At 40.8% G+C, this 144,179-nt stretch overlaps 1 protein-coding gene, 1 long non-coding RNA gene, 1 other non-coding gene and 2 pseudogenes across 3 annotated transcripts; 3 read left to right on the top strand and 2 right to left on the bottom strand.

Moving 5' to 3' along the window:
- The first annotated feature begins 9,075 nt into the window (after positions 1–9,075).
- On the top strand, positions 9,076–9,906 carry LOC142448830 (small ribosomal subunit protein eS1 pseudogene; annotated as a pseudogene).
- Positions 9,907–22,868: 12,962 nt separating this feature from the next.
- Positions 22,869–23,000, top strand: LOC142449588 (small nucleolar RNA SNORA72). Its single transcript, XR_012784727.1, has one exon. It is a non-coding gene; the product is annotated as a small nucleolar RNA SNORA72 (small nucleolar RNA).
- A 5,349-nt stretch (positions 23,001–28,349) lies between these two features.
- LOC142448829 (reticulocalbin-1 pseudogene) lies at positions 28,350–29,454 on the bottom strand (annotated as a pseudogene).
- Positions 29,455–43,221: 13,767 nt separating this feature from the next.
- On the bottom strand, positions 43,222–81,084 carry LOC142448143 (uncharacterized). The gene is made up of 3 exons (XR_012784505.1): positions 80,954–81,084; positions 79,214–79,343; positions 43,222–43,376 (listed from the first exon to the last, which is right to left on the bottom strand). It is a non-coding gene; the product is annotated as an uncharacterized LOC142448143 (long non-coding RNA).
- Positions 81,085–81,194: 110 nt separating this feature from the next.
- Positions 81,195–139,427, top strand: BPNT2 (3'(2'), 5'-bisphosphate nucleotidase 2). The gene is made up of 5 exons (XM_075549692.1): positions 81,195–81,778; positions 103,869–104,031; positions 104,611–104,706; positions 128,341–128,502; positions 130,325–139,427. Exons 1-5 carry the CDS (start codon positions 81,395–81,397, stop codon positions 130,594–130,596), a joined length of 1,077 nt encoding a protein of 358 aa, XP_075405807.1. The 5' UTR covers positions 81,195–81,394; the 3' UTR covers positions 130,597–139,427.
- Positions 139,428–144,179: the final 4,752 nt, after the last annotated feature.

Here is a 144,179-nt window from a genome sequence, read left to right as displayed (position 1 = left end):
TTTTGTTTGTCATTGGCTTTTTGTTGTTTTGTTTTCTTTTGTTGCTTGGTTTTGCTCTGTCTTGTTTTTGTGCATGTTATTATCTCCACAGGTCTGTCTAAATAAGATAGGCTGGATGAACAATCTGGAGGAGAAAACAACGGGACTGACGGTTCAGGGGGACATGGAGATGGAGAGGTGGGGGAAAGGAAGTGGTGTTAACAAACCCAGGGACAAGGGAACAAGTGATCCAAATCGGTGGTGAGGAGGGTGTAGAAGGCCTGGTAGGGCATGATCAAGGGTAATATAACAGAGAGGAATTACTGAAACCCAAATGAAGGCTGGGCATGATAGTGGAATAAAAGGAAAGAGAGGAAAGAACTAGAAGGCAAAGGGCATTTATTGAGGTCTAAATAAAGGCATGTATATATGTAAATATATCTATATATGAGGAAATAGACATATGTACATATATTGATAGGTTTAGTGTTAACGTAGCAGATGGACATTGGGCCTACACTCAAGTACTCCCTCAATACAAGAACACTTTGTTCAATTAAACTGGCATTCCATGATGCTCACCTTCCTGACACGATCGCTGAAGACAAAGCCGGGTGCATAAGAAAATGTAATGAAGAAAGCTGATGGTGCCCGGCTATCAAGAGATATAGCATCTGGGGTCTTAAAGGCTTGAAGGCAAACAAGCGGCCACCTAGCTCAGGAGCAACAAAGCCCACATGGAAGAAGCACACCAGCCTGTGTGATCACAAGGTGCTGAAGGGATCAGGTATCAGATACCAAAGAACAAAAAAATCAAATCATTGTGAATGAGGGGGAGTACAGATTGGGGACATGAGACTCATCTGTAGGCAACTGGACACCCCTTTATAGAAGGGTCACGAGTCAGTCAGGGTGCAATGTAGCAACAATGAGACATACAACTTTCCTCTAGTTCCTAAATGTTCCCTCCCCCCCACCGCCACACTATCATGATCCCAATTCTACCTTACAAATCTGGCTAGACCAGAGGATATACATTGGTACAGATAGGAACAAGAAACACAGGGAATCCAGGACAGATGATCCCTTCAACACCAGTGCTGAGAGTAGCAATACCGGGACTGTGGATGGAGGATGGGGTGGAAAGGGGGAATCAATTAAAAGGATCTACATATTACCTCCACCCTGGGGGATGGACAACAGAAAAGTGGGTGAGGGGAGACGTCGAACAGTGTAAGATAAAACAAAATAATAATAATTTATAAATTGCCAGGGGTTCATGAGGGAGAGGGGAGTGGAGAGGGAGGGGAAAATGAGGAGCTGATACCAAGGGCTCAAGCAGAGAGCAAATGTTTGAGAATGGATGCATAGAGCCGATAACTGACGTAATGGTTTGGGGGGGGATGAGGGTGAGGGTGGGAACTGTGAGGGGAATTGGGAAGTAAACAATGAATGTGGGAGGGAAGAGGGAGCATTATAACTGATTATAATTATATATACTCTTTTTAAAAAGCTTTAACTATGGAAGTATATTATATGTGAATATGAAAGAAAGAGAGAGAGGGAGAGGGACAGGGAAAGAGAGAGAAAGAAAGAAGAGAAAGAAAACTTGACCTATGGTTACCGTGGGTGAAGGAAGAAGGGTTTTTGCATAGGGGGCATTGAGTTATGTTAATGGTGGTAGAATAATTTGGTAAAGGATATCAATGATTCTTGTACAACATGAAGAGTATAATCAATAGCACTGAATTATACATGTAGAAGTTGTTGAATTGGAGAATGTTTTGTTGTGTATATTTTGCCACAATTAATAAAATACATGAATAACAATGAGTACCAGGAGGAAAAAAAGGTGTTCTAAAATATTGTGGTAATTTTTGTACAACCCTTCTTCATATGACTGAACTATTGAATTGCATGATTTGTGAATGAAGTGCCAATAAAACTGTTAAAAGATGAAAGCAATACATAGTCTCGGTTCCAAAAAGAACAAGTTGACATTCAACCACTTCCAGAGGTCAAATATGAGCAAGATCCCATGGTACTTGAAGGAAGAAGTTCAAGCTGCACTGAGGCATTAGCAAAAAACAAGGCTCTAGGAATTGACGGAATACCAATTGAAATGTTTCAGCAAGCTGATGAAGCACTGGATGCACTTACTGCTTGTGCCAATAAATTTAGAAGACTGCTACCTAATCAGCCAACTGCAAGAGATTGATGTTGTGGACATTCCAAAGAAAGGCAATGCAATGGAATGTGAAAATTATGGAACGTTATCATTAATTATGCATGCCAGTTAAATGTTGTTGTAGAAACTCAAAAAACAGTTGCAACTGTGTATTGACAGGGAGCTGCCAGGAATTCAAAAAGAGGACGTGACAAAAAGATGAAGTAGAGGATAAAAGGGCTGTCATTGCCTGAAACACAGGAAACCAGAAAGTTGTACACTTGAATTTTGCCGACTATCCAGAGGCATTTGACTGTGCATAACGTAACACACAATAGATCACATTGAGAAGAATGGGAATTCCAGAACACTTTGCTTGCTCATGTGGAAACTATACAGGAACCAAAAGACAGTCTCGGACAGAACAAAGGGTACTGCGTGGTTTAAAAACAGCTCAGGTATGATTTAGGGTCATATCCTTTCACCAAAATTTTTCAGTATGTATTCTGAGCAAACAATCATAGAAATTGGACTATAGGAAGGAAGGACTCAGCATGAGTCTGAGTACTGGAAGGTTTATCAACAACAATATGCAGACAACACAACCTTGATTACTGAACGCCAAGAGGGCCTGAAGCACTTGCTGATGAAAATCAATAACTACAATCTCAGTATGGATTTCATCTCAGTTTAAGGAAAACCAGAATCCTCACAACTGGGGCAATAGACATCATCATGATGAATGCAGAAAAGATTGATGTGGGCAAGGATTTCATTTTGCTTGGACCCACAATCAATGGTCATGGAAACAGCAGAAAACAACATGTTGCATTAGGGAAATGTGCTGCACAAACCTCTTTAAAGTGTTGATCAACACGAATGTCACTTTGAGGACTCAGGTGAACTTAGGAAGAGCCCTAGTAGTATAGTGGTTACACATTGGACTGTGCGCAGCAAGGTGAACCCGGCCCGGTCATGGTATTTACAATGGCCTCATACGCATGTTAAAGTGCGACAGTGAATAAGGAAGACCAAAAAGCAGTGGGTGCATTTTAATCATGTCATTCATGGACAATATTTAAAATACTGTAGACTGCTAGAATAATAAATCTGTCTTGGAAGAAATATAGTCAGAATTCTGCTTAGAAACAAGATTGGCCTTTGTCTCCCATATTTTGGACCTGTTATTAGGAAAGAGAGAACTGTCCTTGGAAAAGGACACTATACTGGGCAAAGTAGAATTCAGCAATGAAGAGGAAAACCATCAAGGAGAGGAATTGTTACAGTGGCTGCAATAATTGGCTCAAAAATAGCAACAATTGTGGAAATGATAAAAAAGAAACAAGATATTGTTTTATGCTCTTGTACACAGGCTTCTATGAGTTGGAGGCAACATGACTGCACTTTATCTAAAAACAAAGCACTAAGTCCCAATTAATCTGAAGATTCTTCCATATCATAGATCAAGCAGAAATGCACATATTATTTATTTTTAATTAAACTTGAAAAGAGCCAACAATCTGGGGGGAGCTTATTCATCGTTTCTTCAGTTCATCATTACATAAGCTGCATCTCAACACGAACATCTAAAATGATGAGCAGTAAACTTTCAAAGCATTCCAATTTAAATCCAATAAAACTAAAATCACAAAAATGATAAATTATAATATAGAGTGAATAAATAAATTTAAATTATGAATAAAATAATCTAAACCTCACCACACACACACACTGGAAATCAAAAGTGAAACACTGCTAAATAAATAAATGACATGCATTTGAAATTCAATGTAGCTACCAAAATCCAATTCAGAAGAACATGCAGGAGCATTTTCAGAGATCAAGAACACTTCATATGTAATGAATATTTCCAATTTTTTTCCAAGGACAAATATGAAAAGAAGAATTTATGCTTTCATTTGCTCATTGTAACAAAGTAACCTACTGCCATAGGATTAAGGAGGTGCAGAAAGGTTTCCTTAATTTATTAGTTTTAATTAAGGAATTTTCATCCTAAACCCTGATTCTGTAAAAAACACCAATATCTGTTTGTCACCTACCCATTTGAGCCTTCCAACTCTGCTGCTGTATCAATTCCAGCAGCAGTATGCCACCCAGCCACCCCTCCCACCCTGTTCTCTAATCACCAACTGATATTTGCTCCCAAACCATAACATTTATTTTCAAAATAGTTCAATTTGAAAGGTCATTCATATAATCAGCTGAAATAAGTCTCCCTTGTGAAAATACATGAAATAATCAACTTAATCTTAAGATAGAAGATGGGCCAGTCTTTCAAGGCACTTTAGTAGTATTGTCAATGCATTTTTTTCCTTTTTAGCTATCTCTGCATTTCCAAAGCAAGTTCACATGAAAAAACAATCACTCTGATTTCTTTCCCTCAGAGTTCAAACAGATTACAAATAATATTGAGGCCAATGCGCCCAATAATACATCATTTGAGAATTTGCTTCTTTTAAAATTTAAAGTCTTGCAGTTGTTTTGAGGATTCTGATTGGGAAGTCATCAAAGGCATCAATTCTTGATCCTGCAGAAGACGGACGAATACAGATATGGTACTCTGGACATCAATGTGAACTGTGGACTAGGAAGCTAAGAGGACCAAGACAACAGAGGAAACAGCAGCACGCAGATTAACTGCAGCCTACAGCCAGCGTGCGAATGCACGCAAGCACAACTCATACCACATAGAGGAACAGCTAGAATTGTGTTGAATGCTTACGCTTTATAGGGTATTTTGCTAAAGGCTTTTATTTCATTAAGTTCTCTCACTAAATCCATAAGATATACACTGCAGTACTCACAATTTACAAATGGGGAAACTGAGGTAGGGATCGGTTTAAAAACTTACTTCAGGCCACACACTTAATGACTGGGTATTTGGGACATGAGCCCAAAAGCAAGTTTTTGACCGTGCTGTTCTCATTTTGCAGCAGAAAAATCAGGAAACCTTCATTCTAGTCTTGCTTTTGCTATTCACTATCTCAGTGTTTTAGGAGCCCTGGTGTCTATGGAGTAGGCCCCAGGTTCCTAACCACAAGTTTGGTGATTCAAATCTACCGGCTACTCCTCAGGAAAAAAGATGAGACTACTTACTTTACTAAAGAGTTGCAGTCTCAGAGACCCTACAGCACAGTGCTCCTCTGTCTTAAAGGGTTGTTATGAGTCGGAATGGACCCAAGAGCAGTGGGCTTGGATTTGGATATGTATGTGCTTTGGACAACATCACTTGATGTGTGCTTTGTGCTCTCCTGCATCATCTTCGCCTTATCCTCTAGCTTCCTCTTCTCTTCTGCCACCACCTCGCCATCTTTAGCCTTCAGCTCTTCCTCCTTCTCATGTTTTACTTTCCTCCTTGCTGTCTTTCTCCTCGTACACCTTTCCCTTCCTCGAAAACAATGCAATTACCTAAATTACTCATTTGTTCCCAGTGTTCACTTTCACACCCTGTGAATCTGTGCTATGATCGTCCACAGTTCAGATGAAGGGTGTAGAGCAGGGGTCCTGAAAAATAGTCCTGTAAATTTCCTTTCTTGGGATGAAAAGCGTTTATTTCACCTTAACTAAAAAATATCCATTATCTTAAGTAAAAGATAATGTCTGCCTGCAAGAATTTGTGCCATCTTTGACTTTTGCCGATACATAATTCAATTATTTTTCCAATATGAGGATGAAAAAAAATCAAGATTTGCTGCAAATAATATGCTCACGTTATTTAAAAAAGTAAATGTTGTACTTTGTTATTAAATAAGTGCTACAATCAATGCTGTCGGTTTTCAGTTCCCATAATACAGCCCCTTCTTTTCAGTAGTTATTAATGAATAATTTAGTCCCTTTTGCATAAGAAACAATCATCTCTCAGGCAACATGAGCAGGCCCGATTCCATCCTATTGAGAAGTGAGTGAGTCTTGCATTGTGCTTTCACATCTAATAACCACCATTATCAATTAGCACCTATAGAAATAAGCCTCAAAATAAACATTCTTTCAGATTTCTCTATGAACTATGATTATATTTTAAAATGTACAATCAGATTTTTAAAGTATAATTACTTTTCCTAAGATATGATCAAAATACAGCTGTTTCTAAATCTGTGGGTAGATGTACTCTTTTCTACCAGCTAATATAATTTATCCCAGGAAGTAGAGAGCTAAAATGCACTGTTTTTTTTGACGAGTTCTAATACAAAATCATATGATTTGATATGCTATCAATAATACAATCAATAAATGGCATGGCATTCATTGTCTAAAAGGACATTGTGAAATCCATCATGAAGTGCAATGCTGTCTGTGATAGGATCATATCTATCTGCTTCAAGTACATTCAATCAATACAACTATTATTCTAAATGTATGCACCAACCATAAAAGTTAGTGATGAAGAAATTGAAGAATTCTACCAACAACTTTAGTCAGAAAGTTATCAAAGCTGCAATCAAAATGCATTGGTGATTGGAATGCAAAAGTTGGACACAAACAGGAAGGAACAGTAGTTGGAAAATATGGACTTGGTGATGGAAATGATGTGGGAGAAAACGTGATAGAATTTTGAAAAAACAACTGCTTCATAGCAGACATATTTTTTTCAACAACACAAAGGTAATTATACACATGGACTTCTCCAGATGGAAGGAATACACAGGAACTCAGTGACTACATCTAAGGGAAGAGATGCTGGAGGAGCTTAATATCAGACTATCGAACAAATCATCAAGTGCTCATATGTAAGTTCAGAATAAAGTTGAAGAAAGTAAAAACAAGTCCATGAGAACCAAAATACAACTTTGAGTCTTCCACACTTGAATTTGAGAACATCTCAAGAATTAATCTGATGCATTGAACACAAATGACTGAAGACCTCATGAGCTGTGGGAAGTTCATTCATGAAGAAAGCAAAAGATCATTAAAAAGACAAGGAAGATAAAATATCAAAGTGGATATCAGAAGAGACTGAAAAAAAATTTTAAGAAAAGGAAATTAAAAGAAGAGACTGTTAAACTTGCTATTAATCACAGAGTAGCTAAAGTAAATTAAAGAAATGATGAAGTCAAAGAACTAAATCAAAAATTTCAAAAGGTAGCTCAAAAGGATCAAATCATACACTATCACGAAGTGTGCAAAGATCTAAAGTTAGAAAACCAAAATGGAAGAACACAAACAGCATCTCTTAAATCGAAAGAACTTAAGAAAAACTTCAAGCCTTGAGTAACAATATTGAGAAATTACATGGACAAAAGTATTGCATTATTCAGGAAGTATCAAAAGAAGATGTAAACAGTACACAGACTCATTTGATCAAAGAGAACTAGGAAACATCCCACAATTTCAGGAGGTAACAGATGATCAAAAACCAGTGGTGCAGAAAGAAGTTCAAGCTGCTTTGACAGTATTAACCAAAAACAAGGATTGAGGAATTGTCAGAGTTCAATTGAAATGATTCAACAAGCTGAGCACAGGAAGACCTTACTTGCCTGTAGGAAGTACAGGAAATTTGGAAGGCACCTACTTGGCAAACTGACAGGAAGAGATCCATATTTGTATTCATTCCACAAAAACGGTGATGCACAGAATGCTCAAATTATAGAACATTGTCATTACTATCACATGCAAGTAAAATTTTGCTGAGTATTATCCAACAAATATTTCAGCAGTACATTGTGAGAGAACTGCTAGAGGTTCAGGATGGATTCAATAATGGAACAAGGGATGCCATTGCTGATGTCAGATAGACCTTGGCTCAAAGCAGAGAATACCAGAAAGATGTTTACTGTGTTTTAATGACTATGCCAAGGCATCTGACCATGTGGATCATAACAAACTACGGATAACCTTGATAAGAATGGGAATTCCAGAACACTTCATTATGCTCATTCAGAACTTTTACACTGGCCAAGAGGCAGCTGCGTAAGCAGAACATGGGAATGTTACGTGGTTTAAAATCAGGGAAGGTATGTAACAGGGTTGTATCCTCTCACCATACTTATTCAATCCATGTGCTGAGCCAATCATCAGAGAATCTTGATTATATGAAGAAGTATTTGGCATCAGAATTGGAGATAGGCTTATTAAGAACTTTGACATGCAGATGACCAACCATTATAGCTGAAACTGAGGAATACATGAAGCACTTGTTGATAAATATCAAGGATTGACCTTCACGTTGATTTACAACTCAATGCAAAGAAGATCAAAATCCTCACAACTGGGCCAATATGTAACATCATGATAAATGAAGAAAGAATTGAAGTTGTCAAGGATTTTGTCTTGCTTGGATCCACAATCAATGCTCATGGAAACAGCAGTCAAATGATCACCAGATGAGTTGCAATAGGTAAACCTGCTGCACATGACCTCATTAGATTATTGAAAAACAAAATTGTCTTTAAGGACTAATGTGGTTCTGACCCAAGCCACAGTGTTTTCAAGCACCTCATATGCATGCGAAGATTGGACATTGAATAAGGAAGAGTGAAACAGAATCGATGTATTTGAATTGGGGTGCTGGACTGCTAAAAGAACAAACCAATCGATCTGTCTTGGAAGAAGTACAGCCAGATATCATAAACTAGAGGGAAAACAAAGTGAGGAAACCTCTCAATGAGTTAGATTCACGCTGTGGCTACAACAATGGGCTCAAGAATAAGAACAATTATAAAATTGGCATAGGACAAGGCAGTGCTTCGTTCTCTTGTGCACAGAGTAGCTATCACTCGGAATCAACTTGATGGCACCTAACAGCAACATAATTTCCCACTACATAGTGTTCACAATTGACGCTCACTGACAGATGCCAGTGTATTGATGTGTTTACAGTAGAAACAGCAAACTCATTTTGTAAAATCTCTTGGACTATTGCATCTAGAAATACATCAAAAGATATGCATACAGCCCTTTTGGCTCTCTGCACGACGCCATGGCGGTTGGCAAGAACAAGCGCCTTACCAAAGGTGGCAAAAAAGTTGCTAAGAAGACAGTGGTTGATCCGTTTCCTAAGAAAGATTGGTGTGATGTGAAAGCACCCGCTATGTTCAACATAAGAAATATTGGGAAAACACGAGTCACCAGGACTCAAGGAACCAAAATTGCATCTGATGGCCTCAAGGGTCGAGTTTTTGAAGTGAGCCTTGCTGATCTACAGAACGACGAGGTTGCCTTTAGGAAATTTAAGTTAATTACCGAGGATGTTCAGGGCAAAAACTGCCTGACCAACTTCCACGGCATGGACCTGACACGGGACAAGATGTGCTCCATGGTCAAGAAGTGGCAGGCCATGATTGAAGCTCATGTTGATGTCAAGACTACCGATGGGTATCTACTTCGTCTGTTCTGTGTTGGTTTTACTAAAAAACGCAATAATCAGATTCGGAAGACCTCGTATGCTCAGCACCAGCAGGTCCGCCAAATCCGAAAGAAAATGATGGAAATCATGACCCGAGAGGTGCAGACGAATGACTTGAAAGAAGTGGTCAATAAATTGATTCCAGACAGCATTGGGAAAGACCTAGAAAAGGCTTGCCAGTCTATTTATCCTCTCCATGATGTGTTTGTCAGAAAAGTAAAGATGCTGAAAAAGCCCAAGTTTGAATTGGGAAAACTCATGGAGCTTCATGGTGAAGGTGGCAGTTCTGGAAAAACTACTGGCGATGAGACAGGTGCAAAAGTGGAGCGAGCTGATGGCTATGAGCCACCAGTTCAAGAATCTGTTTAAAATTCAGACTTAATGTTAACAAATAAAAGATCTTATTGTGAAAAAAAAGATATGCATACATAGTAAAGGCTAGAAAAATAATTTTCTAACCATAATCCAAAACACTAAAAGAATAGTTGGCAAGTGTTGAGTATTATGGACACTAGAGGAGGAATCGTGTATAGTTAATCAATGTTGAAGCCAAAAGAGAGAATTCAGGACTTAAAAAAATCACCTAAGTTGTTATTGAAACATTCCAAAGTGTCTAATAGTTGTAGCTTCTGCAATAAAATAAAATAAATTTAAGGTTACTTGGTTATCTATTGAATGAATGTTTGGTGAAATATCAAATATTGAGTTCCCTCATTATGAAGTGGAGTAATAATAATTCAATTCTAGAAGGTAGTTTTAAAATTCATTTTAGTTATGGATATATCTGCTAATAATAGTCATTGCCTCTCCATCTCACACCCTCTAAAAACAAGCCCACTGTTGGAGAGAGTGTTCTGACTCAGTAACTTTATATAGGGTTTACGTGTAAGTTTTTATGGGAGAAAACAATCATATTTTTCCTGAGAGTGGTGAGTTTGAACCAGTGACCTTGCTGTTAATAATAACCCAATGCCTAACCCACAGTGCCAAATAGCATCCAAATCCTATTTCTTATTTAATCAATTGAGACTAAGTATTTCTGATGTTTCTTCTTTAACTCTTTCCCCAGGAAAAGGGGGGCAGGAGTAATTTCAAAAGTAGAAGCCTAGTGAATCTTTTATATTTTTTAATGCTTCTATGAAACATAATTTCCATTAAAGTGATTCTTAATTCAACTAGGTGCCATAGAAGAAAGGAAGTGTCCTAGGGATTTTAATAAAACATTTAGGAGGAGATGAGCTGAAGCCTATGCAAATATTTTTAGATCAAAATTAACAAAAAAAGACTGCATCACTTCTAAATTTATATAAAAATCATATGTTCATACCAATCTATACAGATTTCCTTTTTCACAAGAATCTGAAATCTTTGGATAAAAACTTTCAGCAAAAAAACCCAAAAAACCCTCTCGTCTTGCTTCTAAGAGACCTGAAAAAATTTTACAGCTAACAACACATTTAATTATGAGATGCATTCCCTGTATGATCAGAAATGAAGTAAGGATAACCCCTCTCACTACTCCTACTCAGCAATGGTTTGTAAGTTCTAGTCAATTCAATGGGGGGGGGCAGGGGGAGGAAAAGGAAAAAATGACAAAACTGGAAAGGAAGAAATGAACCTTTTGATCACAGACTACATGATTGTGCAGAAAAAACTCAAGGAGTTGATCAAAGGAAAAAGAAAAACACTAACAAATACTTTTGGAATTGGAAAGCAATTGTAGCGAGATTGCAGGATACAAAAGAAATATTCCCCCAAGAGATGGTTGCTTTTTGATATTTAAGCTATAAACAGAACTTGAAATTCAAACACAATGCCATTTATATTAACCCTTCTCCTCACTGAAATAAAACAGGTATGTATCTAATAAAATATGTACATCTATATGAGAAGTAGGAGCCCTGGTAATAATATAGTGTTACATGTTGGGCTGCGATCCACATGGTCATCAGTTCGAAATCACTGGCAGTTCCTCTGGAGAGAGACTGGGCTTTCTACTCCCATCAAGAGTTACAGTCCAGGAAACCCATGAAGGATCCCTCTGAGTCAGCATTGGCTTGATGGCAGTGAGTTATGAAAACTACAAAATTATGGTATATGAAAACTACAAAATTATGATGAAATAAAATTGAAGTATGCGATGATTGATTCTTAAGAAGTAGCACAGAAATTTAACTCATAACCATGAGTAGTTTAGATTATATTTTGCTAAATTATTTGGAGCTACTCATTTATAACAAGTCCCTGGGTGGTACAAACAATTAAGTGCATGAATACTAGCAAAAGGGTGGCAGCTTGAACTCAACCAGATGTGCCTTGGAAGACAGTCGTGGAATCATGTCTGTAACAGGACAGCCTGGAAAACCCCCTTAGCAGTCCCTTCTCTGCTCCTGGAGTTGCCATGAGTTAGAATGAACCCGATGGCAACTAACAGCAACCCCTCCTGTTTAGGGGGCTGTGCCTTCAGTCAATTGCTAATGAACAAGTTAGAAATCGTAATTCTAACTCATCTCATTTATATCTTTACTGCAAAATAGTATTCTTTTAGAAATATTATACATTGAGAAGTTTCTATCTGGAAGTGGAATTATTGCTTAAAATTCATAATTTGTAAGAAAACAGATGTAATTCACAGAACATAAAATCTCCTATCTTCACAATTTGGAATTAGCACTCCCTTCTATAAGCATTGATTTATTCTTAGCAATGATAATGTCAGAAAGTTAGATCAGGCTTCTCTAACATTTGAAGTGAAAAGGATTATCGGTGACATTAACAGAATATGTATCACTAAGATTTTGTCTTATGCTCCTTTAAATTCTCTGGAGTCTTTCAAAAAATGAAAGTTTAAGTAAAATAGTATGCCACAGGGTCACATTTTATACCTCCCACTGTGCCATATGGTAATAATTTGACTAATAGCACTAATCAGCAACAGATGTCTTTTAAAAGCTTAAGTGAACATTACGCCTCAAGCACTTATGTCAAAGATACATTGCATGCAGTGGGAAAACCTGAGTTTTGACTGGACTTAAAGAGTACTCAAATTTAGTTAAACTTCAAATATCCATACATGTAACTGAAATAAGTAATAATATACTTAATTACCTCTATTTAAATTTTAGCAAGACTGCTATTATTAAAATAGGAATTAGGTAATTGATCTTCAACTTTAAATCAAATCAAATTAAATTTTATCACTAGAAATAAATAACTCATTGTCTGGACCTATGTACAGATAATACAAGGGGGTGGTTTCTAAAAGTTCAGGGGAAAATGGAGTTCAAAGACAATTAACTTCTTGTGGGTTGGGGAGGGGATTCCTCTTCTGGCTGTAAGTCCTTAACCAATGAACTTTGCTGGTGGTTCAGAGTGGCACAAGCCCACTGCCTGAGCAAAGGACAAAGTCACAACTGAACTTCGAAGGAGCTCCGCACAACACATGTCGACGGGGAAGCAGCCCCTCAGGGCCACCTCTGAAATGACTACAGGAACCTGGTGGATATTTGAGCAGAGAAATGTTGAGGAGTGAATGTATGTGCCTCATTGTCTTTGCTCGTTCAAAGAACTCAGCCTACAACACAACTATCCTTTAAACTTCATGATTCATGGTTTATTTTATATTTAATTAATTTATGAGTTAATTTCTTATATATTGTATTAGTCTGGGTACTTTAGAGAAACAAATTCACAGAAACTCATGTATAAGAGAGGGTTTTATGTAAAGCTTAAGTGTGCATCAAGAAAACATACCAATCCAGTGCTGCCCAAACCCACAAATCCAACATTAACCCATATGTCCAACACCAATCCACAAAGTCCTCCTCCATCTCACAAAGCAGACATAACAATGCTGACTGCAGGAGGAAAGCCAAGTCAGTGAACATATAAGCATCTCAGTACTGCAAGGGTCTCCACACTGCTGCTCCAGCATCAAGGGCTGCATCGGGGTAGGTCCATATGGCTTCTTCTCAGGTTGTCTTGCAGGAAGTGATCCTTGCCAGCTGAATCAGGGAACTGCTAAGGCAGCTGCACCCTGGTCTGACCATCACAAAGCAAGAGACCTGAGAACTAGAAAGGTGAGGCTCACCAAGCCATTTATCCCTCCGCCCTTCACTTAATCCCACATGTGTTTATCGGCCAGGTTGGCACAATAAACTAGCTAACTCATATATCGGTTAATTTGTTACAAGTATAATCGGCATAATTGCCACTGTCTCCTGATATCCACATAAATAAGCGAATGAGAGCGTAAATGTATGACAGTTCATGTCTTTTATTATTGCACACCCCAAGATAATTATAATAGTTTTGCTTAATTTTTAATATTATTAACTGTAAAGAATGTATATTGAACTGAGGGTAAATATGAGGGATTCACTAAAATTAAAATTAAATGTTTAAGATCTAACCATCTCTTGTTTTTTTTTAAACTTCAGCTTGGTTTTTTTATTAGTTAATCAAGTACCAGTTCTTATCAGCAAGTTTCTACTGTAACATAAACGTGCATAATGCTTGATAATTAAATACTCCATTTGTGAGTTACTCCCTCACAGTACTGCTGGCAGGAAGGAAAGAGTGCAGGATGTGTTCTGAAAGAAGGGAGGACCAGCTTAGGAAGAAGGACCCCACCTGCAGACCTAGTACAGGATGTGTTCAGGTGTGTATGAAAAGGGAGGTAGGATGACCATGACAGGTTTGTGTCATAGCTGAAGGTGCAGACTTTCCGCCATCAGAGAACTTGTTGACAAATGGTTGGTTCCAAATCAGTGACCCTATAGAACAGAAATCTCCCTGTGGGTTCTGAAGACTAAATCTTGACAAGAGTAGAAACCTTATCCTTCTCCATGGAATAGCTAGTGGTTTCAAACTGCTGACCTTGTGCTTAGTAGCTCAATGTGTACATTACAGCCACTACACTGTGTACAATGCAGTAATGTACAATGTAGTAGTGTAATGTAAAATATGTACATTACACCCACTACACCACCAGGGCTCCTTCACATCAAATAAGGCTACACTATATAGAATTTGAATGCCTGCCAGATTATTTATTATTATTGTTGGGGGCGGGGAACACTAAATATAAGGGTCTTCAAAGAGTCTGTAGAGAAAATAGAAGGAACAGATAAAAGAATGCTTCCACAGACCCCTTGCTTAACTGTTTATATGGCACGAAGAGGGGAGTGAGGTTTGAAGACAGAGATATAGAGGGACGAGTGTACAAATCATGCTCAACAAAATTGAACCAGACAGTGGAATTTAGCGTTAAGTGGAATGTATATATTTTAAGACAGCTAGATCAATTGGGAGAACGTATCAGTGGATTTTCAGCAGGGAGGATGGAAGCCAGAACCTGAGGGGGTTGGAAAAATTCTGGCAAGGAAGGAAAAGTGAGGAGAGAGTGGTTAGCACTGGAATTGTAGAGGCCACCGGTGGGAGTGGAAAGATCTAGATAGGGTCACGAGGCTTTGATCAGGGAAAAAAGAAAAGCAACATTTGCTTAAATTGGTGCACTTGAAAAACCTAATAAATATTTGTGACTAGGAAATGAGGACACTCTGGAAGAAGACATAGAATTAAAGAACTAAGTAGAAAAGCTGGCGTTGTCCTGGCATGCTAAGAATCAAAGTTGCCTAGTATTCCACTATGTGTACGCACCCAAGTTTATTTATCTACTATGTAATCATAACTCTGAGAAACATCTCATAGCATGAATGAGCCTGGAGGACATTATGTTCAGTGAAATTGGTCACAAATTAATACCATGAATGAGACCATTATTTTTAAAGTTAAAAAATTTTTTTCACACTAAAAGGAACATTCTTTGATGGATACCAGGTGTAGGAAAAGAAGAGAGAGATCAATTTCACTATTTGATATTTGAATAACTAAATAGTGTTACAAGCATCCAAAGTAACCACAAAACTTTACAAGAATTTTAGAACTCAGCATTAAAAAAGCACCAGGCTCGAGTAAGGAAATTATTAGAACTTATCTAAACAAGGTATTAGCTTTCCAAGGGAAAAAACCATGAGAAGATGTTGCTGTAAAGATACCAACCAACCCTCTGGAAAACTGCTTTAAATTTTTTTTTAAATTATCCTATAGCTAAAGTAGAACTGCCCCACTCGGGCTTCTAAGACATTTAAATGTTTACAGGAGCAGACAGCCTCCTGATTCTCTCTCAGAGCAACTGGTGAGTTTCCTGACCTGTGACAGCAGCTTAAGCGCTGCCCCTAGCCACCAGCACTCCTTTATGGGATGAGCCTCTTTTAAACCACTGATACTTGGTGGTGCTGTGGGACAAGGATTGACCTGTTAACCACAAGGCCAGAGGTTCAAACCTATCCACTCTTCTACAGGAAAAAAGGTGAGGCTGTCTGCTCCTGAAACTTTAAGTCTCAGGAAGCCCTACATGTAATCACCGTGAGTTAGAATCAACTTGATAGCAGTAAGTTTAGTTTGGTTTATACTATAAAAAGAAGGTGTGACTTGGTTAATACAACTATACCGAAAAGCAAGGGAGTTATTGACATGAAAATGAGGAGCATGACTTTGGGGAAGAGAAGAAGGAATCATAATTGGCAGGCAGTACAGAAAGGACACCAAAATTAAAAACCAACCAACCAAAAAACCCTCCCTACCATCAGTTCATTCATGCTCACAACCACCCTCTAGGACCGAATCGAATTGCCCCTGAGGTTTTCCAAGGCTACACATCTTTATGGAAGCTGACATCCTTATCTTCCTCCTAGGGATCGGCTAGCAGGTTTGAACCTCTGACCTTAAGGTTAGTAGCCCCATGCATAACCCACCATGCCACCAAGGCTCTTAGAAGGGATACCATGGTGTAAATTTGTGTTTAGCGACTTGCACAGTGATTACAAGTCTCTGTGTATTAAATAATTCATTAAGCATGTGTTCAAGATTCTACAAGCCACTCCAAGGATTAACAGTTTCCCATTAGCTAAAAGGTGGGCAATTAAATCCTACCAGATGCATGTTGGAAAACAGGCCTGGTGATTTGCTTCTGAAAACACTATGAAAACTCAATTTTCAGCTAAACAATAGACAGGTCTATGAAGTGCACAGTAACATCAGGGATGTGTGAACTCTTTAGAACTATCTATCAACCATTTGAGATCAAATGGCATCATTTGCCCAAGGACAATATTCAAAAGACAGGAGAAGATAAGAACAAATCAAAATGAGAAACACAGGCAAGAAGCAGGAGGAGTGATGTTACTTACACTTAGGGGCTTGAAAATGACAACATGAAATAAAATATGTATGAATTGTTGAATGGAAAACTGATTTGCTATGTAACCCCAATTCATAATAAAAATAAAAGAAAGGCTATGGGAATTGAAAATTGCCTTTTACTGTTAGCAATACAAAAGTTTGGCTCGAAGAGTAAATGGCATGAAAGGAAATGGGAAGAGAAGTGTCAATAACTCACTTGAGAAGTTTGACTCAGAGGGAAGCAAGGCATGCAGCAATAAGGGTCCAGGGAAGTAGGATAAAGGGAGAAATTTATATCATATCAGAACCTAGGAAATCTCAAGTTGAGAACAAAAATTCTGAGACCTAGACTAGAGAAGATGCAGATGATGTAAGATTTCTGAGAATCACTAGCGAGGAGACTCAGGGGTCTTATAGAAAGATCGACTCGCGATGGGAGAAGGAACATTATATGCACCAGCTCAGGAGGCCAAAGGAGAGAATGAGAGTAAGGAACTAGATCCGCAGATATGGGCATGAGAACGAGGGGCATGGCACCTTCCACTTGCTGCTTCCTCACCGTCACGAGGTAATGGTGCTACTGACGAGCGGAGAGAGTAGTGTTGGAAATTTATGGCAGGTAGGAAGGAGCTGCCTGCTAGGAAGAAATCATCTAGGATTGCAGGATCACAGTTGCTCTTGAGATCATTAATTGGTTGAGATTATTAATGAGTTGAGATAATTGATTTCTATTATAGAAACCTGATTGGATACTATTCTCCAGCAACGTTCTGCTGCTCGGATATAGACAATGGAAATGGGGGTGCCAGGTTCACTCACGGTTAGGATTATACCACATGGGTGGGGCAAAAACAGAGGGGGGAGAGGAAGTGAGAATGTTTACACAAGGGTGATGATCTAAATGAAGCATAAATGTAAGCGAGTCAAAAAAGAAGTAGACAAAAATGAGGGTCAGAATTAAAAATGAGGGTCAGAATTCTCAATCACGTGGAAATATTGTGCTCATAAGAACACTTAAGCATATGAATTGAAATGACTAGAAATCATAATTTGGAGGCTTAAATTCAAGATGTCAGATCGTAATAATGACACGGTCACATATGATGTTCTTATATTTGAGCCTATTGTTGTAGTGACCGTGTCATCCATCTTCAAAGAGACATTCAAACTTCAAAACACAACTAGAGAAAACGAAGTAAAGTATTAGAATGAAATCTGCAAATGTCTGGAGTAAGGAAATCAAGAAAGAGCAAGTTCAGCATGTCTCAAGCTGAAAGAACTGAAGAACAGCTTCAAGCTTGAGTTATAATATGGAAGGATTTCCAGGGGCAAACTATGGAGCAATGCAGGACGCATCAAAAGAAGATGGCAGGGATAAAAAGAGCTACTTCACTATAAATGATTGGTCAACATCCCTCCATTCCGGGAGGCAGCATATGATCAATGACTAATGGAATCGAAGGGAGAAGTTGAAGCTGCACTCCAGGCATTAGCAAAAAACATAGCTCCAAGAATTGACAGAATATCAATTTAAATGTTTTACAAAATGAATACTGTGCTGAAAATATCCATTAGTCTGTGCCAAGAAATTTGGAAGCCAGCTGTCTGGCCACTTGATTGGAACTGGTGCCCACGCTAGAGAAACTTGATCAACAAAATGTGCAAAATATCAAATAATATCTTTAATACCACATGAAATATTTTTTGGATATAATCCACAAATGGTTACAGCAGTGCATCAACAGGAAGCTGCCAGAAATTCAAGCCAGTTTCAGTAGAGGATTTAGAATAAGGGATATCATTATTGATGTCAGATGGGTCTTGGCTGAAAGAAGAGCATATTGGGAAAATGTTTTCTTGTATTTGAATGATTTTGTAAAGGCATTCAACTGTATGGATCATAAATTTTGTAGAACACTGTGAAAATGGGAACTCTAGGACACTTGATTATACTCATGTGGAACCTGTACACACACCCAAGAGATAATCTTTCTGTATATTCAGTACATACAGAATAATGGATATATCATGGTTTAAAATCAAGAAAAGTGTACGACAGAGTTGTATCCTTTCACTATACTTATTCAAAATGTATGCTGAGCAAATAACCTGAGGAGATGAACTGTATGAAAAAACATAGACAACCCCATCTCGCTTGCTGAAATTCAATAAGACTTGAAGTGATCAGCAACAGAGACTACAAGACTTTGGCTAGTTCTAAAACAAGTTCCCATCTAAGTGAGGTATCAGCTAAGTCCATATGGAAGAAGCACACTAGCCTATATCAGCCAAGGATTATAAATAATAAAATCCAAATCTGAAGGAGGGAATGGTATATGAGCTTAAATTATGAACACCCATTTTAATTGTGCTAATGAATGGGTGTTAATGAACACCCATTTAAACTGTGATCACCCAGAGGCTATGGATGACACTGGAGCCCAAAATCTACCTGCAGTGACTCCCTCTGACCATGGTCAAGTGAGGTGAATAGCGTCGCTATCATACAGCGAGCATTGTAAAGATGATTATGGCAGACATTGTTGGGTTAAATTTTAATTTTATCACTTGATCTCCCTTTAGACCCATTTTAAGGTTCTTTCCATTTTTAATAATTCCTGCTTCCTTTTTAATTGAGGGTTTCCTATGTTTTATCCAATCATTGTTGTTCTTTGTTTGCTTCCTGCCTGTGTTTTGTATGATTTTCTGTATATATGAAATCCAAGATCAGTAGAGCTATAGAGATAGTAATTGGATTGATTATTGCCTAGGGGCACGGCAGGTGATGACGAGAGAAAATAACATGAACACCTATGAGAAGAAAATATTCTAAAATCGATGGTGGTGGTCACTGCAAAAAATCTGAATGTGATTGAAGTATTAAATATGACATGAGGGGAAAAAAAGGCGACAGCCTTCAGTATGGGTTACACCTCAATGTAAAGAAAACAAATATCCTCACAACTGGACCAGTAGACAATAGCATGGTAAACAGAGAAGACTGAAGTTGTCAATAGTTTCATTTTACTTTGATTCACTCTCAGTTCTCACAGAAGCAGCAGTCAAAAGGTCAAGTGTATTGCACTGGGCAGATCTGCTGCACAAGACCTCTTTCAAGTGTTAAAGACAAGGATGTCACTTTGAGGACTGTGGTAGTTACATAATCTGGTGTCGATTTGGTACTTGAGAGGATTAAGAGCGAAGCGGTGGAGTCTAGTCTGTCAATCGGGTCACAGTCAATGAGGCCCCCGTGGACATGGCCTTCTCCTGAGGATTCTGGGGAAAATCTGGATTTTCCTCTTTGGAGGCAGGAGACAGAGTCTCGCTCTACTCACTCCTGAGAGAAGCTCTACTGACAAGCCACATGGCACTGCACTGATAGACCCTGTGCTCTGGGAACTAGAGGAGCCACGTGGAGCCCCTGCCAGTGTTGAGATGCTAGCAATGCCACTGGATCCAAAGACTTTCTACCCCCTGGCCTGTGATGGTCTTGTACTCGGTGTCATTGCTTGTGTTTGAGTCTGAAGAGGACTTACAGATTGGTATCGGACATATGGGCTTGGACTGGGTTGGGATCCTTTAATGTAAAATTACCCTTTATATAAAACTCTCTCTTATACACATATGCATGTTAATGAATTTGTTTCTCTAGTCTACCCAGACTAACACAAGAATCTGCCCAACTTGTGGTAGTTTCAATCGCCTCATCTGCATGGAAAAGTTTGACAATGAATAAGGAAGAACAGAGAAAAAGTCATGCATTTGAATGATGGGGTTGGCAATGAACAGTGGCTGGACTGTGGACGAACAAATAAATCTATCTTGGAAGAAGTACAGCCATAATGTTCCTTAGGAGCAGGGATGGTGAGATGTTGTCTCGTGTGCTTTGGATATGTGATTAGGAGAAACTAGTGCCTGGAAAAGGACATCATGCATTAAGTAAATAATCTCAAAGACTCTTCTGAGATTTTATAGCAAAATTATGAGCATAAAGGGATTCATGCTTCGATAAATTTAAATGAACCCCATTTCTAATCTTTAATCGATCTATAGGGAACAGAAAGCTGGAAAAATAGAGATGACCTAGCTCTGCTGTACTCTGACTAAGCAGGTCTTATCTCAAGAGGAAAATACTTTTGTTCTTAATGAAAAGTCAGCCACATTGCCCCGAAACAGCACTGTGTATCCTGGATGGGTGTGTGCGTGTGTACGTGTCGTTTCGTATTATGCTTTCCTTCAGATAATCCTGAGGACAAGAAGTCAAAACTCTTGCCAAGGCACTAGCATCAGAACGAGGGTGCAAATGTCTCTGCTTCACTTGATGCTGTTTGGAAATTGCGCTTCGGAAACCCACTCTGCAACCTGCCAGAGGACAGTCTTGGCTCCCCATCTACCTGCACCCACTTCTCCCACAGCGTGCCCGAGACAGAGGGAGATCTACACTTGCTAAAGTGCAGGGAGGAGAATGGAGGTTAGAGCTTATGGAAGAAAGCCAGGGGCTTCAATCGATGAGGGTTATGTTGTCCTACTTGAGAAAAGGGAGATTTGCTAAAAAGAGAACCTACTTTTGCACTCATGGTGTGCAACTTCCTGAATGCATTTGTTCTTTGAGTTATAAAGACATTTATTTGATGTAGGCTGTTGCTGTTGTTAGCTGTTGTTCAGTGGGCCCCGGACTCACAGGGACCCCATGCACGATGTGACGAATTTGTCGTGCTCCATCGGCTCTTCCTTGACTGATTTTTGGAGGTAAATCTCCAAGACTTTCTTCGTTTAATATCTTGGGCTGAAAGTTCCACTGAAACCTGTGCAGCTTCATCGCAACATTCAAGTTTCCACAAACACAGGGCTAGTGGCTACATACGTGTTGGCCAGGGCTGGAGCGCAGGTCAACCTCAGTGCATGTGAGAAGTCTGCTACTGAACCACTAATGCCCCCTCAGAGTTTTAACTCTAGAGTTTAGTACTCGAGAGGGGTATTAACTGAAAAACATCTAAAACTGAGAACGTATTCCTCCTCCTCATTCAGGATCTTGTAATTTTAGAGAACAAATCATTGAATTGTGTGACCTTTCAAGGGGTCTGTTTGCTTCTGTTGTTAGAGGGGAGGCTCAGCACCTGGACCAACAGTTTATGATTTAGTGACCACTGTGTTTTGTGGCATGTTTTTATACCTTACATTTTGAATTAACTGTTAATATTTTAAAATCGAGGTTTCAAATAAAAATGCAGATTCTAGCCTTTGGAAATGAGGCAGTGGTCTTTCAGTGGTAGAATGTTCGCCTCCCGTGTAGAAGATTCAAATTCAGTTCTAACCGATGGGCCTCATGCAAGTCACCACCCATCTCTCAGTGGAGGCTTGGGTGTGTGGTGAGCATGTTTCAGCAGAGCTTGAAGGCTAAGATCAGTGAAGACTAACAGCCAAGTGACTTACTTTTGAAAAGCAGCTCAAGAAACTCTAAGGATCACAAGGGTTCAATCCACAACCAAACACAGTTGGTGCAAAACTGCACATTACTTATACAGGGGTCTTCATAAATCAGGACAAAATAAAACACAGTTGACAAAAACAAAAATGCTTCTCCAGATCTAGCAGTATAATTGTAATTATTAGCTTATGCCACGGAGTCAGCTCCAACCCATCTCTGCTCAGTAGGGTTTGTTGGCTATAAACTTTTTAGAAGTTGATCACTAGGCTGTTCTTCCAAGTTCCCTCAAGGTGGCTTCAAATTGCCATTCATTTGGTTACTAATAAAGTGTGAACTAGTTGCATCATGCAAAGACCTCTAAATCTAACAATACCAAGTCCAACTTCTAGATTGACAACATGACTCAACCAGACATGAGCAGCAGCTACTACCTTTGAATGGAGTTCACTGCTCCACAGTTCCACTAGCTACTTTTTCTCTTGTTCAGTGTGGGCCTCGTCCCTTCTGGAGTTCTTTGGCATTCTGATCTCCCTGGAGCAAAGAAAAGGGGCTGTGCTGTTGCCTGAAGGAGATAGGAGTCACCTGTGTGGATAGCTACAGTCCTTGTATTCTGATGCTACCATCATATATTGCAAACTTTCAGAAAAAAACGAGATCACATTCCTCACAGTGAAAATGTTACAACCCTGTGAATATTCTCGCTGTCCTGGTTTTGTGGTAGCCAGGGCAGGCTAAACATTCGCTAGATTAAGACCATGCATGTGTCCCAAGGCTGAGTTCTTTCCCTGAGCCTGGGTTTTTAAATGCTGGTGATAAGTCTGAGTTTCTGTATGTGGCTGGTACTCTAGGGATCTTTGTTCAAGTTCAAGATGACTGTCTAGTGAACTAACTAGGGAATAACAAATGCTGATTTGCAGAATTATGTCTAAAGTAGGGATTCTGCAACAATTTGTTGCCATTCATTAATGTAAAATTATTTTATCTTCTAGGTAATTCTGATATCATTAGAAGCATGCCAGAACAGACTGGTGAAAAATAAATCCTGCAATATTTGTCTTTAATAAAACTGGCGAGAGCTTGTTTTTTTAAAAAAAAAAAAGAAAGAAAAGAAAATGTTACAAGCACTTCATTTTGAATTACAAAATTGGCTTAAAAGTGAGAAGCCGTTGAAAGCCATCCCCAGCCTACTATGGCCGGCATCAGAATACAAGGACTTTAAGGAAAATACCTTAAAGCAGCAGTGCTCAACCTGTGGGTTGTGACCTCTTTTGGGGTCAATGATCCTTTCACAGGGGTTGCCCAATTCATAGCAGTAGCAAAATTACAGTAATGAGTAGCAACGAAAATAGTGTTATGGTTGGGCTCACCACAACATGAGGAGCTGTATGAAAGGGCTGCAGCCTTAGGAAGGTGGAGAACCACTGCCTTAAGAGTCATCGCTCAAGTCATGAACTGTTTCTACTTATAAATATGGGAAGATCAAAGTCATTTCCCCAGTAGTCCTCTCGTGCATGCTGCTCTTCCGACTGAGGGGAGTTGAAACGTGGAAGAGACAAACGAACAACATGTTAAAGGTACGTGGGCTACTCAACTGAAGGTAGATGGCATGTTAGTGGATTGCAGAAGAGAAGCAGCTAGATTTTTGGACAGATATACTACTGGCTCAGGTCCCTCAAATGAAGCAGAACTTTTACTTCCACTTTTGTCTTTTTCTGATACGTAGGAAAAAATGTTGTCTTTATCCCCAGGTTAGGGAACGTTAAGGCTGGAACCTAATTAAGGCTTGAGTGTTTTACAAGTCTTTCTCAGGCCTTGGTTCGGTCTAGCGCATCTAACTCTCCCCTCTTAAGAACTTCATGAAGGTTTTGCAATGCTCCTAAATTTGGGGATCCAAATCTTGCAGTAACTTTCTGTTCTCAGAAACAACATTGTGGGTTTGAAAATGACGGTTACTTGTCCCCCAGTCTCAATTTTAAAAAATATATATCTTTCTAAAAGGGGGTTGGGAGACTTGGAAATAATTAGAAATTGGTGGGAGTATTAAAAAAAAACAACCTTCCCAGCTGTAGGGGTAAGGGAAGGTGAAAAAATCTTTTCGATGAGGACTCATTGATGCCAGTTGTTTGAAATATGAGGACACTAACAGACAAACAATGAATTGTAGTACTAAACAAGTAGCTCCAATATACAGCAGAAAGCAAATAGACTTGCCAGTAACATCTACACATACTCATGGTTGCTTGAATTTCATGTCAGTAGTGTTGCCAGAGAACGTTTAGGAGCTGAGGCTGTCAGTGGGTCCAGTCATTACGGTGACATGCTAAAATCATGGCATTTGTGGGCCAGATGTCCCGAGGTCCCACACTGGGAACAGGTGGAAGGAGGCTTCCTGTCCACTCCTGTCACATGAGGGACTTCCTCTGAGATAGTCCCACTGAACATGGACTGGCCTCTCACAGCCTGGCTTCCCATAGCCATACCATAACTTGGTGCTGAAGTTTTATGGACTGTGCTGGCTACTCTGCCTCAGGGTCTAGCTCAGTGGTTCTCAACCCTCCTGATGCTGTGACTCTTTAACACAGTTCCTCATCTTGTGATGACTCCCCCCAACCATAAAATTATTTTCGTTGCTATGTTATAACTTTAATTTTGCTACTGTTATGAATCATAATGTAAATTGTAATGTGTTTTCCAATGGTCTTAGGCGACCCCTATGAAAGGCTCATTTGACTCCCCCAAAGGGGTCATGACCCACAGGTTGAGAACCACTGGTCTGGAGCCTAATTTGGATTAAATGTTTAAGAACTGGGGCCTTTTGGTATTTTTCCTTTGCTTCCTCCGAGTCTTAGTTGTTCACTGAGAAGGCCACCCTAAGAAGCTCGTCTGGGTCAATTTACAGTTTCAAAGCTTTATGCTGGAGCGTCCTACAGATAGCAGGAGTGGATTGGTTAATGAAACAAGCGTCTGAACTCTAAACCAATTTCCCCTTTGACAGATTCTGGATCTCTTTGGGTTACTTTCTGGAGCTCTTCTGCTAAGCTAACTCACAGAGGCTGCAGGCTTTCTTCTTTTCCATGAGGGCATCCTGTCCATTTAGAATCATTCATTGACTTAATCTCAGTGTCTTACATCTTACCCTTTTCAATCAGGCAAATCTGCATACGTGGGGGTGCCCCCTCCAAAAAAAGGATTTCTTTTCAAAGCTAATTGTTTTTACAAAAACAACTTTATCACCTTCAAAGTACTTCCCATTACACTTGTCAACTCTGAGATTCCATTCTGGAAACATTTTTTCAAAATCATCTGTTTGGATGACTTACAGCACCTTCCTCATTTTTGTGTTTGTTTGTTTTCTTTACTGCATGTGGCAAGAGAGGCATGCAGTGTTTTGCCAAAACCTGGCACACTGAAATGGCTGAGTGAGCAAGTGGTTTGTTGTGGTAGCAAAACCAGTCCCCTGTCTTCCATAAGTCAGACCTTTTCATTGTACACTGTTATACAATCTTTTCAGAAGCTCTAGATAGAAAGCTTGATTAACATTCTTACCTGGTGGAAAAAACTCCAAATGGACTACGAGTTGACATTTTTGTCTGTTCGGGAAGTTGATGGACATCCAAAATGAGGTGTTAGTCATCAATTGACATTTCACCTTTTTTGAAATGAGAAAACCTTTCACTTGAGTTTTTCCTATCATTGTACTATCCTTGTAAGCGGTGTTCAACATCACAACAGCTTCTATGGCATTTTAACTGAGCAGGAAACAAAATTTCAGAGCTGCATGCTGAAAATTACTTTTACCAAAAAAAATTAAGTATGACCAGAGAGGATCTTCCCAGGTGATGCCACTGGGTGCACTAACTCAGAGCGAGTTGCTGGATGCTAGCCTAGTTGGGGAAAATGTGTACTATGAAAGCTACTCCCAGTGGAGCTTTTTCCCATTTGGGGAGGTTGGGGATTACCCCATCTTTCTTAATATGGCCTTCTTGGTATTTCCATTATTAATACTGCTCAGCGACTGTATTAGCCCCAACTTTTTCCTTCAGAGCTGTTGGTGGTCTTGAACTGCTTACTAATAGCAGCCCATGTCCTAACTCACTAAGCTACAAGAACTCCTTGCCAATGTTTTAAAGAGATAAGCACTCATCATTGGATAGGTTTCTGCTGCATTCTGGGGATAATAGCTTTTGTAGCAGTCTTGAATAGGTTGAATTATAGTAAACTGTTTAAATAGTCACTTATATACACAGGATACATTTAAAATGCTCACAATATTCTCACATAAAGAACTGAAAGACACATTTAATCCATTTAGTGGCTAATTTCTATTTTTGAATCAGCTATATTTCATGATCCCCATCAACCTTCACAGGAGCCCTGGCACAGTAGTGGTTAAATACTGGACTTCTGTGTTAGACAGGGTTCTCTAGAGAAACAAAACCAGAATGCTAATAATTGGATATCTATTTATACAGATAGATAGATGTGTAACATAAGAAATACACAGTTAATTAAATTATAAAGCAGTACAAATGGCTCAGTGCAACTCACCCTCATGAGACAGTTGTGAGACATTGGCAGTCCTTCAAGTCTTGAGGGCCGCCGGGTAGTCCTCTGTAGAGCAACTCAGGCTATCTGGGCACAGGCAACAAACAGCAAGGCAGGCCACCAACAGTCAGCCAGATGACAGGGTCTGTCAGTCCCCAGCTCCAGAGATGTAAATTCCAATGGCGTGGTGAAGCAGATCTTGAAGGAACCTCAAATTACAGCAACGCAGTCCCACGGGTTATTTGTCCCACAGGTAGTGTAGCTTGCAAATTGCGGCAAACAGGCAAGGTAGCCACACATTGGTCTGATGATCAAAAGAGCAAGAGACCTGAGAACTAGAAAGGCGAGGCTCACTGAGCCATTTTCTCACCGCCCTTTAATTAACCCCACATCAGTTTATCGGCCAGGTTGGCACAATAAACTTTAACTAACTCAGCTTCTAACTGCAAGGTTAAGCAGTTTAAAATCACCAGCTGCTCTGTGGGAGAAATATAGGACTTTCTATTCTTGTTACAAGTTACACTCTCAGAAACTCACAGGGGCAATCCTTTAGGGCTTCAAGAGGTCGACATTGACTCAATAGCAGTAAGAGGATTTTTAAATTTTTATTTATTTATTTTTGAAGAGGATTTTTTAAAATCACCCTTCAGAGTTCTAGAAATCTTGATTCCATTTGGAGGGCAGCAAGTTCAGGATATTAGTCCTTTTTGTAAATCCAATGTAAGTCCTCCCAACCCCCAGCGGGACCCTTTATTTCATTCACTTCCTACTAAACATGTGGAATTTCAACGTGTTAAAGGTTGCCCTTGCGTTTTTCTTTTTTCCTACTGGTCACTGGCTTGTAACATCACCTTGTCCTTATTCCATGAAGTGCACTCCCCTGGACACAGGTCTGAGGGTTGTGGAGGCCCCAGCATCGGGATGGCCACATTCCAGCACATCACAAAACTTCTATTCCTCTCATGTCCCACAGGCTCATTTCAGTTGCTGGCTGAAGATCAGAGCTCCATCGCCCTCATGAGCATGTCAAGGACATTTTTATTAAGTATATTTAAACTAAGTGCCATTTTCCTGTGGTTCTTCAAATACTGGACATTCATCATCTCTACCTCTAAAATTCATTTCTTTCCCCTTACCTTTCTTGGTTGTGTTTTATTATTTTAAAAAGTCACGATGCGGATTTGTGGGCCATATAAGCAGGCCCATAGGGGAAAATACACACAGAAGTTTTGCCCATTTCTTCTAGTAACAGTTCCAAGTACAATTTCAAAAATGGAAGAAGTTGAAAGATCAGCCTTTCTCTAAAATCAGCCTACCTGGAAAAACCAGAATTTCCCCCCATCAAATATTTAATCATGGGAAAAGTAAAAAATTGACAATTAAGATATGTTTTAGTCAGTCATTGTACTGCCTGCCCCTTCCAGCCCCCACCACCTCTCCCTGCTTCTAAATGACAAGTTTTTTTTTCAAGTCTTTGTTCATTGTAGTTTAAGTTATGTCTTAGTAATGCATTCTGTTAGAGTGGTAATTAACCAAGGTTTTAATGTGTTTTGAAAGGTATCTTACTAACAGAATGACTAAGACTATTTTCCAGGATCTTGAGGTCATAAAATTATTGGCTTTTTTGTTTGTTTGTTTTTAGAAACAACTGGTTTAAATTAGACAATTATAGCAACCAATCAAACTGTAAGAAAGCATCCCACAGTCTGTCATGCTACATGTGATGAGTGAGGATCACTCACTCATCAAATGATTTTTGTGTGTGAGATCTTCCCCCTAATAGGTAGCGTGGCTCCTGACAAACACATGCCCGTTCTCTTTAGTTATTTTGTCATCTTTGTTTTTGTCCGACACATCCACCACGTGCCTGACCTCGGCCTATGTATGGTCATAATTTTGAAGGAGGATCCAGTGGTGAATATCATCTTTGTTCTACGTACCATCCTTGTTCAGCGGTCAGAATTTATTAAATTCCTCCCAGTCTGACCCAGGGCCATTGTCCTTGTGGGAAAATAAGCCAGCAACATAGTCACCCTGATCCATGAGCCCTTCTAGTCTTGTCTATGCCATCCAGAGTGTCCAAGAACACGATTCCCTTCATATGCCCAAACTCCCCAGTGGGTACGAATTCTTGTCAGTGAACTCCTCCCAAGTGGTTGGCTGGCTGGTCGCCATCGAGGTCTGCCGCTCCCGTTGAACCTCCTCTCATCAAGTGGTAGCATCTTCTTAAAGGTGTGATGATCTGAGCGATCATGGAACGTGTCAGGGTTGCGTGCGAAGTAGCCATAGGTGGCTGTGTATCTTCTTCTCAGGAAATTGTATCTTTGTGTAGATTGTCATCTTTCCAGACTTCTGCTACAGTATCGCTGCTGTATCTTTTCTGCAGTCCTTTGATCCAGCTTTCAATTGCTCCGCGGTAACAAAGCCATCGCCCATCACTGTCTGTTCAATCCACAATCTTCTCCAGCTTCTCGTGGCTGTCGTTGGAAGGGAGCTGGCTGAAGGTTTGGAGTCCTCCTTGCCCACATAGGCCTCGTGGTCGCATTGGAAGCTCTGGTTGTCCTTGGGCGGCCACTTGCCCATCCCTCAGTTGCGCCCACCAAGCATTCTTTGCATATCGTGGACTTGGCCAGCAGCCTCCCAGACTCCAGTCCCCAAAGCAGCCCCAGCATGAACCGCAGGCAGTGACTGCAGCCGCTATCTGCCATCATCCAGATTCAGGCAGCGCGGAGGGAGCAAGGACGGCAGCTCTATAAGTCTATTTCTGTAGAAAAATTTTAGTTAAATGCTTAGTTACTTATGAAGTTCAGAATGCAATATCTTATCTGTGGATGACAACATTTGATATGGTCATGGTCAATGAAGACTATGTATATTACTAAGTGGGACTTAAATGGGATATTTACAAACCATTGCAAAACCAAGGTTAATTAAAATTCAGAAGGAATGTTAGACAAAAGGAAAGATGTCAAAACACAATGCTTAAATGTTTAGATATAATTTAAATTAGCAGACTTTCTGTCATGGTCAGTTGTACCTCTGAGAAATAGTTGAAGTGATCGATTCCCAATCTTTTCTCAACTTTACTGCTACTGGTTAAGTGTACTTAATATGATCATTAACATCTACTTGGACCGATCATCATTATAATCTAGTCATGATGCAGGACTTTAGTTTCACTTTACTTTACTGCTTCAGAAGACTATGATCTCATTGCTATTTAGTAGAACGTATTTTCACCCATGTCACATTTTGTGGTGATTTTCGTCAAGCAACCTAGAATGCACTGAATTCTTTCACATGGGCTCACCACACCAAGATTTTTTTTTTAGTAATTTAGTATGAAATACTTTTTAGATGAAGGAAGGCATACACTAATTTGACAAAGCATCAAATTAAAAAGGTAATTATTAATTAAGGTACAAGTTTAGATTTAAAAGAGAAAAATTGGCAATACAAAGAGTTAAAATGATCTTAAAGAGTAAAGTGATAAAAAGAAGATATAAATATCTACTATAGCAATCGCATATAGCAATAAGAGTAACATTTCTGAGGCTTGAACAATCTCCTTGGATGTCTTAATGATCCTGTGGATGGAATAAATGGTTTTAGGTGGTGCTCCAAGCTAAATTCTACAGATAGCAGGTCTGTTTCAGAGCAATGTAAAAGTTGTGGGAAAACAACTCATAGGAACTTCAAGACGCGGAACAACGCAAACACAGCATTAGGTAGGCTAACTACAAAATAGGAAGTAGGTTTAGGTTAAAAACCTTCTCATTAAGTTTTAACCTGTCAAGAGTGATCTGAGAAATGCCAGAGCATCTACCTTTTTTAAAAAAGTCATTTTATTGGGGGCTCGTACAACTCTTATCACAATCGATCCATCCATCCATTGATCAAGCACATTTGTACATTTTGCCATCATCATTCTCAAAACATTTGCTTTCTACTTGAGCCCTGGGTATCAGCTCTTCATTTTCACCCTTTCTCCCCGCTGCCCCCTCCCCATGAATACTTGATAATTTATGAATTATTATTTTGTCATATCTTACACTGTCCAACGTCTCCCTTCACCCACTTTGCTGTTGTCTGTCCCCCAGGGAGGAGGTTATATGTAGATCTTTGTAATCGGTTGCCCCTTCCCACCCCATCCTCTGTCCACGCATCTAGCTTTTTTTTAAGGGTTTAATATCCAGAATAAATCTTTTATTTTTTTAATCATTGTATTGGGTGCTCATACAATTCTTATCACAATCCATAATACATCCATTTTGTCAAGAACATATGTATATTTGTTGCCATCATCATTCTCAAAACATTTGCCTTCTACTTGAGCCCTTAATATCTGCTGCTCATTTCCCCCCTCCCTCCCCAGACTCCCTACCTCACGAACCCTTCATCATTCATATATTATTATTAATTTGTCATATGTTACATTGTCTGATGTCTCCCCCTGCCCTCTTCTCTGCTGTCCCTCCCCCAAGGAGGAGGCTATACGTAGATTCCTGTAATCAGTTCCCCCTTTCTACCCCACATTCTCTCCACCCTCCAGGCACCGCCACTCTCATCACTGGTTCTGGAGGAGCCATCTGTCCTGGATTCCCTGTGTTTCCAGTTGCTTTCTGTACTGGTCTAGCCAGATTTGCAAGGTTGAATTGGGATCATGATAGTGAGGGGGTGGGGGGGGGCGAGGAAGTATTTAAGAACCAGAGGAAAGTTATATGCTTCATCATTGCTACCCTGCACCCTGCTTGGTTTATCTCCTACCCAGAACCCCTCAGCAAGGGGTGTCCAGTTGGCTACCATTGGGCTTCGAGTCTCCACTCTGCACTCACCCACATTTTCAATGATATGATTTTTTGTTCCTTGATGTTTGATACCTGATCCCTTCGACAGCTGGTGGTCACAAAAGCTGGTGTGTTTCTTCCATGTGGGCTTTGTTGCTTCTGAGCTATATGGCCACTTGTTTATCTTCGAACCTTTAAGACCTCAGACGCTATATCTTTTGATAGTTGGGCACCATCAACTTTCTTCACCACATTTGCTTATGCACACGTTTGGCTTCATTGATCATATCAGGGCACCCACTGATATGGTTTTAGCTCTTTGATGTCTGATAAATAGTCCCTTCTACATCTTGTGGTCAGACAGGCTCATTTGCTTCTTCCATGTGGGCCTTGATCTCTCTCAGCTAGATGGCCACCTGTTTATCTTCAAGCTTTTAAGACCCCAGACGCTATATCCTTTGATAGCTGGGTACCATTGCTTTTAAGACCCCAGACGCTATATCCTTTGATAGCTGGGTACCATTAGCTTTCTTCACCACATTTGCTTTTGCACACGTCTATCTTCAGTGGTGTGTCAGGAAGGGGGGCACCCACTGATATGGTTTTTAGCTCTTTGATGTCTGACAACTGGTCTCTTCTACACTTCGTGGTCAGCCAAGCTGGTGTGCTTCTTCCATGTGGGCTTTGATGCTTCTCAGCTAAATAGCCTCTTGTTTATCTTCAAGCCTTTAAGACCCCAGGTGCTATATATTTTGGTAACCAGGCACTGTCAGATTTGTTCACCACATTTGCTTATGCACACATTTTTCTTCAACAATTGTGTCAGGAAGGTGTGCATCCTGGAATTGGCATTTATTAGAACAAAGTGTTCTTACATTCAGTAAGTGCTTGAGTGGAGGTCCAATATCCATCTGCTACCTTAATACTAAACCTCTAAATATATGTGCATAGATCTGTTTTCCCACACTCATGTAAATATATTTACATATGTACATTCCAGTCTTTGAACCTCTATAAATACCCTAGTCACCTAGTTCTTTTCTCTAGCATCTAACGTTTTAAAGAAAAAATAAAGACATGTAATTTGATAAATCCAACCTCACCTTTACTTGGAAGACAGACTAGAGAATGAATTATATTTTCAAAGTAGGAATAAAAAAGGACCCATCCCTAATGGCAAGAAACTCAATTCTTTGTTATTACTTAGTATTAATACTCCTCCTGCCAAGAAAACGATCACCTTCTTTTGAAATAAGAAAACCACTTGTACACTTGAGTTTTTCCCATCGTGCTGTCCTTGTAAGCTGTATTCAAATCACAACAGTTTCTGCAAAATTTTTCCCCTAAAAGGAAATATAAGTACTCTGAAAACTCCACCTAATAGAGCTTTTTTTCCGTCTTTTTGGATACACCCACATATTCATTTGTTCCTTATAGAATTAAAAATATTTGATTCGTAAGCATGCTCATGTTATAAAATCAAATTGAGCTCTTCATGAAAACATATCTAAATACACTTAATTTAATTATTATCCAGATAAGTAAAACTTACATTTTCCCAACATTTTGCCCTAGAAGGCCTTGTTATGCCAATTAAAATAAACAGTGCACTCTTTAGAAGGAATATCCTATTAAAAACATATAAAGCTATTTTTTAGCAGAAGAAGAACCTAGAGAATGCTTCTAAAGTCAGAAAAGATTTCCAAAAAGGGAGCTTACTCTGTGGAGGAACAATTGTAGCATCCCGGTGGTCACTGCCTTGTAAAGGGGCAGACTATGTGTTGCATTCTGGTGGTTACCATCTTGGTAAAGGGGTAAGCCCACCTTTTTTGAAATGAAATAGATTCTACTCATGGCTTGTTTTTCTCTATACCCAAGGATGTCAACTAAATCCATTTTAAAGCACTCAAATTTAATATTCTCTTCTCCACTTCAGATACAACATTCTCGATTAACGGAGAAAGACCAGAAATTTCAGAACAGGAAACAGAAGTCAACAGCCTTCCCCAGGTACCATACCCACAACACACACACACACAAAGTGGATCATTCCTCATTTTCACCTGTTGTCTTCCTGTGGTGGGTCAGATTGTAATGGGATGAGGGAGTCTTCTGGATGTGACTCTTAGATGTGGCCTCACCCATCTTTGGTCTCAATATTCATCCTGCCCTCAAGGGCATAGATCATCAGTGTCCAACTATTTCAAGACCCCAGATGTGTCTTTTCCTGTCTATATTTTGGACCACGAGTATGTAGACTCATATAGAATTACCTTTACTGAGTGGGTTGCCCTGTGAGTGGATGGCTCAGTCACGTAACCACCTCATGAAGAGGGAGGATGTGCTTCCTGTCTTTGCTCTGGAGAGGAGAAATCCTCCCAGGCTTAAAAATGGAACTCACCTAAAAAAAATAAAAAAAGATAAAGAAGATGGTGGACTCCGCCCCCCCACCCCCCGACACCAAAATGAAATAAAGGTTAAAGGGCCACAAGTTCCAGGCACTACTCACCTCTAGTGCAGGAACAACCTCTTCAGGTGGTCCCAGATGAGCCCCCAAATGTTCTCTGCCAAAGGCCAATAAAGCCAAGCGTTCCTTCCTCTGATCAAAGGGAGCAAGCTTCCCCCAAGTCATTTGCTGCCACAACTGTGGGAGCCACACACGCAAAACGTTAAGACCGGAGAGGACAGCAAGACAGTTTAATACGCAAAGAAGGCTTCCATCCCGAAGCGGGTCACCACATGATTTACGGATGACCTTGTTTGGGGGCACTACACTGGAGTTTATAGGATCAGGTGGCAGGACTCCATTGGCTCACCTCAGTCCTTATCTTGCTCCTCCCATTGGCCCTTATTCTTGCATCCTGATTCATCTCAAAATCCATGGCTGGTGTACCGCCTTATCAGGTGAGGTGGTGTTGGGATGAGTCATCTGGACCGCAGGGGGAGCAGAACAGGTGAGGCAGTTTGGGACAGGTCATGCAGACCTCTAGCTGACCCCGAGATAATCAACCAGTGGAAATGGAGGAGACCTCTAGCTGCTCCTGACATGTCATAACTGACTGGATGGCACCTAGCAAGAGTTACTGTAGATTAAAGCAAAACTAGGGCTCAGGATTTAAGTGCTAATATACAGAGATGATTTGCTCCCACGGTCTTGTAATACGGTCTTTTTATTTGTTCAGTGCCTGGCATAGCCTGGGCCAGAAATGGTTGTAATGGGTTATACTGTACACCGTGCTGTTAACTTTCTTTCTAATTATGTGTCAGGCAGCTTAGTCATATTGCTTCACCTCCTCTCAAAGAGGGAGGCCTGATGCAAGTGAGTCAGGAGTTGGGAGGACTAGCAGAGTAGGTCCGGGAACCTCTGTCTAGAGCCTTGGTTTTGGAGAAGGGTCCTCCACCAAGGTTTCTCCGGACAGAGGTTTTTCTTTACTTCCACAGAAATGTAAATGGTTGGATTGACCTCAAGATGAAAGGTTTGTGAGAGAGTTAAAGTTTATTGTGCCAGCCTGCCCGATAAACACATGTGGGGTTAATTGAAGGGCTGAGAGATAAATGGCTCAGTGAGCCTCACCTTTCTAGTTCTCAGGTCTCTTATTGTCTGAGGGTAAGACCAGGGTGCAGCTGCCTTAGCCAGTTCCTCCTTCAGCTTGCAAGGCTCACTTTCTGCAAGACATCCCCAAAGAGAAGCCACATGGACCTACCCCGATGCAGCCCTGGGTGCTGGAGCAGCCGTGTGGAGACCCCTGCCAGCGCCAAGATGCTTACACATTCACTGACTCAGCTTTCCTCCTGCAGTCGACATGATAGTGTGTGCTTTATGATATGGAAGAGGACTTTGTGGATAGGTGTCGGACATATGGGCTAATGTTAGACTTGTGGGCTTGGGCAGCACTGGGTTGGGATGTTTTCTTGATGTGCACTTACCTTTTATATAAAACTCTCCCTTATACATATGAGTTTCTGTGGATTTGTTTCTCTAATGTACCCAGACTAACATAGTCTGGAAGGTCACATATCCTTTGTTCCTGTGCTTTCTTGCTGGAAGATCCTGGAATTTCCTTAGGTGGGCGTGGTGGTACTGGGCAGTGGGCATGGCTTTTGTACTGCATCGAACAGTGCAATTCCAGGACCATATCAATATATTGTTGGCACTCCCTGCAGCTGTCAGCAGCTCTCTCTGCCAGTGCCAGCCAAGTACTGCAACCAGCTGCTCTCACTGACAGCCAGTTGCTTCTGTCTGCAATTATTCACCCTTGGGGTGAACAGTGGGGTGTCTGTCAACCCTGGCAGCTGGGATAAACATTATCCAGATCTTCAAGGCAGTCATGATACCCTGTCTTGCTGACTCTTGTGGGAGAAAAGTTACAGAGTCTTCTGCTCAGGAAAATAATAGGGCCAAAAAAAAATTAAGACTGTCCAATACAGTGCTAACCTGCTAGGAGCAAGCCGTAAACCCCCCTTATGGTCCCCTGCTTCCTGGGGGACATAAGGGATAGTTGAGTGGCCTGGAGTAAATTTTCAGCTCCGCTGGCTACAGCAACCACTCTCAAGTAGGCAGATGTTCTTCTGAAACTCGGTCCAGGTTCTGGAAAAGTTCACTGGTGGAGTAACCAAAGTCCAGTGTTTGCATTTTTTGTTTGGGGCCCAGACTTTTACTGATACCCTTCTTTGTCCCTGTGTTTTCTAGCACAGATAATGGTGCTATTAGCACACATTTGGGAACTTACTATCAGTTTCTTATAGAAATTGGCCTTTCAAGAGTTACTGCCATTGCTTCAGGATGGGTGGGGCTTGCTTCAGGACGGGTGGGGCTCCCCTTTCATGGACCCAGGTTTCTTCCAGCTCCTGCTCAGAGTTTAAACTCTGTCAGACAGCTGTCATCTACTTTCTCTCTACATTCAAAGGCAGATTCAAGTTGACTTTTTAGTCAGCCTCTTTAAACTGTATGGTACAGTGCATTTGATGCCGGGAAACAAACCCCAAAGACTAGGGACAGTGAAAAGGGTCACCCATCCACAAATTAAAAGGATGTCCCTCTAAAGATCATGTGTGGAGATGTTCTGATCCTCATAAGCGCTACCTGGAGCCTCGCTACCCAATACCTGTGGTGTCGACATAATTTGGCTAGGGTTCCCTTGGGCATCTGATTAATCTTTTCCACATTCCCTGAAAACTGTGGAACCCTTAATACTTGGGACAATGGCCCAGTTACTTTGGACACGAAGGAGAGCCCACTGTCACTTTGTTTGCTTTTAGGTGACCCAAACCTGGGAATGCCCTCCTGAAGTAGAAAGATGTCCCAGGTTACTTGGGTGGCTTGCTCTGTCCCTGTTGCATAGGCCTCCCCTTGACCCATCCAGAAAAAGCACCAGCTAGGACTAAGGCGTGCCTAAACCTTTTACAATGGGTCCTGGCAGTACAATCTATTTTCCAGTCTCCACAAGGAATTTACCCCTATGGTGTGGAGCAGGTGTGGCCTCTCCCTGTGGGTTGTTAACTTGGCAGGTGGCACAGGCCTGAGGTCCTCTATTGACCAAATCCCTTAATCCTTTAACAATCAATACTACCTGAGCTAACTCAGCAAGTGATGCCTGATTGGTATGTAAAGCCTGGTGAAGGCTGGTCAAAAATTCCAAGCGAGACTGTGGGGGGGGGGATATTTGGTCCCCTCCTTCCTTCTACCCCATGGTCTCCTTAGCCATGTCTTGTCCTCGGACCCACTGTTCTTCCTCTGGAGTATGCAGGTCTTTCTCCTTCCTCTAGGTGCAGGGGCTGGGGATTAAGGGCAAGGAGAGTTCCTTCAATGAAGGTCCTTCCAGCTGGCCACTTTGTCCTCCAAATCAGCTTTTTGAGTGTCTTCTGCTATAGCTCTATCTCTTTGATGTTGCTGGCCACGAGTGACGGCTACTTCAGTAGGGAGATGCACAACTTGTAAAAGCCTACTGATTCCAGGCCAATAATTCATGAGGTTTTTCTGGCTGATTATAAACCCCTTTCTTTCCAGATCTGAGCATGTAAATGAATAATAGGAAACACATACTTGCTCTCCATGGAAATTTGAATGTGTTTTTCTGTAGCCAATTCTCGAGCCATGTCAGAACAATTAACTGCCTTTGAGCTGACATTCCTGGGGGCAAAGGTGAACTCTCTATGACTCTAGACAGAGACACTACCACATAGCCAGCCTGTATCTCTCTGTTTATGACTGAACTGCTTCCATCGGCAAATCAAACATCTTCAGGCACCTCTCAGGCCTGGCCTTCCTCCATAGGTCAGTTGCAGAGCCCCTTGATTGATTCCTCATGAACTAGGACTGGTAACAGCATGGCTGCGTTAATGGAGCTATGTGTTTCTAGGATGACATCTGGATTTGTTAGGCAGATAGGCAGGGATGGGATGTCCATTGACGCATGCCCAAGGGAGCCAAGCACAAGAACAAAGGGCGGCGCACTGCACATGCTCCAAGGCCTAGGTTTTCCCGCGGTGGGCATGGGTGGGTGTTAAACCTGGATCGGCCCACCTGGGCCAGGTGAATTCAGTCCAGCCAATGGGGTCGATCTGGGGTCGTCCACCATGCCTCCTCCTGGAATCCTTGTAAAGGCAGGATCCAGTGGGAGAGAGGAGGCACCGGGGAGAGAACTTGAGGAAGAACTTGAGACAAGTCTTTATTTTGGAGGAGAATTTGGGAGAGAGATCTTTGCGTGACGCCGAGAAGTCTCTGCGACGCTGCATGGTCGGGAGGAATTCTATGGGTTCCGCATAAAACCTGGAACTTCTTCTAACTCTCATTAAACTCACTTGGATCACGAGCCAGGTTTCGGCGTGAATTCTTTCTCATGCGGAGCCAAGGACCAAGGTGTAACTCTAGCCCGGAGGGAGATCTTACAGATTTTCTAAGAATAACTGGCACTTGAACACCTTTGACTAGGAAAGCCACTTACTTTGCTGGCTCATCGGCAGGGATTTCAATGAGTGTCGGGATCTGACAGTAATCTGCCTGGTGTATGTTACCTTCTGAGATTCTTCTACTCCTGTGGAGGCCGCCACCCCTCTCAAGCAATGGGGTCACCCAGACGATACTGCATCCCGATTTCTGGACAGATATGCTACGGGCTGTGGTTCTGGCCCTAAAAAATTGTAGTAGAACTACTATTGCCACTTTGGTTTTTTCACACACAAATAGGAAAAAGATGGATTCTAATTCGTGGAACCCTGAGGCTGGGACCTTGATCAAAGCGTGTTTAAGCACTGTAAGGCTTCCTCCTGGCCCATTTCTATTCCAGATATTCTGCTTCCTCCCCCTCCCACTTTAAGAACCCCAATAAGATGTTTTGCAATGCTACCAAAGTTTGAGATCCAAATCCTCCAGTAACTTGCCATTCCTAGGAATTCCCTTAATTGTCTTTTAGTCATTGGGCCTGGGATTAAACCAATGACTTTGATCCCATCATGTGACAATTGAAACAGCTGTGCCTTTTCCTTAGCTACTTTAAAACCTTCCTGTTCCAGAAATTTCAAAACTGCCTTTGTGTCTTTTACAGATCCTTCATGTGAGGGGCTACAGATCAAAAGGTCATCAACATAGAGCAGTATGATGCCAGGGGGTGGGAAATGCAGGAGCATGCCATTGGAAGGCAGAGTGGCTGTGATCTTCATGCAAAGGGACAGAAAAAAGGCATCCTTCAGATGTAGCACCGTATTCCTGAAGGGATTTGAGCTATCAAGGTGTAGGGGTTGGTTACTACTGAGTCTAAGGGAAGTTCTCCTCATTAATGGCTCTAAGGTCCTAACTAGTTCCATTTCCTATTTGACTTGTGAGGATTGGGGTGTTACAGGAGACAGTCTTTCTTCAGTCATGTCCACTTCTCTCAGCTGGGAGATGATTGGATCAAAACCCTAAATTTCTTGTGGGGAGAGGCTATACAGAGCTCTCTTGGGGTAGCAGGTCCCTGGCTTCAATTTGATTATCATAGGCTCTACATTCGTTGTCTTGGCCAACTTCCCAGTGGCCCAAAGTTGAGGGTTGACAACTTGGAGCTCTGATGGGATGCCTATCCCTTCTGAGACTCATTTCAACATCAACAAGTCTGTTTAGGAGGGAAAGTTATTTGTTCCATCAGTCTCAATAAGCAGTCACTCGCCAAAAGTGGGGCAGGAGACTCAAGAGCAACACCTGAGTCACTGTTCTCAATACCCAAACAAAAGCCCAATTAAAGCAAGCAAACAAACAAGCAAACTGGAGAGCAACAGATGCTGGACAGGGTGTGGAAATCTTGGAACTTTCATACACAGCTGGTGCAAGTGTACACATGTACAGCCATTGTGGAAAGTGATGTTGCCCTTTTTGAAATAACTGGGAATAGAATGGATAAGGAAACTGCTACATGCACACAACGGGATACTGTGCATCCCTAGACAACAGGGAGGAAACCATCAAACATTAACTGACCTGGATGGATTTGGAAATCATTATGTTGAGTGAAATTAGTCAATCACAGAAGGACAAACACTAACTGATCGCACTACTGTAAGAATAAAAGCCAAAACAAAGACAATCTCCGGTACCCACGCCATAAAATCTTCCAGTTTGATCAAAATAGTGTGCCACCCTGTTAATATAAACTATATATTATCTCTTTGTTAGAATATCTTTAAAAGCACCTCAGTAGGAGTGGCCTCATTCCAGACAGGAATTTCCCAGGTTGTATGGCGAGGGAGAAGGTCACGTAATCCCTGCCAAGTAGCAGCGAGATGAAACTTACTGGAAAACTGGATTGAAAGAGAGTGAGGGACATGTTTGTATGGGAGAAAGCAGTTACATTTCTTTCTTTTAAAAAAAATATTTAATTCCCATTTATTTAAAGTCTCGTCAGTCTATATACACTATATTAGAAACACAGGAAGCTGGGGCTCCCAGCCAAAATATACATTTCCATTTTGGAGATTGTTCAGCCACTGAGAACAGCTGTACCCTCAGCACCAGACCAAGGCGGGATGGGTGTGTGTGTGTGTGTGTGTGTGTGTGTGTGTGTGTGTGTGTGTGTGTGTGTGTGAACAGCTGTACCCTCAGCACCAGACCAAGGCGGGATGGGTGTGTGTGTGTGTGTGTGTGTGTGTGTGTGTGTGTGAACAGCTGTACCCTCAGCACCAGACCAAGGCGGGATGGGTGTGTGTGTGTGTGTGTGTGTGTGTGTGTGTGTGTGTGTGAACAGCTGTACCCTCAGCACCAGACCAAGGCGGGATGGGTGTGTGTGTGTGTGTGTGTGTGTGTGTGTGTGTGTGTGTGTGAACAGCTGTACCCTCAGCACCAGACCAAGGCGGGATGGGTGTGTGTGTGTGTGTGTGTGTGTGTGTGTGTGAACAGCTGTACCCTCAGCACCAGACCAAGGCGGGATGGGTGTGTGTGTGTGTGTGTGTGTGTGTGTGTGTGTGTGTGAACAGCTGTACCCTCAGCACCAGACCAAGGCGGGATGGGTGTGTGTGTGTGTGTGTGTGTGTGTGTGTGTGAACAGCTGTACCCTCAGCACCAGACCAAGGCGGGATGGGTGTGTGTGTGTGTGTGTGTGTGTGTGTGTACAGCTGTACCCTCAGCACCAGACCAAGGCGGGATGGGTGTGTGTGTGTGTGTGTGTGTGTGTGTGTGTGTACAGCTGTACCCTCAGCACCAGACCAAGGCGGGATGGGTGTGTGTGTGTGTGTGGGTGTGTGTGTGTGTGTACAGCTGTACCCTCAGCACCAGACCAAGGCGGGATGGGTGTGTGTGTGTGTGTGTGTGTGTGTGTGTGTGTGTGTGTACAGCTGTACCCTCAGCACCAGACCAAGGCGGGATGGGTGTGTGTGTGTGTGTGTGTGTGTGTGTGTGTGTGTGAACAGCTGTACCCTCAGCACCAGACCAAGGCGGGATGGGTGTGTGTGTGTGTGTGTGTGTGTGTGTGTGTACAGCTGTACCCTCAGCACCAGACCAAGGCGGGATGGGTGTGTGTGTGTGTGTGTGTGTGTGTGTGTGTGTGAACAGCTGTACCCTCAGCACCAGACCAAGGCGGGATGGGTGTGTGTGTGTGTGTGTGTGTGTGTGTGTGTGTGGTGGGGGGGTGCTGGCCTGGCAGCTTCTCCCTTCACAGAGGGGCTCACTGAGGGAGCACCAGCACCCCCCTGTCTTGGGGCTGGGCCTGGAAGGCCACATGGCTGGCAGGGGCAGGCCCTGGGGGCTGTGCTATCTGCCCGGCATTCCCTGTCCAGCGTGTGGTCAGGCTACCAGGACCTGTGGGAAGGAGGGCCAGGCAGGAGCCAGGTGGTCTGGGGGTTCACCGACGGTCTCTAGCCACTTCCTCTGGCTTGTTTTCTCATAGGAAAAACTGGCTGGGCGCCTTGCTGGCCTCCGGCCTCCATGTCAAGCTATGCTTAAGCCCCTTCTTGGTGGTCAGTGGGGGCACACATAGCTGCTGGGCCAAACGGCTAACCAAACACCAAGGCCCATTTACCTTCTGAGGACACCGCTCTCCACCCAGAAACCACCCCAGCCCTGAGACGTTAGGGGTGCAGCTCCGCCCGCCCACCTGCAGGCCCCTGTGGGCCCTCACCTGCCTCAGGGAGGAGAGGCAGAAGGGAGCCAGAGCTCCAGGTAAAGTGATCTCAGTGCTGTGGTGTGGGCTGGAGTGTGTGGGAGGTGGGACATGCATGTCTGCGTGTCGCCTGGGGTCTCCTGGCCAAGATCAAGACACAAGGAAGGCTGAACCCTCAGTTGCTCCAGAGCAGGGGACTGTGGGTGCTGACGCTTTCTGGCCCTCAGACCCCTGCAGGGGTCAGGAGCAAATACCCTGCTCCTCTTTGATGGGGCAGCTCACCTCCTTTCAGGCTGGAGGTACCATCCAGCGGCCAGCATGGGGTGGTGGGTGACACTGGCCTGGGAGACCCATGCAGTGAAGAACAGAAAGGGTGTTGGATGGCGTGGGCCATTTGGGTGAGGCTCAGCTGTGGGTGGGTGGGTGGGCAGGCAGGCGGTGACAGTCTAAGCAGTCACACTTCTGATGGTGTGTAATATGGGTGGGGCACACCGTCATTGAGAAAACCGTTTAACATTAATTATAGAAACCCCAGAGGGTGAATATGCTTGGTATTAGATTCCTCACAGTACCCTTTTGATCTAGTTTCCAATCAACCCCTGATGACCGGGTAGCATTTTATAGACAACATTGCACTCTGTCATTTCTAGATATACAACACCCTTCATACACCACACTAGAAGGACCCGAATTGGAAACCCCACTAGGTGAGCTGACCTCTGCCTTGAACTCACTTGTAGCAGAACTAAGAACTGGAAGTACTCCTTTGAACTCTAGGCTGGAATACCCTACTGGGAGAAGTGGAAGATGGCTATTCCAAAGTTAGTTTGGATTTTGCGTGGATTCAGGCCTATTGTTCGTGGGTGCCCAATAAATAATAACCCAAGACCAACATATGAGGAGGTACCAAAAATACCTGGACTTCCTAATAAAATGTAAAAAAAGAAAAGAGGAGAGAGAAAAAAAGAAAATGATTAGCGCAAATAATGTACAGATGTGCCTTATACAATTGATGTATATATATGTATGGACTGCGATAAGAGTTGTATGAGCCCCTAATAAAACATTTTAAAAAATACCTGGACTTTTTTTCAAAGCTATGTATTAAATATTTTTTTACAAAGCAACTTTATAACCTTCAAAGTACTCTCCATTACACGTTATACATTTGTCAGATCAGCAGTGCCATTCTGGGAAACCTTTTTCAAACTCATCTATTTGGATGATTGACAGCACCTCCACTCGTTTTTTTCTTCACCTCTTCTACGTCATCCAATCGCTGTCCTTTTATGTCCATCTGCATTAACAGAAACAAAAAGAAGTACCACGGAGTGAAGTCAGGTGAGTAAGGTGTGTGGGGCAGGAGAGGCATGCTGGGTTTTGCCCAAAACTAGTGCACTGAGATGGCTGTGTGAGCAGGTGCATTGTCGTGGTGGCAAATCCAGCCCGTCTGCCACAAATAAGGCCTTTTTTGGTCACACACTGTTATGCAATCTTTTCAGAACCTCTAAATAGAAAACTTGATTAACAGTCTGAAAACCAGAATGAACTCCAAATGCATTATCCCCCTCACATCAAAAAGCAAATGAGCCTTAGTTTTGGGGGTACCCCCTCGTATTGTTGCTGTTCTCACTCTCTATGCTTTTTTTGTGCCATGTGTTAGTGTGCCAGGCACGGTCCTGCCTTCATAAATGAGTGTAATGAAAGTACTGTCATCCCTCCGGCCTGGGTAACCAGTGTCTCATCACCCAAAGTCTGAGGATATGCATGAATTGGAGTTTAACAAGATGTCCTACACATGTATAAAATCCTTTAAACAACAGTGTTTCCCATTGACTATGATAATGTTACTATAAACAGAAATGGGATGATTTATGACAGACTACAAAAAATGATAAAGATGTCTTCAAAAGCGAATCAGGGACACATGGAAACCATTGATATATGAATAATTTGTGTACTCTCACTTTATCGTAGCCATAGTATAAGGACAAGTACTTCTTGTGACTTGGTCCTGTTGTGCACTCACCTTCATAAGTCGGTCAATGAAGGTATGAATGTCACTGTCAAATGGGGTGAAGAAAGCAGATGGTGCCTGGCTATTAGGAAAAATAATGTCTGGGATCTGAAAGGCTTGTCTCAAAACAAGCAGTCATTTAATTGAGGAGTCAGGTTATTCCACACGGAAGCACACGAGCCTGTATGATCCAGGGACTGAAAACAATAAGACAACAAAGTGGGTGAAGGGAGACGTCAGACACTGTAAGACAAGACAAAATAATAAATTATAAATTATCAAGGGCTCATGAGGGAGGGAGGGGGCAAAATGAGGAGCTGATGCCAGGGCCTTATGTGGAGAGCAAATGTTTTGAGAATGATGAGGGCAATGAATGTACAAATGTGCTTTATACAATTGATGTATTTTGATGAGTTGAATGAGCCCCCAATAAAATGATTTTTAAAAAGAGAGATTAAAAAAGAGAGAGAAGAAAACAATAAGATCTAAACCCACAGGAGGGAAGGGTACCCATGACTCACCTCTAGACACTCAGTTTGTGGAACACTAGTGGAAGCCTCCCTACATGGATTAAGACCCCAGTGAATCCCATTGTCCACAGACGTGGAATGTGAACAGCCCTAATATCAGCCCAAAGAACATTGTAAAGTGATTCTTGGCAGCTACACACAAACTAGAATATTACACCTTGTCATTAGATTTCCCTCTGGACCTACTTTCAATTCGCCTGCATTTTTAATATCCTCTGTTGTTTTTTTGTTTGTTCTGTTTTTAGATTGAGGTCTTTCTCTATTTTATATGATTATCGCTGCTGTATCCTTTTGTTGTTGTTCTTTGGCCTTGTTTTGTATATTTTTCTGTACAGCAAAGCCACCTCGGATCAATTTATGAAGATAAGAGCTGAAATAATAACGACCTGGAGGCACGGAAGGGACAGATGGGGCCAATGGAGAGTCAAACCCAGTGGGTTCAAGAAGGAAGAAAAGGTTCCAAATTTGATGTGGGGATGACTGCACGACCTTTCCTGCTGTGACTGAAGGACTGAGTTGTGCGATGTGTTAACTACGGCTCAACAAAGCTAATTTTAAAAAAGTGGAGGTTGCTTGAAGAACAATGAAGAGGGGAAAGGTGCCAACATTAGTCTCTCTAACTTCGTCTGCTGGTCCTCAAAGCTTGTCAGCTATGTGCAATCTACATATCAGCATACTTCGTTTTAATGTGTGTTGCTTTGTTGTACTTCACAGTGATGTGCTTTTTACAAATTTGTAACAACTCTGCATCCATCAAGTTTATTCGCACCATTCTGTCAACAGCACATGCTCCTTCCTGTGATCATGTGCTCACTTCTTGGGGTCACATTACAGTAAATCTCACGATATTTCAGACGTCTTCATAATGTTATTACACATTCAGTAGTCAATAGTGAAAATGTAACTTAAAAAAATTCTTTTTTGGCACATAATCCACATATTGTTTATCAGGAGAGGTTGTACAATTATTACCATTACAAGTCAATTTTAGAACATTTTCTTTTTTCTTGTACTTACTGTTATTAGCTCCTTATTTCCTCCCCAAACCCTTTCTAAGCCCCCAAGAAACTATTAATCCAGTAAAGGTCTTTATAGATTTACTTATCTTAGATTTAATATACAGAAAATCATTTTAAAAAGAAAAAAGCTAACCACAATCACAAAATAAAGCCTGAAAAAGCTCAGTAGAAAATATTAAAACCTAGAACACTTTTAAAATGAGTCAAAAGGGAGATAAAAGGAAAAGGTGTGAAATTTTAACTTAACTGCATCTGCCATGATGGACTTTGCAGTGTTCTCTGTATGATAGGTTATTTACATCCAGGTCTGTGGTCACAGAAGATTCACTGGAGGCTTAATGCACATGTATTTTCCCTTTATGTTTCCAACGGAAACAATTTAAATTAGTCAAAATGGAGATCAAATACAATATTACATTTTAACCTAACTGGATCTATATCGTAACCACCTTCGCAATGCTCTAGCTGTCTGGTGACAGGGCTGTTCACATTGCTCGACAACCATCGAAAGGATTCATAGAGGCTTGAGCTGTGTGAGGGAAACATAACTTTCTTTTTTAATCATTTTATTGGGGGCTCGTACAATTCTTATCACAATCCATACATACATCCATTGTGTCAAGAACATATGTACATTTGTTGTCATCATCATTCTCAAAACATATGCCTTCTACTTGAGCCCTTAATATCTGCTGCTCATTTTCCCCTCCCTCCCCACTACCCCCACCTCATGAACCCTTCATTATTCATATATTATTATTATTTTGTCATATGTTACACTGTCTGATGTCTCCCCCTGCCCTCTTCTCTGCTGTCCCTCCCCCAGGGAGGAGACTATACGTAGATTCCTGAAATCAGTTCCCCCTTTCTACCCCACATTCTCTCCACCCTCCAGGCATAGCCACTCTCACCACTGGTTCTGGAGGAATCATCTGTCCTGGATTCCCTGTGTTTCCAGTTGTTTTCTGTACCAATGTACATTTTCTGGTCTAGCCAGATTTGCAAGGTAGAATTGGGATCATGATAGTGGCGGGGAGGAAGCATTTAAGAACTTGAGAAAAGTTATATGTTTCATCGTTGCTACCCTGCACCCTGCCTGATTCATCTCCCCACAACCCCTAAGCAAGGGGAGTCCAGTTGGCTACCATTGGGGTTTGAATCTCCACTCTGCACTCACCCACATTTTCAATGAAATGATTTTTGTTCCTTGATGCTTGGTACCTGATCCCTTCTACAGCTCGTGATCACACAGGATGGTGGGTTTCTTCCATGTGGGCTTTGTTGCTTCTGAGCTATATGGCCACTTGTTTATCTTCGAGCCTTTAAGACACCAGACACTATATCTTTTGATAGTTGGGCACCATCAACTTTCTTCAACACATTTGCTTATGCACATGTTTGTCTTCATTGATTGTTTCAGGGCACCCACTGATATGGTTTTTAGCTCTTTGATGTCTGATAACTGGTCCCTTCTGCACCTTGTGGTCAGACAGGCTCGTTTGCTTCTTCCATGTGGACTTTGATGCTTCTCAGATAGATAGCCACCTGTTTATCTTCAAGCTTTTAAGACCCCAGATGCTATATCCTTTGATAGCCAGGCACCATTAGCTTTCTTCACCACATTTGCTTATGCAAACGTTTGTCTTCAGTGGTTGTGTCAGGAAGGTGGGCACCCACTGATATGGTTTTTAGCTCTTTGATGTCTGATAACTGGTCTCTTCTACACCTCGTGGTCAGCCAAGCTGGTGTGCTTCTTCCATGTGGGCTTTGATGCTTCTCAGCTAGATAGCCTCTTGTTTATCATCAAGCCTTTAAGACTCCAGATGCTCTATCTTTTGGTAGCTGGACACTGTCAGCTTTATTCACCACATTTTCTTATGCACACATTTTTCTTCAGTAATTGTGTCGGGAAGGTGTGCATCCTGGAATTGGCATTTATTAGAACAAAGTGTTCTTGCATTGAGTAAGTGCTTGAGTGGAGGCCCAAGGGTCCGTCTGCTGCCTTAATACTAAACCTCTAAATATATGCACATAGATCTGTTTCCCCACACTCATATAAATATATTTACATATGTACATTCCAGTGTTTGGACATCTATAAATACCCTTTGTCACTTAGTTCTTTCCTCTATTTCCCTTTACTTTCCTCTTGTCCCACTATCATGCTCAGCCTTCATTTGGGTTTCAGTAATTTCTCTCGGTTACCTTGCCCTTGCTGAATCCCTACCAGTCCTCGCACACCCTCCTTGCTACTGATTTTGGATCATTATTGCTCCCCTGTCCCTAGGTTGGTCAGCACCACCTCCTTGCCCCTCCTCCCCTTCTCCCATGTCCCCCCGGAACCATTGGTCCTGTTGTTTTCTCCTCCAGACTATTCATCCAGTCTATCTTATCTAGATAGACCTGTAGAGATCATAATATGCACCAAAAATCAAGTCATTGCAAGATAGGCAATGAGTGAGAACACAGCTATGACAATAAAAAGAGAAACCAATTACCCATAGAAGAATAAATTAATTACCATGCTCTGAACGCACCTAGCTATACCTCTTCTCTACGCAACCTTACCCTTGATCATTCCCCAACCATGGTAGTGGGGCAGGAGGAAAGTCAAGGGAGATGGAGGAAGGAGCTGGGAGTCAAGGGGCATTTATGGAGGTCTAGACAAAGACATGTACATGCAAATATATGTATGAGGAAGGGGAAATAGATCTATGTGTCTATATTTATAGATTTAGTATTAAGGTGGTGGAAGGACCTTGGGCCTCTACTCAAGCACTCCCTCAATGCATGAATACTTTCTTTTATTTAAATTTGCACTCTGTGATGCTCACTCTCCCAATACAACTGCTGAAGCCAAAGTGGGTGAACAAGTAAATGTGGTGAAGAAAGCTGATGGTGCCTGGCTATCAAAAGAGATAGTGACTGGGGTCTTAAAGGTTTGAAGATGAGGCCATCTAGCTCAGAAGGAACAAAGCCCACATGGAAGAACACACCAGCCTGTGTGATCGCGTGGTCACGAAGGGATCAGTTATCAGGCATCAAAGAACAAAAAATCATATCATTGGCTGCACACCTCCAAGATACGATCACCAAAGACAAACGGGTGCATAAGCAAATGTGGCGAAGAAAGCTGATGGTGCCCGGCTATCGAAAGAGATAGTGTCTGGGGTCTTAAAGGCTTGAAGGTGATCAAGCAGCCATCTAGCTCAGAAGCAATAAAGCCCACATGGAGGAAACACACCAGCTGGTGCAATCATGAGGTGCCAAAGGGACCAGGTTTAAGGCATCATGCAAAAAAAAAAAAAAATATATATATATATATATATATATGCAAGTGTGTATATATATGTGTGTGTGTATATATGTATAGATGTGTGTGTGTGTATGTGAATGAAGGGGGAAGTGCAGAGTGGAGACCCGAGGCCCAAGTGTCGACCACTGGAGATCCCCTCATAAGGGGTTTAGGAGAGGAGATTGGTCAGTCAGGGTGCGAGGTAGTACCGATGAAGAACACAGCTTTCCCCCAGATCCTGGATGCTTCCTCCCCACAACTACCATGATCCGAATTCTACCTTGCAGGACTGGATAGGGCAGAGGTTGTACACTGGTGCATATGGGAGTTAGAGGCACAGGGAATCCAGGGTGGACGATACCTTCAGGACCAGGGGTGTGAGGGGCGATGCTGGGAGAGTGGAGGGTGAGTGGGTTGAAAAGGGGGAACTGATTACAAGGATCCACATGTGACCTCCTCCCTGGGAGATGGATGGCAGAGAAGGGGGGGAAGGGAGACTCCGGATAGGGCAAAATATGACAAAATAACAATCTATAAATTATCAAGGGCTCAGGAGGGAGGGGGGAACGGGGAGGGAGGGGGAAAAAAAAGAGGACCTGATGCAGAGGACCTAAGTGGAGAGCAAATGCTTTGAGAATGATTGGGCAGGGAATGTATGGATGTGCTTTATACAATTGATGTATGTATATGTATGGATTGTGATAAGAGTTGTATGAGTCCCTAATAAAATGTAAAAAAAGAAAAGAGGAGAAAAAAAAAAGAAAATGATTAGGGCAAAGAATGTACAGATGTGCTTTATACAATTGATGTATGTATATGTATGGACTGTGATAAGAGTTGTGTGAGCCCCTAATAAAATGTTTTAAAAAATTAATTAAAAGATAAAAATTTTAAAAAGAAAGAAAAACCTGTAAACAGATAAAGGTCTGATTTTTGATCTCAAGGCGTGTCCTTCAGTCAGGCCCAATGGGGTACCATGCTTTGGCCCCAGAGTCTGTCCATTGTACTCCTTCGGGGGCTCCCTTCTCTGCTCCCATGGTTGCTGTGTCACTTGCTTTTAGTGCTTTGCCTCAGTGTTACAAGGTCAGTCTGGACCAGTCCAGGCCCTGAGTCTCCAGTGTTGTCCCCCTTAGGGCCCTGGGCATCAAGGGACGATGTGTCTCCTACTGGGATTAGCCATATTGTACACTGTCCATTGGCTGTTCAGAGCGGGGATATCGTCCTCCAGGCCTGATGGCCCAGGATGTGCTCCACTCTCTCTTCCTCCCCCTTCATTTGCTCCCATTTGCTCTGATCAGACATGTACCTCTCCCCTAGCTGCAACTTCAGTGCCATCCTTCAAGTAAATTCTTCTGGGGTGAGGGGCAGTTGTCCACATAGCTGGTTTGGGAGCCGAGCCCTCAGGCCCCTCCTCTGGCTACCCACGAAACATAACATTTTTTTTTCCTTTGAAACATAACTTTTATGTGCACTGAGAAACCAAAAAATCTGTGGCCCTCTTTATTGCAATATTCACATTATCGCAATGGTCTGAAACTGAGCCTGCAATACCTGTGAGTTATACTTGTACTAGAGTGAGTCTGATATCAGGTTAAATAGGGCCAACAATCTTAGACCCACAGATTAAATCTGGTCCATTGCCCATTTTTCTATGATCTTTGAGTTAAGAATAGTTTTCATGTATATTTTTTAGTTTTCATATTTTAAATGTTGAACTAAAATCAAAAGAAAGAATAGTATGTTGTGATTCTGTAAATTATATGAAATTCAAATTTTAGCATCCATAAAGAATGCTTTATTGTAACAGCCATGTTTGTTTCTATCTCACCTATGACTGCTTTCATACTATAATTACAAAATTAAGTAGATAAACAGATTATATGTGACTTAAAAGGCTAAAATATTTACTCTCTGACTTCAGTGAGCCAATATCCAGGATAAATCATCTTGTTTTTCCAAGGTTTTATTTGTAGGTTCATGGAAAGCTATGTTCCTTTTAAAGCTATATTGAATTACTTTTTCACATTTCAGAAGTAGCACTATATTTTAAAAAATTTCTCTGAGATATAATGAACATATAGCACTGCATTTTAACTTCATTTTTAATAGAGTTTCATCGTTTATTATAGCAGCCAATCCTGTAATCAACTAGCCTACCGCTTTGCCTGAAAAGGTAACGGTATGCAGTATCCTGCAAATATCATCAGTGTTGACCGTGGAGTATTCAGTTCTTAAAACACTGCAGCATAATTAGCTCTGAGCAGTCCCTAAATTATGTAACTAGCACAGTCATGAGAGCCCTCCTGGCGTAGTGGTTATGGGTTGGGCTGCTAACTACAGGCCAGCAATTGGAAACAACCCATCATTCTCCAGGAGAAAAATAAATGAAGCTTTTTATTCCCACCAAGCCTTGGAAACCCACAGGGACAAGTCTACCCTGGCCTACAAGGTCAAATGAGTCAGAATCAACGTAATGGCAGTAAATTGGGGTTTTTTGAACACAGTCATATTATGGGAACCAAAACCTTTGCTATGAAAACTATTTTTCCCTTGGCATAAAGTAGATAGTTTGGCACTGCATTTAGAAATCTTCAGCTTTTAAAAACTTGCTTATTTCCTTTTGAACAGTAAGATCAAAGGAGAGTTAGTAGGAAAAAAATGTCTATAAAAGAAATATTTCCATATTGTTGGTGTTGTCAAAGTAACCTGCAGAGACTTGGTTTAAGAATTCTAATGTACAGGAATGAACAAATAGCTCTTGGGTTATTTTGATGTCTTAAGGAAAACATGTGACTCTTTTTTCTAAAACCTGTGAAAAATTAGCACTTTCATGCTTCCTCAATAATTTTCAAGATTGTTTGTTTTTCTCTTTTTTAAACCTGCTTCTGATTTTCAAAAATATAGTTTGATATGAGCACCGACTCAGAAATCAGATTGCTCAGGATACAAATCCCCTCTGATCCTTGATCTTGAGTAAACAACTGTGGTATTCTGTATCTTACTTGATATAAATTCCTAAATTTATTTGCGCTACAGCCCCCTTTTCAGGAAAAAACAAAAAAAACTGAAACCTTTACTAATGAAAAACTACTTGAGCCCATAATCCAGACAGAGGGTAGGTATCTGCTTTGGCAGCACCCAGCCTGGATCCTCCCAGCCCTGGTATTGCTCACTTTGGCTAGCACTGCGCTGTCATTATAGGAGACCTGGTGGCACAGTGGTTATGCATTGGGCACCAATGTACGAGATCAGCAGTTTGAAACCACCAGCGCCCTTGGCAGGAGAAAGATGGTGCTCTCTACTCCCGTAAAGAGTTCATGCAGAAACCAACAAGGCAGTTCGACTCTCTCCTATACGGTCGTTGTGAGTGGGGACCAACTTGTTGGCAGTTTGTTTATTGCCTTGGTTTGGTTTGGGTTCTACAGTCACACAGTGCTGACTTCATAGGGGATTGTTGTTGTGTACTATCATCAATTCTGAATCAGAGCAACCCCATGTTGACAGAGGAAAACTGCCTCGTAGACTTTTCTAGGCAGTAATATTCATGGGAGCAGATTGCCAGGCCTTTTCTCCTGCAGACTGCTGCATTGAACTGCGGACCTTTTAGTTAACAGTCAAGTGTCTTAAGTACTGCACTACCAGGGCTCTTTCTATAAGGGAATGATAAGACCCAAATGGGAGTGGGCACCAAAAACGCCAGTACAGTATGGCGCACACAGACCATGGTCAAGAGTATTGCTTCTAATTAGCAAGTCTTACAATCGCACTGGAGAATGATCATCACTTGTTTAGAAAACATCAGGCCCTGGATCATGATATTGTCAACAAACAAAAACCATCTCTCAGTATTACATAAATTCAAACAGAAAGAACTGTTTCCATTGACCAAGGTACATCGTATATTAGTTACTATCAGTTACATGGAGAGAAATAGTGTAGTATTAACTTAAAAAACAAGAAACAAAAAACCTGCTGTTGAGTTGCTTCTGACTCATAGGTCCCCAGAAGACAGAACTGAACTAACTGCCTCTGTGGATTTCCAAGACCGTCACTATTTATGGAGGTAGAAAGCTTCATCTTTCTCCCACTTAGCAGCTGTGGTTTCAATCCACGGAGCTTACAGTTAGCAGCCCACTGTGTAACCCATTATGCCACCAGAACTTAAGCAAATATAAATACAGGTAGCTTCCAGGTTAAAAATGAGATACATGCTAAGTGTACCATTAAGTCAAATTTGTACGCACCATATATACTCGAGTATAAGCCTACCTGACTATCAGCCACGATTGATTTTACCACCAAAAAACTGCATAAAAAATGTGCTGAAAAACTGGGCTTATGCACGAGTACACACGGTAAGTCAAAACAGAGGCACACAATTTTTATTTAGATTTAACTTAGTGAAAGAGAGGAGTCTGATAACACAGTGGTAAACTTACCAAAAGATTGGTGATTCAAACCACCCGTCAGTCGCAGGAGAGGAATGCAGCAGTGTGCTTCCGTGAAGATGTACAACCTCGGCAGTTCTAGTCTCCCCACAGGGGAGACTCTACATCAGTGGGTTTGAGTTAATACAAAAGATTTTTGAGTGATTTGTAAGCAGCAAATAGAAGCTGTGATAAAGATTCTATTGTAAGCAGGCATTGGTTTAATCATTTTAAAGTGAGGCAAACTTGCATAGTATTAAAGGGCAAGTTTAAGTTGTCTGCAAGTCTGAAGTTCTTAACTTGAGGACTTACTGTAGTAATATTATTTTAAGTACACTTGGCCTTTAAGAAGTCTTATAATTTATCTAATTTAACCACCTATCTGATTAAGTCAATCTACCTCTATTTAAATCTCTCCCATTTTGTAGATACCTGTCCTTAGATTGAGCTCAAAATTATTTCTCTGAATTATTCATCCTTTGGACCGTGTTTCACATCTTGAAGCCAGACAGACAGATTTTACATCTCCTATATTGGGCAGCTCTTTTCAAATATTTCTCCTGGGTTATCATCTGCTGTTCGTTCACCCATTGCTCATATGCGTCCGATAAGAAGGACCCTGCTGTGCTTTAGATGCAACAAACCTTTCCTTTTAACACAGCTCATCTTCTCCAGCTTCAGCCCGCTGGCACGTTTTCAAACGCGTAAATTCACCCAGCTGTGCAGCTAGACAAAAGGACCTTAAATGTGTTCTCAAGACCATTCCTCTGGCTAAACAAAATTCAAAGAACAGCAATTCACCACTCTCACTGGTTTCTGTCCTGCATGGGAGGCTCCCATAAAGATAGTTCTGAAAGGTACTGTGAGAAAGTAGGCCCCTGGGATGCAATACATCAAACGCACCAAACGCACTGCCATTGAGGCCATTCTGACTCAACGCGTCATGGTAGACCTACCCCTGTGGATTTCTGAGACTGTAATTCTTTTTTTTGCACGCTGGCGCCTCCTCTGCTCCACGCATGACCCACTGCCTCCAAGCCTGCCCCCACTCCCTCCAAGCCTGTGTGCCCCAGGTTTACCCTTGTACCCTCTGCTACATGAAGGTGCCCTCTGCCTCCACGCCTGCACCCCATCTCTGTATCCCTGCTTGCACGTGTGCCCCCTTGCCTCCATGCATGGGGCGCCTGCCCCCACGCTTGGGCCACCTGCCTCCACCATTGCCCTCTCTCGCAACACGGCTGTGCGCCCCCCCCACCTCCCCTCCCTTACATGCCTGTTGCCCACCCCCTCCCACCCCACCCCACCGTGCCTGTGCCCCTGCCTCCTCACATGGGCCACTTGTCCCACTTCTGTGCTCTGTCTCTACAACTGCCCCCAGCTTCCACGCCTGAGCCACATCCATGCACCCATGCCCTCTGGCTGCTCGTGTGCCCCCCTCCTTCAACTTGGGCCCCCCTGCCTCAATGACTTCCCCCTCCACGCAAACGCTGCTTGCCTCCACCACTGCGCCCCCTGCCTCCACCCTTGTGTCCCACAGACTCCACACCTTTGCCCCTTTCCTCCATCCTCATGCCCCTTGCCTCCATGCATGTGCCCTGTCTCTGCACCCCTGGGCCCCTTGCCTGCCCCTGTGCCCCCCTCCTTCCACCTGGAGACTATAATTCTTTAGGGGAATAGAAAGCCTCATCTTTCCCTATTGGAGCAGCTGGTAGTTTTGAACTGCAAACCTTATAGACGCAATAAGCAGAGTATTTAAAATTAGTTGTCTTTTTTTTAGCTCTCCTAACTTTTAAAAAGAATCTGAACAGTATGAAAGTCAGTAATTAAATGAGCTTGTTTTTCTGTTTAACATATGTCAACAATGGAAAAGTCTGAGATTTTTATCCTATTCGCAAGTTTCCAAGAAAGCCTGCTAGTCTTATGGATGCTGGCAGAAAATTCAAGACTCTTGAGTCAGAGATGAAAGAGTTCACTATGCAAGACATTGTAAGTCACATCATTGGGGGGTAGCTTCCGTTTGCCCCATGGCCCACCAGGATGCAGTAGAACAGCCTATGTGAATGCTGAAAGCACCGTGAGTTTTCATCCCACCTGAAAGTCTCGGAGCTTCCAACTCCCCAATGTCTTATAAAGGACTGCAAACAACTTGCCCAGCATTTGCTCCAGAGAGAGAGAGATGATATTATAGTGGAGGAAAAAAATTTCCCTCGGATACAGTGTGGTCACTATCTCTAAGACTGTTTTCTAAGACTGTTCAATAAACAAGCACTATTGAAAAGAGAATCTGGAACAAAGGCTGCTAGTGCTTCTGTTTATAAGATGTTAAGAAAGACATGGGCCTATGGTGAATAATGTCCCGGCTCGCACGGTAGGACTGTATAAGTGGAATACTTAATTTCTCTAGAACAATGAGCCAAGAAATATTGATGGAAGGGCTGCAGTACGTTCAGCATTTCACTGGGTAAAAATATTCACAGTCTCTAGATCAGTGGTTCTCAATCTTCCTAATGCCTTTTAATACAGTTCCTCATGTGAATCCCCAACCATAAAATTATTTTTGTTGCAACTTCATAACTATAATTTTTCTACGGTTATGAATCTGGTGACCCCTGTGAAAGGGTCATTTGACCCCCAAAGGGGTTGTGACCCACAAGTTGAGAACCGCTGCTCTACAAGGAATTATTTGATGCTAAACAATAAGAATAACACAAAATAAGCTAAAGCTGAATTGAAACTGGTTAATCCATTCTAACAAGTAAATATTAAGTGTTCAGTGTAAACAGTAACATTTAGTTAAGACTGACTGCATGTCAGGTATGAATCTAAGCTTTTTACACATATTAAAAATCATCATATTGTGCTCAATGAAAGTGGAAACAGTGGCATAAATATGTAAAAAAAACATGCCATAGACATATAACTAACACTTTTATAATGTGTCTTTGTGCCCAGCTGTTGGCTCTGGGAAGCCCAGAGTCTATTTTAAGTAATGAGGAATGTACCATGACCCTGACCCTGTGCTAGACACTGGAGTTCCAAAGCAGCACAGACCAACCCCCTAGTCTTCAAAAGAGCTTACGACCATCTAAGAGGTACAAGCTGATAATGAACAATAACTTGATCGAAGGAGGAAGAGAAGAGCACTTTTTATGAGGAGACCACTTCAGAATTTTTCAGGTGAGAAATAAGGAGAATCTCAACTTATCTTAAGGTCTTTGATCGAGCTTGAGTTTGTTTTTGTACATGAGGTGAGGTATCAATCTTGGTTCATTCTTTTGCAGGTGAAGGTCCAGCTTTTCCAGCACCATGGCCATTGAATGTGTTTCAGTTCTTTATCAAACATGAAGTGTCTATAGGTAGTTGGTTGTATGGGTTCTTAATTTAATCCATTGGTCTTCTTAACTACTGTTGTACCACTAGCAGGTTGTTTTGATGCCCATGCCTATATAGTAGGCTTTAAGGTATGAGTGAAAGGTTTCCTACTTAAAAAATTTTTTTTAATTGTCCTGACCCGCGGGAACTTCAATGCGGACCCTGGAGGAGGGAGTGGGAATTGGGGGGACAAGAGACACGAGAAATGGAGACAAGACAGCAGTCTGATCAAGTCTCGTTTGTTGAGTCAAAGGCTGCAGCTTATATAGGCCAGTGAAAGGGAAACAAGCTGCAGGTGTTTCCCTGAGAATAAATGGGGGAAGCAAGCCACAGGTGTTTCCCTGAGAACAATGACTGCAGAAAAAAACAGTTCCTGCGGAAAGTTACAGAGCTCAGGCAATAAAGATCAAGACAATGGCCGGGCCTCATGGCTCTGGACAGGCAAGGTTATGGCCGGGCCTCATGGCTCCCGATATTTAATAATGTTTATTTATTCTAGGTGTCTTTCCTTTCCATATAAAGTTGGTAATTCATTTTTTCTGTGGGGTACCAGCCCCACAATCGAACAGGTCCAATGGGCGGTTGTGTAATTGAGGGGTATTAAAGAGACATCAGACACTATAAGGCATGCAATTGCACACCTCCCAGACAGCCATGGTCTCAGCAGCCAGGTCCACGCAGAGAGAGGGAGGAGGTGCGAGTATATTTCAAACCACAGCATATATACATGTTCAGGGTTGTGCAAGCCCCACTAGTACATCATAACGGGAAGGGCATACATAAATCAGAGGGCCACAAGGAAGGGGCGGCACTAAGTGGACACATGTGACAAGATGGGCAGACCCTAGATTCAAGATGGCAGGCTAACTTTGTCCTCCTTGAGTTGGCTCAACCTTGTCTCTGGGCTCTCTTACAGGGAGACAATCCACTATCCTTATCAGAAGGGAGTGGGCCCTACTTAGGGTGGGACAGACTGGAGTCTGATTGCTCTAGATGGCTGATAAGCCTCAGGGAGAATAACCTCTAAGCGGCTTGCATTGACCTCCAAGTGTACAGTCATTTATGATGTGCTGCATGCAGCATCTTAGGTTTAGATCTATTTTGGGGAGACAACCCAAGGGAAAAGCCATCCGCATCCCACAGTATTTTCTATTTCTTTGAAAAAATTGTGGTGTGTTTGAATCAGAATTGTATTGAATTTGTAAAATATTTTTGGTAATATTAACATTTTCACAATGTTTAGTCTGCCTATTCAGAAATAAATATTGTAACTTATTCCATTTGTGTAAGTTTATTTTAGTTTCTTGAAGGAGTGTTTTGTAATTATCCTTATATAAGTTATTTGTTTCTCTGGTACGATTTATTCATAACGATCTTTTGTATAGTTATTGTAAATGGTATTGTGGTTCTGTTTATTTTTCAATGTCATCATCCTTAATATACAAGAATCCAACAGATTTCTGTATGTTGATCTTATAGCCTGCTATGCGGCTAAAATTTTCAATTAGTTGGAGAAATTATTTAATTGAATCTTTGGTGTTTTCTATAGAGAGGATTATGTCATCTGAAAATTAAGATACTTTTATTTCTTCTATCACTGTGAGGATACCTTTATTTCCCTTTTAATACCTTACCCCCCTAGCTAAACTTTCTGGATTATATTAAATAAAAAGTGGTGATAAAGGGCAACCTTGTCTAGTCCTTGTTTGAAGAGGATATTATTTCAATTTCTCTCCATTCAGGGAGATGCAAGTTATTGTTTTACATATATGGCTTTTATTATGTTGAGATGAAGGGTAAAATAGTTACACCCAAGAGGGAGAAGAAAAATAAAAGAAGGGGGCCAACCTATACTACTGGGGCTTAAACTGTTGAATACAAAACTGATTATCTGAAATGCAAAATCCCACCTAACTGATACTTTAAAATTTGCTTAAGAAGTTATGAATAAATAAAACACCTTTGCTGGGAGAAAAAAATATTTTTTTCATGAGTGTATTTTCTTCACTGTGTATTTGCAATCCCAGAAGAACCTTCAACAGTTTGGACTCCAGCTCTTGTTGAATGCCTTAGAGTTGGCGTTGGCTCCAACTCAGAGATCCCATGCACAGCAGAACCAACGCTTCCTAGGGTGCTGTGCCGTCCTCACGTTGTTGCCGTCTGAGCCCCTTGGAGCCGCTGTGTCAGTTCATCTCACTGAGCTTCCTCCTCTTTGTTGCTGCTTCCTACCAAGTAAGATACCTTCAACAGATACTGTTGAAGTCCTGGCAATTTGTTCAAAGTACATCCTGACTTTTAAAGAGCATTCTGACAGTATTTTCTTCCCAAAGTATTTGTTCACATGAAGTGGTACAAAAAAAACCCCAGAATTTTATTCTAAAACTATGTATCATATATATTTGTATATAAGCTGAGTTTTTCAGCACATTTTTAATGTAGTTTTTGTGGTAAAATTAGGTGCCTCGGCTAATATTCAGGTTGTCTTATACTCGAGTATATATGGGTATTTATTTTTTTGTACAAAACAACCTTATCACCTTCAAAGTACATTCCATTACACATCATGTATTTGTCAAATCTGCAATTTTATTCTTGAGAACATTTTCAGACTCATCTGTTTGGCTAGCTGACAACACCTCCCTCGTTTTGCTCTTCACCTCTTCTCTTCTGTCTCTTTTCATTTGCAGAAGCAAAAGGAGGTCACACAGAGTGAGTTCAGGTGAGTAAGGAGCATAAGGCAGAGAGACTTGCTGTCTTTTGCCCAAAACTGGCGCACTGAGATGGCTGCATGAGCAGGTGCATTGTCATGGTGGCAAAACCAGACCCCCGTCTGCCACAACTCAGGCCTTTTTTGGGTCACGCACTGTTATGCAATCTTTTCAGAACCTCTAAATAGAAACCTTGATTAACAGTCTGACCTGGTGGAAAGAACTTCAGACGCACTACTAGGTGACATTTTCGTCTGTTCAGGAAGTTGATGGACATCCAAAATGAGGTTTAGTTAGCATCAGTCAACATTTCACATCTTTTGAAACAAGAAAACTACTCATACACTTGAGTTTTTCTCATAGCATTGTCCTCGTAAGTTGTGTTCAACATCACAACAGTTTCTGTAGCATTTTTTTTCCAAGAAGGAAACAAAATTTCACAACCTCACACTGTCCTCTTAAGTCAGCCAGCCCCTCAAACAAGGTCCGAGCGAAACCACCTTTAATTAAAAATTCACTGTGATTGATCAGAGAGAAACTTCCCAGGTGATGCCACTGGGCGCATTAATTCAGAGCAAGTTGTTCTATGCTTGCCTAGTGAGGAAAGCTCTTCTCTGACCAGAGCAATTCAGATTTTTTGGGGGGGAGGTAGCCCCTTGTACCTTTGGTAGTACTTGGTAGTACACGACCATTCTCTCAGTTTGTTGTACTGCTTGCTTGTTGTTATAATACTGGAAAATAAGCCACTTTACCTGATGATTAAAAGCATCATCAGGGTCTCCTATGGTGAACAGATTTCAGCAGAGGGTCTAGGAAGAAGGAAGATTCAGTCTACGATTGAGTTATTAACCACTGAAACTTTATGAATAGCAGGGGAACACTGTCTGACATAGTTCTAGAAGATGAGCTGATGGGGTTGGAAGGCACTCAGAATCATCAGTTAAAAAGGAAGACCCTTGGCAGGATGTGCTGACATAGTGGCTGCAACAGTGGGCTTAAATGTAGTAACATTGTGAGGATATGTTTCATTCTGTGGTTCAGAGTCGTTATGAGTTGAAACCTTCTTGAGGAAACCTAACAACAATTGGTCATCCCGGTTACATTCAATATTCTTCACCTAGACCATAATCCAAAGGCATCAACTCTTCCGTGGTTTCTTGTATTCTTTGTATGCTATTTTGTCTGAGAGCAAAGCAACATCTAATTTCTTTACCATATTTTTCTATAGTATCTATATCTTCTGTGTTCCCTTCCTGAGGGTGAGTATTGATCAGGGCCACGATGTAAGAACTAATTGTTCTTAAATTGGAGCTAGGATTCAGTGAGAACCAGAAACATTCCTAGATCTATATTTGTTCTTATAACTCTGCCTTTGGCTCCCTTTCAAAGCTTCCTTCAAAATTTATGGTAGAGAGTCTTTTCAATCATCCACCTGAGGCATAATGATCTTCTGTTTTTCAACATTTTCAGACAGTGTTAACTTCAATATACATCTTGGTACATTTTTTTAACCAAATGTCATGCCATTTCTCTTTATTATGTCCTTCCTTGGATAGTAAGCCCTATGAGTTTCTGATTTAAAAGGGTCGATACTGGTCCAATTCAGCTCACTAAAGCCTAGGATTATCAATGTTTATTATTTATGTGTTCCATTTTGCCCTGTGACCTCGAATTCTCCTAGATTCATAGATTCCAAATTCTGATTGTGTATAGATTTTTGCAGTTGCTGCTTCTTATTTTGAGTTGTGCCCCATCAGCAAATGAAGATCCACAAGGTTGCACTCCTGCGGGCTTTCCTGCACTCATGTCACCATGGCCAACTCCACTCTGAGAAAGTGTCCCCTCATCAGTCACATTTCGAGAGCCTCTGACTCCAGGGGCCCATCCCTGGCACTATGTCTGATAATGCTCTGCTTCCATTCATTAGGCCTTCAGTCTCTGATGGCATCATGTTCAGATGCTATGCATAAGGTTTTCAGTGGCTACTTCCTCTGAGGCTGGCAGCCAATTCCTTCTTCATAATCTGTTATTAGTCTTGAAGTTCTGTCACTGTGGGTGACCCTGCTGGCATCTGAAATACCAGTGACATAGCCTCCAGCACCACAGCAACAGAAAAGCCACCACAGTGCAGCAAACTGACAGGCATGGGTGAATTGTTGACGATAAGGGTGTTTAACGTGTGGATTATACATCCATAAAGCTGTTTAAATTTTTTAAAATAAAAATACAACAAAGGAAGAGTTGCCTCCTGAAAAATGACAAGGATGAAGGAAAGCTTTCAGAGCCTACTTTTGCGGATGAAGCCTGGCTCACAATGAGAAGAGACAGCTGCAAAAACTCATTATTAATCAAAGCGAGGAATATACTAAAGTATTGATCTAGTAAAATCTGGATCTGTGAAAAAAAATGTAACATAATGCATAAAGATTGACAACCTAAGCATTAGTATGCAGAAATGAACTAGAATTAGCCTTTTTGAATTAGATAATCTTGTGGTCTACTATAAGATTAATTCAAACTGGCTAATAGTTCAAACCTATTAAAAAGAATTGTGAAACTCCTATGTTAAGTATGAAGGTACCATGTGGACATTGGGCCTCTACTCAAATCCTCCCTCAACACAAGAGCACTTTGTTCTAATAACCTGGCATTCTGTGATGCTCACATTCCTGACATGCGAGCACTGAAGTCAAAGCGCATAAGCAAATGTAGTAAAGATGGTGCCTGGCTATTAGAAGATAGTGTGTGGGGGGTCTTAAAAGCTTGATGTTAAACAAGCAGGGAAAAAAAATCCCACATGGAAGAAGCACAGCAGCCTGTGTGATCATGGGGTGTCGACGGGATCGGATCATGCATCAGAAGACCCCAAACAAACAATCATATCAATGCAAACAAGGGGGTGGGGTCTGAGTGGAGATCCAAAGCCCATCTGTAGACAATTGGACTTTCCCTCACAGAAGGGTCGCATGGAAGGGACAAGCTAGCCAGGGTGAAGTATAGCACAGGTGAAACACACAACATTCTCTAGTTCTTTAATGCTTCCTCACACTGCCACCCCCACTACTGTGACCCCAAATCTGGCTAGACCAAGCATGTATACTGGTACAGATAGAGCTCTCGCCACAGGAATCCAGGAGATAAATCCCTCAGGAATAACAACGGGAGTAGCATACCATGAAGGTAAGGGGAAGGTGGGGGAGAAAGGGAACCAGTACAATAACCGATGTGTGACACCCACCCCCACCCCGAGGGGGACAAACAACGGAAATATGGGTGAAGGGAGACAGCAGATGGTGTAAGATAGGATAGTAATAATAATTTATAATTTATCAAGGGGACACATGGGTGGGAGGGTGGAGAGGGAGGTCCCAAGAGAAGCTGATACCAAGGGCTCAAGTAGAAAGAAAAAGTTTTCAAAATGATGATGGCAACAAAGTTCAAATGTGCTTGATACAATTGATGTATGAATTGTTATGAGCTGTAAGAGCCATGTTTATAAACAAAAGATTAATTCAAACTGGTTAATAGTTCAAACCTAGTAAGAAGAGTTGTGAAAGTCAGTTGTGTTTTGAATGCCTTCCCACCTGAAGAGCTCTTCTGACACTATCAGGCAGTATTCTGCTGCTATTAACAAGGTTTCCAAGGACAGATTTTTTTGTTTGTTTGAGATTAACTTATTTGTCACTAAAGACTTCAAGTTCTTAAATTTTATTTTTGCTGTTTTTTATTTTGTTTTGTTTTTCAAGATACTCAAACCACTCTCTAGGTTTGAGGGATAAGGAATCTAGAGGGGTTTTTCTTCTTGGCTTTTAGAAAAAGAATACTATACTCATATATATTTACACATCCCATCTCAAAAAATGAAACCAACAACATCCTGTTAAGCCTTCTATATATGTGGCTCTTTCTCTCCCCCACCCTCCCCCCATTCATTGGCCCATTTTAAAAGAAGATAGCCAGGTCATTCTTTCTGGTCTGACCTAGTCCACCATGGATAGCCTGCTTATTTGAAAGACTAGTGGCATATCTTCCAGTACAATAGTAACCTACAAGTCACCACAGTATGACAAATTGACTGTTGAGTGGTTGATTATGGGCTGTAATCAGCTTTAAGTGCTCTAGTTAGGAAAATTTCTTTCTAAATACCTTATTGTGACTTTCTAGCTTTCTGCACTGTTCCCCACCCCTCAACCCCTGCCAGGGTTGCATATTGATCTGTGACTGCATCTCTGAATGTTTCCTATGTTTTCCTCATCCTGGTCAGCTTGTGAAGGATCTTTGGGCAGAAGTACAGCCACACTGGCAACTGCACTCTTGGTCATGACTTTTATTCGTTTGTCAAAAATTCCTTAGGAAGGAATATCAGTCTACTCATTTCCTAGTTGGTGTGAATGCTTCATACTCGGATTTACTGCAGTATCCGGTATATCAGCATCACAATGTGAACAGCTTCAGTGGGCCTGATGCTCTCTACTCCTCTGGGCCCAGCGTATTACTGGTAGAAAAGGAAGCCCTAAGAACCCTCCCCTTAGCGGAAATGTTCAGAGAGGATTTCTGCTCCTGTGAAGAGTTAAAGTCCCAGAACCCAAAGGGAAGATTCTACCCTGTCCTATAAGATCAGGTTCACTATGAGATGGAATCCGTGTGAGGCAGTGAATTTGGAGTTTTGTGGGGTTTTGCCTGCTGAGTCCCAAAGAGAAGAAACGCTCTATATACCATAAGGCTGCCTAGAAGTAATCTGAAAGACATCAGTTTATTTGCATTGGGGCTTACAGACCGGGAAAATAGCACTACTACTTCTTCCAGAAAATTCTCACCACCGCCAAATGGCAGGGCTCCTCCGTATACCTGACAATTGTTGTTACCACTAATGTGCACGCACACCAGCAGCAGCCTGCTGCAGGCCTGGTGCACAATGGAGCAATCCAGAGCTCCATCATCCATGGCCTCTCCAAGCTGTGTACCACTTAAGGCACCCCAACAGATGCTAGCAACAACCAGTGAACCCACTTTACAGGGCACAAGTTATAAGATACAGCTGACCGACTGAGCATAGCCTGGCGTTTTTACCTCTCCCACAATCCTACCACTGCCAGAATCATTGAAAGAACCCAGTTCTGATACAAACACTAAAACATAAAATCCATTCATTGCAAGGGATTGTCAGAGGCTAGAGGATGCATCAATGAGTGCAACAGCCAAACATGACCCAGAAGTAACCAAGTTATTTTACTGGATGTGGTTAGGAAAAGACTCCCTTACTACATTCAGTCTCTATGGAGTTTTATAACTTGAAACATTGTTCAAAGACAAACAGGCTAGAGGAGGTCACTGAGATAGGGTCAAGGAGCGAAGGTGGAGATTTGGGCAGATCATCCGAGTCCATGACAGCATCTTGGGACAACATTTCCCAGAATGCCTTGCTACTCCATTGCAAGTTTCTGAGAATCTCATGAGAGAGGGAACCCTGCAAAAACACTTGAAGTGCGTGCAGGGGGCAAGAAATGCAGAAGTCAGCTATGCTACTTGGTAAGGTTTTCTCCCTCCTCGCTGCCAACTAACTGCCATCGAGTCGATGGCGACCCACAGCCACCCTCTAGGACAGAGTAGACCGCCCCTGGGAGTTTCTAGGACTCTTGTGAAGTACCAAGCACCTTCTTTCTCCCAAGGAGCAGCAGGAGGTTTTGAACTGCTGACTTCGCAGATTGCCATGCCACACAGAACCACGAGGCCACCGGGGCCCTTTCTTCTTCCAAGAAGCGTCTAAGTAAAATGATCTTGTGATGCCCTCTGTCTTCCAAAATTAAATCTTTCTCTGGGTAAGATGAGAAAGTAATTCTGGTGGCATCACCTAGAAGGGCCAGGCGATTCTGAGAGTCTTTTCTTACTTACCTGTGGGTGGTTAAAAGCTACGCCCTACTGTGCAGTTAGTTAAAAAGTGACCCTATGACTAGTCTAAGACTACCAGAGCTTTGTTCTGTTTGCTTGCTCTTGGTCAACAATTGTTTCCTGTTGTTAGCCTGAAACATAACGTAACACATCTATAGGTGATTCCTCAAAGAATCAAATTCAAAGTAAGATATGTAGCTTCTACAAATTTTGATCTCCAACAAGAAGCAACTCTTTGTCAGTTTCCTTGATGGTGGCACCTTCTAATAAAAAGCCCTGTTTCTTCCTCTAACTTGAACTGGTCCCGCCTGTGGCCACTTTCAGAAAACTGCTGTGTTATGCGATGGAAAGCTGGTGACAGGGACAGGGCAGGGACTTCTGTCTGCCAAGCAACTGAATACTCTGCTTGCTCAAAACAAATCTTCTGTCTGCTACGGGAAGTAACATCCTGCAGACTAGTAAAGTAAACAATGGGCCTGGATACAACAAGCCTGGATAATGTCTCAAAGTTGAGGTGAGGCTGGCTGGACATCCTGAGACGTCTTACCAAGAATTATGGCCCAGGAAAAGTTCAATACCTCCCCATCAGATTTATAGTCCTTGATAAGACCCAAGACAGCCTGACACAAAATTATAGCCCACGATAAATTAAAAAGAAATATGTAAGAGACCCAAGGATGAACTTCGTAAGTAATTAGAAATTGTCTTCTGTGAATCTGTGAACCCCTCCCCCTTTGAAAGTATCCTTTAAAAACAAGCATTCCCTAGAAAATGTCCTCCTCCTCTCTGGCCTGCTCAGGGGAACCAACTTGCTCCAGGCTCTCGAGGGGAGGCATGTTTTAACTATGCTTAATGTGTCCTCACTTCTGAGTGGGACTAGCTTCATCTCTTTTGAAGTCCTCCTATGTTTAAATAACCTTTGGTTTAAATGAATGCAGTTTATCTCTCTGGCTCCATATAATCCACATGGGTGGAGCCGGCTAGCTCCATGGAAGATAAGCCAGAGTGAAAGTCAGACCTGGAATTCTTCTGCAGGACTGCTGTGGACAGTTGCCCCAGCCAATACCAGCACCCGCTGGACCGACAGAACCAGTTCAGACTAATGGCCACGCTTTTCCCCTTCCAAGCTAGTTGTTCTATCCATTGATCGGTTTTGCCTGAGCATGCTGTACTGTTTGTGTTCCTCCTGAGAACTCTCTGACATTGAGTTAACGCTCCCCAAAATGGCCACTGGAACTAAGCAGGTACACCTTGTGTGCCCCTGCCCTTCTCCCACAGATAGCCAGGGCACCTCACCACAGGCAGAAGCATTATTAATGCTTCCTCCCCTTTATTTGAATGACTGGATTTTCAGGTATGCTTGGTATATTAGCATCGTAATGTGAATAGTTTCAGTGAATGAATCTTGGTAGGCTCTTCAGGACTCCTGGCCCAGATCAATACTAGTGACCCAGAGTGACAACAGGGGGTTCCCCCCCCCCACCACACACACACACTCCCTTCGGTATTAGTAAAAACTTTTCTATCAGCCTGCTCTGTCTGGAAGAAGCAGTACTGTTCATCTTGGTCTATAAGTCCTTGAACAAAATAAAATGGTCTTTTTCATGTTGGTTCCAGGTCAGTTTTGGGTGGTATTTTTGGTTGGTTTGTTTTGTCTCCAGGAGCCTACATATACAGAATGTATCAGCCCCTTGGGGTTGAGAAGATCATATATCATGGGAGTTACAGGCCGCTAGATTAGGGGTAAAGGGGAGTGATCTTCTAGAATGTATGCCCTAGAGGAAATCGGCTGGCAGGGCCACAATAGAGGGTTGCAAAGAAATCAGGCACACTAATTAACCTATGGGAAAGTCCAGAACTGAGCATGCTCAGACCCAAGTCACCTAGGCCCAGGTGGGAGGTCTACCTGGCCACACAGAGTAGGCCCCAGAGACATGACATGGCATAGGTGGGTCTAAACTCAGCCAATAAGGTCAGCCAATGCCCTTAAGCAAGCAAGTGGAGGATAAGAAGGGATAAAGGTAGGTGTTGGGCAGGCAAAGCTCTGTCTCTTGTTTGCAGAGGGTTGGAATCTCTCCTACATGTGAGGTGTGCAAGCACTTATGGTCCCTCTTGGGCCACATTTTCTTGGCTCACTTGGGATTCCCTGCTCTTGGTTCAGCTTGATTGGCTCCACACACTGGCTTCATGCTTTTGTTCGTAGTATGCCTTCCATGTGGTTCTCCATGTTCCTCTGTTACAGCCATTTTCAGTCTCGAACTTTCCCACGGCCCCCACCATGTGGCCTTGCACACTTTCCGGAGGACACATGAGGATGTGACCATCTCAGACCTTTAAGCTGCCCACCCCACTGACCTAAAGCTGATCACATTATTGATGGAAAAACACCCCATTCCAGAAAACAAGTAGAAGGCCAGTAAACATAACACCCTTGAAAATTCCTAGATCCAAATGACATTTGGACATGGTGAAATTGAGAATAATGTTTATGGTGGGAAACCCACATTAGGTTCTCTGTCGAATCTCTGAAACTTGGAATCATCATACAGAGATCTATTTATTCTGCCCAGGGCCTCACCTTGTATGGAGATTTCCCTCCCAATAAATTTTACATGGCCTATTCAACATGGGGTGTCCTGCTTCTTTCTTGGGTCTGTCCCTACTTCTGCACATGGCAGCCCCTTTGTTTCCCCTGGTGAACTCCCCTACCCACTTCTGTCACCTGATGACACCAGTCATCTGTTTATTGTCTATTTTGGCCTAGTCGAAGGCTGTCTGGCTTCCCCCTTTTACCTAGTATTTATATGTACCTCTATCAGTTTGTGGGGAGCTGAACTTCCAAATCTGGCTATACTGGAATTGGAGGCATTTCTTAATTTTTTCAGACACAGGATAATCTTGTTTGGTCATGCAGTTATAGCACATGTATCAGAGCTTAAATTCTAAGTACTCGGCTTGCAAAAGGCTATGGATGGCATTGACAGCTCCAAACCATTTGCGGGGTCTCCACTTAGATTAAGCCTCCCCTGAAAGCTTTCTGATTATTAATCAAGGATACAGATAATCTTGCACCTCAGGCAGAGTTCCTTGGAAAGTAGATTACCTCCACCCCTCTCCAGTCAGTCCAGGGAAGGGCAGTTTCTTAGAGGCTTTCCTGGGTGTGTCCTGGATGGAAATCACCACAGTGGGGACAGTACAGGGTGTCCCATAATCATGGCTCCTGGACTATAGGTCTCAACCTGACTTTCTTGTTATGAAGGCCCTAGACTAATCTTGTAAATCCTTGTATTGAACATAATGTACTTCTCCCAATCATGGTACTGTTCCTGCTTCTGTAGTCCCATCTATAGCTGTAATCTACTAGCTGACATCAACCATGAATTTATGACAGTTTCCTTTGTTCTAGGCCTTATTAACTAGCATCCCAACTGCAGTCTCAGATGCCATTTGTCTTGATGATGGCCTCTTTCAACTGGATGATGTGTCTGTCTTGGTGTTGTTTTTGTCCCTTTAAGATTTAATAAATATTCTCCTTAAATTATATTTGAGACTGAGGTCTCTTTTTCATGTCAAACCACATGACTGAGGCAGGAATGTGGATCTCAACTCTACTTCTCTACCTTGTTTCCAGTCCTAAGAATTCTATTAGCATCGCATGCAAATGCGCGCTCTCTCTCTCCTTTTAACAGTTTTATTGACATATAAACAAGTCAATGGTTTGAACATATTAACACAAGTTAGTCAAGTAACACTACAATCTATTTTAGAATATTTTCTTAATTCTTATACTCCTTATTCCATCCTATTTCCCCCCAACCTTCCCGGCCATAACCCTAAGAAACAATTAATCTAGTTACTGTCTCTAGGGACTTACCTCTCCTGGATTTCATAGAAAGAAACACACACACAACGACAACAAAAAAAAACAGCCTTCCAACAACAATAGCAAAATAAAACAGAGAAAAACTCGAATTGAAAGAAGGGTTGGAAAGGGGGAACTGATTACAAGGATCCACATGTGACCTCCTCCCTGGGAGATGGATGGCAGAGAAGGGAGAGAAGGGAGACTCCGGATAGGGCAAGATATGACAAAATAACAATGTATAAATTACCAAGGGCACATGAGGGAGGGGGGAGGGGGGAATGAGGAGGGAGGGAAAAAAAAAGAGGACCTGATGCAAAGGGCTTAAGTGTAGAGCAAATGCTTTGAGAATGATTGGGGCAGGGAATGTGCGGATGTGCTTTATACAATTGATGTATGTATATGTATGGATGGTGATAAGAGTTGTGTGAGCCCCTAATAAAATGTAAAAAAAGAGGGGAAAAATGATTAGGGCAAAGAATGTACAGATGTGCTTTATACAATTGATGTATGTATATGTATGGATTGTCATAAGAGTTGTATGAGCCCCTAATAAAATGTTTTTTTTTTAAAAAAGAGTTGTACAAGCCCCCAATAAAATGTTTTTTTAAAAAAGCAGGCAATAATATGGCAACATATGTATAAATGTGCTCGATACAATGAATGTATGGATTGTCCTAAGAGCTGTAAGAGCCCCCAATAAAATGATTTATTAAAATTAAAAAAGAGAACAAATTTACACTGTGTCAAAAGGGACAACCAATGATAAGGTGTTCAATTTTACCCTACCCACATCTGCATTAATCCACTTTCCAGTGCACCCAGTCTGACAGCAAAGCTAGTCACCTCCCTGGTCAATCCTCAGAGGGGATGCCCCAGAGGCTTAATCCAAGTGGGCACCCTGCAAATGGATTTTGGTCTTTCACAGTCAAAAGCTGTCTCTTCTTTTGGTTCCTGTCTTCCTCACTCTCTCTTTTCTTCTTTTAGTACTCTTCAAAAATTAGCTTTATTTAAGCATACTTTGTATACAATAAAATGCACTAATGCTAAGTGTTAAGTTTGATCAATTTTAATCACTGAATAGAATCAGGGAAGCATAGCCGCAATCATAACCTAGACCCCATCATCATTGCAGGTTTTCCTGGCTAATGGCACCAAGGGTTCATTTCTGAAAAATGAAGATGGATGTGAACAATCTTAATTAGAGCATGATCAATACCCCCCAAGACTTTTTGTTCTTAATGAACAATAATAGTAATTTCCTGAAGAATCGGCAATCATTCAAATCTGTCCACTCTTGGTCCACTGAGCAGTAGGAATTATTAAGCCCCCAGCTTTCCTCATCTTGCTGATGTGCTCTCTGAATAATGAAGATGTCCAAAGACCAGTCCTGCTAATTAGCAGCTACTCAGAGATTGTAAGAAAGCAGTCTGAGCATCAAGGGAAAGAGACTGTTTTAGGACACAAAAGAGACCCCATCTCAAATATAATTTAAGAATAACATTAATTAAGTCTACAACAGATGAAGACAACACAGACACATCATCCCGATGAGGAAGGCCCCTAACACGAGGTTAAAATGGGATGAATAGGGCGTGGTAGGACAAAGGAAATGGCCATGAAAGCATGACTGGTGGCAGATTAGTAGATCACCATTACCGGTGGGACTACAGAAGCAGGAATAGGACAGTGATTGGACATGTGTCAAGCCAAGTTGACTAGAGAAAGAAATGCAGTGACACTCACATATGTGTAGGAAAGCTTTATAACAAGAAGCAATTGCAGTTTGCTCACTGGGGGCGGGGTGTTGTACATTGATGGTTGCGATCAGATTCCCCTTCTCCCCCTTTTCCCTCCACCTTTCCCTTACCCTCATGGTATCGTTACTCTCATTATTGGTCCTGCGGGGTTTATCTCTCCTGGATTCTGTGAGGCGAGAGCTCTTATCTGTACAGTGTACACGCTCTGATCTAGCCAGATTTGTAAGATAGAACTGGGGTCATAATAGTGGGAGGTGGGGAGGGGGAAAGAAGCACTAAAGAACTAGAGCAGCAGTTCTCAACCTGTGAGTTGCAACCCCTTTGGGGGTCAAACGACCTTTTCATAAGTGTCACCCAATTTATAACTAGCAAAATTACAGTTATGAAATAGCAACAAAAACAATTTTATGGTTGGGGAGTCACCACAAGAAGAACTGTATTAAAGGATTATGGCATTAGGAAGGTTGAGAACCACCGAACTAGAGGAATGTTGTGTGTTTCATTGGTGCTATCCTGCACTCTGGCTGGCTTGTCCCTTCCTTATGACCCTTCTGTGAGGGGTTGTCCAATTGTTTACAGATGGGCTTTGGGTCTCCACTCCAACACCCACTTATTCACATTGATATGATTATTCGTTTGGGGTCTTCTGATGCCTGATGCCTGATACCATCAACACCTCGATTGGTGTGCTTTTTCCATGTGGGCTTTATGGCTTCCCTGCTAGATGGCTGCTTGTTTAACTTTAAGCCTTTAAGACCCAGATGTTCTATCTTATAATAGTGGGACATCACCAGCTTTCTTCACCACATTAGCTTATTTATGCATTTTATCTCGGCGTTCATGTTGGAAATATTGACTTGATCATGGAATGCCAGGTTATAAGAACAAAGTTCTGTGTTGAGGGGGGACTTGAGGCCCAATGCCCATATGCTACCTAAGATTTAACTTATAAACATATGTACATAGACCTATATTCCTATTGTTATGCATCTATATATTTACATGTGTACATGCCTATGTTTATAGCTCTATAAATGTCTTTTGCCTCTTAGTTATTTCCTCTATTTCCTTTTATTTTCCTCCTTTCCCACTATCATGTCCCACTACTCAGCTCTTTGGCTACATTGCACTTGATTGAACCCCACAAGGCATTCTATGCCCTCCTCGCCATTGATTTTTAGATCTCTTATTGTTCTCTGGTCTCTGAGTTTGCTGCCCCCACTCCCCCTTTTCAACAGAAACATGGGTGAATGGAGACAGTGGACAGTGTAAAATATGAAAATAAGAATAATTTATAAATTATCAAGGGTTCCCAAGGGTGGGAAGGTGGAGGAGGGAGGGCAAAAAACTGAGCTGTACCAAGGGTTCAAGTAGAAAGAAAATGTTTTGGAAATGTTGATGGCCACATATGTACAAATATGCTTGATACAACTGATATGTCGATTGTTATCAGAGCTGTAAGAGCCCCCAATAAAATGATTTGTTAAAATTTTAATTTTAAAAAAGTAGTAATTGTATATTAGGAAAACATCCCAGCCCAGTCCAGATCAAGTCCATAAATCCTATACTAGTCCATAGATCCCTTTTTAGACTCACACAACCACAAACAATGATGCAAATTGCAGGAAGATCACAGGCTGGCGGGTACAAAGTCTTGTGGACCCAATGGCAGTGGATTCATCTCCAGAATTCCATCATTATGAGTAGGAGTAGCTTGTCAACAGGAAGGTTAAGCACAGAGAGAGAGATGGAGTTTCCAGGATCTTCCTTTTTAGAAGGTCACGTCCCCCAGGAGGAACCATCCGGCTGTGGCCTGATGGACAGGCTAGACTCTACCCTTTCACTTTTATATCTTCAAATAGACACGACATTATGTAATTACCACACCTGTACATCAGACATATTTAGAAAGAAGAGCTTACTAGATTGGTCCAGAGCCTTTCAACCAAAATAATTAGGGCGAGAATGACAGGATGTGACTCATGGCTAAGCGGCACCCTGTACAGTCCCTAGTATGGTGACCTCCATCAAGGACACATCTAGACAAGCCCCTGAGAGACTGTCCCTCCCTGGGCTGGCCAAAGAGGGAATGAAGGCAATCCATTTTCCACGTTTTTCTGCCCGAGGGCGAGATTACCTGCATCCTTGGTTAATGATCAGAAAGCATTCGATTGAGACTTAACTATGTGGGGACACTGCAAATCTGGGACTCTCACTGCCATCCACAGCCTTTTGCAAACCAGGGCGCTCAGAGTTTAAGCTTTAATATGAGACACGTACATTGAATTGCTCATGGTCAACGGCTGGTTTCCTGAAGCCTGCATTAATGTAAACATCTATACATGATTCCTCAAGATGTAAATTCCAAAGAAAATGGTATATATTCTCTATGTATTTTGATTTCAAAAGAGATACCACTACAACATCCTGTTTTGTTGTTCTTCCCCCTGCCAGTACATTCTTTCTCATTGGCATGGAGTCGATGCTGACTCCGAGAGATTATAGAGCAGCGTACCGCTGTCCCTGTGAGTTTCTGAGACTAACTCTTTACAGGAGTACAAAGGCCTGTCTTTCTCCCTTGCTGACCATGCAGTTAGCAGTCCAATATGTTGTTTCTTACACCACCTGGGCTCCTTCCAATACACTGTGCCCAGTCAGGGTCAAATAACTATATTTAGGTGACATGCTTGATGATGCTCCCCTTGGCTAAATTTCAGAAGTATACAGGCAGGTCATTTTCCTGGTCTGTGCTTGTCCAGAAGCTCTGTTGAAACCTATCCTCCAGGTGAGCTTGCTGATATTTGAAATACTAGTGTATGGTTTCCAGTATTTTGTGTTACTCTTAACACAAAAGTCACCCAGTACAACAAACACCTATACTTTATCAGCCTGTGTAAATAAGCAGTAGTAAGAAGGGTTAAGTGGGCTAGAGTGAGTAATTTAGAGGCTCAGAAAGGGCAATTTAGAGGTAGGTTATACAAAACTCAATTTTTAAAAGTCTGATGAGCACAGAGTGAAGAGTGCTGGATTCTAGGATAGTGACTCAGACTAGACCGGGTTTTTTTCTAGTCAGTCAGCATGCATTTGTAACTTTTCATATGGACTTAAGATGATGGCTTTGAGATATTCTTCAGGGCCTCTAACAGGTGTATTGAGTATCAAATCGGACCAGCCCTCCGCTATGGAAGCTGCTATCAGGCTAGTCTTCTGAGAGTGGCTATAGCCTTTGTCTGAGTCTAGAAGTCCATTTACCTAGCCCTGCTACCCTTGCGGAAGTGTCTTGAAAAGAGAGACTTAATAGCAGAGGGAAATCTAGCATTTGACTGCATGGAGCATAAAAAAATGTTACCTCCGTCTTATCTCATTTACCTTCTTCTTTTAAAAAATAATTATTGGGGGTTCTTACAGTTCTTATAGCACTTCATACATCAATTGTTTCAAGCATATTTGTACATATCTTGTCATCATCATTTTCTAAACATTTACTATTTGAACCCTTGGTATTAGCGCCTCGTTGTTCTCTCCCTGCCCACCCTCATGACTCTTTGATAAATCATAAATAATTATTGCTTTCATATCTTACACTGAATGCTGTCCCCCTTCACCCTGTTTCTGTTGTTTATCCCCTGGAGAGGGCTGTGTGCATCAATTTGTTGTCCGTAGTGTTGCTATGAGTCAGAACTGACAACAGCACCTAACAACTGGCATCACAAAGAGCACTTGTTGCACAATGGGCGAAGAATTAGGCGATGAACCACAAGGTCAGTGACTTAAATGCACCATCTCACTGAGGCAATTTGGGGAGGGAGAGGGAAAATGAGGAGCTGATGCCAGGGGTTTAAGTGGAGAGCAAATGTTTTGAGGATGAGGGCAATAAATGTACAAATGTGCTTGACACAATGGATATATGTATGGATTGTGATAAAAGTTGTATGAGCCCCCAATAAAATGCTTAAAAAAAGATTTAGTCTGAGAAAACCTAAGGAGCAGTTTTACTTTGACCTATAGGGTTACTATGAATCAACATTGACCTGATGGTGGTGGGTTTGCTACCATCACGGGTAACAGAAGGTGAAGTACTGCCTGTACAAGGGAACTAGTCACGTGAACATGATAGGCAGAGGTAAAAGTCGCTCATATACATTGCTCTTGTATTCTACATGACTAGGAGTCTTGCTTATTTGCTTCAGAATCACTGAGACAGAGTGATTTGATAGTTGCTGAGTATGTGCGTGGGTCCCTCATGACTGCAGATATTCGTATATAAATCTCTATCACCTAGCCTACAGCAGTCTCTGTGTCTTATCTTTTTAAACTAGGGGAGCTTTATGTCTAAATGAAGTAATGGACAAAGACACATACATAGAAATAAGGTATATTTCTTCTGAAAGGAAAGGTTATTCAGGAAGATAACCGTACGACCTTGCAGCATAACATAGTATTGGTATTGCGATCCTAGGCACCCCTGCTGGTGTAGTGGTTGTGCCTTGGGCAGAGACCTGTATGGTCAGCAGTTGGAAACCACCAGCAGCTCCTCAGGAGAGAGAGTGGACTTTCTAGGGGTGTAAATAGTTACAGTCTTGGAAACCCATGGGGGTCCGCTATAAGTCAGCACTGACTATTGCAATGAGTAAAGTGAACCTGCAGAAATGGATAGTTTTTGTTTGGGGGACTAAGAGTGAGAAAAGGAATTTGTTTTCTCTCTGTGTTCAAACAGCTAGCTTTTTAATGGACCCTTTTCAGATCAATCTATGTATATGCCAATAACAAATATATGAAACAGCATGGCGTGTGGAAGCATTTATCTAAGTCAACAGTTCAAAATTTTAAAAAGTGGCAGCACTTGGCAATATTAGGCAAGGCCCTTCGTGGACAATGCATTTATGCGAGTGGGGAAAGAACTACTAAGGAAGGAAACACGGTTGTGCTGCCCGAACAACGCAAGCAGCGTCACTAAACTGTACCAAGAGAAACCTGATTTGGCGCATGCGCTTCCGGGTGTATTCTCAACAACAGCAACAAAACAAATAAAATTTAGGGAAAAATAGAAAATTATAAGCATCCTTGGTCTTCTTTCAAGAAGTTTAAAATTTGTTTTAAAAACATCTATCCTCATTGGGGCAGGGAATGTGCGGATGTGCTTTATACAGTTGATGTATGTATATGTATGGATTGTGATGAGTTGTATGAGCCCCTAATAAAATGTTTAAAAAAATAAAATAAAAAAGATGTTAAAAAAAAACAAAACAAACATCTATCCTCATTCATGTGATTATAGGTAAGCCGGGTGGCATACGGGGTTATCTGTTAGGCTGCTAATCCCAGGCTGAACGGTTAGAATTGATCAATTCCTCCGTGGGACTTTCTACTCCCATAAAGTTATAGCCTGGAAAACAAACTTTGCAGCTCTGCTCTGCTTTATAGGGCTGCTTAGAGTCAACATCAACTTGATTGGAGTGGGTTTGGTTGTGTGATCACCCTTTAACGTTAAAGGTTCTTTGTTTTTTTTTTTAAGTGGATGGTATAGTGAAATCTCAAGGGAGACCAGACTAAACCCTGGTATCTTGACTAGCAGTGCTTTTAAAAATGTGGAAGTTGTGACTATCAAGACTCTCAAGTCTGGCAAGATGATAAGTTGCCCTGCCCCCACTGTAGTGGATGCTGGCAGAGGACCCAAGTCTCCTGGCACAGAACAACGTAAGTGGGGCATTTACACTCAGCGTTGGCATTTGTGCTCAAGCCTCGGATCCCTCAGCATGACACTAAACAGGTCACGTGGTGCCTGCACTTACACGGTGGGTTGCAGTATAAGGGGGAGACTGAGCTAAGGGCCCTGAATGTTTTATAATTGGCAGAAAGTCTGTCTGACGTTTGCCCACAGAGGGGTTCACTATTGTTATTGTTATCTACAGGAAACAAAACTGTTCTTTGCTCCAGAGGGAGACATCGTATCTGGTTTCTGTTTGCTACTCATATAAGCATCCTTTAAATGGCAATCTGGGACAAAGGGAGTCTGTGCCTCTTGCTCACAAGATGGGCAGAAATACAAGAAACCCATGGAAAATGGTCCCCCACCAGTGACCCACTGATGGAATCATGAAGCCAATCTAGAGGATTTGAAAACATAAAAGAATTATTTCATTTCGTGAGAATAAGCTTTATTTAGTGAATCTTTCATTTTTGTATGTATATCTGATTCATTTTTTTACCTCCCTTCACTAATAATAAGTTTGAGAAACGCTAGTTACATCCTGAGTGACACGATTTGACTTGCGTTATATCCAAATCTGCGTAAGAGCAGCATGTACTATGCTCTTTCAGATATAAACTTTAATCCTGATTCTACGGACTATACACGCTAAACATGTTTGACAAATATATCCCGATTATCATGCGTTGATTTAACATTTGTTGAACTTTTAAGAGCTCCTTGCCTCTCAATCTGTTATAGTTTTTCCTCCAATGCGTAGTTTATGGCTATTTTTATGTTTAGCAACTCACCTTTATCAGGTCTTTTCAAAACATTCAGCTTAGTATTCACATTATTTTTTTATTGCAATTAAATTTTTATTTGATCTGTATTTATAATAATAACAACAATGGAAAACGGGTTGAAAATAAAGCAAACCTGACTCTGGAGAAGCATATGAAGCTTTAACTACTAGGAATGGAAGATTAACTACCAGGTGCCCTCAGAGGTGTGAGAATACAGACGGATGGTCTGAGCATCAGTGAGTGAGTACTGTCAGTTAAAGAAGTTTCTCCCATATGCTAATTCTTGTGGCTATCAGTAATCATATAGAAGAAATATTAGGCAACACCTAGAGAAAACTTAATTTTTCAAAGACCAGTTTATACCTCAGACTCACAATACTATTTTATATTTGGTTTACTATAATCTTTATTTTTTGAAGCTTGTATTGATTTAGTTCCAAAAAAGAAAGCTTCTTTCAAATTCCTGTAATTGTTCTAATGCAGAACATTCTTTTCCCACATAAAACTGGTTAAATGTTTTCCTCTTTGCATAAGATTTCCCTTAATGGTTACATAATAGCTATAGCTCTGAGTGGGCCCCTAGCAGGATTGTGGGTTACTGGCTGGCTACTAACTGCAAGACTAGCAGTTGGAACAGCAGTCAATTCTTCGAAAAAAGATATCTGCTCCCATAAGTACTGACTGTCACGGAAACCCAAAGAGGCAGGTCAACTCTGTCTTATAGAACTGCTGTGAGTCAGAATTGACTTGATGGCAGTGGTTTGTTGTTGTTGCCGCTGCTGCTATTTTTAAACCTCTAATATTGCTTCATTCTATTCTTTTAATCATCACCTGAGGACTGTTTAATCTTTAGTAGATTTTAGTGGATTTGCTGACGCTGTCTATAGTGCCACGGTGAACACAATCTTGAATTCTTTTTCAATATTCTTAGAAAGTGTTACTCAGATTATATCCATGAATTTGAACCAGACTTCCCAGTTATACATGTATACGTCTCTTCATAACTACTACCCAATTCAGTTTTATTCATCTCATAGTGAACCCTGGTGATTACCTTGAAATTAAAATTTTCTTCAACCCCAAGCGTTAGCTTTATACATTCCTGGGCTGGGTAACTATAATAATCAGTAACCCGTATTTGTAGATTCATTTGAAAGTAGCCTTGCTTACCTGTGAAATTGCTTCTGAAAATTGACAAGAAAGATATAGTCCGCTCCTTAAGATTTAGTGCTGTCAATGCTTGGGAACTTTGCTTTCATTGATCTGCATTTTATCATTATTGATTTATAGTTGCATCTTTATTTGAAAATCTCATCTACCAATTTAGTGTCTTCCACCAATCTGGGAGCGGAAACTTTCTCAGGCTTCACCACCTTTTGCTTAGGTGCTGCCTCTGTGGGAGCCTGAGGAGCAGCCATTGCTGTCTTTTCAGATGCTTGCTTTGCCTTTCTTGCTTCCTTGGCAGCCCCGAGAGCCTGTTCTCCTTGGGCCGGTCTAACTTCAGGTTTCTGATTCCTGTACGGCATTATGTCAGCAAGAGATGCACCAGTGATGGCCCTCTGGAATTTGGCTGCCTGGAAGTTTCTTTTCAATTTCTCCCAGTTGCACTTCTTGTGCTTCCTTCTGTAGAGAATGGTTCCGTTTACCTGCCAAGGGCTCCTCTTGGAAAAGAAAGCTGATTCACAAATTTACATTTAGGAACTGGAAAACCTTTGCATCGGTCCTAGTAGCTACTCCCACGACCCAGATAAATCTTGTACCTGTTGAAACTGCACGGCTCGACCTGCATGGCTGCAACAGTAGAGGATCGGAGACGATGGCGGAGAGCGCATTGATCTGTATTTATACTTGCTTTTATGCTGTGATTACTTTTAAACTAGTCACAGGTCTCTGGAAGAAAAATCAAACAACCAAGAGTCATTATTTATTGTATCTCTGTAACCATATGCCAATCCCAGCAGGGTCCACCTGAATGGAGGCTGCAAAGGTGAGGCTAACGCTGTATGACATGCTTAGCAATGAAGGCTCACCATTCATCTGTGCACTTGCATTTTTAAAATTTATGTTGAAAAGTAAAGATAAATTTAGTAAGAAATCACTTACTGCTAGTACCAGTGACATAGTGGAATGAAATGTTCTGCATGGTGTATTTAGAGGACCTGGTGGTGCTGGGATAAAATGCTTCGCTGCTCAATAAGAGGTCGGTGGTTTGAACACACCAGCCACAGAAGAAAGATGAGGCAATCAAAGATTACAGCCTGGACAACCCCGTCATGAAACAGGTTCACTGTCCAACAGGGTCCCTGTGGGCGGGAATAAACTCCGTAGCAGTGAGTGGTTAGGTATTAATTCCAGAAGTACATTTTCCACATTGGGTGGTCATCCTGGGACAAGCTGCGTCACTGTGTTATATCAAGTCGCCGCTCTCAGGCAATCCCTTTCCTTCCGGCCCTTTGCACGGGGGACCGCGTAATGCTTCTTTGAGAAGGAGCTAATTCAGATGTGTTTTCTTTCATTTTGAGACTTCAGAATTAAGGTATGCTTTTCTGCTGCCTAGAGAATGGCTTATATTTTCATACGTGAAGGCAAAGCTGTATATATATATGGGTTTCAAAAATTTTGTAGACAAATTCGATTTTCTTTTACTTCAGGTTTCCAGGAACTTTTTGAAGTCTCTTTTTACTTACAAATATATACATATAAGTGGTTAGATCATGTCTGGGCAAAAACACACTGCCATTGAGTGATTCCAACTCATAGTGATCACTACTAGAGAGACCAACAAAATAAAGAACCAAGTAAAATTCCTCCTTACTGCCCACCTTCTGCCCCTCTTTGGACAAACCAAAAGCTAAAACACAGTGCAGAAAGGTGATTTAAAATAACAACCCTCGTCTGCAAACTCACTCACTCACCGCCATCGAGTAGATGCAGACTGGTAGAGCTAGAACAGGGTAAAACTGTTCCCGTGAGTTTCCAAGAATGTAACTGTTTATAAGATTAGACTAAATCAATGAAACTATAAACAGAAGGACCTTATGCTCCAGGGAGATGATCGATAAGATTCTCTACCATGAAATAACAAAGATGACTTTAAGGGAAATCAGAAGCAGATAGAAAACAGATTTAGAAATGGATTTGGGGCTTGCATTTAATATTAACTCCAATCTAAGTACAATCAGTAGGGCTCCCGGCAAAAGGAGCTCACCACTCCCTTTTAAATATCCTTACGGAGTGCCCTGGGATGGAGTGGTTACACTGCGCTGCGATCCGCAAGGTCTGCAGTTTGAACAATCGGCCAGCTCCACGGGAGAAGATGGGGCTTTCTACTCCCCTCGTCTAAACAATTAGCCTCAGAAACTCACAGGGGCAGTTCTCTGCACCAACTGGATGGAAGGGAGGTTTTTTAGTTTTAATTTTTTTTTAACGGTTGTCTGGGGTCTTCAAAATGATGCGAACATTACACTTTTACTAGGGCCTTAGCCAGACACGCCGCATACTTTCCTGAGGCGAAAGCAGCTCCTCCGCGCCCAGCTGTGCTCGGAAACCCAGACACCGTACGGAGAGCAAGTGACGTGGGCAGCTTCGCCGAGGAGCTTGGCGCCCACCCACTCCGGCGACCGGAACCCCTCGGCCACCGTCACGCCCAGGGGCGTCACGCCCCTCCCAGCTGGCCCCGCCCCGCGACGCTGGCCCCGCCCCGCGACGCTGGCCCCGCCCCGCACGTAACCCGGATACACACCCACGCTCCCCTTTCACCCCCGTGGCCGTTGGCTAACCTGGAGCGCCGACCTGCCTCCGCGCAGATTGGTGGCGAGTGGCTTCGCTGCGGGGACGCCATGGGGCGCGCGGGCGCCGGACGGCGGGCGCCAGTGTAGTCCGGGCGGCGTGTGGCGGGGGAGGCCTGCTCGGGCGGTCGGCGGGCCGCCGGCGGCGGCGCGATGGCTCCCATGGGCATCCGCCTGTCCCCGCTCGGGGTGGCTGTGTTCTGCCTGCTGGGGCTGGGCGTCCTGTACCATCTCTACTCGGGCTTCCTGGCCGGCCGCTTCAGTCTCTTCGGCCTGGGCGGCGAGGCCGGCGGCGCGGCGGGGCCGGGGGCCGCGGCCGAGGGGGGCACGGTGGACCTGCGCGAGCTGCTGGCTGCGTCCGTCCTGGCCGCAGTCCGGGGCGGCGACGAGGTAAGGCGCGTCCGCGAGAGCAACGCCCTCCACGAGAAGTCCAAGGGGAAGACTCGGGAGGGAGCCGAGGAGAAGATGACCAGTGGCGACGTGCTGTCCAACCGCAAGATGTTCTACCTGCTGAAGACTGCCTTCCCCAGCGTACAGGTGGGTGGGTGCTGACGGGGCCCCCGAGCCAGAGAGAGGGACCCCGCGCTGCCCATCTTTCCCAAGGCAGTTCTGGGATGGGCGTCCTCTGGGGTCCATCTTCCAGACGAGGACATTTACGGTCAAACTGGCAGCTCCCGAGGGGGCACGAGCCCTGGGTTCTAGTGCAGGCATCCAGGCCACGGGCTGAGAATATGAACTTCACCTCCTGCCTCAGTCTCTCCTGTAAAATGGAGGCTGGCGGAGGATGCCCAGTTCCTCCTGCTCCAACCGCCCGTGGTTTTACTACTGGGAAGGGCGAGACTGAGTGCACGTTTTCTGGGCAGGCTTGCCAGCAGCCAGCTAAAGGCCCAAGCGGTACAAGCCAAGCTGCGGAGCTGTGGATATGTAGGGCATTGGGCGGCATGCTCACGAATTGTTTTAACTGTATTCTTATCTGAACCCACCTAATGAGATCTTTCATGGAAACGCTTGGAAGTCCACTCCCATTTCCTGCATCTCATACAGGACCCTCTATCCTAACCTGTTACTTGATTGAAGACACGTATTTACCCCAGAGAATTTAAGAATTAACAAACGTTTGTGTGTGTGTGCTTTTTTTTTTTTTTTTTTTTGAGTGGCGTTCTGGGGAAGGTATTTATATTTTCCTAAAGGGATGCAGGCATTTTAGATGTGTCATTAATACCTTTTCAATGAATCCTTTCAATAGAACTACCTTTGAATGGAAAAATATTTTTATTTATTGCAGTTACAGAAGAAGAGTGCAACACACTGTAGTAATACCTTATTAGTATTTTGTCTTAAATCACCTAACTGTGTGTAGGCATGGCTTCTGGGAAGAAAACTGGCTTAGAATATCATTGCGTAGAATATGACTAAGTAGGTAAATAGAGATATCTACACCCCGGCTAATTTGGAAGATACTTGACCTCTATTGTTTTTGGAAGATTCAGTTATTGCTGATTTATAATTATCTATCTCTTGTAACACTCCCTCCGTGTCTAATATATTAATGCTTTGATTTTCTGCCTTTGTTACTTTCCTTTCATTTATTTATTTTGTTAGCTAGAAGGACCATTGGCTAGCTGCTGGGTAACAGATATAACAGACATTAGTAGAACTTTTTCAAGTGTCTTTTCAAACAAAGTGCAGAACATTTCCAGTTTCTTTTGTTCTGTGCTTTATCATCACAGATGGTACTCATCTCTTTGAGCATTTAGTGCTTGTGAGATTTTAGTACTTCTCGACCACACTCCTCTCTTTGACTGTGACAGAATGGGAAAGTTGTAACTCTAAGTAGGTATAACAGTGCTGGTGGTACTAATCACAGTGTACCCCATTTCTCCAGATAGTGGCCACACATGTCTTCATTGATATGCAGAGTTCGTTTATGTCTGCTTATTAGACCTGAAATCTGATATTGATGACATTCTATTCTATTATTTCTGTGGATTATTTTACTCATTCTTAGATTTTTTTGCAGACTACTTAAAATAAAAAAATGCAAATTCTTAGGAAAAGCATTGCATTGCAAATGCTTAAGAGCAATAATAGTGAGACATAAGCAGGATTTAATTTCTCTTTTAAGGACAAAGACAAAAATATTATAAAATATGGGGGGGAGCATTTGTGCATGTAATTCACTCCTCAATCCACATTTGTCATTGGTAACTTCTACAGAACCTTGCAGATGCCTTTTCCCTTTATGAGCCAATTCTAAGACAATAACCAGCATGGGACGTTATTAAACATAAAAGTTATTAAACATAAAAGTTCAGCTCTTGGAATCGTAGATGTTTCTGCTTTAGTCCAAAGTTGTTCTATTGTTAGGACTATTTGAATGACTGTTATGTGTACATCTTTCATGTTTATATTGGATGGTGACAGATGTAATAGAGTAGGTTAGAGTTGGTGTCAGGTTGAGCCATCTCCTTTTGTCCATGCATGATTAGACTAGAGACAGATTTGGACCCCTGAAAGAAGTAGAGACCTGTAGATTCTTTCTTCTTTTTTACTCCCTTCCCCCATCACCTAGAACCACACCCTTAAATGTCTGATTGCTTCTGAATCCTTATATTCTCTTTTGGGGGATAAGGAGCTTAAATAATATTTCACTCTATGTACTTCTTTTCTCCTACTACCTTGAGCGAAGGGTAGAGAACTTTTCTTTTCCCCTGCTATTTCCCCATGTAATGTTAACCTCTCAGTAAAGGATATATAAGCTTATTTGGCCTACTTCCCCTTTTTTAGGAAAAAAAAATTCCTTAGCTACCCCTTATAGCAATTAAAAACATTTTGTGCAATAGCCCGTAATCTAGGATAAAACTTAGGTATCTGCGTTTACAGCTCCTCTTGGATCCTTCCAATGTCCCCAGGGAGTAACATTCCCCACTTGGGGGAAATCGTGTTTTAGAGTAACTCTTTTAGGGCAGTTTTACCTCTAAAGGGATATGGACAATCTGGAGACATTTTTGATCGTCAAAGCTTGTGGGAGGGAAAGTGTGCTGCCAGCCTCTAGTAGGGAGAGACAGGGTAAACATCCTAAATGTACTACTCAACCCACATAACAAAGATCTGGCCCAGTTTGTTCATATGGCCCAGGCCTAAGGAACTGGAGAGGAACTCTCTTTCTCTTTCAGCAGTACTCCTCTGAAGAGAAGCGCTAGCACAGACCAGTTGCCAGCCTTTGTGGATCCTAGTCAACTCTAACTAACTTGAGTCACAGTTTCCTTTTTCGTAACAGAGATAATTACAGTAAGGTTAGTGCAAACAAAAGCATTGTAGGCAGAGAGAAAAAAAAACAAGTTTTAAGGAAAAAGCCCAAGTGAGAGGAGGTGTGGTATAGTAAGTTGCTAAGATTTACATAGGAAAATCTCTGTGAAAGTAATTTAAAAAGTAGGTAGGGGCTGCAATATGAAGCACCTTCATACTGCCAAGCTCAATGACTTCTGTTTCTTGTTTCTGCATTGGTGTGTCCTTAGTGATGAGAGGGATACACAATATGACAGTATGTTAAATGAGCACCATCTTAAGATTTAAGTTTGAATTCCTTGATATGTATAAAGAGAAATGGGTCTGAAGTTCTGAAAAGTATGAGTTGGAAATACAAAGTTGTGAGTCATCAGTATTTTTATGGTAATGGAAACTGGTTGTGGATAGGGTTGATTAGAGAATATTGTGTGACAGGTGATAAACCGGGTCCAGGACTGAAGAAGATCTGTAGTATTTCTCAATTGGGTAGAGAGCATGAATCTGTAAGAAAATTGAAATAAAATGGCCAGAGAGGGAGAAACAGACCTAAAAGTATGTAGAAACATGGTAAGAAAAGAAACAGGAATGTGATCAGCACTATCAGCAGCTATCGAAAGATCAAGGAAAATAAAGACAACAATTTATCAAAAATATTATCAGTAGCCTTTATTCAGAAGCTACTCTGTGTTAAACACTACTAAGTCTTTCTGTAAATCACTTCTGTTTCATTGATTCCTGTTTGGAACCCCATGCTGTTTGGTGCCACAGAACCAGGTCTAACCCATGTGGATTACATATACAAAAGAATGAAATACTGCCCGGTCCTGCCTGTCCTCGCCGTTGTTACATTGGAGTCCATTATTATAGTCACTTTCTTAATCCCCCTCGGTGAAGTTCCAGCTCTTTTTTTACCGACCCTCTACTGAACATGATGTTTCTTTTCCAGGGATGGGTCGCTTCTGATAACGTGTTCAATGTACTTAGAACATTCTGGCTATACTCCTTCCAAGATAGATGTGTTTATTTTTCTGGCAGTCCATGATATTGCATTATTCTTTGCTAACACCATAATCATTCAACCAAGAACCAAACTCACTGCCATCTACTCAATGCCAACCCATAGAAACCCTGTGGGACAGGGTAGAACTGCCGCTGTGAGTTACCAAGACTGTAACTCTACTGGAGTAGAAAACCCTGCCCTCTTTCGGACCTTGCCGTTAGCAGCCTAATGCATAGCCACTGTGCCACCCGACCTCCTTCCGTAATTCTTTAGGCTTTGGAAAATACCATGGCTTGGGTCATATGCACATTATTCTCTAAGGTGACATCTTTGCCCTTTATATACTTTAAATAGGAATTTTCATAGTATATTTGTTCAATGTTAACACATTGTTCGAATTCATGACTTGTTTATGTGGGCATCGATTTTGAATCCAAATAAAATTTAATTTTGACAACATCAGTCTTTTCTCCATTTATCCTGACATCTGTTAGCCCAGCTGTGAATACTTTTGCATTCTTTACACTGAGTTGTAATACATACTAAGGGCTGTATTCCTCACCCCCCAAAACAGCTTTAATGAAATGATTCATATATACTTTGATGGCTTCAACATATTTTTAAAAGTTGTGCAATCATTTTGAATGATGTGAGCAATGAATGTACAAATGAGCTTTTCTTTCTTGTGTTTTGTTTTGTTCTTTGTCAATGGTTTTTTGTTGTTGTTTTGTTGTATACTGTTGCTTGGTTTTCTCTGTCTTGTTTCTGTGCATGTTATTATCTCCACAGGTCTGCCTAAATAAGATAGGCTGGATGAACTCTCTGGAGGCAAACACAACAGAACCGACAGTTCTGGGGGGACATGGGATAGGGGGAGGTGGGGAGTATGAAAGTGGTGTTAACAAGCCCAGGCACAAGGGAGCAACAAGTGATCCAAATTAGTGGTGAGGTGGGTGTGGCAGGCCTGGTAGGGAATGATCAATGGTAATGTAACTAAGAGGTATAGCTGAAACCCAGGTGGGGACGGAGCATGATAGTGGGGCAGAAAGAAAGTCAAGGGAAATAGGAAAGAGCTAGGAGGCAAAGGACATTTATAGAGGTCTGGACAAAGACATGTACATATTGCAAATATATATACACGAGCATGGGGAAATAGATCAATGAGCCTATATTTATAGGTTTAGTATTAAGGTGGCAGATGGACATTGGGCCTCCACTCAAGTACTCAATGCATTGAATACTTCTATTAAATTGGCCTTCTATGGTGCTCACCCTCTCGACACAACCGCTGAAGACAAAGCGGGTGAACAAGCAAATGTGGTGAAGAAAGGTAATGGTGCCCGGCTATCAAAAGATACAGCATCTGGGATCTTAAAAGGCTTGAAGATAAAACAAGCGGCCATCTAGCTCAGAAGCAACAAAGCCCACATGGAAGAACACACCAGCCTGTGTGATCACGTGGTTAAGAAGGGATCAGTTATCAGGCATCAAAGAACAAAAAATCATATCATTGGGTGCACACCTTCATGATACAATCGCTGAGGACAAACGGGTGCATAAGCAAATATGGCGAAGAAAGCTGATGGTGCCCGGCTATCAAAAGAGATAGTGTTGGGGTCTTAAAGGCTTGAAGGTAAACAAGTGGCTATCTAGCTCAGAAGCAACAAAGCCCACATGGAAGAAGCACACCAGCCTGTGTGATCACGAGGTGTTGAAGGGATCAGGTATAAGACATCATCAGGAAAAAAAAAGAATCTTACCATAGTGAATGAAGAGGGAAGTGCAGAGTGGAGACCCAAAGTCCATTTGTCGGCCAATGGAGATCCCCTTGCAGAGGGGTCTAGGGGAGGAGATGAGTCAGTCAGGGTGCGATGTAACACCATTGAAGAATACAGCTTTCCTCCAGTTCCTAAATGGTTCCTCCCCCCCAACTATCGTGATCCGAATTCTACCTTGCAAGTCTGGATAGAGCAGAGGATGTACACTGTTGCAGATAGGAGCTGGAGGCACAGGGAATTCAGGGTGGATGATACCTTTAGGACCAGGGGTGTGAGGGACGATACTGGGAGGGTAGAGAGTGAGTGGGTTGGAAGGAGGGAACCAATTACAAGGAACTACATGTGACCTCCTCCCTGGGGGACGGACAATAGAAAAGGGGGTGAAGGGAGACGCCGGACAGGGCAAGATATGACAATAATTTATAAATTATCAAGAGCTCATTAGGGAGGGGGAAGCGGGTAAAGGGGAAAAAAGGACTTGATGCAAAGGGCTTAAGTGGAGAGCAAATGCTTTGAAAATGATGAGGGCAAAGAATGTACAGATGTGCTTTACACAATAGATTTATGTATGGATTGTGATAAGAGTTGTATGAGTCCCTAATAAAATGTTACCAAGAAAAAGCTACAGAGTGGCAGAATAGATTTTTTTTTTTAAAAAGCATCATTGTGGAGAGCAAATGGTTTGAGAATTATGAGGGTAACAAATGTACTAATGTGCTTTATACAATTGATGTATGTGTGGATTGTGATGGGAGTTGTATGATCCCCCAGTGAAATTATTTTTTTAAAAAAAGGAAAAAAAGTGCGATCAAGGGCATTTATATAGGTCTAAATACGGGCATGTACATATGTAAATATATTTATATATGATGATGGGGAAATAGAGCCATGTGCATATATTTATAGGTTTAGTATTAAGATAGCAGATGGACATTGGACCTCCACTCAAGTACTCCCTCAATGCAAGAATACTTTGTTCTATTAAACTGGCATTCCATGATGCTCACCTTCCTGACAGGATCACTGAAGACAAATGTGTGCATAAGCAAATGTGGTGTAGAAAGCCAATGATGCCCAGCTGTCAAAAGATATAGCGTCTGGGGTCTTAAAGGCTTGACAATAAACAGGCAGCCATCTAACTTAGAAGCAACTAAGCCCACATGGAAGAAGCACACCAGCCTGTGTGATCACAAGGTGTTAAGGGATGAGGTATCAGGCATCAAAGAACAAAAAATCATATCATTATGAATGAGGCGGATGGAGTGTGGAGTAGGGAACCCAAAGCCCATTTGTAGGTAGCTGGACATCTCTTTACAGAAGGTTCGCGGGGAGGAGATGAGCCAGTCAGGGTGCAGTGGAGCAACGATGAAACATAACTTTCCTCTAGTTCTTAGATGCTTCCTCCCCATCCCCTCTATCATGATCCCAATTTCACCTTAAAAATCTGGCTAGACCAGAGAATGTACATTGGTACAGATAGGAATTGGAAACACAGGGAATCCAGGACAGATGATCCTTTCAAGACCAGTGCTGAGAGAGGTGATACCAGGAGAGTGGAGGAGGGTAGGGTGGAAAGGGGGAACTGATCACAAGAATTTACATATAACCTCCTCCCTGGAAGATGGACAACAGAAAAGTGGGTGAAGGGAGACATCACAGTGTAAGATATGACAAAATAATAATTTATAAATTGTCAAGGTTCATGAGGGAGGGGGCGACGGGGGAATAATGAGCTGATGCCAAGGGTGTAAGTGGAGAGCAAATGTTTTGAGAATGATGAGGGCAATGAATGTGCAAATGTGCTTTACACAATTGATGTGTGTATGGATTGTGAAAAGAGTTGTATGAGTCCCCAATAAAATGATTTAAAAAAAGGTATAACAAAATAATGGAAAAAGAACAAATTTGGAATGGGCCGAAGGGTGGAAGGAGTAGAAAGCTCAGATGTCAGATTTTAAGCTAGCTCCATCTGCATCAGCCCACTTTCCAGTGCCCTCTGATCGCAAGGCTATTCACACTCTCGCTCAGTGGTCAAGAGGCTTAGTTCACTTGGGGCTTGTTGTATTTGGGACTTTGACTGCCATCCATATCTTTCTGCAAACTAGATGCTCAGAATTGAACTTTTAATAACTGCTCCTTCCTCTGCTCTTGAACTTTCTAATTTATAGTCCTTGGAGCACAAAGTCTGGTATGCTTATTCCACATGGACTTAGCTCACACCTTGGATGGCTGCTTGTTTTCAGACAAGCCTTTTTTAAGACCCCAGATGCTATTCTTTCAGGCACCATCTAATTTCTTTACCACACTTTGCTGTAGCACCTATATCTTCAGTGATCTCTTCATGAGGGCAAATATTGAATATGACAATCCATGTCATAAGAATTTATTGTTTTAGGTTAGAGGTTGAGCTCGAGGTGCAAGCTCAAAATCCATTCATAGGCCTATGACTTATATGTGCCCATGACCCATTTCCGGAGCTCTCTTGGCGTAGCAGTGACTAGTTGGGCTGCTACTGCAAGATCAGAAGTTCTAAACCTCCAGTTGCTCCACAGGAGCAAGATTCGGCACTGCACTTCTGCCAGCAGTTACTTTCTTGGAAACTCACAGGGGCATTTCTACTTTGTCCTATAGGGTCACTCTGAGTTGGTATTGACTTGATGGCAGTGAGTTTTGTTTGGGTCCATTTTATAGGCATCAGTTACAGTGAAGGTTGGAGAGGGCCAGTACTCATTCACTGCAGCAGAACTATGCCTGTTGGACTGAGACATGTCATAAAAAAAGCAAAGAGAGTATAAAAATAGGAAATATTTGAACCAAAGTCCAGTGACCTCCCAAATCCGTAATGTTCGGGTAGTAGTCATCAGCTTCTTCTCACATTAGGGTATGTCAGCCTGAAGCCCAAGGAAGTATTTTTCCTTTAATCTGCTACAGTTGTTTTAAAGGTATAGTCCAGTTCACTTGATGGGATTTCCAAATTGGAATCTTCAGATGTGGCCTCTGAAGGTTGTTGTGAACCTTGAAAGGGTAGAGTCCAAAGTCCCAGTTAAATACTGTTGTTGTCTATAACACATGGTCTGCATCACCAAGGACTGGATAGAAACTCAATCAAAAGTGTCGAATTGGGACCATAATAGAGGGCTTATTCTCTTGTGCAGGAGAAAGACGAGGCTATCTGCACATGAACAGTCTTGTAAACCCACAGGTCCACTTCTATATTCTATAGAGTTGCTCTGCGTCAAAATCGATTAGATGGCAGGGAGTTTGGTTTTTGGAGTTTAGAATTGTCTTAGTTTTCTTCAGTTTCAACTTGAACTTACAGCTAAATAATTGATGGTCTGTTTCACAGCCAGTCCCTGGACTTATTTTGGTAACTGATGATGAATTGAGTTTCTCTTGCCTGTTCCCACAGATGTAATCGGTGTGAGTCTGGTGTATTCCATATGGCAAGGTTCATATGTGTAGTCACTGTTTCTCAAAACTCTCTGCCATCGAGGTGATGCCAACTCATAGTGACATATAGGACAGGGTGGTACTCCCCCTGTGACTTTCTGAGGTTGTTTACAGGAATCGAAAGCCATATCTTTCTCCCTGGTGGTTTCAAACTGCTAACCTTGCAGATTGCAACCTAAATGTGTAACTAGCTATATCACCAGGGCTCCTCAGTCACTGTTTACATTGTTGAGAAAATACTTGTAATTAAGAAGTCATTGGTCTCAAAAAATTCTGTCTTGTGATATCAGCTTTTTAATGATCAAGACCATATTTTCCAACTATTGATCTTCCTTGTTTCCAACTTTTGAGTTCTAGTCATCAGTTTTTATCATTGCCTCTTGATTGTATATTTTCTCAACTTTAGAATGAAAAAAAATGGTAAAGTGCTCTAATTCTTCAGCATTAGCTTTAGTGGTTGGTGTATAAATTTGAATAGTAAAGCTACCTTGTAGCTATCTCAGTGTCCAGTATAAGGATAAGCTCCAAACTCACTGCCATTCAGTCGACGTCAACTCCTAGTGACCCTACAGGACAAAGGAGAACTGCTCCTGTGGGATTTCAAGCAGTGATGAGAGTGTCAAAGCCTCATCCCTCTCCCATGCAGTGGGTGGTGGCTTTGCCCTGCTGACCTCATGTTTAGCAGCCGAGTGCTAGCCGCCTAAGCCACCAAGACTCACGATACAAGGATGCTGTTGTTGTTAGGAACCTTCAAGTCGGTTCTGATTCATAGTGACACAGAAGGAAAGGAAAAACTGCCCAGCCTGCTTCAACCTCACAATGTGTGTTACGTTTAAGCCCGTTGTTGCAGTCACTGTGTCAATCCATTGCATAAAAGGCTTTTCTCTTTTCTTTTTCCTCTACTTTACCAAGCATGATATCCTTTAGGGCTCTCCCTGCACCATGCCCAAAGTATGTCAGACTCAGTTTCTCCATCCTTTCCTCAAAGGAACGTTCTTCCAAGACAGGTGGTTTGTTTTATTGGTAGCCCGTGGCATTCTCAGTATTCTTTGCCAGTACCATAATTTTACCTGCATCGATTCTCCTTCGGTCTTCCTTATTCAGTGTCTGACTTTCATATGTATATGAGGTGATTGAAAATACCCTGGCTTGGGAAAAGTGCACCTTCGTTTTCAAAGTAAAATTCTCGCTTTTCAACATCTTAAAAGAGGTCTATGTAACAGATTTACCTAATAGAGTGTGTTGTTTGCTGTCTTGACTGCTATTTCCGTGAGCATTTTCATCGACATTATCATGAAGCATTTCTTGACAACTTCAATCTTTGCTCTGTTAATCATGATATTTACTACCTGTTGTTTGTCCAGTTGTGATGATTTTAGTTTTCTTTACATTGAGTTGTAATTCATACTGAAGGCCTCAATCCTTGATCTTCATCAGCAAGTACTACAGCTCCTCCGCACTTCTAGCTAGCAAGGTGGTGTCATCTGCATGTCTCAAGTTGTTAAGCCTTCCTCCAGTCCTGATGCCAAACTCTTTTTCATATAGTCCAGCTTCTCTGATGAGTTGCGCAGCATACAGACTGAGTAAGTATTGTAACAAGCTACAATCCCGACATCCCTTTCCTGCTTTTAAACCACGCAGTATTCCCTTATTTTGTACATACTCCTAACTGCCTCTTGGTCCATGTGCAGATTGCACACGAGCAGAATGAAATGTTCTAGACATCCCATTCTTCTCAAGGTGATCCATGTTCTGATTGATACACACTGACCACTATCTATGTGGACACACAGATAGATGTTGATCTATCATGTTAGCACTTAAAATATTCTTATTGATGATTTATGTGATACCTTTCCTCTTGTAGTTGTTATTCCTGGCATAGTAAACCAATTGTACACTTTTTTTTGAGGGAGGCTGTGTTTTTCTTCATTTGAAATCTAGGATAGGTAAATCTATCGAGACAGTAAGTAGATTAATGTTTTCTTAGGGCATGGCAAGGGAGGTTGGGGGAAATGGGGAGCTAATAATAATGAATACAAGAAGTAAATATTTTAAGTTGTGGTGATGATTGCACAACACTTTTAAATATGTTTAAACCTTTGAGCTGTGTGAAATGTGAGTTACCATGTCTATAAAACTTAAAATTTAAAAAGTTTTCTACCTTTTACAAGTTGCAGCCTTACCACTTTTATGTTGCTTATTTTAGTGAAAAAAAAACCTATTTTTCATCTGACAGATTTCAACTGTACACAGATTCTGACTTTCACAACTTTTACTGTGTGTGTATTTATTATTTTTAATTGCTATGGAGTCATTGTCAACCGATGCCACTCCACACGTTCACATAACACTGCTTCCATAGAGTCTCACAGCCCTGTAGGAAGCAGATCTCACTAGGCATCTCTTAAAAACTGCATCTGCACCTTTTGACTAGGAGTAGAGTGCTTACTCTTGCATGCTTAAGTGTGCAGTCTCTCCTTTCCCTCCCTCCTTCTCTTCCTGTCCTTTACACACACACACACACACACACACACACATGAAAGGACTTTAAAATGTTTGGAAAGAATGCAATTAAAATGTAAGGGAATTTTTTCCCACAAAATTTTAGGAGCCTCCTTGTAAATATGTGTATATGTATGTACATACGTGCATATGTGTATGTGTCTGCATGTGGATTAATCTTAAAGATTCAGTCATGACTGACTGGCTTAAGTGATTCTGGGAGCTAGTAAGTTCAAAATCTGTAGGTGGGTGCCAGCAGACTAGAAAATCAGTTCAGATTTGTTGCTTTAGAGTTGCGTTTGAATTCTATGCTTTTGCCTAGAAACTCTGGCAAGAGCTAATACCCAGTATTGAGGCAGAATTTCTTCTGAGAAACCTCAGTGATTGCTCTTAAGGCAGTGGTTCTCAACCTATGGGTTGCGACCCCTTTGGGGTTGAATGACCCTTTCACAGTGGTCCCCTGATTCATAGCAGTAGTAAAATTACAGTTAAGAAGTAACACTGAAAAAAATCTTACCATAGTGAATGGTGGGGGGGGGGAGTGCAGAGTGGAGACCCAAAGCCCATTTGTAGGCCACTGGACATCCCCTTACAGAAGGGTCTTGGGGAGGAGATTCCAGTCAGGGTGCGATGTAGCAACGATGAAAAATACAACTTTCCTCTAGTTCCCAATGTCCCCCCTCTCCCCCTCCATCATGATCCCAATTCTACCTTGCAAGTCTGGCTAGACCAGAGGATGTACACTGGTATAGATAGGAACTGAAAACACAGGGAATCCAGGGCAAATGATTCTTTCAGGACCAGTGGTATGAGTGGTGATACTGGGAGGGTAGGTTGGAAAGGGGGAACCGATTACAAGGATCTACATGTGACCTTCTCCCTGGGGGACAGACAACAGAAAAGTGGGTGAAGGGAGATGTTGGACAGGGCAAGATATGACAAAATAATAATTTATAAATTTTCAAGGGTTCATGAGGGAGGGGGAAGGGAGGGGGAAAACTGAGGACCTGATGCCAGGGGCTTAAGTGGAGAGCAAATGTTTTGAGAATGATGAGGGAAATGAATGTACAGATGTGCTTTATACAATTGATGTATGTATGGACTGATAAGAGTTGTATGAACCCCTAATAAAAAAGAAGTAGCAATGAAAATAATTTTATGGATGGGAGTCATCACAGTCTGAGGAACTGTATTAAATGGTCACGGCATTAAGAAGGTTGAGAACCACTGTCTTAAGGCCTTTCTACTGTGTGGACTACCAGGTGTAATCTTAATCTGTACTTAAAGCCAACGGACTAAAAATGTTACGTACACTTACAAAGTACCTTCAGAACAACTCCCAAAGTTTTTGTTTGATTAAATTCCAATGATCAAAGAGTGAGAGACAAGAAAGGCAAGCCTCATGGAACCATTCATCTCTCCGCCCTTCAATTAATCCCACATTTGTTTATCGGCCAGGCTGGCACAATAAACTAACTAGCTTACTGGGCATATATAGCATTCAAATTAACTCATAATAGTAATTGTCAGAATTTCTTACTGCATTAACCAAAATGTTCTGTAACCCCAAAGTAAATGAACTAGTATACTTGTAATATACTGTGTTTGACAATATTGATGAAGAATAACTATTTTCCCTTTCTGAAGCCCAAGAAGCCAACTTCACCTAAATACATGTATGTATTATACATTTGTATGTTTATATATATGTGAATGTGTATATGCAATTAAATAAAATATCTAAATCTACAAACAGTCTTAAAAACCTTTGTTTCTACTCAGTAAGTATTTGATAACTGGCCACTAATATGACTGTACTAAGTTAGGTATTACCTAGCACATAGATTCTCAAACTCATTTGGCTACTGGGCCCTTTCAGAAAAAAAAAATTATTCAATCCCCTTGGCTATTAAAAACTTTCATACTATAGTTCATAATGTAGGATAAAGTGTGAGTTCTTGATTTTGGAGCCCCCTGGATCATTCCAGCACCTCCCAGAGGTTGGTATTGCCCACTATGAGAAACACCTAGCATACTGATGTACTATTTTCTACTATCAGTGAATGTTTAGCTCCTAGTTGTCTGAAGGAGGGTAGTAATTCAAACCCTAGAGCAGTTCAGTGGGAGAAAGTTCAGGATGTCTGCTCTGGCAAAGATGTCCAAAGCCTTGAAAACATTACACAGGGCTCCCAGGGGCCGGAATCCACTCGATGGCACAATGAGTTTTTCCTGCTATTCTGTATCTTAGTTTCATATCTAACCTTGCTTCTTCACATATACATTTAACCTTTCTTCAAGCCCATAAGTTATTTCTTATAGTTCTCCTATTTCCCACTCACTTAAAACTGAATATTTCCTTCCAAATTTCTGATGGAGGTCGAAGTTTAACAGCAAAGAATCAAACTAAATGGATTCATACAGATGTGTCAATGCCTTCCGGTTCTTTTTACGTGCTTCGACATATGATTTTGATATAAAAAGAAATGTTTTAGGAAAGATTCTGGCTAATGCTGTGGATAACAGCTCCCAGATTTAAAGCCTGGAGCCTTTTAAGGCAGTTGCTGTTCATCTCTATTTCTGCCATCTCCACATAGTGGAGGAAAAGAAGAGATTGGAGATTGTGCGGAGTTTTCTTTTTTACTGCCTCATCCTGGAGTGATGCCTGTCTCCATTTTGGTCTTGATATCATTGACCAGGACCGGTCATGTGCCTCTGACTGCCGGAGAGATTAGAAATCTGGTCTCCTGTATACAGGGAAAGGAGTAGAACTGGGTAGTGTGAGCCCTAAGAAATGCCTACACAGGAAGCAGGTTGTGTCAGTTTCAGTTATGACCCCATGTGTTAAGAGGGTTCACAATGTTGGTGCTACCTAGGAACCTTATGAAGCAAAAACAAAACCCCTTGACATTGAGTGAATTCTCATTTAAGCAACCCTATGAAATAGCATAGGACTGCTTATTTGGGTTTCCAAGGCTGTAAATCTTTTTGAGAGTACCATGCTTCATATTTTCCCCAAGTTAGGTGTGAAGTTAACGCCCCCCCCCCCAAAAAAAAATCTGTTGGTTCTATTTAGATAATTGTTAGGTATGGGCAGAAACTGAAATGGGCTATTATGTCCCCTATAACCTAAAGTTACTTATTATTTTTGGATTTCTAGAAGCTTTTTTATGCTCACACTGCTAAGAACATAAGTTCTCTAAGGCTGCCTCTTCATTTCTATTCTGGGCTTTTTTGAGAGTGGGTTACCGCAGGTTGAGTCTTGGCTAGGGCTATGCGCTGCATGAATGGGCTTTTTCTGAGCTCAACAGTAACCTTTTTAATGCAGAGTTCCCTAGTGTGGTCTGTCAGAGATGTGGGAGGGAAAGCAGATTGACTTAAAGAGAGTTTTTAGAAGTAGTGAAAACCCACAGTGGCTCATAATAGTTTTGTTATTGAAGATACATTTTTTGTGTACCTACTTTGTGCTGTACTGAAAACAAAGCCCCAAACAAGACCTTTCATGTCCCTCTTCATTTGCAGAAACAAAAATACTGTATATACTCGAATATAAGCTGACCCGAGTATAAGCCGAGTTATCTAATTATTACCTGGGAAACCAGAAAAACTGATTGACTTGAGTGTAAGCCTAGGGTGGAAAATGCAGAAGCTATTGGTGAGTTTCAATAATCAAAACAAATGAAAATAAAATTACTAAAAATTGAGACATCAGTGGGATCATGTATTTAAATATTTATTTTAAATAAAAAACATATATAAAAGGACAAGTCATTTAACATTAGTAAACCAGCACAGTAAGTGGGAAATAGGTTCAACAAAAACAATAAGGTATCAATAATGATACCCTAAGAGTACTGTTTTCCTGAGCTCAATCAGCAAACAAGCTAAAATGTAAAGAGTTAAAATCCTTCAAAACTGGATTCCTCATCAGCTGTTACCCAATGCAGAGCTCCAGCTGGTGTGAGGTCATCATAGACGCTGTCCTCACTGAGATCGCCGTCATCACCATCACTGCTGTCATTTTCATTCAAAGCACAGTCTTCACTGCCATCCATAGCATTACTAATACTACATTTCTGGAAGGCACATTGCACCATGTCTTCTGGAATGTCTTCCCATGCATCTCAAACCCACTTTGCTATTAGCTCTATGTCAGGCTTCATGAGATTTCCTCCTTTTGTTAGTCGGGCTTGACCAGATGACATCCATTCATGCCACATCCTTCGCACAAGGTCTTTAAAAGGCTTATTCAAAGATACATCCAGAGGCTGCAGTACAGATGTAAACCCACCTGAATAATGGCTAAAGTAACTTTACTAGATTTTGCCAATTTTTTTATGTCATCTGATAGGTGGGCTCTGAACATATCCCAAACAAGTAACGATGGTTTTTTTCTTTAAGGCTGTTCCTGGTCATCATTTCCAAATTTCTTCTAGCCATATTTTTGTTCTGTCTTTATCCATCCAGCCTTTCACATGTGCATGCGCAGTAATTCTTGGTGGGAAATTGATCTTTTTAGGCAAGGTCTTTCTTTTAAAAATAATGACAGGACACAGCTTAGTTCCATTAGCCAAACATGATAGAATAACTATAAAGTGTGCTTTTTCATTTCCTGTGGTTTTGAGAAAAATGGTTTTTTTTCCTCCTAAACTTGCCACAGTTCTGTTGCTTGGAAGATAAAAAGTCATGGCAGTTTCATCCATATTTCCAATATCTGCCAGCTCATAATTATAAATCCTTCTTTGTTTTATAATAAATGACTGGAATGACATAATTTTTTCTTCAAGGTCTTGTGACAATTTCTGGGAAATCATTGTTCTTTGTCTCAAATATAGTAGGCCAAACCTATTCATGAAGCAGGTACACCATCCTGCTGATGCAGCAAATTTTTTCAATGCCTAGTGCTTTATATTTGTCATCCTTAGCCATTTGTAGAGCACACATGCAGATTCCCATTTGCAGTAACCATTTTGATGACACTCCATAACCCATTTATGCAATTCACTCTCTAGAGCCCCGTAAAAAGACATTAAACCACGACGAGCTTTTTTAGCTTTTGTAATCTGTTCCAAGTCAACCTTCAATTTCCACCACTCCCTCACTTGCTTTTCATCAACACAGAATTCCCTACTTGCAATACTGTTATTGCTCTGTTCTGCTCTTGACACAACCTTCATTTTGAAACCAGCGTCATATGACCAGCATTTTTGTTTTGGTTCAAGAGTATCTGTTTCTAATAGGATAAAAAACAAGACTTTAAAAAAGAACTTTCATGGTAATGCCCCCTCCCCCCAACCTGTTAGCTGGGAGGAGGGGGGAGAGTCCGTGCTGGCGGTGGATACAGAATGTGAATTAACACAGAGACCAGAGGGGAGAGGCGGAGCGCAGCCACAGACACATCCTTACCAGTTCAGCTGCTGGCGTAAGTGAATCACTATGGGTGCTTCTTCATATTGGAGCCGTCCACGTCATAGGATGGCTCTAATTGGTTAGATGTGAGTAAACAGACATTCAAAGCCCTGAAGTGTCAGTGGGGCTTTGAATGAACAGCGGAGTAATGGTAATCATCCACGAGATTACGGGTGCTCGTCCCATTACCTTGGGGGGTAAGAGGGGCTACAGCGAGATGTTATACTTCGCTGGGGTATCACTGACCCGTGTATAAACTGACCCTCAGTTTTTCAGCTGAAAAACTCGCCTTATACACGATTGTATACGGTAAGTCCCATGGAGTGAGGTCAGGTAAATAATGTGCATGGGGCAAGAGAGGTATGCTGTTTTTCTTTTTGCCAAAAACTGGTGCACTGAGATGGCTGAGTGCGCAAGTGCATTGTTGTGGCAAAACCAGTTCCCTGTCTGCCACAAATCAAGACTTTTTTTGTATACACTATTACACTATCTTTACACAACCTGTAAATAGAATGCTTGATTAACAGTTTGACCTGGTGGAATGAACTCCAAATGCACTACAAGTTGACATTTTCATCCGTTTGGGAAGTTGATGGACATGCAGAACAGGGTTTATCATCAATCGATATTTCACCTTTTTTGAAACAAGAAAACAACTCATACACTTGAGTTTTTCCCATAGTGCTGTCCTTGTAAGCTATGTTCAACATCACAACAGTTTCTGTGTTATTTTCCCTTGAGTAGGAAACAAAATTTCACAGCTGCACGCTGTTCTCTTAAATCGACCATCACAAAAAACAGAGTTTGAGTTAAACTGCATTTATAAATACATTCACTGTGACTAGAGAGAACCTTCCCAGGTGATGCCACCGGGTGCACTAAGTAGGAGCAGGTTGCTCGCTGCTCCCCTGGCAGGAATACTGTGGATGGGTGGAGCTTTTTTCCCCTTTTTTGGTACCCCCTCATAGCTATAGAAGCAGACATGCATCTTTTGTTCTTCATGCTCCAGTGGAAGTCAACTCCCTTCTGCAGGTCCTCATTATGAGATACAGGTTTCTCCCCCAATGAGTTCAGGGACCTCTATGGTTAAGATACTGCCTACCTTGTTATGTATTGTAATTAATGAGGACTGCATGTCCTAAGAATATATAAGGCTGTAAAAGAATATATTAGCTCTCTCTCTGGTTCCTGCTACCATGGAAGAAGTGAGCCCTTGCATGCTTTGTCTGGTGTCTGGTTAATTATTCCCTTCAATTACATAACTGCTGTTCCTTCGGACTTATCCAGTTGTGGAATTTTCCCACAGAAGATCACTGAAGGAATCAAGTGAAATTCTATTACTTAACTAGTATTTTCCTTGGTAATCATGAAACCACATATTTAGAATTGCGGATAGAATTTCTAGGACATACTGAATGGATGTGGAATGTATTTTGACTTTAGCAGTTATTTGTAAGCCTGTTTGTTTTATTATGGTGGATAGGGAGTTTATTAAATGTATAACTTTATGATAGTAGTGGTGAAATATGGTGAATGATTGGCTAACCCACTTGGTGTCAACCCGGAGATGCCACGCATGATTATCTGTGCCTGAAAATTTACCCATTGAAAAAAACTATGGAGCACAGTTCTGTGCTGATACACATAGAGATGTCACGAATCAATTGATATTTTGTAGGATAATCTATGTTTTGTTTTTTTTAGTAGATTTAATACTAGACTAGTTACAAGGATTTGGAGATTAAAGATGCCCCAAATGTCCGACTCTTCCAAGATGCTGTTGTGGCCATTTCTCCATGACTCCTCTTCCTTTAAGTATATTTTCTTGCATCTCTGGGATCTACAATTCATTGCAACATCACACAGACCACTCAGGAAACTAAGGGAAATGTCTCCTGTGGTAGTAGGTTCTGTTTAATCCCAAATCCAAAGATCAGGGAGAGGTGAGCCAAATACAGGGTCTAGAGCCAAGAACCAAAAATGTATATAAAGCTCTTTCTTTTTCTTAAAATCATTTTATTGGGGGCTCATACAACTCTTATCCCAATCCATACATCTATTGTGTAAAGCACATTTGTTTCATCATTCTCAAAGCATTTGCTCTCCACTCAGCCCTAGGCATCAGCTCCTCATTTTCCCCCCTCCCTCCTCCTTCCCCCCTTCCCTCATGAACCCTTGATAATTTATTAATTATTATTTTGTCATATCTTACACTGCCCGACATCTCCCTTCACCCACTTTTCTGTTGTCTGTCTCTGAGGGAGGAGGTTATATGTAGATCCCTGTAATCGGTTCCCCCTTTCCACACCACCCACCCTCTACCTTTCAGGTATCGTACTCTCAGAACTGGTTCTGAAGGGATCATCCATCCTGGATTCCTTGTGTTTCCAGTTCCTGTCTGTACCAGTGTATAGCCTCTGGTCTAGCTAGATTTGTAAGGTAGAATTGAGATCATGATAGTAGTGAAGGGGGAGGAAACATTTAGTAACTAGAGGAAAGTTGTATCTTTCATCGTTGCGGTACTGCACCCTGACTGGCTCATCTCCTTCCTGCCATGCCCAATTGCCTATAGATGGTCTTTGGGTCGCCACTCTGTACTCCCCATCATTCACAATGATATGAATTTTTTTTCTGATGATGCCTTATACTTGATCCCTTCAACACTTTGTGATCGCACTGGCTGGTGTGCTTCTTCCATGTGGGCTTTGTTGCTTCTGAGCTAGATGGCCGCTTGTGTACCTTGAAGCCTTTAAGACCCCAGATGCTGTATCTTGATAGTCGGGCACCATCAGCTTTCTTTACCACATTGCATATGCAACCACTTTGTCTTGATAAAGCTCTCTCTTATACATATATGAGTGTCTATGAATTTGTTTTTCTAGTTGTGATAGGTAGGATTATTGTGCATACCTGGCCAGTAAACACATGGGGTTAATAAGGTTGCACTTTAATCGAAGGCAAAGAGATAAATGGCTTGGCGAACCTTGCCTTTCTGGCTCTTGATTGGACCAGTGTGCCGTTACTAAAGCTAGTTCTCTGCCTCAACTTGCGAGTTTTGTTACCTGTGGGACACCCAACCCATGGACTGTGTCGCTATAGTTTGAGGTTCCTTAAACACCTGCTTCACCACACTGCTGGTGTATACATCACTTGAGCTGGGGACTGTCAGACCCTGTCATTTGGCTGACTGTTGGTGATCTGTCCTGCTGTTTGCTGCCTGTGGCCGGACTGCTTGTATTGTTCTTCAGAAAACTCAGCTGTCTGCTTCCTTGACTTGCATCCAGCAGTCTTTGTGAGTTGAAGGACTGCCAGTGTATTAACTGTCTCACGGAAGTGAGTTGAACTGAGCCATTTGCACTGCTCAGTGAACTAATTAGCTGTTTATGTCTTATATTGTATATATCTTTAATCATAATCATCCTTATCTATAATCATAATCATATCTATAATCATAAATGTCCTGGTTTTGTTTCTCTAGAGAACCCTGTCACACACTAGTCTACCCAGACTAACAGAGACATATATGAACCATATGTATATGAATGTATTTGTGCTCATACATAATTCTAGCTCCAATTTAAGAACACTTTGTTATGATATGGTCTTACTTGATACTTGCCCTCATGAAGAGATCAGTGAAGATATGGGTGCTATAAAAAAAGTATGATGAAGAAACCAGATGGTGCCTGGCTAAAAAGAAAGAATAACATCTGGGGTGTTATAGCCTTGTCCTAAAATAGTAGCCATCTTAGTGAGTTGTCAAGTCCACCAACTTGTGTGATCTAAAGATTGTAAATAAGATCCAAATCTGGAGGTGGGCATGGTATCAGAGGTTACATTGTAAATACTGGTTTGCAGAAGGCTGTGGATGACAGGCAAAGCCCCAAATCCATTTTCAGGATCCCTGCATGGCTTAAGCATCTGGTGAATGCCCTTGAGCATAGATCAGGCATGTGAATAGCCTTGCTATCAGGTACCATTGTAACCCCGATTATGACCCATGTAGTTAATCATTTGATATTCCTTTGAACCCATTTTAAAGTTGTTTCCAGTTTTAATATTTTGCTTCCTTTTGGGTTGAGATTTTTCTATGTTTTGTCTAATCATTTTTGTTTGTTTGCTCCTATTTGAGTTTTGTGTGATTTGTGTATAAAAACTCAGGATAGGTAAACCTATAGATAGTAACTATTAATATGTAGGGTTGTGGTAGGGGAGGATGGATAGACAGTAAACTAACAATTCTTTGGAGAAAAAAATGTGCTGAAATTGATTTTGGCTTCACAACTCTTTGGTAAACTGGGTGATGTCTGAAGTATGTGATAATAAACTTATTATTTTTTGAGATATGAAAAAGTAAATATGTAAAGTAAAAAGGAAAACATGCAAATAAAAAAAAAGGGAAAGTAGAGAAAGGAAGAATAGAAGGCAAAGAAAAACAGAAAAGTAAGGAGGAAACGGAGCAAGAGCAGAATATCCAGTATAGAATGCCACCGTCTTCCAAGAGGCTCATGTGGTAATGAGAGAGGAGGAACATGATGGATTTCCAACAGGCCTGCATATTGTCTGGGAGAGGAGGACCCAGTCTTTCATATTCTCTGGTCTAAGGAAGCAGACTTGATGTGCCTAGAGATATGAGGATGGTGCACTCAGTGCCTGACACATAAGGATATGGCTCTGACTTTAGACAGATCAAGGGTTGCATAGAGATTGGGGGTTCATAGCCAATGGAGGTGGGAGGTTGGTTGGCCATGCTTCTTCTGGTCACCAGTATGGTATTAGGGAATAAGGGAACATTCCACCTGTCTTGTCCACATGGTTCTCTATCAAATGCTGCTTGTAAAAGTTCAAGGTGACCTCTTTCACCTGTGTGATCTCTTTTCTTGCTTTTGTTCAACTACTAGTATGGTATTCAGTCCATTTCTCTATCATTTTCTTTAAAACCCGGTTCTAGGATTGACATCCATATATGTATGTGTCATTTGGTTTGGGGTGCTTGGGTAGTGTCTCTGCCTATTTTGCCATGGAAGTCAGTGATTGCCTTTGTAACATATTTTCATTTTTTTCAAAAAGAGAAAAAAGATTGCCTCAAAATGAAAAATAGGAATTTTTGTTATTTCACGTGAAATGTTTTTTTCTGTGTGTGCTTCCTCGGGTAGTAGTTTTTCCCTTGTTTTTAAAATGTTTACTATGTTTTATGTAGATAAATACTGAGGAACATGTGGATGCAGCTGATCAGGAGATTATCTTGTGGGATCATAATATTCCTGAAGACATCCTGAGGGAAATCACTGCTCCTAAAGAAGTGCCAGCAGAAAGCGTTACTGTCTGGATTGACCCACTTGATGCTACTCAAGAGTATACAGGTAATTTAAAACATTCATCTCATCAAACGTAGATTGCCGTTAGATATTGGAGAAAATTTAAAACATCTTTTCCAACTAGTTTTAATTTAGCTAGTTTAACATAGTGGGATATGAAATAATTGAACTAGAGTGATTATTGCTCTTTTCCTTTCCCTCAATTCACTGTTTTACAGCAGACTTCAGTGAATGACAGTAGCAAATTCTGTCACAGATTCTTCAAGGAATGGAAATTTTCAACTGTGACTTTAAAAAGGTTGCCAATTGACATCCATTTATTAAGGAAATATATTTAGCCATGATATAATATTGACTTGGAATATTTAGAGTTTAAGTTTTATTGCATAAACCTTTGACCTTGGAATTTAAAATAGTGAATTCTTAGGCAACTACAAAGCAAGTAAAAGCAAAACAAAGTTACTTTATTGCTCTCTTAAACTTGCCTTCAGTCAGTGGAGTTTTATCCATGCTTGGGGCGATTATGATCTAAGTTAACATCTAAATAATTGTTAATAAAAAAAACTAGTCATGGTATTCTGAATTTGTTACTTTGACAGTCAGGTGTTTTTTTTTTTTTTTCAGAGGACCTTCGAAAATATGTCACTACTATGGTGTGTGTGGCTGTAAATGGTAAACCTGTGCTTGGAGTAATACATAAGCCATTTTCTGAATATACAGGTATGAAATATGTTATAACTTGCAAGAGTTAAAGTTCCTGAACCATGTGTCTGTTCTATGTCCATCATGTGGGAGTCTAATTATAATTCACTATCATTGATTATTATAGTCAACTCTTACCTGGCCTTACGTCTTTACTGGATAGGGAAGATTTTATTGTTGATACTGATGACAGATGACAAAGCAGTGCTTTCAGAACCTTCTTTGGGGGAGGGGGGAACCCTGTTTAAGATGAGAGCCTCTCATTGCAGTGAAATAGACATTTGAGCTCTGATTCCCTAGCAACTGCGGCCTTCTCAGTTGCTTTCATGCTATTGTTGGACTGAAGTCTAAGGCTTTTACACCTTCTTTTCTTTTATTCTCTTTTTACACCTTATCTCTTTTTATGGACTCTTAGACCCTCCATGTTGTTGCTCTAGCAAAATCAGGTGTCTTTCCAGGAAATGAACTTGACAATGTGGTGGTTGAGGCAGGTAGCTTCAGCATTGAAAGTGGAGGAGTTGGTAACACTATGAAATTCTCAATAGTGAGGCTAATTTTTGTGTAGCCCAGGTTGCCTTTTAGAGCTCATTGTTGACAGCAGGTCAAATCCATGATGGTCTTGCTGGAAGTGGTGTGTGGAAGGTTGGCTTAAAGAGCTTTCCATTTAGCTCAGGAATGACCTTGCCTATAGCCTTCCTTGCTGGTGCTAATATATTCAGGAATAACATTTGGGAAGTATCACTTCAGTTTGACAGAAAGATTAGCTATGGTCTATTTTCACAAGTTCACAATGACATCAGGAGCTATCAAGCTGGAGGGTAAAGCACACAGTGATGTAAGCAGGGAATTGTCATATTTTTCAATGGTGGCATCCATTAAAAATAAGGGACAGTCGTACCATTGTACAACAGTATTGCTTGATGTGATTGAATGAACTCTATGAAATGATGTGATGTCTGTATTAGTTCCAATTAAAAGGTTTTGTAAAAATATAAGGAAAAAAATAAGGGACAAAGATAAAGAAATTACTCTTACAGCTCTACTCCCTAAAATGGTGACATTCCTGATGGTGACAATATCTACCAGATTTGAAAGTAAATTTCTAATGACCAGGTATAATTGCTTGAGTCACTCCCCCTCCCCCCCAAGTTGTATATTCCTGGGACCTGAGAACCTTAAAAACAGGTTCTTGCAGATATAATTACGCTAAGGCTGAGGTGAAGCCATACTGAATTAGAGTGGACCCATTCAATAAATGAGTCCTTAAGGAGACAGAAAAGGATACAGACATAGACACTCAGGGAAATAGTAGATGAAGTAGTTGAAATCAGAAATTGGAGTGATACTGTTACAAATGGCTAATACCTCTTAAGGAGCAGCAGATCATCCACATCGAATTCTCAGAAGACTATCTTGTTCATGTCCTAATTGAAGAAGATCAAAGATCAGCAGTAGAAACAATAGATAATATCATACACATTTAGTATGTTCATCTTACACAATTTTGGCTGAAAAATGAAAATTAAACACACTTTTTACCTGATAGGTGCTAAAAGTGTTGTGCCTTCAATGGAAAATTTGAACAAATGGGATGAAAATCACGGACCCTCTCTTTGAAACAAAGGGGTCAAGATCATGAAGCATTTCTTTAAAGAATTATACCAGGAACTGTGGCTTGACCAATATGATCCTGAAGACAAAGCACACAGCAATGGCTGTCCAGAAGTGGAAGCAGACCAATCAAGCAGATAGCATGGCAACACTTTTCAAGCTACTTAAGGCATTTTCCTTGTTGACTTTCTGGAAGGACAAAGAAGAGTAACAGCTGCTTATTATAAGACTGTTCAGGGGAAATTAGCCAAAGGTTTAGTAGAAAAGCACAGGGGGAAACTTTACTGGAGGGTTCCTTTTCATCAGGATATTGTTCCTGCTCATTCTCTTATCCAGTGGTTCTCAACCTTCCTAATGCCGTGACGCTTTAAAACTGTTTCTCAGGTTATGATGACCACCCCACCCATAAAGTTATTTTCATTGTTACTTCGTAACTGTAATTTTGCTACTGTTAATAATCGGGTGACCCCGGTGAAAGGTTTGTTCTACCCCCAAAGGGGTCGAGACCCACAGGTTGAGAACCGCCACTCTTATCAAATCCTTTAGGTGATATATTGTAAATTCTAACCTCTATGCATATGGGTATAATCCCATTTTGGAGGAATTTTTTTGTTATGCTAATGCACAAGATTAAGATGGGATGTATTCTAAGTCTCCATTTTACTAGAGAGTATGTGTCAAATCATTACTTCTTTTTTTCCTTGGCGGTATTGGCTGCTGAAAGACAAAAACCACACCTCTATCAGAGCTGTCTCTGATTTAGAGAGAATTCCCAGGACCATCACGGAAGAAGAGGCACCAGTGGATCCTACTCACAAGATCTCGATTTGAAGTGATAGAGGCAGAGGCCAGAAGCACCTGAGACTGACACACAGACCATTGGGAAGAGCAAAGAAGCCACATGCACTCTGTGTGGTCACCAGTTTCTTCCAACTATTCATAGTTGAGGGATATCACCGGAGACTTATTTCTTGTGTAGATCTCACAAATGTATATTGGGCTTCCACTGCCTTCCATAACTGCAAACACAGAATGTCACAATTTAGGCTCTCATGCTGTTGTTCCCTCTTTCGACTTCAGATTATGATTTACAACCCTTCAGTCACTGATGTTGGTGTACTTCTTCCATGTTGACATATCACTTAGAAGGCATCAATTCTTCGATCTTCCTTGTTTATTGTCCAGATTTGATATTCATATGAGGTAATTGAAAATACCATGGCTTGGGTCAAGTGTACCATAGTTCCCCAAGTGACATCTTGGCTTTTTAACACTTCAAGAAATGTTTTTCAGAAGATTTGTATAAAGTACAAGGGGGTACCCTTAATAAAACTGGAATTTTTCCCCCAAACGTATGTATGTACTTACATTTTTTTTACAAATTAATCTTATCACCTGCAGAGTATTCTCTATTACATTTAATACGTTTGTCAAATCTGCGATTCCATTCTTGGAAACATTTTTTCAAGCTCATATGTTTGGATGGCTGACAGTACCTCTTGTCATCAAATTGCTGCCCTTTCATGTCCCTCTTCATTCTCAGGAACAAAAAGAAGTCGCAAGGAGCGAGGTCAGGTGCGTGGGGAAAGAGAGGCAATACTGTTTTTTTGCCAAAACTAACTGGTGAACTGAGATGGCTGAGTGAGCAGGTGCATTGTCATGGTGGCAAAACCACTCCACTGTCTGCCACAAATTAGCCCTTTTTTTATGCACACTGTTAGTAATCTTTTCAAAAACCTCTAAATCAGTGGTTCTCGACCTGTGGGCCGTGACCCTTTTGGGGGGTCGAATGACCCTTTCATAGGGGTCGCCCAATGCATAATAAAAGCAAAATTACAGTTATGAAGTAGCAACTAAAATAGTTTAAGGTTGGGTGGGGGGGTCACCATAACATGAGGAACTATAAAAAAGGGTCACGGTATTAGGAAGGTTGAGAACCACTGCTCTAAATAGAAAGCTTGATTAACAGTTTGACCTGGTGGAACAAACTCCAAATGTTCTCCGAGTTGACATTTTTGTCCGTTTGAGAAGTTGACAGATATCTAGAATGAAATTTGTCATCAATTGACATTTCACAACTACTCACACTAGAGTTTTGCCCATAGCTCTGGCCTTGTAAGTTGTGTTCAACATCACAACAGTTTCTGCAGCATTTTTCCCGAGCAGGAAACTAAATTTCACAGTCAGATGCTGTTCTCTTTTTTAATAGGCCATCACACATACACACAAGGGTTCGAGCCAAACTGCTTTTATGAAAAAATCCACTGTGATCTGGGAGAACCTTCGCCACTGGTGCACTAACTCAGATTGTGTTGCTGGATGTTCACCCAATGAGAAAATGCATGCTATGAAAGAAAGCATTGCCCAGTGGAGCTTTTTTCATTGGGGGGGGGGTACCCCCCATAATGCATCATCTTTTTCCTACTGCGTCCATGGACTTTGTTTGTGGGTCCAAGTAAAATACCATCCCTGTCATCTTCAATTGCTTTTTTTGTTTATTGTGATTTTCTTAATGGTTCCCTTGTGATTTTTTTTTCTTTCTGTTGTGGTGTAGCTAATGCTAAAGGCTGCCTTGCTTGATCTTCATTAGTAAGTGCTTTAAATCCTCTTCAGTTTCAGCTTGAAGATGGTGCCCTATGTATTTTGCAGGTTGTTAGGGAACTTTTAATCATGATGCTATGCTCTTCGTATATTCCAGCCTGTCAGATTACATGTTTAGTACACAGTTTGAATAAATGTGGTGAAAAGAATCAAGTCTGGTGCACACCTCCCTTGTTCAATTTGGACAGCTCCCTTTTGATCCATGTACAGGTTTCTCATGGGTTTGTGTGTTCTGGAATTCCTATTTTTCACAAAGTTAGCCATCATAATTTACTATGCTCAACACAATTTAATGCATTTGCATATTCAGTAAAACACAGGTAAACCTCTGCCCGATAATCTGTTTTCAGCCAAGATCCATCTGACATCTGCAGTGATATCTTTGCTCCATATCCTCTTTTGAGTCAGTTCCCTGTCGATAAACTGCTACGACTACTTTTAAATTGTCAGCACAGTTTTACTTGCAAATGGAAGAAATAATGAACACACTCAGCATGTCTTGCTCTGTGGGCTGGGAAGTCCATTGCTCTGTTTCATGCTCTGGCTCCTCTTTCTGCTGCTGTTCTTCTGCTATCACAACTGCCTTCGGGATCCAGGAGTTTCACTTTACAAGGATGTTGAGATTCAGAGGTCAAGCTTCACTCTTGACTCTTGCTGGTAGTAAGATCATCTCTTTTGCTTTTTAGAGAACTCATGTTATACCCAGTAGGAGGGCATGCCAATAAATTCTATTCATAATTACTCACAGGTGAATCCTTTCAGTATCGCCTCCCATTTTCTTACTAGATAGATCCATGGAAGAAAAGGTCATTTGATGGGAGTTAAAAACTTTGACTAGAAGAGCCACGTTCATTGTCCTTGTACAGCGTTTGAAGTTTCTAGAAGTGAGAGACATTTTGAATAATACTGATGTAACTGTTGAAGTAATATAAGTCTAGTCTATCTACTTAAGTAAATTTATAGCTACTAAAAATAATTTAAAACAGAAACTCTATAGACTATTTTAAATGTGCTTTACAAGGTTCGGTAAAAAAGGAAGGACAAAATTTTATACTTATGATATTTACAATATTTAAAGGTCAAAATTTATTACAGAAAAATTCTATAAAAACATGCCAAAATATTAACAGCATTTAGCAAAATTATTATTATGTGTGTACAATAAACACAGCCCTGATCATGTAGTGATTAAGTCCTCAACTACTAACAAAAAGGTCAGCAGGTCGAACTCACCAGCCAGATTGTAGAAGAAAGTTGTGGCAGCTTGTTTCCATAAAGATTTATATCCTAGAATACATTTTGCCCTAAAGTTTCTCTGTGAGGTTGGACATCAGTGAATTTGTTCCTTTCTGTAGTAAACATAATCTAAGCAATTTAATGATGAGTTCATTAATATTAATCCCACTCAAAAAGAGTTTTAGTGCATAATAAATATATAGCATATGATAAAATATATGGATATATAAAAATGAACTTTTAAGCCGAAAAACATGTTCAAGAAATTGGTAATTTTTAAACTTTAATCTATAAAATTTGTAGTGAAAGTAATTTAAACTTTATTATGCTAGAATCATAAATATGGTTAAAAAAGTAACTGATGTTCACTAAACTGTAAGTTATTTTCAATGGTGAAAAACCTCAACTGTACCATTGCCATCAAATTGATTCCAATTCACAGCCATTTTATTAGTCTGAATAGAACTTTCCATTGACTTACCAGAACGTTAGTAGCAGCGTGCCTGAACTTCTTCTGTTCAATGATTGGTGATTTCAAAGCACCAATCTTCTGGTTTGGTAGTTGAACGCATAGATCACTCTGCCACCAAGGCTCCTTGTCGTTGGTGGAACCTACTAGGCATTTCTGACCATCACTTCTGTGCTTTGGAATGTTCTTTATAACAGTAACCTGTTGACACATGAAAGATTCTATATCTATTTGTTTATCTCTGTGGTTTTCAAACAATCATATGCCAAGAGGTGTGAAAACATGCAGGGAATAGAAAGAAAAATATTATAGATTCTGCTAAAAATGTGTATTCCAGGGCCAGATGTTAGCAGTTTGGTGAAATACACATCTGACTAGAACATACTACAAACACAGTGAAATACATTTAGATGAGAGGACAAAAGAGATAACAATGTGGCAAAGATAAACCTCAGAGAGCAATTAGAAAAAAAACTTGTTGGGAGCTCTTACATCTCTTTTCACAATCCATACATTGCTCCAGTGTGTCAAGCACCATTGCACATAAGCTGCCATCATCATTTTCAAAGCATTCTCTCCCACACTCCGCTCACCTTCCCTCACAAACCCTTGATAAGTTATAGATTATTTTTTCCATATCTTACATTGTCCTCTGTCACCCCTCACCCACTTTTCTGTTATTCATCCCCTGGGTGGGGGTTATAGCTTGATCCTTGTGATCGGTTCCCCCTTTCACCCCCCACTGTCCCATAATCCTCGTGGTATCTCTACTCTCCTTGTTGGCCCTGAGGGGTTTATCTGTGCTGGATTCCCTGTGTTGCGGGCGCTTGTCTGTAGCAGTGTGCATGCTCTGGTCTAATCTGAGTTGTAAGATAGAATTAAGGTCTGATAGTAGAGTGAAGGAAGCACCAAAGAACTAGAGGAAAGTTCTGTGTTTCATTGGTGCTATACAGCAGCACCCTGACTCGTTCATTTCTTCCCTGTGACCTCTTTGTGAGGGGATGTCCAATTGTCTGCAGATGGGCATTGGGTCTCAATTCCATGCTCTTCTCCCACTCCCCACCCTTAATCACATTGGGTCTGGTTTTATTCTGGGTCTGAGATGCCTGATACCTGATCCCATCGATAACTTATGATCACATGCTTCTTCCATGTGGGCTTTGTTGCTTCTGAGCTAGATGGTCGGTTGTTTGTCTTTAAAGCTTTAAGACCGCAGATGCTATATCTTTCGATAGCCCAGCACGATCAGCTTTCTTCACCACATTTGCTTATGCTCACATTGAGCTTCACAGAATGCTGGATTGTTAGAACAAAGTGTTTTTGTGTTAAGGGAGTACTTGAGTCGAAGCCCAATGTCCATATGCAATCTTAATTCTTAACATATAGTTATGAGAATATAGTTCTAGTCCCCTCTCATTGTATATATTTAACATGTGTACATGCCTGTATTTAGGCCTCTATAAATGTCCTTTGCCTTCTGGTTCTTTCCCATATTTTCTTTTTACTTTCCTCTTGTTCCACTATCATTTTTGGCCTTCATTTGGGTTTAGTAATTCCTCACTGCTACAGTGCCTTTGATTGAGCGTTACTAGGCATTCTATGACCTTCCTTCCATTGGTTTTAGTTCACTTGTTGTTCCCTTGTTCCTGGTCCCCCTTCTACTCTCCCCCCACTCCTTATCTCATATCCTCCTGGAACCATTGGTCCCATTCTTTTCACCTCCGAATTATTTATCCCACTTATCTTATCTAGATAGACATGCAGATACATTAATAAGTGCCAAAACCAGGCAAAGCCAAATAAAACAGCAAAGGAAGTCAAAACCAGTAAAACAACAACAGCAGCAGCAAAAAACAAATACAAAATAACAATAACAAAAAGAAAGCCACTGAGAAAAATGGAAAAGCCTATAAATAGTTCAAGGTCTGTTTGTTGGCCTTTCCGAGTGTTTAACGGCTCAGTCTGATGGGTACCAAACTCTGTCTCCCAAATCTATTTTTAGTATTCCCCAGGGATTTCATTCAGTCTGCTCCCCATGCTTCTCTGCAGCATGCCCTCGTGCTTGCCCCAGAGTGATGGGGCCAGACTGTGCACTATTACTGTACTGTCTCCAGTGCTGTCCCCTGCAGTGCCATGGTTCCGTGAGGGACACCGTGTCCTGTGGTGGGGCCAGCCCTACGGTCCTCCCTGTGCCTTGTCTGTTCCGAGCAGGAGCATCGTCCTTGGGGCTTGATGGGTCAGGATATCCTCTCCTCTCTTTCCATCCTGTTGCGTTTCTACTGTGTGCTCAAATCTGATGCACCCCTCTCCCCAAGCTATAGCCCCAGTTCTGTCCTCTGAAGTGTATTCTTCTGGCAGGGTGGGGTGCTGGGTGGGGGGGCAAGAGTCCACATAGTTGGGATTGAGGCCAGCCCCACAGACATCTCTGTTGGTTCCCTTGGTACATGCCAGTATGTTGTATGCATGGCTTAACACATTGGGCTGAAGCCTGGTCTCTCTCCCTCCTCTGTGGAGATATAAACAATATCTTCTCCTTGGGTGGATTAGTGCCCTGCTCACCCCCTACCCATAGCTTTTTCCCCACTCTTTATCCCTTTATTTAGTTGGCTGCCATGTGTATCCCTGGTTTGGGTTTGGCTCCTGCCATAATTGCTCGACCTCACTTGAAGGAAGTATGTATATAGTAGTTTTTCACCTATGCCCCGATTTTTTTTTATGCTTACCTCAGTGACCTGATTATTGTACTTGTCCTTTTGTGCTTGACTTACTTCACTTAGCATGATTTCCTCCAGTTCTTCCCATGCGGCAATGTGCTTCTTGCATTCATCGCTGCATTTTAGGGATTGCGTAGTACTCCATTGTATGTATGTACCACAGTTTTTTTATCCATTCGTCTGTTGATGGAAATTTAGATTGTTTCCAACTCATTGCAATTGCGAACTGTGCCGCGATGAACATTGGAACACAGATGTCTGGCTGTGGTTTGTTTCTTACGTCTTCTGAGTATATGCCCAGTAGGGGGATTGCTGGGTGGTCTGGTAGCTCAGTCTCCATCTGTTTCGATATCGCCTAATCAATTTCCATAGTGACTGTACACACCTACAGGCCCACCAGCAGCGGACGAGCGTTCCTATCTTCCCACAGCCCCTCCAACACTTGTTACTTTCTGTTTTTTGAATTGTGCTATCTTTGACGGTGTTGGGAGGTACCTCATAGTTGTTTTAATTTGCATTTTTCTTATGGCTAATAATCAGGAATGTTGGCCGTTCGGATTTCTGCCTCTGTGAAACTTATGCTCTGATCTGTTGCCAACCTCCTTAGTGGACTGTTAGTTATTTTTTTCATATTTTAAGCTTGCAAAGTATTGTATATTTTAGTAATCAGGCCTTTGATGTGTCATTCTTAAAGATGTTTTCCCAGTCTTTGGCTATCTTATTATTGGTGAATTTTTCAATGTATACAGATGATTTATCTTCAGTATATCCCACTTGTCAATTTGTGTCTCGTCTGTATTTGTGCCCTTCCCTATTTCCAATAGCCTATGTATTCCCTGTGCCAAGGTTCTCAAGTTTGTCCCAATTCACTCATTAATAGTCCTAATAGTTTGAGACTTTACCTTCAGGTCTGTGATCCACCTTGAGTTTATTCTTGTGCATGGAGTGAGGTAAGGGTCTTACTTCATTTTTCTGCAGGTAGAAATCAAGTTTTTCCAGCACCACTTATTGAAGAGGGCATCCGCTTCCCATTCGATCTTTTTTGGGCCCTTATCAAAATCCAGTTACCTGTATGCTGATATTTTAAATTCTGTGTCTTCAGCTCTTTTCCATTGGTCTGACTATCTGTTGTTATTCCAGAACCACACTGTTTTGACCCCTGTGGCTGTATAATACATGCTAAAGTCCGATAGAGCAAACCCTCCTACTTTGTCCTTCTTCTTGAGGAGTTCTCTGCTAATTGTATGCTTCTTCCCTCTCCATATGAAGTTGGTAATCAATTTTTCCAATTCTTTGAAAGAGGATGATGGTAGTCGTATCTGTATAGCATTGAACTTATATAGTACCTTGGGCAGAACTACATCTGTACTATTTTGAGTCTTCCTATCCATGAGCATGGGATATCCTTCCATTTGTTGAGATCGCTCTTGGTTTCTTGTAATAGTGTTCTATAGTTTTCCTGGTTCAAATCTTTTGTTTTTTTTTTCAGTCAGGTAGATCCCTAGATATTTCAGTTTGTGCTTGGCTATTGTGAGGGGTACTTCCTTTTTAATTGCCTCTTTTGTGTTCTTATCTGATGTGTGTAGCAGTCCGATAGACTTATTTTTATTGATCTTGTTTCTTGCCAATCTGCCATGTTCCTCTATCATTTCCAATACTCCACTTGAGTTTTGGGGATTTTCAGTGTATAAAATTATATCGTCTGTGAATCATATCCCCAGATGAATACCTTTGATGTCTTTGTCTTATGTTGTTAGATAGGATCTCCAGTACGATGTTAAATAAGATTCGGGACAAGGGACATCCTTGTCTGGTCACGTTTTTCAGTGGAATTGTTTTTGTCTTTTCTTCACTGATTACCACACATTGGCTCTTAGTTTTTTATTTATTGCTTGTATAATATTAAGGAATTTTCCTTCTATTCCTGTCTTCTTGAGTGTCTTAAACAGGAATGAGTGTTGGATGTTGTTGAATGCTTTTTCCGCATCTATCAATATCATCATGTGGTTTTATAATTTTTCAAGTCAATGTGGCAAATAATACTGATGATCTTTCATATGTTGAACCATCCATGCATCCATGGTATGAATCCCACTTGGTCACCATGAATTATTATTTTTATATGCTTTGTATTCTATCAGTTTTTTTGTTAAGGATTTTTGCATCACTATTTATAGGGATCTCCGTCTGTAGTTCTCAATTCTTGTGGGATCTTTTCCCACTTTAGGTATCAGAGTTATACTAGCTTCAAAGAAAGAGTTCGGGAATTTTTTGTCTTTTTCTATGTCTGGAAGAATTTGTGTAGGATTGATGTCAGTTCTTCCCTGAATGCTTGCTAGAATTCTTCTGTGAAGTCATCTGACCTAGGTGACTTTTTTTGTTGGTAATCCCTTGATAACTGTCTATTTCTAATATTGCTATAGGTCTGTTGAGGTTCTTGACGTCCATCTCGGATAGTTTAAGGAGGGATTGTTTTTCCAAGTATTTGTCCATGTCTTCCAAGTTGTTGAATTTGTTAGAGTGCAGGCCTTCATAGTACTGTGTAATTATCATTTTGATATTATTAGAGTCATTTTAATGTCCTTTGTTTCATCCCTCATCCTTGCTATTGAAATTTGTTCCTTCCTTTCTTTGGTTAGGTTTGCCAGCAGTCTATCAATTTTATTAATTCTTTCTTATAACCAACTTTTAGCTGCATTAATTTTCTCCATAGGTTTCATGTTTTCCCTCTCCTGTATTTCAGCTCTGATTTTCATTATTTCTTTCCTTTTACTATCAGTAGGATTATCCTGTTGACTCTGCTTTAATTGGTGTAAGTTTTTTTTTTTCTTCTTTTACATTTTATTAGGGACTCATACAACTCTTACCACAATCCATACATATACATACATCAATTGTATAAAGCACATCCATACATTCCCTGCCCCAATCATTCTCAAGGCATTTGCTCTCCACTTAAGCCACTTGCATCAGGTCCTCTTTTTTTTTTTTTTTTTCTCTTTTTTTTCCCCTCCTCCCTCCCCCAATTGGTGTAAGTTTTGTGCCAGCATTTCAACCACAAGTCTGTCGTCTTTTTCTGTGTGCTTATATTGCTATCAGTCTTCCTCTGACAAATGCCTTTGATATATCCCTAAGGTTCGGGCACATGGTATTTTCATTCTCATTGGTTTCTAGAAACTTCCTGATCTGTGCCAATCCTTTTGTAACCCACTCCTTTTGTAATAGAGAGTTATTGATCCTCCAGTTGTTTGCCCATGTTGATTTCCAATCTTATAGCACAGTGATCAGAGACATGTCTATATAATCTGTATGTGTTTGAATTTACTCAGGTTCGACTTGTGTCCCAGCATGTGGTCTGTCTTCAATTCCGTGCCATGTGGGCTTGAAAAGGATGTGAATTTCTTTGCATGTGGGTAGAGAGCTCTGAAAATATCAGGTCAAGTCGTCCAATTGTGCGGTTTCTATCTGTAGCCTCCTTTTTGAGTTTCTCTCCCTGTGATCTGTCTTTTTCAGAGTGGTATATTAAAGTCACCTGCTATAATTGTTGAGCCTATTTCTTTTTTCATCGCTTAGAGTGCTTGATTTATGAATTTCTCAGGTCTCGCTGGGCACATATATTTTTATTATGCTCACTGCTTCTCTGTCTACTGTTCCCTTGAGCATTATATAGTGCCCCTCCTTGTCTCTTCTGGCTTGTACCTTGAAATCAGTTTTTGTCAGAGATTAAGATTGCTACCCGTGCTGTTTTGCATTGCCATTTGCTTGGTATATTGTTCTCCAGCCTTTAATTCTCAACCTGTTTTTGTCTGCAAGTTTGAGATGTTTCTCCTGTAGGAAGCAGATCAATGGGTTATGTATTCTGAGCCAGGATGTTAGCCTCTGCCTTTTAATGCCCGTGTTCAGGCCATTGATATTCAGTGTTATTACATCCATCTGTGCACTCCTTGATGTCGTCTTGTACCTTTTGTATTGGGTGTTTTCCTACCTACCCATCTTTATCAGTTTGTATAGTCCATTGTATAGTCAGTGTGTGTAGTCCATTTTTGAACTAATGCTGTCTTGGTGACTGTTTTCTCTTTGTTTCCCTCTGGGTGTTGTTCTATGTGATGGTCTCTTATTTGTGCTCGGTGAGTGTTGATCTTCTGCCCATACTGGGCCGGCAAGGATCTTTTGTAGGACTGGGTTTCTTTTTATGTAATGGGTTTTTCCTTGTCTGGGAAGACTCTTACTTCTCCATCTATCTTAATAGATAATTTGGCCGGATATAGTATTCTTGGGTTTGTGTTGTTTTTCTTCATTTTTTGGAATGTTACTTCATTCCCTCTTATTCATCATGTCCACTGATAGGTCTGAACATATTGTTATTTGGGTACCTTTACATGTGACTATGTTTTTCCCTCTCTGCTCTTATGATGTTCTCCTTTTCCTCATGGTTGAATAATTTAACTATTATGTGTCCTGGTGACTTCTTCTTAGGATTAAGTCTGGCTGGTGCACTTTCAGCCTCCTGAATGATTGCCTGATTTTCATTTATTAAGTTTGGTAAGTTTTCCTCTAAGAATTCCCTCACTTTTTTCACTGTTGACTGCTTTGTTGTGTCTTGTTCTTGTAGTCCAGTTATTCTAATATTGTTCCTCGTTATAGCCTCAGACATGGCTCTCAGGTATTCTTCAGCCTCTCTGATTGTCTTCTTTGACTGTTTTTCCTGTTTGTTGAGGTCTGCTTGGTTTTCCTCTAGGTCACTGGTGTGATTTTCCGCCTCAAGTCTGTTGGCAACGTCTGTTAATCTGCTACTGGATTTTGTTATTTCATGCCTTCAGTCTTGTATTTACTTTTGGTATGTTGCCTTTATCTCTTCTATCATATCTCTTCTATCATTTCATCCTTTTTATCTATTGCTTTCCTTATATCCTGTATGACTCCAAGCAGCATTCTGAAGATTTCTTTATGTGGCAGGTCCATGTCTGTTTCTTTTATGCATGAGGTTTGTTCATGACTTCTTCCGTAATTGTCTTCTGTTTCTTCTGCTTTTTTGTTTAGTCTTTGGGACTGGTTGCTGTTTACGTGTTTATTTAGATGATCCCGGTGCCATCTTCCAGAATCTAAGAGCACTAGGCTCTCTCTTGCGGGACTTGTGTGAGTGCTTCTATGACCTATCTGCATGTAGCTGCACTGATGGGTCAGGCTACCGCTGTATCTTCCTGTGGTTTCACTCACCCTAGCCAATCAGTATTCCATTATTTGGAATGTGAGTTGGATTGTCCTTTGACAGGATGCTGGTCAGGTTGTTGTTGCCCCAAGAGGGTGGCATTTCACTGGCTGATCTCTCAGTAAGCCATAGTGGTTTGTCTCATGGTGCTTGGAGCACCTTGTAGGACATATGGGTGTACCCTCCTTGGTGTAGAGCACCATGGATGGCACGCTGAATTACTCTAGTCAGAGAGATTGCTGTGGAGGTTGGATGGATGTCCCGCAGCAGCATGGAGCACCACAGACAAGGGGCAGGAGTTCTCACAGTCACTGTAGAGCCTTAGGGTGCAGGCTGGATTTCCCCCAGCCGTTTTTAGGGGAGATCCTACCGCAGGTTGGGGTATGGTGGAGGATGGACATGATTTCGCCAGCTGCATCTAAACCAACAAATGTGGGCAGAAGCTCACCAAAATGGGCCTTCAGAGTTGCCCTAGGGGGACGTGAGTTGCCTGGAAGCCAGTAGTGGCTTGTGAAAGGGAAGAGAGGGAGAAGGCAAATAAGAGAAAAAGGAGAAAACAAAGACAAGAGCAAAAATTAAAAACAAGCTCACACAGAAAAATTCAGTCAAAAGCTTAAACAGTCAAAAAAAGAAAACAATAAAAAAGGAAAATTGCATCTGCTGAGACTGGTAGCAAAGTGAGAAGAGGTAGAAGGGGGAAATGAACAAAAAGCAAAAGAAGAAGAAAAATTAAAATAGAAGAAAAAAATAGGTAGTTGAGTCCTGTGCCATTCCCTGTGTAGTACTGCCGTGTTACGTGTGCAGCACTGTCACAGGGGGCAGGTTAGAGCTCTTCTCACTGGATAGGCATAGTTTCCCTAGACAGAGTGTAGGGTGCTGTAAACAAGGAGTGGCATTTGGAAGGAAAGAGAGGAAGAGGAGAGAAACAGAAAAGAAAGAAGCTGAGAAAAAAGAGAAGAACGAGAAAGAAGGGGAAAGACACAACTGTGTTCGCTAAGGGTTACTGTGATGGGAAAGAAAAAGAGAAAAGGAAGAAGAAAAAATAGAGTAAAGAGATAGCTAATCCTTGTTTGTCTGAACATGCGGCCAGAGGGGTTTAAACCCTGCCGCAAGGTGGCAGGTTGGTGTGTCCTTTAAGGGCAGCAGCGTTCCACAGGTGCTCTGTGGAATTGTCCTAGTTGTCAAGATCACCATAGAGGCCAGACTGAGGTTTCCTCAGCAGCGTGGAGCGCTGTAGGGGTTTGTCACAGCTCCCTTATGTAGTGTTCTGTGCTCCCCTTGCAGTTCCCCTTGCTGTTTGGGTTATTGCCCTAGGTGACCCAGAAGTCAGCGGTGGCGTATGAAAGGAAAAAGAGGGAGAAAGAAGGAAAAAGACAGAAAAAGAAGAAATATTTAGAAAAAGATACAAACAAAACAAAAACTGGGCCTGTTGAGACTGACTGTGGTGGGAAAGATAGAAGGGAGAGAGAGGAAAAAGTAGTAATTAGGGAGATAACTTAGGCTCGATGGCTTGACTGTGGGCTGGAGGAGTTCCAACCATCCCTCAAGGTAGCCGGTGGTGTGCCTGCTTGGTGTAGGGTCCCAGCAGGATTACTCTCGAAGAAGGCAAGATCACAGCAGAGGCCAGGCAGCCGTTCCTGCAACATTTGCGTGCACTGGAGTTCACTGTTACAGCTGCCTTGTGACATGCAGTACTGCAGCAGGGTGGAGGTGTACCCTCAGCCCTGTATAGGACCCTAAGACAGGCAGGACCTCCCTAGCTACGTTTAGGATCACTAAGCAGACAGTAGCTCCCCTTGCTGGGCTTGTCCTAGCTTGCTCCAGGATCGCTGATGCCTTAATAGCTCAGAGGTTTTTGCCAATCCCCATACCCCCACTGTCCAGGGGGAATTAAGTGTCCATAAATTGAGGCTTGCTCCAAGGGGCCTTTGTTATGTTGATAGCCTCTGGGATCTGTAGCTCACTTCTGGCATTCCTTAGCTCAGGCTCCCTTATTATGCTAATGTATGTTAAAGGACTCATTCTACCAGTTGTCTTGGAGTTAAACAAGGAGCCCGGGATTTGCAGTTTTTACTGAGAGCATATTTTTTCTCTTTTTCATATTGGATTTATGGGGTACCCTGATTTGGGAGCTATCAAGGTGACCTAGAGGGGGAGATCTAGCTTATCAGAGAGGTTGTTTTCTTGTTGGCCAACTGGAATTGAATTCACCCCCTGAACTGACTATCTCCTTATTATCTGTCACACTGTGACCTGACTCAGGTAAATTTCCTTCTGTCTTTTCAATTGCTCCAAATCTGACTATCTGCTGACCTGATCCCCAGACCATGAGCTCAAGACAGCTAACAGTGCAGGGAGCTCTGGTGTGGGGTCCTGTGACCAGTTTTCATAGGTTCTCCTTGTGTCTGGGATTATGTCTCCTTTAGGGGTCAGCGTGAGGAAATCTCTACTTAACTGCCAAACTAGGGCCCTGGTAGCTGCTCAGCTTAAGCCCATGAGCCCAGCATGCCAAACCTAGAGCAATTTAGTGCATTCTTGGTTCGTTTTTTGAGTGCAAATTAAATTTAAAAAAAAAAAAAAAGCAAGGTTCAGCACAGACTAGTACCCCACCCCGATTCTAATTTCAGAACTCTGCCTCACAGTCTCCTTCCATCTTACCTTCCAATTTTCTGGTCTGACAACAGGAGCTCAGGCGGGTGAATCTAACTAGACACCATCTTCTTCCATCTCCCCCACTCCATCCAGAGCAATCTTTTTAAGGCAGGGCAATCAATTATGTTTCACACCAGTTAGAGGATGATGCTATATAACTCATTGAAACATAAACTGTTAAGAAATACATTTTCTTATTCTGTATTTAGTATTTCCATTATCAAAAAGAAATCAATGCATATGTTAATATATGCTAGGTGCTGGATTTTGCATTAAAGAAATGTGGATGCCTTATTTTAATACTCATGAGTATTTTAATACTCTACCAGTGTTCTGCACCTAGTATGACTCTGGAAATGACAGCTGTCTTCAACATTCTCATCACTGTAGCAAAGAACGAAATAATTTTCAGAGGTTTGTGTTCACATTCTGGGTTTTTTGGGTGAATGCTTGTTTTTGTTCATTATTCTGCACTAAGAAATATTTGGAATTTTGCTCGATGATAATTTTGAAGTCTTTATGCAGGGTCTATTTTATTAACTAGTATTGTGTTAAATAAAGGCTTTTGGCACCTCTTACAATGAGTTCATAGTAAATAGCTTGAGTGCCATAAATGATATATTGTAATTGATTTGTTACTGTTTGAACTCTAGTTTACGACACTCCAACTGCCTTTTATTTCCTATCGGGCTCTGTAGCATTTTACAGATGAATAACACTTTCTGAAGCTGCTATTTTACGTTACTACTATTGCCTCATCATCAATAATTTATATTTTTGTAAGCATCTTCTAAAGTGCTTGAAATAATTGTCCATGTTTTATATTATCTGAAATATATTTTTTAAAGATTAAAGGCTAATTCTTACCTAAAATATTGTAGTTAGAATGTACTAAAATATACTGTTTTTATTCTCTTATACACTACTCACCTCTAGAGTTACAGCATTGTAAATTTACTTCTTAGTAAAACTAATTTTAAAAAATATATAGCAGTTTTATTGGCATATAATTCACAAATCATACAATTCTGTTATATAAAGAAGAGTTGTGCAATCTTCACCACATCAATTTTAGAACATCTTCTTACATATACTCATTAATAGCTCCCCATTTCCTCCCCGCATCTCCATCCATACCCTCAAAAACCCATTCAGTAACTCTCTCTAGATTTACCTATCATGAATTTCTATACAGAAAACATTAAGAAAACAAAATTAATAACAACAAAGTAATACAGAAAACACTCGATAGAAAATACTAAAAACAAGAACAGTTTAAAGTGGGCCAGAAGGGAGATAAAATTAAAAGGCACCAGATTTTAACTGCGTCTGCAGCAATCCGCTTCCCATCGCATTCTGTATGACAGCAAGGTCGTTCGCGTCCCTGGTCCATGGTCAGAGAGGATTCTTCAAAGGATTAATCCATGAGTATTTCTCTCACTTTTTCAAAACTGAACATTTTTAAATGTGTTAGAAGGGAGATCAAATGATAGTACATTTCAGCCTATCTACTTGGGCCATGTTCAACTTTACAATGCTCTCTCTGTCTGATAAAACTGCTATGATAACAGGGGATTCACCGGAGGAGGATTAATCCATGTATGGATACTACAAATGGATTTTGAGCATCTACTGTCATCCATAGCCTTCTGCAGGCCAGGTGCTCAAAATTATTTTTTCTTTACATTTCATCAATTTATTTATTTATCTATCTATTTATTTATTTATTTTAAAGCATTTTATTAGGGACTCATACAACTCTTACCACAATCCATACATAAAATAATCGTGTAAAGCACATCTGTACATTCTTTGCCCTCTTCATTCTCAAAGCATTTGCTCTCCACTTTAGCCCTTGCATCAGGTCCTCCTTTTCCCTCTCCCTCCTCCCCCCTCCCTCATGAGCCCTTGATAATTTATAATTTATTATTTTGTCATATCTTGCCCTGTCCGACATCTCCCTTCACCCCCCACTCCGCTGTCCATCCCCCAGGGAGGAGGTCACATGGAGATCCTTGTAATTGGTTCCCTCTTTCCAACCCACTCACCCTCTACCCTCCCAGTATTGCCCCTCACACCCCTGGTCCTGAAGGTATCATCCGCTCTGGATTCCCTGTGCCTCCAGCTCCTATCTGCACCAGTGTACATCCTCTGCTCTATCCAGACTTGCAAGGTAGAATTCGGATCATGATAGTTGATGGGGAGAAACCATTTAGGAACTGGAGGAAAGCTGTATTCTTCATTGGTGCTACATCGTACCCTGACTGACTCATCTCCTCCCCTAGACCCCCTCTGCAAGGGGATCTCTCTCCATTGGCCGACAAATGGGCTTTGGGTCTCCACTCTGCACTTCCCCCTTCATTCACTATGGTAAGATTTTGTTTTTTTGATGATGCCTTATACCTGATCCCTTCGACACCTCGTGATCGCACAGGCTGGTGTGCTTCTTCCATGAGCAACTTGTTTACCTTCAAGCCTTTAAGACCCCAGACACTATATCTTTTGATAGCCGGGCACCATCAACTTTCTTCGCCACATTTGCTTATGCACCCGTTTGTCCTCAGCGATCGTATCATGGAGGTGTGCACCCAATAATATGATATTTTGTTCTTTGATGCCTGATAACTGATCCCTTCTTAACCACGTGATCGCACAGGCTGGTGTGTTCTTCCATGTGAGCTTTGTTGCTTCTGAGCTAGATGGCCGCTTGTTTATCTTCAAGCCTTTAAGCAGGTGCTCAAAATTTTATCTCTGATACCATTGCCTTCTTTGGATTCGGATTTTTAAATGTACAATCCTTAGATCTCATAGTTTGCTGTGCTTTTTCATGTGGAGTTAGTTGATGCCTCACATAGAAGACTACTTGTTTGAAAACAAGTCTTTAAAATTTCAGACACTGCTGTTCTTTCTGATAACTAGGCAGCATCTAATTTCCTCTACACACTTTGCACCAATATCTTCAGTAATCTCCTCATGAGAGCAAGCATTGGGGGCGGCGGGGGAGCTGGTGTTGGGGCAGACAAGTCATAAGAGCTAGTTCTTAAATTGGGGTTGGAATTAAGTGTGAATCAAAAATTCATTCATTTATGTATGGTGTGTGTATATGTATATATTTTTTTTCACTGAAGAGACCTCTTTACCATATTAGAATACATTATCAGTTACCTTGGGGCACAAGGTAAATCTATTGATAATGCCATTGATTTAGCCAGTGATACAGAATGTAAAAACCATTGAGACTTGGAAGTTAAAGCTGTATAGGTCAACTGTGAATCGCTATATATTGTTGACTTGTACAGATTAAACTCTTGGGATTGTGTTCAGTTTTTGATTTGTAGTTGATGTCTATTGTTGATTCTGTCTAGAGAACTCCCCATAGTATTCTTTATAAGGTTTATCTTGCTTTTATGAATTCCTTTATTTTCTCCCTGTTTTAAAACAGCCTATTTCTCCTTAAAATTTAATGGAAAATTTTGCTAGATATAAGAGTTTTGGTTAGTAATTTGGGATTTTGTGTACGTCATGCTGCTGCCTTTTTGCCTTCATGTTTCTGCTAAAGGGAAAAAAGTGCTTAGTATTATGAATTTCCCTTTAAATAACTTTTTGCTTTCCCATTATACTCTCAGAATTCTCTTGTCTTTGATTATGGACATTTTGATATGTTGTAATTGTCTTTTGGACTTGATCCTGATTGAAAGGTTATTTTCTTCTTTTTCCTGATGACAGATCCTGTAAAAAATTTTTACAGGACATCTTTGACTATTTTCTTGTTTTTGTGGTTCTCAAAGAATTCCGATCACACATGTTATTCCTCTTGATAGTCTCTCACCTAATTCTAAAGCTTTCTTTGAATTTTTTAATAGGTAATTCTCTTATTTGATATTGAGATATTTGAGATCTTCAAGCTTACTCATTTGGGCTTCCATTTCTTTAAATCTTCTCATTTGTTCTTTCAACCTATTTCTAATGACTTATTATTATTTGCTTTCCATATAATATTTTTGTATTGTTTCTACTAGTTTTTCATTAATTTTGCCAGATTAGTCTGGTGTATTTTAAATTCTTCTTTAGTTTCCCTCCCCTGACCCCCCCCCCTAGTTACTGATTACCTCCCACCCCCATTTTTTGAACATACCTCACCTCATTGTCAGATCATCATACTGCGGTAGATTCTGTGTTTCTATGATACTGGAAGCTTTGTCACTGGTGTTTAATTTAATTAATTTATTTATAAAACAGTTTTGTTAGGAGATAATCCACATATGCAATTCTTATCCATGACCTCAAGAAGAATTGTACAATAATTACCCCCAATAGATTTAAGAACATTTTTGTCTTTCTTATACTCCTTATTAGTATTATTACTCCCTATTTCTTCCCAGCCTTCCCTGCCACACCCCCAAGAAACCATTAATCCAGTTACTTTCTATATATTCACCCATCCTGGACTTCATATACCAAAAAATATACAAAAAAAAAGCAAAGAAACAGAAAAGATAATTACAAAAACAAAATAAATAGAGGAAAACTTAGTTGATAGAAAGCAGGAAATGTTAAACACTAGGAACAACTTTAAAATGGGCCAAAATAAGATCAAGTGATTAGGTGTTAAATTTTAACATAACTACATCTACCATAATCCACTTCTGTTGCACTCTGCATGGTAACAACACTCTTCATATCCCTTTGTAGGATTCACTAGAAGCATAATCCACACATAAATCCCCTCAACTATCCCCCGTGCCCCCCAAATCCTTCTACCACCCCACTGTCCCCCCAATGGTATATTAAATAACAGCAAGTCACCTAAAGTGAACGGTTTCAGTAGAACTTCCAGATTAAAATCAAACTATGTAGACGGAATAGGGTGTCCTTTCAGAGGAATTAGCCTTATTAATAACATTGAAACATTGTCAGATACAGAAATAGAAGGAGAACACTGTCAGAGATAATGCCAGACGATGAGGCCCTCAGGTCAAAAGGCACTTAAAATATGACTGAGGATGAATAATGTAGAGTTGACCATAATGAAGCGGCTCAAGTAAAGCATGCGAGAGTAAAGCCTTTTGACCTTCATTTGCTGACAGGGCATGAATTAGAGAAGAAACTTTGTAAAAATCTAAAAGTAGGAATTTGGAATGTATGAAGTATGAATCTAGGAAAATTGAGGTTATCAAAGATGAAGTAGAATGCATCAAGATTGACACTATGCTTTAAAGAGCTGAAATGGACTGATATTGTCATTTTGCGTAAGAAAATAATATCGTTTACTAGGAAAGAATCAATCTTATCCAATCTTTCTTTTGATGATGAGTTGCCCATGTATTTTCCAGTCGTGCCTATTTAAGGTGGAACATTTTCTTCCAGGGAGAAATCCTGTCTGAAGTTAGGCGTTCTACAATCATATAGTTTCTTTAATCTCCTGGCATATCTGTGAAGCTCCTGTTTCAATCCCCACACTGGGGTGGGCTCTCGAGCTTGTTCGCCTAATCTTGATGTTTACTCCTTGTTTTCTGTTTACTTCTGTTTTAATGTTTACTCCTAAATTTTCTGTTTACTTCTTTAATGTTTATTGTTCTCCATCACCTGCATTACCTCTGTAGCTTTAGCTCTCAGGAGTTTTCGTTTGCCTTTCTGGCTTCTCTGTATAGTTGCCAGAAAGAGAAATTAATCATGCCGGGAGACATCATTCTTGGGGAACTTCAAAACACAAACCCTGTGGAACTTAGAGCAGGTAATGCGGCAGTTTTCATGGGGAGCATGGAGATCTGTATTGTGTACTACCCTGAGAGACCACTAGAATAACAATCTAATCAGACTATTCTGCAAAAACTTAGATTGGTTAGGGCAGGGTTACAATTTGGTGCAGTCAGTGAAGAAAACTACACATGAAAATCCATCTTAGGGATTTCTCCCCTTTTAAAATATATATACTTCTAATCTTTTAAATATCTAGCACTATTTTCATATTCTTGATTAAATATGTAAAACTAATTCACTTACCTCTTTAACTGTCTTATATTTCTAAGTCCATTTGGCAACTTCAGCCAATATGCAGATAAGTGAAACCTTCACTAAATCAGAAGTAGAGGAGAAAAGTCAATTGGAATATTTGAATTATGATATCTGGAAAGTTAACTATATGTAAGCCATAGGTTAGATTTCCTGGGAAATCGTATAAAAAATGGAGCATAAATTGGGAGGTTGTTATTGGGGAGTGCTCTTACTGATGAAATGTGAGAAGGAGGGAAGGAATCGAGGATTGGATGTAGAAGTTGAATTGCAGTACAATCCCAATACATTCAGAGGTGCTACTTCATAGGGAGCTCTGAAACCTGAAAGTTCTTAAACCATATACTGAACTGTCATAATCTCTGACTAGGCAGCATTATGTGGGATATTTTAAAACTCTGTCTTAATACATAATCTATTTTAATGTAAAAAATAGTAAGCATGTAATTAAAAATATAAAATGTTCTTTGGGGGAAAAATCCGTGAAAGTGGGTATTTTTCCAGTCATTTGTTACTTTCAGCCCATAAGACTCTCATTTCTAGTTTTAAAAACTCCAGCACATGTGGGGAGAAGACAGCTAGTCAGGGTGCAGTGTAGCAACAATGAAACATACAACTTTCCTTTAGTTCTTTAATGCTTCCTCCCCCTCCTCCCATTATCATGATCCCAATTCTACCTTGCAAATCTGGCTTGACACATGGATGTATGTATGGATTGTGATAAGAGTGTACGAGCCCTAATAAAATGATTTTTTTTAAAAACTCCAGTATTTCCTCGTCGTGGTCTTTTAGTGTTGTTAATGGGTAAATTTTACAAACAGAAATTTATTTAATGCGTTTAGAAGGCTGGAAGTCTAGGAAAACCACATTTGTCCCTTTTAGAAAATTCCTCTTCCTCAGTTTCCTTGTGTTTTTCAAGCAGCAATCTTTCTCCAAATGTGCTTCCTTGTCTCCTGGCCTAACATACTTTTTCACTTATCGATCTCAAAACACATCCTACACTGATAGTGCCTCATTGACATAACGAATTTCTATCCCAAATGAGTTTTCATCTACTGCTTAGGATTTACAACACATATTTGGGGATAGGAGCAATTAATTCATAATATTCCCAAAGTTATTAAACAAGGATTCTCTTTGCTTTTCAGCTTGGGCAATGGTAGATGGTGGCTCAAATGTAAAAGCTCGAACTTCCTACAATGAGAAGACCCCAAGGATCGTTGTGTCCCGTTCCCATTCAGGAATGGTCAAACAGGTTGCTCTTCAGACTTTTGGAAATCAGACTACAATTATTCCTGCTGGTGGTGCTGGTAGGTTCCCACTGCCTTGTGTTCCCATTTAATATCGGGCTAGTAAGATGACTGTCCCAGCTTGGGAAGTAGAATAGAGAGTGTTTTTTCAAGACTGCTCTGATTCCTACATGAAGGGAGGATTTTCCCTTGCACTGGGCTTTTTATAAGAAACGGAGTCTCCTAAGAGTGATGCCTTTATCTATGGGATAGCACAAGAGTCTTTTTACATCATTGATATATTCTATGTGAAAGTGCCCTGTAAATGTGATTACAAAATAATTGTTCTATTATTACAACTATGGGCTATTGGGGAGGAGAAGAAAGGTCAAGCTCATACACATGTAAATCTCCTAGGATAGGATGGCTAATCTGTGGGTTACTTTACTTTTAATACCCTAAACTTCTCAGCTTGCTCCAGGCTAGTCCAGAATGAGCAAGAGTGTCTAGCCCCTGCCCTGCTTAATGTAAATGGCATAACACTGTGTACCTACTAGTTGCATCTTGGCAACCAGCAGATTTTCTCTGAAAAGACCCAAACAATAAATAACTCTAGGCTTTGTAAGCTTCAAATAGTTTCTATTGCATATTACCCTTTGATATGTTGTTGTTAGTTTGTGCTTGTTTACAACTCTTTGAAAATATATAAGCCATTCTTAGTTTGAGAGCTGAAGGGAAAGCAGCTAGGGCAGGCTAGATTGACACTCAAACTGTCGTTTGTGGACCTCTGTTATGAATATTCATCCAACATGACAGATGTGTTGTAATGCAGATAAATAACAAATTACAGTCAGAAAACAAGTGTATGAAAACTTTTCTAACACAGCAGTAAAGGGAGATAGATGTAAAGGTCTCTTATCATAAAACCTAAGACTTTCAGTGCGCCTGTGGGTCACTAGGAGTTATTGACTCGATGTCAGTGAGTTCGGTCTTGATTGCATGTATTTGCCTTCCTTACAAGCTTCATTAATTCTTACATAGTCTCTGTTAGAGATAAGGCCAAGAAGAATCTGTTAAACTAGATTTTAGACTTACTTTCTTCTGCATTTGTTTTCTTTTGTTGTGTCAAGTGTACTCCTTATTAATAAAAGCATTTAAGATAGTATTTTTACATTGTATCCTATCCATTTAAGTCTAGGTAGTCAAGTAAAAATTATGGTAGGTATATAAATTCAGTATGTCGTCCCATAGAAAATAACACATAACTGTGTCACTCTGTAGCAGCAGTTCTCAACCTGTGGGTTGTGACATCTTTGGGTCATAATATTTCACAATATATAATTACATATTTCACAATATAATTACATACTGTTTTGTGATTAATCACTATGCTTTAATTATGTTTAATTATGTTCATTTTGTAATAATGAAAATACATCCTGCATATCAGATATTTATATTATGATTTATAACAGTAACAAAATTACAGTTATAACATAGCAATGAAAATAATTTTATGATTGGGGGTCAATACAACATGAGGAACTGTATTAAAGGGTTGTGGCATTAGGAAGGTTGAGAACCACTGCTCTATACAAAACAATCCAAATCAGAAAATAGGTTTAAAATTTACAGGCATACATTTGGTTATACTTGAAACTAGATTAATCAATTTACTTTGAAGTGTATTTTTCTAATTTTTGTTTAATGTGTGTGCTGTTAATTTTTAAAAACCTTTATATTTTTAAATAACTTTAAATGTAGAGAGCAGTTGCAAATTCATGTAATACAGAGACCTCCTGCCCACCACTTTGGTGACTTTTAAAAATGTATATATTTTTAAAAGTAAACTATTTTCTTAAGCTCTTTCATATAGTAACTGAAAATCTGTTTGTTATTTTAGGTTATAAAGTTTTGGCACTGTTGGATGTGGCGGATAAAAATCAAGAGAAAGCTGATCTCTATATCCATGTGACATACATCAAGAAGTGGGATATATGTGCTGGCAATGCCATCTTAAAAGCCCTTGGGGGTCACATGACTACCTTGAATGGTGAAGAAATTAGTTACACTGGTTCTGATGGTGTTGAAGGGGGACTTCTTGCCAGCATCAGAATGAATCATCAGGCTCTGGTCAGAAAACTTCCAGATCTGGAGAAGATTGGGCACAATTAGTATAATTGACCTCAAAGCACAGCTTTTCTAGATCCTGAGCCACTGAAATTTTCAAGGGATGTTTCTTTGTGGAGACTATGCATGGTTAAGGCCATCAGAACTGTTGAGTATTTATGAAGCATCAGAGACTTATTTTCCCCATGATACAGGATGCACCATCAGGGAAAATGGGTTGCTTCGTGTCTCAAGTATTGTCTTTATTTTTGAGACTATTTTCGTACAGTTGTCATATACAAAGCGCATATATATATATTTGTGAATTAAAATCTATAGTGGAGTCTACATTGTTACGAGTCACCATTTTTGCACAATATCATGAATCTTCACTATTTGTTAGTATTTTCATATAGAATTTCTCTGAAAGGATTGATTTTGTGTAGATGTTTAATATAACTTTACAATTGAATTTCATTGAAAATCAAGTAATTGGAGGTTTTAACGCCAAATTTGGAGGAAAGCACAAGAAGCCACACATACATTAATATGCAACAAATGCTTTATCTATTACTATTTCTTATAGATAAGAATAGAAAAACTTAGATTGTTTCTCCAAAATTTAATAACAGACTCACCAGCTAATGGGAAATATGACTTACGGTGGTTGCATTGTAATTGTAATTTATGTGTGTGTGGTGTTTTTGTTTTTCCTTTTTTTTTAAGCAGTGTGTATTTAGACCCCGAGGGGAAACATTTCTGCCATCTTGCTGTCCATTTTTGTTTTCCCTATGAAAGGTGCATGGTCCCATCTGTCTTCCCTTCCTGACCAACATTTAGTCTTTGATACTGTAAGAAATGAATGGCTTAAGGCTTCAGGGCTAACAGTTAGGATTTTGGTATATTTTCTAATTAAGGATAAGATACACTGTTAAACAATATCAGAATATTGATGATTCTGTGAATTGAAAATTCGTTGACATTACAAGAATTAAACTAACTTTCAAAAATAAAATTTAACATTGCTTTAGTACTTAATGAAACAAAATTGCCAGGTTTGAATGTAGAAGTTTTTAATCTCATTTTCAAGATTGAATTGTATTGTTTTTGACATGGCTGCTTTGTCATTAATTGTTTACCCTCAGATTAAAATATTTAAGATTAAAGTAGATTTTTAAAATGACATTAACATTTTTTCTTTCCTTTTTAAAGTTCAAATCTATAGGCTGGTTATAAGAAATATTGTGACATATTCACTCATGTCCTTGTAGCTGGAACCTTGCTTTTTGAGTTGTCTTACCTCAGGCAGGCACTAGTTTCTCTGTGTAGTACATATAAATGTCATTAAAAACCAGTATTAGGTGTCTTGGCGGGGGGGGGGGGTCTTCATGTTATATAACACAATGAAAATGAGAAATAGTTCTCACTGGTTTTTCTTGTTGTTTTTAGCTTATAACCCTAAGGCAAGTTTTCTTTTATTTTTCTGTCTTGAATTTGACCAAAGCATGGATATTCTAACCTGTTGAAATGTACGCACAACGTAGGTTTTGGATGCTACTCTTTGACAAATGTTTCAATGCCTCGCTAATGAGCAGGATTTTCTATTAAATCTCTTACATTTTCTACTTAGTCTTTAACAACTTTTCGCAAGTCTGATAAAGTGACTTCACTGAAAAGTTTTTGATGATTGGAATGCATGGCATTTAAACAGGTCTTAATTCTGAAAGAATATCAGCTATTTCCTCTCTAGCTTGCTGTGAGATGAGGGGGACTCTTTGTTCTCAGGAGAGATGGCAAAAAGGCTCTTGCCAGAGACCTATGACTTTCTTGCCTTATGTCTGACTTCTAGGGAAATGGAACTAAGAAAATAGAAAAAAGAATTGAATTGGGATTTAATTTTTAATTTTTGGTTTTCCTTCAGTATTACATGGAAACTTCATGATTTAATGGAAACAAAAACTAGTTCACATTAGCACTCATTATTTTAGTTTTGTTTCATTCATCTGCTTGTAGATAATGATTTTGAAGCATTATGTGCAAAAATTAAGATATTGGCTGACAGATACATTATTTTTATAATTCTGGGTATATCTATTTACTAATAATTTTTAAGTGCTTTTATGTAATGTTATTAAAAACTGTGTTTCTAAAAGTCAATATGCATTACAGGATTACTATCAGTACAAAAATCAGTATTTATATGTATTTATGTGAGAAATTAATTGTGCTAGAACGTACCCATAAAACAACTTCATGATTAAGTAGAATTACTCAATGAGGCATGTAATATCTTCTATGATTGCATTAATTATTTCTAAAACATAGCAAAATAAGTAGGCAATATAGATGTCCCGACCTTTCCAACTCCTGGTTATCTCCTTCATTTTAGCTCTTATTTCGAGGATGATTCTCCATTAAAATTGAGTTTAAACACTGTATGAATTAGAAAGCCATGATATTCGTAACATCAGTGCCCATCAGTTAGGCCTATCCTTAGCCTTATCTTTTCCCTATTTGCCTCACTTGGCCATGGTTCCCTTTTATCTTTATTCCTCTTTCTTAGCCAGTAGACTGCCCTGAATTTTGGTGTATACTCATTTCACTCAAGATTGATTGCTGTTGTAAACTGAGACCCCCAATAAACTTTTCATTGGAGGAGATCAGTTTGGAAAGAACTCTAATAGACCTTTTTTCTTTTTCAAAGATTCACTTTAAAAGGTAAAGAAAATTACCTGCAGAACTACAAAGTTTAAACAGTCAGATCTAATCTATTATTTTGTCTTTAAAAAGACTTCCGATTCACCCCTCAAAAATATAAGCATAAAAAAAATCAAGAGTGTTGCATAAGCCTTTTTAGAACACTTTATTTTCTTGTAAGATATATTGCATGTATCTCACATTTTTATGGGCCTACAAGTTGGGTCATATTTGTCTTTGGTATGTGTTCCAGTTGTCCTCTTCCCCAATTTTAATATTTGTTTATTTTATATTAATATTTACATGAGCTGCTCATAGCTATATAATGAAATAACAAAAGAATCATGTATTTTAAATAATAGTGCTTATTACTTGTTGGATGCACTCTGAATATTTTGCAGATTGTGTCAGAGAAGTTGAAGGGAGGGGCAGTGCTAGTAGAAGGTGGAAAGGATATAGAAGTACCTCAGCAAACACCTTTCTTGTCTCTCTTATCAGTAGTTCTGCTCTCTTCTGTTAGTTCAGAAAGGGGTTTGTACTCTAGTTTTAAGGGTGATTATTATCTTTGATAGCCCATTCTGAGCAAAGCAAGCTGGAATGCCACCCTGTTCGAAAGGAAAGATAGTACCGCTTTCCGCTTGCTGAGATGGCCTGATGGAAATACTCTTAAATTAAAAATAAGAACTATTTGGTTATTCTAGTTGTAACTTAACTATCTTTGCTATATGTTTGATTGGTCCTGCATAGAAACATTGATTTCAAATTTTATATCTTGATTGGTTTTAAAAGATGTATATAATTATTTTCAGTAAATGTGTACGAAATGTTTGTCTTGTAACTGATGTGTTGTGAAGATAAACCTAATCACCTATGGTTTCATATTTATCCTAAAATAAAGTTGTGCCTTAACAATAGGGCATTGTATGTTAACAAGGGAAGAACCTGTCCTTTTTATAATGGGGAAAATAAAATTTTTTTGCCATTATAATTCCTTTAATGTGTTTTAATATTAGATTTGAGGAAAATCTATTTAAATAAAATTGATAGAGCACTAATTTTGCATAATATAGAATTTGCAACTAACTACATTAAAATTGTTTAAATAGTTGTATTGACATTCGTTTTATATTATACAATTTAAAAGTTTAAACACGTTAAAAAGTCAGGAAGTTGTCACACAACCAGTTTTAGACATTTTCTTTTAAGGTTTTTTTTGTTACATCATTTTATTGTAGTCTCTTACAGCTCTCTCCTTTTTTAACATTTTATTGGAGGCTTGTACAACTCTTGTCACAATACATATATAAATCCATTGTGTCAAGCACATTTGTACATATGTTGCCATCATTTTCAAAGCATTTTCTACTTGAGTCCTCGATATCAGCTCATTTTTCCCTCCCCCCCTCCTTCATGAACCCTTGATAAATTATTATTTTCATATCTTACATCATCCACTGTCTCCTTTCACTCACTTTTCTGTTGTTCATCACCCGGTGGGGGAGTTATATGTTGATCATTGTGATCGGTTCCTCCCTTTCCCCCCCATGACCGAATGCCAGATTATTAGAACAGTGTTCTTGCGTTGAGGGAGTACTTGAGTCGAGGCTCAATGTCCATCTGCTCCCTTAATACTTAACATATAAATGTAAGTACATGGATCTAGTTTCCTTTTGTTATATATAAATAGATTTACGTATGTACATGTCTATATTTAGATCTCTATAAATGTCCTTTGGATCCTAATTCCTATATTTCATTTTCCCTTCCTCTTATCCCACTCTCATGTTCTGCCTTCACTTGGATTTCAGTAGTTCCTCGCTGTTTCATTGCCCTTGATTAAATCCCACTAGACATCGTACACCCTTCTCTTCATCAATTTTAGTTCACTTCTTGTCCCTTTGCCCTTGGGTTGGTTCTCCCAGGAACCATCATCTCCTCCAAATTGTTTATCCTGCTTAGCTTATCTAGGTAGACATACAGAGACGATAATTAGTGCAAAAAGCAAGGCAAAGCCAAAGAAAACAACAATGGAACACAAAACCAACAACAGCAACAAAAGAAAATAGCAACAACAAAAAAGCCAATGACCAAAAAGGAAAAGCCTATAAATAGTTCCAGGTCTGCTTTTTGATCTTTAGTAGTACTTTCCAGTTGAGTCTGATGGGGTGCCACACTGTCCCCAAAGTCTATTTTTGGTATTCCCTGGGGACTTCATTGCTTTGCTCCCCTTGCTGCTCTGTTGCATGCCCCAGCGTGATGGGGTCAGATCAGGTATAATTCCTGCACTGTGTCTCCAGTGTTTCACCCCGTAATGCTGTGGTTCAGTGAGGGATGTCCTGTTGTGGTGGGGCTGGCCCTATGGTTCTCTCTGTGCATTGTCTGTCTGAGCAGGAATATCATCTTCTGGGCTTGATGGGCCAGAATGTATTCCATTTACTCTCCTTCCCTCATTGTTTGCTCTTGTGTGCCCTGATCAGCTGTGCCTCTCTCCTCAAGCTGTAGCTTCAGTGCTGTCCTCTGAAGTGCATTCTTCTGAGGGGTGGGGAGGTCCACATAGTTGGGATTAGGCCCAGCCCCGCAGACTTCTCTATTGGTTCCCTGGTACATGTCGCTATGTTGCATTCACAACTTGGCACGCTGGGTTGAAGCCTGTTCTCTGTCTCTCCTTTGGAGATATAAACAATACCCTCCCCTTGGGTGGGTTAGTGCCCTGCTCCCCCACCTACCCATGTCTTTTTTTTTTTCTTACCTCCTATTTAGTTGATTGTCATATGTATCCCTGGATTGGATTTGGTCCCTGCCAGAGTACTTGGACCTCATCCCAGAAATGTGTTTATATAGTAGCTTTTCTCTTATTCCCCATTTTTAAAGTTTACCTCAGCTGACTCATGTTGTAGTTTCCCTTTTGTGATTGGCTTACTTCACTTAGCATAGTTTCCGCCAGTTGTTCCCATGCGGCAATGTGCTTCATGTGTTCTTCACTGCTTTTTAGGCATGCGCAGTACCCCATTGTATGTATACCACAGTTTTTGTGGTCCATTCGTCTTTTGATGGAAATATGGGTTGTTTCCAACTCCTTGCCATTGTGAACTGTGCTGTGATGAACATTGAAGCACAGATGTCTGACCGTGGTTTAGTTCTTGCTTCTTTTGTGTATATGCCTAGTAGGGGGGTTGCTGGGTCATGTGGTACTGTTTTAGATATTGCCAAATCCATTTCCATAATGGCTGTACATACATATCTATAGGCCCACCAGCAGTGGACGAGAGTTTCTGTCTCCCCATAGCCCTCCAAACCCTTGTTACTTTCTGATTTTTTGAATTGTGCTATCTTTGAGGGTTTTAGGTGGTATCTCCTAGTTGTTTTAATTTGCATTTCTCTTATGTTTAATAATCGGGAACATTTTCTCCTATGTTTATTGGCATTTGGAGTTCTGCCCTTGTGAAACTTCTGTTCAGATCCTTTGCCCACCTCCTCAGTGGGCAGTTAGTTTTTTCTTATTGTAAGATAGAAAAGTATTATAGATTTTAGTAATAATGCCTTTGTCTAATGTGTTATTGCTTAAGATGTTTTCCCTGTCAGTGGGCTCTCTTATTACTCTCTTGGTGAATTCCTTCGACGTACGCATGTGTTTTATCTTCAGTATATCCCACTTGTCATTTGTACCTCGTGTGTATTTGTGTCCTTCCTTATTTCCAATAGCCTATGTATTCCCTGTGCCATAGTTCTCAGGTTTATCCCAATTTCTTCGTTGATGGTCCCAATAGTTTGGGGCCCACTTGATTTTATTCTTAATGCATGGAGTGGGGTATAAGGGTCTTGCCCGCATTTTTCTGCAGGTAGATGTCCATTTTTTCCACCACTTAATGAAGAGGGTATCTGCTTCCCATTTTATATTTGTTGGGCCTTATCAAAGATCAGCTGTCTATTCTGATTTCTGGGTTTTCAATTCTTTTTCATTGGTTGGAGTATCTTGTCATATCAGTACCACACTGACCACTGTAACTGTATAGTATAGTATAGTAGGTACTAAAGACAGGTAAAGCAAGCCCTCCAACTTTATCTTTTTCTTGAGTACTCTGCTAATTCTGGGATTCTTACCTCTCCATATGAAGTTGGTAATTAGTTTTTCTGTTTCTTTGAGGAAGGATGATGGTATTTGTATACAGATAGCATTAAACTTACATGGTGCCTTAGGCAGAACTGACATCTTTACTATATTGAGTATTCCAATCCATGAGCATGGGATATCCTTCCATTTGCTGAGGTTACTCTTGGTTTCTTGTAACAGTATTCTGTAGTTTTCCTCTTATAAATGTCTTGGTTTTTTAGTTGTGTATATCCCTAGATATTTCAGTTTTTGCTTGGCTATTGTGAAGGGTACTTACTACCTTTTTGATCACCTCTTCTGTGATCTTGTCTGATGTGTATAGATGTCCAATAGTCTAATGTTTGTTGATCTTGTATCCTGCCACTCTGCCATATTCCTATATCTCTTTTCAACACTCCAATTGAGGAGTCTTGTGGATTTTTCAAGTGCAAAATTACATCATCTGTGATTAATGAGTTTCACCTCTTCCTTCCCAGATGAATACCTTTATGTCTTTGCCTTACGTTGTTAGCTAGGAGCTCTAGTACAGTGTTAAATAAGAGTGGGGATAGGGGTCACATTGTCTGGTCCCCTTTTTCAGTGGGATTGTTTTCACTTTTCCTCCATTGACTAACATGTTGGCTATTGGTCTTTCGTATATAGCTTGTATAATATTGAGGAATTTTCCTTCCATTCCTATCTTGAGTGTCTTAAACAGGAGAATTGGTGTTGAATGTGGGCGAATGCTTTTTCTTCATCTAGCAATTGTATCATGTGGTTCTTATAATTTTTCATTTCGATGTGGCAAATAATACTAATGGTCCTTCGTATGTTGAATCATCCCTGCATCTCTTGAATGAATCTCACTTAGTCATTGTGAATTATTTGTTTTATATGCTTTGATATTTATTCTATTGGCCAGTATTTTGTTGAAGGATTTTTGCATAGATATTCATTAGGGATATTGGTCAATAGTTCTTGATTCTTGCGGGATCCTTGCCTGTATTAGGTATCAGAATTATACTAGTTTCATAGAGTTTGGGAGTTTGCCATCTTTTTCGATGTTTTGCAAGAGTTAGTGGAGGATTGGTGTCAATTCTTCCCTGAGTGCTTGGTAGAGTTCTCCTGTGAAGCCATCCGGCCTGGGGGGATTTTTTGTTGTTGATAATCACTTGATAAACTGGTCTGTTTCTTCTATTGCTATGGGTCTCTTGAGGTTCTTGATGTCCATCTGGGAGAGTATAGGGAGGGATTTGTCAATGTCTTCCAAGTTTTTAATTCATTAGATTACAGGCATTTAGAGTACTGTGTAAATATCATTTTGATTTCATTAGGGTCCATTGTAATGTCCCTTGTTTCATCCCTCATCCTTGCTGCTGAAATTTGTTCCCTCCTTTCTTTGGTTAGGTTTGCCAGTGGTCTGTCTATTCTGTTAATCCTTTCAAAGAACCAACTTTTAACTGCATTAATTTTTTCAATAGTCTTCTTGTTTTCCCTCTCCTGTATCTCAGCCCTGGTTTATATTCTATCTTTCCTTTTTCTATTAGTAGGATTGTCCTGTTGACTCTGCTCTAATTGGTGTAAGTTTTGTGTCAGCATTTCAACCATAAGTCTCTCTTCATTTTTCATGTGTGCATGTATTGGTATCAAAATTCCTTTGATAACTGCCTTTGTTGTATCCAAAAAGTTTATTATGTCATTTTTTCATTCTCGTTGGTTTCTAGAACCTTCTGATTTCATCTTCGATGTAGGCCAATACCCACTCCTTTTCCAATAGAGAATTATTCATCCTCCAATTTTTTGTCTTTGTTTTCTTCATTCGTTTATTGATTTCCAGTCTTATGGCATAGTGTTTGCAGAGAGAAATCTATATAAACTCTGTGCTTGAATTTACTCAGGTTCAACTTGTGTACTGGCATGTGATCTATCTGTGAGTATGTGCTATGTGGGCTTGAAAAGAATAATTTTTATTTTCATTTGGGTGGAAAGCTCAAAATAATGGGTTAAGTTGCCCAATTGTATCGTTTAGATCTGTAGCCACCTTGTTAAATTTTTTTGCCCTGTGATTTTCATTTTTATGAGTGTGGTTTATTAAAGTCACCTATTGTAATTATTGAGTCTGTGATTTATTTTTTCATCTTTTGTAGTATTTGATTTATCAATTTCATGGGTCTCTTGTTGGCATGTATATATTTATTATGCTCACTGGTTCTTGGTCTACTGTTCCCTCAGGTATTATATAGTGCCCCTCCTTGTGTCTTGTCATGGTTTACACCTTGAGATCAATTTTGTCTGAGATTAGGATTGCATTGCCTGCTTTTTTGAATTGCTATGTGCTTGGTATATTTTCCTCCAGCCTTTAATTCTCAGCCTTTTTTGTCTGTAATCTTGAGATGTGTCTCCTGTAGGCAGCAGATTGACGGTTGTTTATTAAGCCAGTCTGCTAGCCTATGCCTTTTAAAGCTTGAGTTCACTTTATTTTTACTCAGTGTTATTACACCCATCGGTGGACTCTTGTGATGTCATCATGTACTTTTTGTCTTGGGTTTTATCCTATCTCCCTTTCTTATCACTGTATGTGTATATGTTTGTGTTTAATTGTTGCCTTCTTTCCACCATTGAGTCAATGCTGTCTTAGGGGATGTTTTTTCTTTGTTGTCCTCTGTGTGAAGTTGTTTTATGTGATAGTTTGTTATTTGTGCACAGTGAGTGTTGATCTTCTGCCCATACTGCATCGGCAAGGATCTTTTGTAGGGCTGGGTTTATTTTTACGTATTCTTTGAGTTTTTCCTTGTCTGGGGAGATTCTTACTTCACCATCTATCTTAAAAAAAATAATTTTATTGAGGGCTCATACAACTCTTATCACAATCCATACATACATCAATTGTATAAAGCACATTTGTACATTCGTTACCCTGATCCTCAAAACATTTGCTCTCCACGTAACTTCTCCATCTATCTTAATAAGATAATTTGGTGGATATAGTATTCTTGGGTTTATGTTATTTTCCTTGAATTGTTGGAATATCTTACTCCATTTCCTCCTCTTCATCGTTTTTGCTGGTAGGTCTGAACATATTGTTATTTAGTTACCTTTATAAGTAACTGCTTGCTTTTCCCAAGCTACTCTTATGATTTTCTCCTTTTCCTAAAAGTTGGATAATTTAACTATTATGTGTCCTGGTGGCTTCTTCTTGAGATTCAGTCTAGCTGGTGTTCTTTCTGCCTCTTTAACGGCTGCCTGATTTTCATTTATTAAGGTGCAGAAGATTTCCTCTTAACTCCCTCGCTATTTTTCCTATTGACTTCTTTGTTGTGTCTTGTTCTGTTAGTCCAGTTATTCTAATATTGTTTCTTGTCAGAGCATCAGACATGGCTCTCAGGTTTTCTTCAATTTCTCTGATTATCTTATTTAACTGCCTTTCCTGTTTGTTGAAGTCTACCTGGTCATACGATTCTCTGCCTCCTCAATTCTTTTGGAAAAATTACTTTGCCATTGGATTTGTTATTTCATCCTTTGTCTCGTATTTCCCTTTGGTGCATGGCATTCATTTCCTCTATCGTTTAATCCATTTTCTGTAGTGTTTTCCTCATATCCTATATGACTCCAAGCAACATTCTGAAGATTTCTTTCTGTGACAGGTCAATGTCTGCTTCTTCTGTGCATGTCGTTAGTTTCGTGACTTCTTCGGCATTTACTTTTTTCTCTTGCTTTTTAGTTTAGGTTTTCAGGGCTGGTTGCTGTTTACATGTTGTTTTAGAGGAGCCTGGCACCGTTTTCCAGAGAGTCGAAGAGCACTGGACTCTGTCATTGGGAGAGTGGTAAGAGTGCTTCTTCGAAATACCTGCAGCTTACTGCACTGGGGGTTTGAGCTGTCACTTTATCTTCCTATGGTTTAACCTTTACCCAAGCCAGCTAGTATTCCGTTATTTGGATGGCAAGTTGGATGGATCCTCTTGGGACACTGATCTGGTGGTTATGGGCTGCTAGGATGGCGCTTCATTGGCTGATCTCCCAGGAATCTGGTGGTGTGGCCCACGGCGGCTTAGAGTGCCTCAGTTGGCATGTGGTGGTGCCTGCTGGAACGGGAATGCCATGGGGGGTAGGTCGTGTAGTCGCCTTAGTGTAGAGCATGTGGATGGATGGATGGTGAAGTTACCCTAGTTGGAGCGATAGCCACAGTTTAGGCAGAGGTTCCTGCAGTAGTTTGGAGCACCACAAGGGGCGGACAAGAGTTCCCCCAGCCATTCATAGTTCAGCAGAAGGCAGGCAGTACTTCCCCAGACACGTGTAAGGCCACCAAGTACAGGCAGGAGTTCCAAAACTGGCAGACAGAATTGCCCTAGGTGGAGGGGAGTGGCCTGGAGGCCAGTAGTGGCATGTGAAAGGAAAGAGTAAAAACAAAAAATTCAAAAGAATAAAAACAGCTCACTGAGACTCTAGGAAATAGAAGAGCTATAAAACGAAGGGGGAAAAGAAAGCTAGCTGAGCCCCAGTGGCTTGTCTGTGTCTGGAGGGTTTTAAATCCTGCTCAAGGTGTTGGGTGGGTTCCAGGGGAACATGGGAGAGGGGGAGACAGGGGAAAGGAAGTGGGTGTTAACAAACTCAGGGACAAGGGAACAACAAGTGATCCAAAATTGATGGCCAGGAGGGTGTAGGAGGCTTGGTAGATGACCGATATTGCTGCCGTGTGCTACATGCAGTACTCCAGCAGGCTGGAGGAAGTTCCCTGAGCCACACATAGGGCTGAAGTAGACAGTTAAGGGATCCCCCAGCCATGAGAAGTACTGTAAAGGGCGGACAGGATTTCCTCAGTCGTGTGTAGGGCTACTGAGGGTGGACAGTAGCTCCCCCAGTTGTGCGTGTGGAGTTACCCTAGTTTGTGCTGAGTGAGACTGGTAATTTCCCCTGTAGCTCAGAGAAGTTATTTTCTTTTTCTCTGCCCAACTAGAACGGAATTTACCACCTAGCTATGGGCTGTCCATTTATGCTCTGTCAAACTGTGTTCTGAGACTGGTGGGTGCCCCCGTGGCTCTTTGTTATATTGAAAGCCCCCTCGAACTATGCTCTGGAGATTACTTATGGCATTCCTTAACTCTGGCTACCTTGTTATTTTAATGTATTCTAAAGGACAGTGTTCTGCTTGTTTGCCTCAGTTAAAGAGCCACAGCTTGGAATTGGAAGTTTTTACTAAGAAAATGTTTTTTCTCCTTTTTATATTGCACCTGTGGAGTGCCCTGATTTGGGGGCTGTCACGCTGACTCCAGGGAAAAAGGACTAGCATATTGCTCCCCAGCTATTGGCTATCTGATTGTGTCCTGCCAAACTGCGATCTGACATAGGTCACTATCCCAGTGGCTCTTCAATAGCTGCAAATCTATGGCTATCTGCGCTAGCAGGTGTGAAGCTGGGGAGAGGCAGAAATGGATGTCTGATGTACCAAGTCCATTCCTGCTTGGGGGTGGGGGACACCAACCCCTAGGCTGCAAACACAGGGTAGCTAGCAGTGCAGGGAACTCTGGTGTGTGGTCTTGTGACTAGCTTCCTTTGAGCCTGGGATTATGACCACTTACAGACAAGAGTCTGGGGTAATCGTTACACTGAGGGGCTAGGGCACAGTGAGGGGAATGGGTCTAGCAGAGCCCCCAAGCCAGCACAATGAATCAAGAGCATTTCAGTACATTCTCGATTCACCTTGTGAGTAAATATCAAAACGGGGGTTCTGGGCTGTACCCTAGGACCCTGATTCTATATTTAGCACTAGGCCTCCCTGTCTCAGTCTCTTTACCTGTTAATTTTCTGGTCTGGCAGCGGGAGCTCTGGGCAGTTAATTCTCCCTGGACACCAACTTTCTCTGCACCATTTTCTTCTTTCACTTATTCTCCGTTTCCCACCAACCTTCCCTGCCATAACCTCAGAAAACTATCCGGTTAGTGTCTTTATAGATTTACCTATCCTGATATTCATATTTTTTAAAATACGAAAAAAAAACCAACAATGAAGTAAAAAGAAAAACCTAAGTTGAAAATATAACAAATAATCAAAACCAGAACAAATTTATAATGTGTCAAAGGGAGAACAAAGGAGTTGTTACATTTTAACCTAACTACATCTACATTAGTCCCCTTTCCAATGCTCCCTGTAAGCAAGGATGTTCACATCCATGGTCAATGGTCAGAGGATATCACCAACGGGGTATTTCAAGTGGGGACCCTGCAAATGGCTTTTGGGGATTCACTGACAACCGCAGCCTCCTGGATATAAATTTAAAATCCATTTATGTGTAGATGACTCATACATCTTCCTGATCTGCTTTAGAAACATCATTACCCTTTTATTGAAGAATATTGTAAATCTTCGCCATGCGGCATATGGTCATTCAATGGATCTCATTCATTCACTTACTGCTATTGAGCTGATTACAAGTCATAGTGTAATCATAGGTAGAAAGGCCCTGGTAGGTTTCTAAGGTTTATCTTTTTCTTGTGGAGTGGCTGGTGGTTTCAAACTATTGACCTTGAGGTTAGCTCAACATGTAACCACTATGCCATGAGGGCTACTATTTCTAATCTTAATTTAGCCAATAATCTCCTTAATGTAACCAATGTTATCCAATTGGTTTCTTGATATATTTAGGTCTGAGATGATAATTAAATATATTCTAAGTGAAATGTGCTCAGACATGTCTTTGTGATAAGTGGATGACTAGAGACAAGTTCTCTTAGAAATATATTTTCCTTAGATTTATAAGGGTGCCATATAAAAAGGGGGAGATCTGCTGGGGCAGTTATATTCAAGGTAGAAAGGTCAGCTCATAAAGTTGTGTGTATTTTGTTGCAAAGTTGTAATATTTAGATAG

This window comes from Tenrec ecaudatus, chromosome 5 (genome assembly GCF_050624435.1).
Source record: "Tenrec ecaudatus isolate mTenEca1 chromosome 5, mTenEca1.hap1, whole genome shotgun sequence".
NCBI lineage: Eukaryota > Metazoa > Chordata > Mammalia > Afrosoricida > Tenrecidae > Tenrec > Tenrec ecaudatus.
Note: the sequence above shows the minus strand (reverse complement) of the source record. Positions and strands in the feature narration are given on the sequence as shown.

Coding starts and splice junctions, on each gene's coding strand:
- BPNT2 (XM_075549692.1), top strand. CDS start 81,395: ATGGCTCCCATGGGCATCCGCCTGTCCCCGCTCGGGGTGGCTGTGTTC. Junction 104,032..104,610: donor TGCTACTCAAGAGTATACAG/GTAATTTAAAAC, acceptor TTTTTTTTTCAG/AGGACCTTCGAAAATATGTC. Junction 104,707..128,340: donor GCCATTTTCTGAATATACAG/GTATGAAATATG, acceptor TTTGCTTTTCAG/CTTGGGCAATGGTAGATGGT.